Source organism: Lonchura striata, chromosome 15 (genome assembly GCF_050655825.1).
Source record: "Lonchura striata isolate lonStrDom1 chromosome 15, ASM5065582v1, whole genome shotgun sequence".
Lineage (NCBI taxonomy): Eukaryota > Metazoa > Chordata > Aves > Passeriformes > Estrildidae > Lonchura > Lonchura striata.
This window is the reverse complement of record NC_140717.1, coordinates 16,727,368-16,870,765: the sequence shown is the minus strand read 5'-3', so window position 1 is coordinate 16,870,765 and position 143,398 is coordinate 16,727,368. Positions and strand designations below refer to the sequence as shown.

General features: G+C 44.4%; 3 protein-coding genes and 1 long non-coding RNA gene across 9 annotated transcripts; all 4 read right to left on the bottom strand.

Annotated features, from left to right (window-relative positions):
• Positions 1-4,409: 4,409 nt before the first annotated feature.
• On the bottom strand, positions 4,410-21,685 carry LOC146766030 (uncharacterized). Its single transcript, XR_014958700.1, has 2 exons — positions 21,579-21,685; positions 4,410-17,166 (listed from the first exon to the last, which is right to left on the bottom strand). It is a non-coding gene; the product is annotated as an uncharacterized LOC146766030 (long non-coding RNA).
• A 4,207-nt stretch (positions 21,686-25,892) lies between these two features.
• LOC110477840 (nucleolar pre-ribosomal-associated protein 1) lies at positions 25,893-30,316 on the bottom strand. The gene is made up of 7 exons (XM_085593427.1): positions 30,298-30,316; positions 29,460-29,731; positions 29,082-29,214; positions 28,749-28,831; positions 28,134-28,305; positions 26,875-27,177; positions 25,893-26,446 (listed from the first exon to the last, which is right to left on the bottom strand). The coding sequence occupies exons 1-6, from the start codon at positions 30,314-30,316 to the stop codon at positions 26,966-26,968; spliced, it is 891 nt and encodes a 296-aa protein (XP_085449553.1). The 3' UTR covers positions 25,893-26,446; positions 26,875-26,965.
• Positions 30,317-37,735: 7,419 nt separating this feature from the next.
• MMP17 (matrix metallopeptidase 17) lies at positions 37,736-86,077 on the bottom strand. Its single transcript, XM_021543954.3, has 10 exons — positions 85,524-86,077; positions 59,322-59,454; positions 57,522-57,648; positions 50,671-50,954; positions 46,897-47,073; positions 46,665-46,764; positions 45,246-45,328; positions 41,603-41,755; positions 39,204-39,461; positions 37,736-38,715 (listed from the first exon to the last, which is right to left on the bottom strand). Exons 1-10 carry the CDS (start codon positions 85,650-85,652, stop codon positions 38,390-38,392), a joined length of 1,770 nt encoding a protein of 589 aa, XP_021399629.1. The 5' UTR covers positions 85,653-86,077; the 3' UTR covers positions 37,736-38,389.
• Positions 86,078-105,762: 19,685 nt separating this feature from the next.
• SFSWAP (splicing factor SWAP) lies at positions 105,763-143,097 on the bottom strand. 6 transcript variants are annotated; one of them, XM_085593413.1, is made up of 19 exons: positions 142,715-143,097; positions 140,111-140,280; positions 139,451-139,588; positions 137,949-138,034; positions 134,933-135,158; positions 134,395-134,510; positions 133,425-133,560; positions 131,328-131,565; positions 130,868-130,999; positions 130,400-130,493; positions 128,046-128,223; positions 125,996-126,229; positions 124,285-124,475; positions 117,441-117,706; positions 113,043-113,072; positions 112,224-112,349; positions 109,389-109,559; positions 108,083-108,155; positions 105,763-106,185 (listed from the first exon to the last, which is right to left on the bottom strand). In XM_085593413.1, the coding sequence occupies exons 1-19, from the start codon at positions 142,966-142,968 to the stop codon at positions 106,120-106,122; spliced, it is 2,925 nt and encodes a 974-aa protein (XP_085449539.1). In that variant the 5' UTR covers positions 142,969-143,097; the 3' UTR covers positions 105,763-106,119. The 6 variants fall into 6 exon arrangements, with proteins under 6 accessions (XP_085449539.1, XP_085449540.1, XP_085449541.1 ...); XM_085593414.1 differs by having other exon boundaries at positions 140,158-140,280; XM_085593415.1 differs by lacking the exon at positions 142,715-143,097 and adding an exon at positions 140,668-140,806 and having other exon boundaries at positions 140,158-140,280.
• Between the last annotated feature and the right edge of the window lie 301 nt (positions 143,098-143,398).

Genomic DNA, 143,398 nt, shown 5'->3' with positions numbered 1-143,398 from the left:
GGGTTCCAGTAGGAATTTTGGGGTCCTGAAGGGAAATTTGGGGGTCCCAGGGGGGGTTTTGGGATCCCAAAGGGAATTTCTGCATTTCAATAGAGTTTATTTTTACATTTTTCACATTTATATTCACATTCGGATTTATAATGTATATTGATATATAATTGTATTTTCATAATTCCTTACATTTATTCCATTTATTATATTTTATTATATTTTATATTTTTATACATATCTTAATAGATTGCTTACATATTTCTATAGTTAGATTTAGAGTTCTAAAAGGTTTATATTGCTTAAAATAAAACCCTGCCTCTATCCAAGTAAAAATCTTAAAACAAAATCTTTATTTAAACTCCGTTTAAATTTATTTCTATTTTTCGCATTTATAGTCAAATTTACATTTTAAATGTAGATTGATGTATGGTGTTATTCATAGTCTATCTCTGCCTAATACTATTTTTATTTCTATTTTATATTTTTATATATATATGTATACACTGAATTTATATTTCCGTATTTAGAATGATATCAAAATAAAATGTATATTCATACTTTTTCCACTAAAGTCCTCCGTCTAACCAAATAAAAACAATAAAAAAGCCGTTTCTATAAACTATATAAATAATATTGTGGGTTCTTTGGTAATTTTGTTTTTTTGTTTGTTTGGGGTTTTTTTGCGAATTTTTGGGAAAATTTGGGGATTTCTGGGGAGGGGATTTTTCAGATTTTTTTTTTTTTTTTTTTTTAACATTCGGGCAGGTTTAGGGGATTTTAGGGATTATTTGGGATTTTGGGGGTGTTTTTAGTCTGTCCTGAGAATTTTTTTTAATTTTGGGGGATTTTTAATTGAGATTTCAGGAATTTGGGATGGATTCTTTGGGAGATTCGGAAAATTCTTGGGAAGTAATTTTATTTTTATGGGATTTGGGGAGGTTTGGGGCGATTTTTGGTTGATTTTTAGGGCATTTTTTAGGGACTTTGGGGTGGATTTTTGGGAGGATTTTTTTTTAGTGGGATTTTTGGGACGAATTTTGGGGGATTTGGGGTGCGGAGGGGACTTGGGGGGACTTGGGACTTTTGGGGTCCCCTAAATAGCCGAAAAGGTGGTCCCCCGTAAATCTGCCTAGAAACCCCTGACGTCACGCGCACTGCGAGCTGTGATTTGTCAGTGTGCCTCGCCCTCGTCCAATGAGTGCTCTCCCCTTCTTGGTCCACGCGTAAGTGGCCATTTCCCCTCCGCGTGTCCCTCCAGGCCTGCGTGTCTCTTTTTGTCCCCTCATTTCCCCCTTTTTGTCCCCTCTTTGTCACCTCCGCGCGCATTTTTAGCCCCTTAAAACCAACCCCGGCGGCCTTTGAGGCGGATTCCCGTAACCAACATGGCGGCTGCGCCGTAACATCGCCACGGCGCATGCGCCACACACGCACCGAGGGTGGAAGCGTGTTCGGTGCCGTACAGTGAAACTGCGCATGCGTTACGTAAACGGAGGCGTCCCGGTATATAAGCGGCCGGGAAGCCCCGTAGCGCTCTTTCGCTGGGTCGGAGGAGAAGCGGCCGCCATGTGAGGCGATGGGGGGGGGCGCGGGAAAAGCGGGAATTTCCAGAGAAAAGAGGGAATTTCCTGGGAAAAACGAGCATTGTGAGGGGAGAAATGGGGTTTGGGAGGGGGAATGGGGATGGGGAAGGCAGCGGGGTGGGAATTTGGGCGGTGAAGGCCGGGAAAGGGGGGAAGTGGGGCTGGGAGCGCGGGGAGGGGGGGGCGATCACGGATTTATAAAGTTTAATTTTAAATTAAAGGTCTGGGGTGCGGCTGCTGGGATTTGGGGAGGGAAAGGGGGATGTGGAAAAGGTGGAGGGGGAAATAGGATTTAGAGTGGGGAAAAGGAGGGAAAAAAGGGGAATAAGAGCCGGAAAAGAGGAAAAACGGGGGGAAAACAGGAAAAAAGCTCCATAATGGGGAAGAAATTACTCGGAGGAGGAAAAGATGTTTCCTTGGGTTTTTTCCCACTTTTCACCGCTTTTCCCCCCACATTTTTCCCTTTTCCCACATTTTTCCTCATTTCCCCCCCCCATATTTTTCCTCTCTTTTTCATACATTTTCCCTCGCTTTTTTCCCACTTTTTCTTCCCCTTCCCCCGTATTTTTCCCATTTTCCCCACTGTGAAAAATGCTTATTCTGTGATTGGTTTTTTGCAAATGTTATAATAAATATTGTATGTGTAATGTTAGAAAGTCATGCTGTCAATTTTTCTAAGTAGTGTGATAAATGTCATTTTAAGTCACACCCTAACCCCTAACCCTAACCCCAGTGGGGTTTTGGGGGTCCTGAAGGGAATTTTGGGCGTCCCAGGGGGGGTTTTGGAGTCCTGGGGAGAATTTTGGGTATCTCAAGAGGTTTTTGGGAGGAATTTTGGGGTCCCAAAGAGAATTTTGTGGGTCCTGGGGAGGGTTTGGGTCCTGAAGTAGAATTTTGGGGGTCTCAGGGGGTTTTGGGGGGTCCCAGGAGGAATTTCAGGGACCCTGATAGGAATTTTGGGGGTCCCAGCGGGGGTTTTGGAGTCCCAAAGGGAATTTTGGCCAACCCAGGGGGAGTTTTGGAGTCCTGGGGAGAATTTTGAGGGTCTCAGGGGGTTTTTGGGTGGAATTTTGTGGGTCCCGAGTGGAATTTTGTGGGTCCTGGGGAGGGTTTGGGGTTCTGAAGGGAATTTTGGGGGTTTCTGGGAGTTTTTGGGGGGTTCCAGTAGGAATTTTGGGGTCCCAAAGGGAATTTTGGAAGTCCCAGGGGGGATTTTGCGGTCCTGGAGAGGTTTTTGGGTGTCCCAGGGGGCCTTGTGATGTCCTGGAGAGAATTTTGGGGGTCTCAGGGCGTCTTGGGGAGGAATTTTGGGCGTCCCAAGTAGAATTTTGTGGGTCCTGGGGGGGTTTGGGGTCCTCAAGTGGATTTTAGGGGTCTCAGGGGGTTTTTGGGGGTACCTGGAGGAATTTCGGGGACCCTGATGGGAATTTTGGGAGTCCCAGGGGGGGTTTTGGGGTCCTGAAGGGAATTTTGGGCGTCCCAGGGGGAGTTTTGGAGTCCTGGGGAGAATTTTGGGGGTCTCAGGGGGTTTTCGGGAGGAATTTTGGGGGTCCCGAGTGGAATTTTGTGGGTCCTGGGGAGGGTTTGGTGTCCTGAAGGGAATTTTTGGGTCTCAGGGAGTTTTTGGGGGGGTCCCAGGAGGAATTTTGGGGACCATGATGGGAATTTTGGGGGTCCCAGGGGGGTTTTTGGAGTCCCGAAGGGAATTTTGGGGGTCCCAGGCGGGGTTTTGAGGGTCCCAAAGGGAATTTTTTGGTCTCTGGAGTTTTTGGGGGGTCCCAGGAAAAACTTCGGGGTCCTGAAGGGAATTTTGGGCGTCCCAGGGGGAGTTTTGGAGTCCTGGGGAGAATTTTGGGGGTCCCGGGTAGAATTTTGGGGGTCCTGGGGAGGTTTTATGGTCCTGAAGTGAATTTTGGGGTCTCTGGGAGTTTTTGGGGGGTCCCAAGAGGAATTTTGGGGACCCCGATGGGAATTTTGGGGGTCCCAGGAGGGTTTTGGTGTCCCGAAGGGAATTTTGGGAGTCCCAGGGGGGGTTTTGGAGTCCTGGGGAGAATTTTGATGGTCTCAGGGTTTTTTTGGGAGGAATTTCGGGGGTCCTGAGTAGAATTTTGGGGGTTCTGGGGGTGGGTTTGGGGTCCTGAAGGAAACTTTGGGGGTCTCAAGGAGTTTTGGGGGGTCCCAGGAGGAATTTCGGGGACTCTGACGGGAATTTTTAGGGGTCCCAGGGGAGGTTTTGGAGTCCCGAAAGGAATTTTGGGCGTTCCAGGGGGGGTTTTGGAGTCCTGGGTGGAATTTTGAGGGTCCTGGGGGTGCGTTTGGGGTTCTGAAGGGAATTTTGGGGTCTCACAAAGTTTTTGGGGGGTCCCAGGAGGAATTTCGGGGACCCTGATGGGAATTTTGGGGGTCTCAGGGGCTTTTGGGGGGTCCCATGAGGACTTTCGGGGTCCTGAAGGGAATTTTGGGGTTTCAAAGGAGTTTTGGGGGGTCCCAGGAGGAATTTCAGGGACCCTGATGGGAATTTTGAGGGGTCCCAGGGGGGGTTTTGGAGTCCTGGGGAGAATTTTGAGGGTCTCAGGGTTTTTTTGGGAGGAATTTTGGGGGTCCCGATTAGAATTTTGTGGGTCCTGGGGAGGGTTTGGGGTTCTGAAGGGAATTTTGGGGGTCTCTGGAAGTATTTGGGGGGTCCCAGGAGGAATTTTGGGGTCCTGAAGGGAATTTTGGGGGTCCCAGGGGGGGTTTTGGGGTCGCAAAGGGAATTTTGGGAGTCCCGGGGGGGGGTTGGAGTCCTGGGGGGGGAATTTTCAGGGTCTCAGGGTTTTTTTGGGAGGAATTTTGGGGGTCCCGAGTAGAATTTTGTGGGTTCTGGGGAGGGTTTGGGGTTCTGAAGGGAATTTTGGGGGTCCCAGGGGGGGTTTTGGGGTCCCAATGGGAATTTTGGGAGGCACAAGGGAAGTTTTGGGGTCCTGAAAGGAAATTTTGGGCCTCCCAGGGGGTTTTTGTAGGGAATTTTGGGGGTCCCGGGTAGAATTTTAGGGATCCCACGGGGGTGGGTTGGGGTCCTGAAGGGAATTTTAGGGGTCTCAGGGGGTTTTTGGGGGTCCCAGGAAGAATTTCGGGGACCCTGATAGGTTTTTTTTGGGTCCCAGGGGGGTTTTGGAGTCCTGGGGATAATTTTGGGTGTCCCAGGGGGTTTTTGGGAGGAATTTTGGGGGTCCCGTGTAGAATTTTGGGAGTCCCAGGGGGGAGTTGGGTTTCTGAAGAGAATGTTGGGGGTCTCTGGGAGTTTTTGGAGGGTCCCATGAGGACTTTTGGGGTCCCTGATGGGAATTTTGGGGGTCCTAGGGGGAGTTTTGTAGTCCTGCAGAGGATTTTGGGGGTCTCAGGGGGTTTTTGGGAGGAATTTTGGGGGTCCCGGGTAGAATTTTGTGGATCTTAGGGGGGGTTTGGGGTCCTGAAGGGAATTTTGGGCATCCCAGGGGGTTTTTGGGGGTCCCAGGAGGAATTTCCGGGTCCTGAAGGGAATTCTGGGGCTCCCAGGGGGGTTTTGGGGTCCCAAATGGAATTTTAGGCATTCCAGGGAGAGGTTTGGAGTCCTGGGGAGAATTTTGAGGGTCTCCGGGGGGTTTTGGGGGGAATTTTGGAGGTCCCGAGTAGAATTTTTAGGGTCCTGGGGGAGGTTTTGGGGTCCTGAAAAGAATTTTGGGGGTCTCACGAAGTTTTTGGGGGTCCCAGAAATAATTTTGGTGACCCTGATGGGAATTTTGGGGGTCTCAGGGGGTTTTGGGGGGTCCCATGAGGAATTTTGGCGTCTTGAAGGGAATTTTGGGGTCTCAAAGAGTTTTGGGGGCTTCCCAGGAGGAATTTTGGGGACCCTGATGGGAATTTTGGGTGTCCCACGGGGGTTTTCGGGGTTCTGAAGGGAATTTTGAGGGTCCCAGGGGGGTGTTCTGGGTCCCGAAGGGAATTTTGTGGGTCCCAGGGGGGTTTTTGGGGTCCGTAAGGGAATTTTGGGGGTCCCGGGGCCGTCCCGGTGGTTTTGGGGTCGCGCTGGCTGCGGGGCTGCAGTACCGCCCTGTGTCCACAAGGTGGCAGCACTTGTCAAGTGAGTCCGCGACAAGATGGCGGTCCGTGGGGACCTTGATGGTGACAGGCGTTTTTTGCCGATGCCTGTCGGCTCCCACCAAAAACCCGCACGCTCGCGGCGCTCCTGACCCCACAGCCCGTGTTCACGGCATCGTAACCGCCGCGGAAAATCCCGTCGGGGGGCGCCGGCGGTGCGGGCAATTCAGGCGGTGTAAAAAACAGACACGGGTCCTCGAATTTCAACGTCCTCGTTTTCGCGCCCTCTCGAGAAGGTCAAGCGAGTCCGCGCCACGCCACTCCCAAGATGGCGGCCGCGGGCGGCGGGCTGCAGTGCCGCTCTCTGCCCACACGGCGGCAGCACTGCGCCGTCAGCAGCGAATGCCCCAAAGAACCCACAATATTATTTATATAGTTTATAGAAACGGCTTTGGGGATTTCTGGGGAGGGGATTTTTCAGATTTTTTTTTTTTTTTTTTTTTTTTTTAACATTCGGGCAGGTTTAGGGGATTTTAGGGATTATTTGGGATTTTGGGGGTGTTTTTAGTCTGTCCTGAGAATTTTTTTTAATTTTGGGGGATTTTTAATTGAGATTTCAGGAATTTGGGATGGATTCTTTGGGAGATTCGGAAAATTCTTGGGAAGTAATTTTATTTTTATGGGATTTGGGGAGGTTTGGGGCGATTTTTGGTTGATTTTTAGGGCATTTTTTAGGGACTTTGGGGTGGATTTTTGGGAGGATTTTTTTTTAGTGGGATTTTTGGGACGAATTTTGGGGGATTTGGGGTGCGGAGGGGACTTGGGGGGACTTGGGACTTTTGGGGTCCCCTAAATAGCCGAAAAGGTGGTCCCCCGTAAATCTGCCTAGAAACCCCTGACGTCACGCGCACTGCGAGCTGTGATTTGTCAGTGTGCCTCGCCCTCGTCCAATGAGGCCATTTCCCCTCCGCGTGTCCCTCCAGGCCTGCGTGTCTCTTTTTGTCCCCTCATTTCCCCCTTTTTGTCCCCTCTTTGTCACCTCCGCGCGCATTTTTAGCCCCTTAAAACCAACCCCGGCGGCCTTTGAGGCGGATTCCCGTAACCAACATGGCGGCTGCGCCGTAACATCGCCACGGCGCATGCGCCACACACGCACCGAGGGTGGAAGCGTGTTCGGTGCCGTACAGTGAAACTGCGCATGCGTTACGTAAACGGAGGCGTCCCGGTATATAAGCGGCCGGGAAGCCCCGTAGCGCTCTTTTGCTGGGTCGGAGGAGAAGCGGCCGCCATGTGAGGCGATGGGGGGGGGCGCGGGAAAAGCGGGAATTTCCAGAGAAAAGAGGGAATTTCCTGGGAAAAACGAGCATTGTGAGGGGAGAAATGGGGTTTGGGAGGGGGAATGGGGATGGGGAAGGCAGCGGGGTGGGAATTTGGGCGGTGAAGGCCGGGAAAGGGGGGAAGTGGGGCTGGGAGCGCGGGGAGGGGGGGGCGATCACGGATTTATAAAGTTTAATTTTAAATTAAAGGTCTGGGGTGCGGCTGCTGGGATTTGGGGAGGGAAAGGGGGATGTGGAAAAGGTGGAGGGGGAAATAGGATTTAGAGTGGGGAAAAGGAGGGAAAAAAGGGGAATAAGAGCCGGAAAAGAGGAAAAACGGGGGGAAAATAGGAAAAAAGCTCCATAATGGGGAAGAAATTACTCGGAGGAGGAAAAGATGTTTCCTTGGGTTTTTTCCCACTTTTCACCGCTTTTCCCCCCACATTTTTCCCTTTTCCCACATTTTTCCTCATTTCCCCCCCCATATTTTTCCTCTCTTTTTCATACATTTTCCCTCGCTTTTTTCCCACTTTTTCTTCCCCTTTCCCCCGTATTTTTCCCATTTTCCCCACTGTGAAAAATGCTTATTCTGTGATTGGTTTTTTGCAAATGTTATAATAAATATTGTATGTGTAATGTTAGAAAGTCATGCTGTCAATTTTTCTAAGTAGTGTGATAAATGTCATTTTAAGTCACACCCTAACCCCTAACCCTAACCCTAACCCCAGTGGGGTTTTGGGGGTCCTGAAGGGAATTTTGGGCGTCCCAGGGGGGGTTTTGGAGTCCTGGGGAGAATTTTGGGTATCTCAAGAGGTTTTTGGGAGGAATTTTGGGGTCCCAAAGAGAATTTTGTGGGTCCTGGGGAGGGTTTGGGTCCTGAAGTAGAATTTTGGGGGTCTCAGGGGGTTTTGGGGGGTCCCAGGAGGAATTTCAGGGACCCTGATAGGAATTTTGGGGGTCCCAGCGGGGGTTTTTGGGTTCCCAAAGGGAAGTTTGGGCGTTCCGGGAGGGGTTTTGGGGTCCCAAAGGGAATTTTGATGGTCTCAGGGGGGTTTTGGGAGGAATTTTGTGGGTCCCGACCAGAATTTTGAGGGTCCTGGGGGTGGGTTTGGGGTCCTGAAGGGAATTTTGAGGTCTCACGAAGTTTTTGGGGGGTCCCAGAAAGAATTTCGGGGACCCTGATGGGAATTTTGGGGCTCCTGGGGGGGGGGTTTGGGGTCCCGAAGAGAATTTTGGGGGTCTCAGTGGGGTTTTGGGTCTCCCAGGAGGAATTTCAGGGACCCTGATGGGAATTTGGGGTGTCCCAGGGGGGCTTGTGGTGTCCTGGGGAGAATTTTAGGGGTCTCGGGGGTTTTTTGGGAGGAATTTTGGGGGTCCCGAGTGGAATTTTGTGTGTCCTGGGGAGAGTTTGGGGTTCTGACGGGAATTTTGGGGACCTCTGGGAGTTTGTGGGGGGTCCCAGGAGGAATTTCAGGGGTCCTAAAGAGAAATTTGGAGGTCCCAGAAGGTGTTTTGGGGTGACGAATAGAATTTTGGGGGTCCCAGTGGGGTTTTGGGGGTCCTGAAGGGAATTTTGGGCGTCCCAGGGGGGGTTTTGGAGTCCTGGGGAGAATTTTGGGTATCTCAAGAGGTTTTTGGGAGGAATTTTGGGGTCCCAAAGAGAATTTTGTGGGTCCTGGGGAGGGTTTGGGTCCTGAAGTAGAATTTTGGGGGTCTCAGGGGGTTTTGGGGGGTCCCAGGAGGAATTTCAGGGACCCTGATAGGAATTTTGGGGGTCCCAGCGGGGGTTTTGGAGTCCCAAAGGGAATTTTGGGCGTCCCAGGGGGGGTTTTGGAGTCCTGGGGAGAATTTTGAGGGTCTCAGGGGGTTTTTGGGTGGAATTTTGTGGGTCCCGAGTGGAATTTTGTGGGTCCTGGGGAGGGTTTGGGGTTCTGAAGGGAATTTTGGGGGTTTCTGGGAGTTTTTGGGGGGTTCCAGTAGGAATTTTGGGGTCCTGAAGGGAAATTTGGGGGTCCCAGGGGGGGTTTTGGGGTCCCAAAGGGAATTTCTGCATTTCAATAGAGTTTATTTTTACATTTTTCACATTTATATTCACATTCGGATTTATAATGTATATTGATATATAATTGTATTTTCATAATTCCTTACATTTATTCCATTTATTATATTTTATTATATTTTATATTTTTATACATATCTTAATAGATTGCTTACATATTTCTATAGTTAGATTTAGAGTTCTAAAAGGTTTATATTGCTTAAAATAAAACCCTGCCTCTATCCAAGTAAAAATCTTAAAAAAAAATCTTTATTTAAACTCCGTTTAAATTTATTTCTATTTTTCGCATTTATAGTCAAATTTATATTTTAAATGTAGATTGATGTATGGTGTTATTCATAGTCTATCTCTGCCTAATACTATTTTTATTTCTATTTTATATTTTTATATATATATGTATACACTGAATTTATATTTCCGTATTTAGAATGATATCAAAATAAAATGTATATTCATACTTTTTCCACTAAAGTCCTCCGTCTAACCAAATAAAAACAATAAAAAAGCCGTTTCTATAAACTATATAAATAATATTGTGGGTTCTTTGGTAATTTTGTTTTTTTGTTTGTTTGGGGTTTTTTTGCGAATTTTTGGGAAAATTTGGGGATTTCTGGGGAGGGGATTTTTCAGATTTTTTTTTTTTTTTTTTTTTAACATTCGGGCAGGTTTAGGGGATTTTAGGGATTATTTGGGATTTTGGGGGTGTTTTTAGTCTGTCCTGAGAATTTTTTTTAATTTTGGGGGATTTTTAATTGAGATTTCAGGAATTTGGGATGGATTCTTTGGGAGATTCGGAAAATTCTTGGGAAGTAATTTTATTTTTATGGGATTTGGGGAGGTTTGGGGCGATTTTTGGTTGATTTTTAGGGCATTTTTTAGGGACTTTGGGGTGGATTTTTGGGAGGATTTTTTTTTAGTGGGATTTTTGGGACGAATTTTGGGGGATTTGGGGTGCGGAGGGGACTTGGGGGGACTTGGGACTTTTGGGGTCCCCTAAATAGCCGAAAAGGTGGTCCCCCGTAAATCTGCCTAGAAACCCCTGACGTCACGCGCACTGCGAGCTGTGATTTGTCAGTGTGCCTCGCCCTCGTCCAATGAGGCCATTTCCCCTCCGCGTGTCCCTCCAGGCCTGCGTGTCTCTTTTTGTCCCCTCATTTCCCCCTTTTTGTCCCCTCTTTGTCACCTCCGCGCGCATTTTTAGCCCCTTAAAACCAACCCCGGCGGCCTTTGAGGCGGATTCCCGTAACCAACATGGCGGCTGCGCCGTAACATCGCCACGGCGCATGCGCCACACACGCACCGAGGGTGGAAGCGTGTTCGGTGCCGTACAGTGAAACTGCGCATGCGTTACGTAAACGGAGGCGTCCCGGTATATAAGCGGCCGGGAAGCCCCGTAGCGCTCTTTTGCTGGGTCGGAGGAGAAGCGGCCGCCATGTGAGGCGATGGGGGGGGGCGCGGGAAAAGCGGGAATTTCCAGAGAAAAGAGGGAATTTCCTGGGAAAAACGAGCATTGTGAGGGGAGAAATGGGGTTTGGGAGGGGGAATGGGGATGGGGAAGGCAGCGGGGTGGGAATTTGGGCGGTGAAGGCCGGGAAAGGGGGGAAGTGGGGCTGGGAGCGCGGGGAGGGGGGGGCGATCACGGATTTATAAAGTTTAATTTTAAATTAAAGGTCTGGGGTGCGGCTGCTGGGATTTGGGGAGGGAAAGGGGGATGTGGAAAAGGTGGAGGGGGAAATAGGATTTAGAGTGGGGAAAAGGAGGGAAAAAAGGGGAATAAGAGCCGGAAAAGAGGAAAAACGGGGGGAAAATAGGAAAAAAGCTCCATAATGGGGAAGAAATTACTCGGAGGAGGAAAAGATGTTTCCTTGGGTTTTTTCCCACTTTTCACCGCTTTTCCCCCCACGTTTTTCCCTTTTCCCACATTTTTCCTCATTTCCCCCCCCATATTTTTCCTCTCTTTTTCATACATTTTCCCTCGCTTTTTTCCCACTTTTTCTTCCCCTTTCCCCCGTATTTTTCCCATTTTCCCCACTGTGAAAAATGCTTATTCTGTGATTGGTTTTTTGCAAATGTTATAATAAATATTGTATGTGTAATGTTAGAAAGCCATGCTGCCAATTTTTCTAAGTAGTGTGATAAATGTCATTTTAAGTCACACCCTAACCCTAACCCCTAACCCCTAACCCTAACCCCTAACCCTAACCCCAGTGGGGTTTTGGGGGTCCTGAAGGGAATTTTGGGCGTCCCAGGGGGGGTTTTGGAGTCCTGGGGAGAATTTTGGGTATCTCAAGAGGTTTTTGGGAGGAATTTTGGGGTCCCAAAGAGAATTTTGTGGGTCCTGGGGAGGGTTTGGGTCCTGAAGTAGAATTTTGGGGGTCTCAGGGGGTTTTGGGGGGTCCCAGGAGGAATTTCAGGGACCCTGATAGGAATTTTGGGGGTCCCAGCGGGGGTTTTTGGGTTCCCAAATGGAAGTTTGGGCGTTCCGGGAGGGGTTTTGGGGTCCCAAAGGGAATTTTGATGGTCTCAGGGGGGTTTTGGGAGGAATTTTGTGGGTCCCGACCAGAATTTTGAGGGTCCTGGGGGTGGGTTTGGGGTCCTGAAGGGAATTTTGAGGTCTCACGAAGTTTTTGGGGGGTCCCAGAAAGAATTTCGGGGACCCTGATGGGAATTTTGGGGCTCCTGGGGGGGGGGGTTTGGGGTCCCGAAGAGAATTTTGGGGGTCTCAGTGGGGTTTTGGGTCTCCCAGGAGGAATTTCAGGGACCCTGATGGGAATTTGGGGTGTCCCAGGGGGGCTTGTGGTGTCCTGGGGAGAATTTTAGGGGTCTCGGGGGTTTTTTGGGAGGAATTTTGGGGGTCCCGAGTGGAATTTTGTGTGTCCTGGGGAGGGTTTGGGGTTCTGACGGGAATTTTGGGGACCTCTGGGAGTTTGTGGGGGGTCCCAGGAGGAATTTCAGGGGTCCTAAAGAGAAATTTGGAGGTCCCAGAAGGTGTTTTGGGGTGACGAATAGAATTTTGGGGGTCCCAGTGGGATTTTGGGGGTCCTGAAGGGAATTTTGGGCGTCCCAGGGGGGGTTTTGGAGTCCTGGGGAGAATTTTGGGTATCTCAGGGGGTTTTTGGGTGGAATTTTGTGGGTCCCGAGTGGAATTTTGTGGGTCCTGGGGAGGGTTTGGGGTTCTGAAGGGAATTTTGGGGGTTTCTGGGAGTTTTTGGGGGGTTCCAGTAGGAATTTTGGGGTCCTGAAGGGAAATTTGGGGGTCCCAGGGGGGGTTTTGGGATCCCAAAGGGAATTTCTGCATTTCAATAGAGTTTATTTTTACATTTTTCACATTTATATTCACATTCGGATTTATAATGTATATTGATATATAATTGTATTTTCATAATTCCTTACATTTATTCCATTTATTATATTTTATTATATTTTATATTTTTATACATATCTTAATAGATTGCTTACATATTTCTATAGTTAGATTTAGAGTTCTAAAAGGTTTATATTGCTTAAAATAAAACCCTGCCTCTATCCAAGTAAAAATCTTAAAACAAAATCTTTATTTAAACTCCGTTTAAATTTATTTCTATTTTTCGCATTTATAGTCAAATTTACATTTTAAATGTAGATTGATGTATGGTGTTATTCATAGTCTATCTCTGCCTAATACTATTTTTATTTATATTTTATATTTTTATATATATATGTATACACTGAATTTATATTTCCGTATTTAGAATGATATCAAAATAAAATGTATATTCATACTTTTTCCACTAAAGTCCTCCGTCTAACCAAATAAAAACAATAAAAAAGCCGTTTCTATAAACTATATAAATAATATTGTGGGTTCTTTGGTAATTTTGTTTTTTTGTTTGTTTGGGGTTTTTTTGCGAATTTTTGGGAAAATTTGGGGATTTCTGGGGAGGGGATTTTTCAGATTTTTTTTTTTTTTTTTTTTTTAACATTCGGGCAGGTTTAGGGGATTTTAGGGATTATTTGGGATTTTGGGGGTGTTTTTAGTCTGTCCTGAGAATTTTTTTTAATTTTGGGGGATTTTTAATTGAGATTTCAGGAATTTGGGATGGATTCTTTGGGAGATTCGGAAAATTCTTGGGAAGTAATTTTATTTTTATGGGATTTGGGGAGGTTTGGGGCGATTTTTGGTTGATTTTTAGGGCATTTTTTAGGGACTTTGGGGTGGATTTTTGGGAGGATTTTTTTTTAGTGGGATTTTTGGGACGAATTTTGGGGGATTTGGGGTGCGGAGGGGACTTGGGGGGACTTGGGACTTTTGGGGTCCCCTAAATAGCCGAAAAGGTGGTCCCCCGTAAATCTGCCTAGAAACCCCTGACGTCACGCGCACTGCGAGCTGTGATTTGTCAGTGTGCCTCGCCCTCGTCCAATGAGTGCTCTCCCCTTCTTGGTCCACGCGTAAGTGGCCATTTCCCCTCCGCGTGTCCCTCCAGGCCTGCGTGTCTCTTTTTGTCCCCTCATTTCCCCCTTTTTGTCCCCTCTTTGTCACCTCCGCGCGCATTTTTAGCCCCTTAAAACCAACCCCGGCGGCCTTTGAGGCGGATTCCCGTAACCAACATGGCGGCTGCGCCGTAACATCGCCACGGCGCATGCGCCACACACGCACCGAGGGTGGAAGCGTGTTCGGTGCCGTACAGTGAAACTGCGCATGCGTTACGTAAACGGAGGCGTCCCGGTATATAAGCGGCCGGGAAGCCCCGTAGCGCTCTTTTGCTGGGTCGGAGGAGAAGCGGCCGCCATGTGAGGCGATGGGGGGGGGCGCGGGAAAAGCGGGAATTTCCAGAGAAAAGAGGGAATTTCCTGGGAAAAACGAGCATTGTGAGGGGAGAAATGGGGTTTGGGAGGGGGAATGGGGATGGGGAAGGCAGCGGGGTGGGAATTTGGGCGGTGAAGGCCGGGAAAGGGGGGAAGTGGGGCTGGGAGCGCGGGGAGGGGGGGGCGATCACGGATTTATAAAGTTTAATTTTAAATTAAAGGTCTGGGGTGCGGCTGCTGGGATTTGGGGAGGGAAAGGGGGATGTGGAAAAGGTGGAGGGGGAAATAGGATTTAGAGTGGGGAAAAGGAGGGAAAAAAGGGGAATAAGAGCCGGAAAAGAGGAAAAACGGGGGGAAAATAGGAAAAAAGCTCCATAATGGGGAAGAAATTACTCGGAGGAGGAAAAGATGTTTCCTTGGGTTTTTTCCCACTTTTCACCGCTTTTCCCCCCACGTTTTTCCCTTTTCCCACATTTTTCCTCATTTCCCCCCCCATATTTTTCCTCTCTTTTTCATACATTTTCCCTCGCTTTTTTCCCACTTTTTCTTCCCCTTTCCCCCGTATTTTTCCCATTTTCCCCACTGTGAAAAATGCTTATTCTGTGATTGGTTTTTTGCAAATGTTATAATAAATATTGTATGTGTAATGTTAGAAAGCCATGCTGTCAATTTTTCTAAGTAGTGTGATAAATGTCATTTTAAGTCACACCCTAACACTAACCCCTAACCCTAACCCCTAACCCTAACCCCAGTGGGGTTTTGGGGGTCCTGAAGGGAATTTTGGGCGTCCCAGGGGGGGTTTTGGAGTCCTGGGGAGAATTTTGGGTATCTCAAGAGGTTTTTGGGAGGAATTTTGGGGTCCCAAAGAGAATTTTGTGGGTCCTGGGGAGGGTTTGGGTCCTGAAGTAGAATTTTGGGGGTCTCAGGGGGTTTTGGGGGGTCCCAGGAGGAATTTCAGGGACCCTGATAGGAATTTTGGGGGTCCCAGCGGGGGTTTTTGGGTTCCCAAATGGAAGTTTGGGCGTTCCGGGAGGGGTTTTGGGGTCCCAAAGGGAATTTTGATGGTCTCAGGGGGGTTTTGGGAGGAATTTTGTGGGTCCCGACCAGAATTTTGAGGGTCCTGGGGGTGGGTTTGGGGTCCTGAAGGGAATTTTGAGGTCTCACGAAGTTTTTGGGGGGTCCCAGAAAGAATTTCGGGGACCCTGATGGGAATTTTGGGGCTCCTGGGGGGGGGGTTTGGGGTCCCGAAGAGAATTTTGGGGGTCTCAGTGGGGTTTTGGGTCTCCCAGGAGGAATTTCAGGGACCCTGATGGGAATTTGGGGTGTCCCAGGGGGGCTTGTGGTGTCCTGGGGAGAATTTTAGGGGTCTCGGGGGTTTTTTGGGAGGAATTTTGGGGGTCCCGAGTGGAATTTTGTGTGTCCTGGGGAGGGTTTGGGGTTCTGACGGGAATTTTGGGGACCTCTGGGAGTTTGTGGGGGGTCCCAGGAGGAATTTCAGGGGTCCTAAAGAGAAATTTGGAGGTCCCAGAAGGTGTTTTGGGGTGACGAATAGAATTTTGGGGGTCCCAGTGGGGTTTTGGGGGTCCTGAAGGGAATTTTGGGCGTCCCAGGGGGGGTTTTGGAGTCCTGGGGAGAATTTTGGGTATCTCAGGGGGTTTTTGGGTGGAATTTTGTGGGTCCCGAGTGGAATTTTGTGGGTCCTGGGGAGGGTTTGGGGTTCTGAAGGGAATTTTGGGGGTTTCTGGGAGTTTTTGGGGGGTTCCAGTAGGAATTTTGGGGTCCTGAAGGGAAATTTGGGGGTCCCAGGGGGGGTTTTGGGGTCCCAAAGGGAATTTCTGCATTTCAATAGAGTTTATTTTTACATTTTTCACATTTATATTCACATTCGGATTTATAATGTATATTGATATATAATTGTGTTTTCATAATTCCTTACATTTATTCCATTTATTATATTTTATTATATTTTATATTTTTATACATATCTTAATAGATTGCTTACATATTTCTATAGTTAGATTTAGAGTTCTAAAAGGTTTATATTGCTTAAAATAAAACCCTGCCTCTATCCAAGTAAAAATCTTAAAACAAAATCTTTATTTAAACTCCGTTTAAATTTATTTCTATTTTTCGCATTTATAGTCAAATTTACATTTTAAATGTAGATTGATGTATGGTGTTATTCATAGTCTATCTCTGCCTAATACTATTTTTATTTATATTTTATATTTTTATATATATATGTATACACTGAATTTATATTTCCGTATTTAGAATGATATCAAAATAAAACGTATATTCATACTTTTTCCACTAAAGTCCTCCGTCTAACCAAATAAAAACAATAAAAAAGCCGTTTCTATAAACTATATAAATAATATTGTGGGTTCTTTGGTAATTTTGTTTTTTTGTTTGTTTGGGGTTTTTTTGCGAATTTTTGGGAAAATTTGGGGATTTCTGGGGAGGGGATTTTTCAGATTTTTTTTTTTTTTTTTTTTTTTTTAACATTCGGGCAGGTTTAGGGGATTTTAGGGATTATTTGGGATTTTGAGGGTGTTTTTAGTCTGTCCTGAGAATTTTTTTTAATTTTGGGGGATTTTTAATTGAGATTTCAGGAATTTGGGATGGATTCTTTGGGAGATTCGGAAAATTCTTGGGAAGTAATTTTATTTTTATGGGATTTGGGGAGGTTTGGGGCGATTTTTGGTTGATTTTTAGGGCATTTTTTAGGGACTTTGGGGTGGATTTTTGGGAGGATTTTTTTTTAGTGGGATTTTTGGGACGAATTTTGGGGGATTTGGGGTGCGGAGGGGACTTGGGGGGACTTGGGACTTTTGGGGTCCCCTAAATAGCCGAAAAGGTGGTCCCCCGTAAATCTGCCTAGAAACCCCTGACGTCACGCGCACTGCGAGCTGTGATTTGTCAGTGTGCCTCGCCCTCGTCCAATGAGTGCTCTCCCCTTCTTGGTCCACGCGTAAGTGGCCATTTCCCCTCCGCGTGTCCCTCCAGGCCTGCGTGTCTCTTTTTGTCCCCTCATTTCCCCCTTTTTGTCCCCTCTTTGTCACCTCCGCGCGCATTTTTAGCCCCTTAAAACCAACCCCGGCGGCCTTTGAGGCGGATTCCCGTAACCAACATGGCGGCTGCGCCGTAACATCGCCACGGCGCATGCGCCACACACGCACCGAGGGTGGAAGCGTGTTCGGTGCCGTACAGTGAAACTGCGCATGCGTTACGTAAACGGAGGCGTCCCGGTATATAAGCGGCCGGGAAGCCCCGTAGCGCTCTTTTGCTGGGTCGGAGGAGAAGCGGCCGCCATGTGAGGCGATGGGGGGGGGCGCGGGAAAAGCGGGAATTTCCAGAGAAAAGAGGGAATTTCCTGGGAAAAACGAGCATTGTGAGGGGAGAAATGGGGTTTGGGAGGGGGAATGGGGATGGGGAAGGCAGCGGGGTGGGAATTTGGGCGGTGAAGGCCGGGAAAGGGGGGAAGTGGGGCTGGGAGCGCGGGGAGGGGGGGGCGATCACGGATTTATAAAGTTTAATTTTAAATTAAAGGTCTGGGGTGCGGCTGCTGGGATTTGGGGAGGGAAAGGGGGATGTGGAAAAGGTGGAGGGGGAAATAGGATTTAGAGTGGGGAAAAGGAGGGAAAAAAGGGGAATAAGAGCCGGAAAAGAGGAAAAACGGGGGGAAAATAGGAAAAAAGCTCCATAATGGGGAAGAAATTACTCGGAGGAGGAAAAGATGTTTCCTTGGGTTTTTTCCCACTTTTCACCGCTTTTCCCCCCACGTTTTTCCCTTTTCCCACATTTTTCCTCATTTCCCCCCCCATATTTTTCCTCTCTTTTTCATACATTTTCCCTCGCTTTTTTCCCACTTTTTCTTCCCCTTTCCCCCGTATTTTTCCCATTTTCCCCACTGTGAAAAATGCTTATTCTGTGATTGGTTTTTTGCAAATGTTATAATAAATATTGTATGTGTAATGTTAGAAAGCCATGCTGTCAATTTTTCTAAGTAGTGTGATAAATGTCATTTTAAGTCACACCCTAACCCTAACCTTAACCCCTAACCCTAACCCCAGTGGGGTTTTGGGGGTCCTGAAGGGAATTTTGGGCGTCCCAGGGGGGGTTTTGGAGTCCTGGGGAGAATTTTGGGTATCTCAAGAGGTTTTTGGGAGGAATTTTGGGGTCCCAAAGAGAATTTTGTGGGTCCTGGGGAGGGTTTGGTTCCTGAAGTAGAATTTTGGGGGTCTCAGGGGGTTTTGGGGGGTCCCAGGAGGAATTTCAGGGACCCTGATAGGAATTTTGGGGGTCCCAGCGGGGGTTTTTGGGTTCCCAAATGGAAGTTTGGGCGTTCCGGGAGGGGTTTTGGGGTCCCAAAGGGAATTTTGATGGTCTCAGGGGGGTTTTGGGAGGAATTTTGTGGGTCCCGACCAGAATTTTGAGGGTCCTGGGGGTGGGTTTGGGGTCCTGAAGGGATTTTTGAGGTCTCACGAAGTTTTTGGGGGGTCCCAGAAAGAATTTCGGGGACCCTGATGGGAATTTTGGGGCTCCTGGGGGGGGGGGTTTGGGGTCCCGAAGAGAATTTTGGGGGTCTCAGTGGGGTTTTGGGTCTCCCAGGAGGAATTTCAGGGACCCTGATGGGAATTTGGGGTGTCCCAGGGGGGCTTGTGGTGTCCTGGGGAGAATTTTAGGGGTCTCGGGGGTTTTTTGGGAGGAATTTTGGGGGTCCCGAGTGGAATTTTGTGTGTCCTGGGGAGGGTTTGGGGTTCTGACGGGAATTTTGGGGACCTCTGGGAGTTTGTGGGGGGTCCCAGGAGGAATTTCAGGGGTCCTAAAGAGAAATTTGGAGGTCCCAGAAGGTGTTTTGGGGTGACGAATAGAATTTTGGGGGTCCCAGTGGGGTTTTGGGGGTCCTGAAGGGAATTTTGGGCGTCCCAGGGGGTTTTGGAGTCCTGGGGAGAATTTTGGGTATCTCAAGAGGTTTTTGGGAGGAATTTTGGGGTCCCAAAGAGAATTTTGTGGGTCCTGGGAAGGGTTTGGGTCCTGAAGTAGAATTTTGGGGGTCTCAGGGGGTTTTGGGGGGTCCCAGGAGGAATTTCAGGGACCCTGATAGGAATTTTGGGGGTCCCAGCGGGGGTTTTGGAGTCCCAAAGGGAATTTTGGCCAACCCAGGGGGAGTTTTGGAGTCCTGGGGAGAATTTTGAGGGTCTCAGGGGGTTTTTGGGTGGAATTTTATGGGTCCCGAGTGGAATTTTGTGGGTCCTGGGGAGGGTTTGGGGTTCTGAAGGGAATTTTGGGGGTTTCTGGGAGTTTTTGGGGGGTTCCAGTAGGAATTTTGGGGTCCTGAAGGGAAATTTGGGGGTCCCAGGGGGGGTTTTGGGGTCCCAAAGGGAATTTTGGAAGTCCCAGGGGGGATTTTGCGGTCCTGGAGAGGTTTTTGGGTGTCCCAGGTGGCCTTGTGATGTCCTGGAGAGAATTTTGGGGGTCTCAGGGGGTCTTGGGGAGGAATTTTGGGCGTCCCAAGTAGAATTTTGGGGGTCCTGGGGGGGTTTTGGGTTCCTGAAAACAATTCTGGGGGTCTCAGGTGGCTTTTGGGGGTCTCAGGAGGAATTTCAGGGGTCCTAAAGGGAAATTTGCAGGTCCTGGGGGGTGTTTTGGGGTCCGAAAGGGAATTTTGGGCATCCCGGGGGGGTTTTAGAGTCCTGGGGAGAATTTTGGGAGTCTCAGGGGGTTTTTAGGAGGAATTTTGGGGGTCCCGAGTAGAATTTTGGGGGTCCTGGGTGGGGATTTTGAGTTCCTGAAGAGAATTCTGGGGGGTCTCACAAAGTTTTTGGGGGTCCTAGGAGGAATTTTGGGGACCCTGATGGGAATTTTGCGGGTCTCAGGGTGGGTTTGGGGTCCCAAAGGGAATTTTGGGTGTCCCAGGGGGGGTTTTGGAGTCCTGGGGAGAATTTTGGGGGTTCTGGGGGGGGTTTTTGGGAGGAATTATGGGGATCCCGAGTAAAATTCTGGGGGTCCTGGGGGGGGTTTTGAGTTCCTGAAGAGAATTCTGGGGGTCTCCGGGGGCTTTTGGGGGTCCCAGGAAGAATTTTGGGGACCCTGATGGGAATTTTGTGGGTCTCAGGGGGTTTTTAGGAGGAATTTCTGGGGTCCTGAGTAAAATTTTGGGGGTCCTGGGGGGTTTTTGGGGTCCTGAAGAGAATTCTGGGGGTCTCAGGAGGCTTTTCGGGGTCCCAGGAGGAATTTTGGGTGTCCCAGGGGGGGTTTTGGAGTCCTGGGGAGAATTTTGGGGATCTCAGGGGTTTTTTGGGAGGAATTTTGGGGGTCCCGAATAGAATTTTGAAGGTCCTGCGGGGATTTTGGGGTCCTGAAAAGAATTCTGGGGGTCTCAGGAGGCCTTTTGGGGGTCCTAGGAGGAATTTTGGGGACCCTGATGGGAATTCTGGGCCTCCCAGGGGGGTTTTTAGGGTCCAAAAGGGAATTTTGGGCGTCCCAGGAGGGGTTTTGGAGTCCTGGGGAGAATTTTGGGGGTCTCAAAGGGGTTTTGGGAGGAATTTTGGGGGTCCCGAGTAAAATTTTGGGGGTCCTGGGATAGGTTTTGAGGTCCTGAAAAGAATTCTGGGGGTCTCAGGGGGTTTTGAGGGTCCCAGGAGGAATTTTCGGGACCCTGATGGGAATTTTAGGGTTCCCAGGGTAGTTTTTGGGGTCCCAAAGGGAATTTTGGGTGTCCCAGGGGGGGTTTTGGAGTCCTGGGGAGAATTTTGGGGGTCTCAGGTAGTTTTGGGAGAAATTCTGGGGGTCCCGAATAGAATTTTGGGGGTTCTGGGGGGGGTTTTGGGGTCCTGAAAAGAATTCTGGGGATCTCAGGGGGCTTTTGGGGGTCCCAGGAGCAATTTTGGGGACCCTGATGAGAATTTTGGGGGTCCCAGGGTGGTTTTTGGGGTCCCAAAGGGAATTTTGGGCATCCCAGGGGGGTTTTGGAGTACTTGGGAGAATTTTGGGGGTCTCAGGGGGTTTTTGGGAGGAATTTTGGGGGTGCCGAGTAAAATTTTGGGGGTCCTGGGTGGGGTTTTGGGTTCCTGAATAGAATTCTGGGGGTTTCAGGGGGCTTTTTGGCGTCCCAGGAGGAATTTCATGGGTCCTGAAGAGAAATTTGGAGGTCCTGGGGGGTGTTTTGGGGTCCCAATGGGAATTTTGGGCATCCTAGGTGGGGTTTTGGACTCCTGGAGACAATTTTGGGGGTCTCAGGGGGTTTTTGGGAGGAATTTTGGGGGTCCCGAGTAGAATTTTGGGGGTCCTGGGGTAGGTTTTGAGGTCCTGAAAAGAATTCTGGGGGTTTCAGGGGGCTTCTGGGGGTCCCAGGAGGAATTTTGGGGACCCTGATGAGAATTTTGGGGTCCCAGGGTAGTTTTTGGGGTCTGAAAGGGAATTTTGGGTATCCCAGGGGAGGTTTCTGAATCCTGGGGAGAATTTTGGGGACCTCAGATTTTTGGGAGAAATTTTGGGGGTCCCAAATAGAATTTTGGGGGTCTTTTGGGGGTTTTGGTGTCCTGAAGGGAATTGTGGGGGTCTCAGGAGGTTTTTGGGGATCCCGGGGGGGTTCTGTGGTTCTATATGGAATTTTTGGGGTCCCAGGGGGATTTTTGGGGCTCCTGAAGGGAATTTTTGGATTCCCAGGGCTGTTTTTCGGGGATCCCGCTGGGTTTCTTTGGTGGTACCGGGGCTGTTTTTGGGGGATTCCGCTGGGTTGTTTTGGGGGTCCCGGGGGTGGTTTTGGGGTCCCCCTCTCACCAGTCCATGGACGCTTCCACTCCCCGGTTCCCGGTCAGCGCCAGCGCCTTCGCCCTGCGGGACCGGGGGGCTCCTGGTTATTTTTGCGGGGTTCCCGGGAGGGTCCTGTTATAAGTTGAGGCGAATAATTTGATTCAGCCTTTTAAGATCAATTAATAATTTTATTAATTACAGCAAGCGATAGCAAGCAAAACAGCGCTGGGTTCAGCTGGGAGCCTGGCTCCGCCAAAAGCTGACAACCTTTCCTTCTCTTCAGTCCCTTTTTATCTTGCATGAGTGGGGGTGGTGAGTCTCGTTCCACCGTGGTTATCAGTCCCAAAAACAATGGATTTCACAAGTGGGGTGGTGTGTCTTCTTCCACTTCGGTTTATCAGTTTTCAGCAACAATGGGTTTCCACTGCGGTTATCAGTTCCAGCCAGTCCTGCAAAATCTTTCACAATCTTTGTTTGTGGTTACCAGCCAAGCCTGCAAATTCCATGTCCCGACTTCCCCCTCTTTTATCCTAATTTCATACTTTTGATGAACAAACAAGTCAATGCAGTTTCTCACAGTCCTGAGGCGTCCCGGGAGTCCCGGGGTCTCCGGGGCCTTTCCGTGTCTATCCCCGCCCCCCCCCTCCAATAATCCCATTCCCGGTCCCGGTGCCGTTACCGGGTCCACTCCGGATGCTCCCGCCCGCCCTCCCCCGTTGTCCCCGGCCCTCCCCCGGTGTCCCAACGGTGCCAGCGCCTCCAGGGCGAGCCCGGGCCCGGTCCCACCGCCCTCCGCCATCACGGCGGCGCCGGGCTCGCGACGCGTGGAGGACGACGGCCGGCGCGAGACAGAAATGCAGAAAGCGTTCCGGTACGGACGGCGGCCTCCGAGGGATAAAAAGCCTCAACTGCGTTCTCGGACGGACGGCGTCTAGAGAGGGAGAGATATCCTAAAATGCGTTGTGGTACGGACGGCGGCCGTACAGGGACAGAAAGTATCAAATGCGTTGTGGTACGGACGGCGGCTGTATAGGAACAAAAAGCCTAAACTGCGTTCTCGTACCGAAGGCGGCCGTACAGGGACAAAAATTGTCAAATTCGTTATGGTACGGACGGCGGCCGTACAGGGACATAAAGTATCAAATGCGTTGTGGTACGGACGGCGGCCGTATATGGACAAAGATCCTAAACTGCATTCTCGTACGGACGGCGGCCTGCATCGGGACAAAAATCCTAATCTGCGTTCTCGTACGGACGGCGGCCGTACAGGGACAGAAAGTATCAAATGCGTTGTGGTACGGACGGTGGCCGTATATGGACAAAAAGTCTAAACTGCGTTCTCGTACGGACGGCGGCCGTACAGGGACAAAAATCCTAAAATGCGTTCTGCTACGGACGGCGGCCGTACAGGCACAGAAAGCTTGAAATGCGTTCTCGTACGGACGGCGGCCGTACAGGGACAGAAAGCTAGAAATGCGTTCTCGTACGGACGGCGGCCGTGCAGGGACAAAAAGTCTAAACTGCGTTCTCGTACGGACGGCGGCCGTACAGGCACAGAAAGCTTGAAATGCGTTCTCGTACGGACGGCGCTCGTACAGGGACAAAAAGTCTAAACTGCGTTCTCGTACGGACGGCGGCCGTACAGGCACAGAAAGCTTGAAATGCGTTCTCGTACGGACGGCGCTCGTACAGGGACAAAAAGTCTAAACTGCGTTCTCGTACGGACGGCGGCCGTACAGGCACAGAAAGCTTGAAATGCGTTCTCGTACGGACGGCGGCCGTACAGGCACAGAAAGCTTGAAATGCGTTCTCGTACGGACGGCGCTCGTACAGGGACAAAAAGTCTAAACTGCGTTCTCGTACGGACGGCGGCTGTACAGGCACAGAAAGCTTGAAATGCGTTCCGGTACGGACGGCGGCCGTACAGGGACAGAAAGCTTGAAATGCGTTCTCGTACGGACGGCGGCCGTACAGGCACAGAAAGCTTGAAATGCGTTCCGGTACGGACGGCGCTCGTACAGGGACAAAAAGTCTAAACTGCGTTCTCGTACGGACGGCGGCCGTACAGGCACAGAAAGCTTGAAAGGCGTTCTCGTACGGACGGCGGCCGTACAGGGACAGAAAGCTTGAAATGCGTTCTCGTACGGACGGCGGCCGTACAGGCACAGAAAGCTTGAAATGCGTTCTCGTACGGACGGCGGCCGTACAGGCACAGAAAGCTTGAAATGCGTTCCGGTACGGACGGCGGCCGTACAGGGACAGAAAGCTTGAAATGCGTTCTCGTACGGACGGCGGCCGTACAGGGACAAAAAGTCTAAACTGCGTTCTCGTACGGACGGCGGCCGTACAGGCACAGAAAGCTTGAAATGCGTTCTCGTACGGACGGCGCTCGTACAGGGACAAAAAGTCTAAACTGCGTTCTCGTACGGACGGCGGCCGTACAGGCACAGAAAGCTTGAAATGCGTTCTCGTACGGACGGCGCTCGTACAGGGACAAAAAGTCTAAACTGCGTTCTCGTACGGACGGCGGCCGTACAGGCACAGAAAGCTTGAAATGCGTTCCGGTACGGACGGCGGCCGTACAGGGACAGAAAGCTTGAAATGCGTTCTCGTACGGACGGCGGCCGTACAGGCACAGAAAGCTTGAAATGCGTTCCGGTACGGACGGCGCTCGTACAGGGACAAAAAGTCTAAACTGCGTTCTCGTACGGACGGCGGCCGTACAGGCACAGAAAGCTTGAAATGCGTTCTCGTACGGACGGCGGCCGTACAGGGACAGAAAGCTTGAAATGCGTTCTCGTACGGACGGCGGCCGTACAGGCACAGAAAGCTTGAAATGCGTTCTCGTACGGACGGCGGCCGTACAGGCACAGAAAGCTTGAAATGCGTTCCGGTACGGACGGCGGCCGTACAGGGACAGAAAGCTTGAAATGCGTTCTCGTACGGACGGCGGCCGTACAGGGACAAAAAGTCTAAACTGCGTTCTCGTACGGACGGCGGCCGTACAGGCACAGAAAGCTTTAAATGCGTTCTCGTACGGACGGTGGCCATACAGGCACAGAAAGCTTGAAATGCGTTCTCGTACGGACGGCGGCCGTGCAGGGACAAAAAGTCTAAACTGCGTTCTTGTACGAACGGTGGCCGTGCAGGGACAAAAAGTCTCAAATGCGTTGTCGTACGGCCAGCGGCCGGCGTGGGACAGGAAGCCGCTCGCACCGCCGCTATCCTCGGCGCCGCGGAGCCGCCTCCAGCCCTCCCCTCACTCACAGACACCGCCCCGCTCGCCGCTCGCTCCCGCCTCTCACCCCTCCCGCCCCGTCTCGGTGGTTTTTGGGCCGCTCTGGCCCTTCCCGCCCCGTCTCGGTGGTTTTGCCGGGCGCTGGCTGGGGGGCTGCAGTACCGTTCTCTGTCCACAAGGCGGCAGCACTGCCGCCCGCCACCGCCGGGAGCCGCCGCTCGCCCCGGGGCCGCGGGCGGGGCCGGCGGCAAAAAAGAACGGGCGCCGTCCCCTGCGGAACGTCCTCGGTAGCAAATGCCCCGAAACATCTCGCGCGGAAAAGAACGCCAACAAAAAAACCCCTGCCTCTAACCCAACAAGAACCAAAAGAAAAAACCTTTTATTTTAAACTGCATTTCAATGTATTTTATTTTTGTATTTTTCATATTTATATTCACATTCGGATTTATAATTCGGATTTAAAGGCCGGCAGGGGAGGGAAGAGGGACGGGGCACAGAGGAGGGGGAGAGGGGGAATGGAACGGAGCAGCGGGGCAGGGACAGGATAGGAAGGAGCCTGGTTTGGGAGGGACACGGAAACGGGGGAAAGAGAGGTAACTGAATACGGGCAGGAGCATGGAGCGGGAGAGAGAGGGACAGGAGGGGATCCTCCCGGCGCCCCGGCTCCGCCCCGGCTCCGCCCCGCCCGGGCTGCTGCGCTCGGCAGAGCTCGGCTCCGTTCGGCTGGATTCGGCTCCTCGGCCAGCTTCGGCTACTTTCGGCCACGCTCGGCTATTACCGGCCGCATTCGCCTCCATTCGCCTCTTCGGCAAAGCTCGGCTCGCCTCGGCTGAACTCGGCAGAGCTCGGCTCCGCTCGCCTCCTCGGCCCCTTTCGGCCGCTTTCGCCCACGCTCGCCTAGTCCCGCCCGCACCCGCCTCCATTCGCCCATTCCCACAGCTCGGCTCCCTCCGCCCGGCCCCGGCTCCCTCCGGCTCACACATTTCCTCAGGGCACCTCATTCCAGGGCACACAAACTGCAGCCCCTAAAGGCTTGCGGCTCTTTCAACACACACACACTTGCTCCTTTAGGACAAGAATAGTTACATCTAAAAGCAATTCCCTCATTTTGCATCTCCTTTTTATTTAACCTCCCCAAAATCCCATACCTATCACAAGGAATGTGCAGTTCTGGTTCCCCCACCCTCTGTACCCTATTTGTACAAAGGACCTGGGCGCAGCACACACTCGAAATACAACTGAATAAAGCCCGGCTTCAATAATCAGAACAACTGACGTTTGTTTACAAATTAGGTGCAGTTTTGTATGGTGCTGCGTACCCTTGGAGCCGAGTCGAGGAAAAAGAGCTACAGCGCTAGAACCTAAGTTTTAGCAGCCAAGTCATTTGTAATTTGTGCCATAAAGTAAACAAAGCATAACTACAGTATTATCTGCTGAAGTTCTCTACTGTGGATTTCGGGTACAGCAGCACGTGCTTTACTCCCAACAAAAGCTGCTCAGGTGGGGGGAGCCGGGAAGCCAAGTCTCTCCACTTTGTCTGAACACCATCTTCCAGGAAGGTACTGCTTCCTCTCGCCCAGGCTCCCTTCAGCAAAGTGGCAAATTCAGAATCCGGTGCCACAGGAGGCCCTTGGCTTACCTCCTTGTGGTTTTCAAACTGTTTAAAGCGAAACAAAAAGCATAAGAGAAAAACAGTGATGAGCATGAAACAAAAATCTCTTCAGCCACCTTTGTTTTGAGATGAGCTCTGAACTGAAGCTCTGGGAGCACAGGCGTGCAAGTCCTGCTAGAACAGAGCTGCCCAGCAGTGTCCCCATGGGGCATCTGGAGTGTTCACACTGCTGAGATGAGAAAAACTCACCAAACCCAGCCCAGGGGCCTGTGATCCTCCACCCACCTGGGGGAACTCCGGGCGCTGTAAACAGAGGCCAGAGTGCACACCAGGCTCTGCTGTGCCCGGTGAGGAGTCTCTGTATGAGCCCTGGCATCGCCTCCCAAACACCACAGAGACCTCTTGTGCCATCAGAGAAAAGCCCTGGAGCAAACGTGTGTCCCCAGCACGATCAACAAGAGATGCAGAATTACCTCCTCAATAAAAACGCTGTTTCTGATGGAAATGTAACCTATGTCGACTGCGAGGATTTTATAGGAATGCTGGCTCAAGAATTCAGTGACTTCAGGGATTCCATACCACAGGTTCCTGGGACTGCTTGGGCATCCAGAGTCTATAGTATCGGTTAAACTGGTAGAGCTGAGGATACTTAGCAGCTTTCAGGGACTCGGGATCTTTGTCACAGAGCTGCAACGTCAAGCAGGGAGCAAGGGGTTCTCTCAGAGAGTGCAGGAGGCCAGTGAAAACAGCACCAAGGTACTCCACATCATCTGCTCCTAGAAAAGCCAAATAAATTAAACTACTGACATGAGCACGGACACTGGGGCAACCTTCCTTACTTTGGGCCTTGCCAGCAGCCCACAGAGCCTCACGCAGAAAAGAACTGATCGAGATCAAAAAGTGTTCCTAGTGACCTAGACACATGCTCCTGGCCGCTGAGGTACCTGAAAAACCCTCCAGACATCATCAGCTCTTGCTGAAGCAAATAATCCACCTTCACCGTGTTATGCTAAACACACGCCCAGTCCTTAACAGGGAGATACCCTGCCAGGCACCGCCTCAGAGAAGAACCGAGCTGTACTGGGGGGACACACCCAGCCAACGTGTACGAGTTAAACAGAATTTTCTCTCAGAACTGGGACTTTCAGCACCCCCCAGGTGCTACTCGACTGCCACATACACACAGAGGGCTTCGTGAGGTGCTCTGGGGTTGGCCAGTCCTGCTCCAAGCCCTGCTGATGCCCCTGTGATTTTAACGCTGTCCTCAAGGAGGTGGTAGAACCTCACAGTATTTGCCCCTGAAGCTTAATTTCTGAAGTTTTCTTTGGGAAACGCATCCACTTCCTACTTAACAAGGCAGACCTCTCTCCCTGATCTCGGGAAGAGCTGCCTACAGGCAGGGGAACCACCTTCCTCTCCTGATCGCCACGCTCTGCCCTTAAAACGCTGTTACTGAGGCCAACTACTTGCAGGCCAAGACTGTCCATGCAGGCACAGTTTCCCTTCTCTTTAGGGTCAGGGAAAAAGGGCAGAAGCACCTACAGAGCTTCAATGCCCCGCTTGAGCACAAAGCACCGTGAATCTGCACCTCCTTCTGCTTGCTGGGAAGATAATAAAATGCCTCAAGGTAAAAAATTATAAATGGTAAAAAGTTATAACAAGAGGGTAGAAATGATGCCACTTTCACTCCACTGCTAGAAATGACACATAAAAAATAAAAAAAAAACTGTACCTGTTCTGTTTTCAGACTGAAGCAACAGCATATTCCTGGCTTCTAATGCAGCAGGGACAACAGCACTAAAGGGAAATGTTTGGATAATCACATCTTCATTCAAAGAGAACCCAATTCCTTCATCTAAGCCATCACTGCCCTCCATCAGAACAGCCAGCATATCCACGACATCTAATAAGTGACGGAAAAAATGTAAGCAGAGGATCCAGAGTAACTGGGAAAACAACACAGGTAGAATGCAATATTCCAGGAACACAAGGTATCTTTTTAGTTCCCAAAAGAAAAAAAAAAAAAAAAAAAAAAAAAAAAACAAACAAGACAAACAAAAAACCTCCCCCCCAAAAAAAAAAAAATAAACCAAACAAAAAACCCAAAGACACATTTGCCAGGCAATACAATGTTAGGGGCAGCACAAAAATCACAGCTGTTCTTCACTCTGCCTTTCAAAGCTGCTTTCCAGCACAGGTTGCCCAGAGAAGCTGTGGCTGCCCCCAGATCCCTGGAAGTGTCCAAGGCCAGGCTGGACAGGGCTTAGAGCACCCTGGGATGGTGGAAGGTGTCCCTGGCCATGGCAGGGGGTGGAACAGGAAGAGCTTTAAAAAAAGGTGCCTTCCCATCCAAGCCCTTCTGGGATTCTGTGATTCTGTGAACAGCTCCGGGCAGAAGGACTGAATGTCCATTGTAGTTCGAAAATGCTGCTGCAAGAGCATGAAGAGAGATTTCAAATACTGTTAAAGTGGCACAACCACATCAAAAATTACATTTGGGGGTAAAGTGGCAACTCTGCAATTCCAACTTCTGATACCAAGGACACATGAAGGGCTGAATCCTGGAGATCCTTACATAACAGGATTTCTAGTGTTATCCATCCCCAGTTTGCTGCTTAGGGTTAGAAAAGGTAGTCAGTCCCAAGTCGTGGAATTCTGTTCTTAAAGGGTTACCACATACCATCAATGTGAGAGACGGGGATGCTGATGTTTGATCCGAGTCCTGTAGCAACCTGGAGCACGCTGCCTTCCTGAACCAGGTCTGCTGCCTTGTCCGTGTAGGGGTAGGGCTTTGTCCTCAGCTTCAGCAGGATCTGTCAGCAAAGGTGGAGAGAAAAGTAAGTTAACCAGCTCCCAAGTGTGGGGGAACCATGTGCTGCTAAGGAAGACCACGTGCTGAAAGTGGTTGGAAGCCGGGCGGGTTTTAGGACGACAAGTTCCATACTACTGCGGGATTCTGTCTACCGTTCCTGCTCTACAAACCAAATACATCAAACGACAAAAACAAACAAACAAAAAAACCCCCCACATTAAATTAACAACAACAAAATATTCCTACCTCAATAACCCCATAATGCCTCGAACCATTCCAGGGAGGGCGCCAGGAGGGGCGGGCAGAGCCAGGGCCCCGCTCCGCCGCCCCGGCGGCATTTTCCGGCACGCGGCCGCTCCCGGCGTCTGGAGAGGGGCGCGGGGCCGGGAAAGGCGGCGCAGCCCTGCTCCGATGCCGCTCGGCCGCGGCCCGGGAGCGCTGCGACCGCGCCTCCGCCGCCCGCCGGCACCGGCCCCGGCCGCCCTCGGCCCGCGGAGCCGCCTCCAGCCCTCCCCTCACTCACAGACACCGCCCCGCTCGCCGCTCGCTCCCGCCCCTCGCCCCTTCCGCCCCGTCTCGCTGGTTTTGCCGGGCGCTGGCTGCGGGGCTGCAGTACCGCTCTCCGTCCACAAGGCGGCAGCACTTGTCAAGCGAGTCAGCGACAAGATGGCGGCCCGTGGGGACCTTGATGGTGACAGGCGTTTTTGCCGATGCCTGTCGGCTCCCGCCAAAAACCCGCACGCTCGCGGTGCTGCTGGCCCCACAGCCCGTGTGCACGGCACCGGAGCCGCCGCGGAAGATCCTGTCGGGGGGCGCCGGCGGTGCGGGCAGTTCAGGCAGTGTAGAAAACAGACACGGGTCCTCGAATTTCAACGTCCTCGTTTTCGCGCCCTCTCGAGAAGGTCAAGCGAGTCCGCGCCACGCCACTCCCAAGATGGCGGCCGCGGGCGGCGGGCCGCAGTGCCGCTCTCTGCCCACACGGCGGCAGCACTGCGCCGTCAGCAGCGAATGCCCCAAAGATCCGCGCGGGAAAGAACGGAACAAAAAACCTGCCTCTGACCCGATTGGAACCGAAAGAACAAACCTTTCCTCTTAAACTGCATTTCAATCTATTTTATTTTTATATTTTTCATATTTATATTCACATTCGGATTTGTAATGTATACTGATGTATAATTGTATTTTCATAATTTCTTACATTTATTCCTATTATATTTTATATTTTTATACATATCTTAATAGATTGATTACATATTTCTATAGTTAGATTTAGATTTCTAAAAGGTTTATATTGCTTTAAATAAACCCCTGCCTCTATCCAAGTAAAAATCTTTAAAAAAAACCTTTATTTAAACTCCATTTAAATTTATTTCTATTTTTCATATTTATAGTCAAATTTACATTTTAAATGTAGATTGATGTATGGTGTTATTTATAGTCTATCTCTTTCTAATACTATTTTTATTTCTATTATATATTTATATATATATCTGTATACATTGAGTATATATTTCGATATTTAGAACAATATCAGAATGTATATTCATACTTTTTCTATTAAAGCCCTCCCTCTAACCAAAAAAGCCCTTTCTATAAACAACACTCGAATATTTATGTATTTTTTTTTTCATCATAATAGTCACATTTGCATTTCTACTTTATATTGATGTTTTTATAAATATTATTATATATAATGAGGTAGCAAGATAGAATTTAAATAAAAATTTATCTATTTCGTACATACTGCTAATACTTATATTTACTCACCTTTGAATTTTTATATAGATCTTAACGTATTTAGGATATATTTATATACAAAAATTTCTTATTATATTTTATTTTTATTCATAATTTTTATAATAAAACCCCTACACCTACTACTGAATAGAAAATAAAATCCCCTTTATTTTAAACTACATTTAAATATTTCTTTATTTCTATTTTTGATTTTTACAAGTACTTATATATTCTATCACAATATATTGAAGTACTATATTTTGATATATAATATTTATGACATATAATGTGTTAGAATAAGACATATACAGTAAAATATGCATTATGTACTATATTGATTCCTATTATTTTGTAATTTTTATATTTATGTATCCACATGTATTAATTATACATCTCTATATGGATATTTTGTTTAAATTTATAATCTATATTTATATGCATTTATATAGGTGTTGCGCTATTACAGGCTATGCAGCAGGGCAGAGCAGCTGCGGGACAAATACGTGCAGACACCCATGACACAGGATAGGATGTGACAAACCAGGGGACAGGACAGGGAGAGAGAGTTTTCGAGGAGAAGAAAGGACCGAGAGACCAAAGAACACAGAGTGCACCAGAGACAAGTGACAGGACACGCACCAGCACTGCTCTGCCCTAAGCACCTCAGCACTGAGATCAAAACAGACACTTTCCCTTTAGGTGGCCTAAAGGAGATGCTTCCTGGACATCCCCATCTCCAAAACTGACTCAAAAACCCCTCTGGGGGAGTCCCAACCTGGCATTCTGCTTCCATCTCCTCTGCAGTTGCAGCCCTTGACTTATTTTGCCCATATCTGGGGATGCAAATCCCCATCGGGTGCAGAGGGAGGCCACTATTCCCATCTCCAGGCCGTGGCCCCAACTTATCTTTTGGATAACTGGTGATGTGAATCCACGTTGGACCTGAAATGAGTCTGGCTCAGAGGAGATAGCCTGTTAGCCTCTTAGTCAGCTACAATAAAGAACAGGAAAATCAACGGTTGTGTTTAGTGCTATATGGGCCAAGTCCCAGCAAGTCAGCTACTTATCCTCTCCTGAGTGTGCCTGGGTGCTCAAGTCTCCAGCCTCATCCTGAGTCCAAGGTATGGCTGTTATGATGAGTGGCACCTGGGTTAGAGAGGCAAAGCTACATGGCATTTGTGTGAGTTCGGTGGATGAGCTTGTGTGCTGTATGACACATGGATGCCTCTGCTATGCTTGTGAAAAGCTCTGCAAATACACACCATTTCTCACCCTACTGCCTGCAAACCCCCACCATGGTAACTCCTAACTGGGCACCCTGCTCACTCTTCCTCTCCTAGTCACAATCCTCAACTCACCTGAAGCCTCAATCTCAGACATCATCTTTGAGACAGGCCAGATCCCTTTTGTGTCATGATGAATCTGCTGAAAAAATGTTGTATTTGACACAACCTGGAATTACAGGAAGTTGCACTCCTCCTAAAAAAAAAAAAAAATAAATAAAAACAAACCAAAAAAACTAAAATAAAACCAGAAAATCAGAAATTACAAAAACACCTTACCACCCCTGAATGCACAACCCCAAATCACGAATTTAAATACTCCCTGTGTTGAACGTTGTTTTCTTCACAGTATCTTCAGAGCCTCTGTTGTATTAGAAGCCCAAAATCAACTGCTGAAAACAAGCTGAGACAAGTTGAAACAGCCTCTTCACCAAAATGAGAGGAGAGCTCTTACCCCAGATGATCCCAGAAAGGGAATGAAGCCCCTTGGGAAAGGCTGGGGTTAATATACCCCTGATTGGGCCCACCTCTCGTTCCCTTGGCACCCAGGAAAAGAGAGGGGGCAAACCCCACCGAGTAAAAAGGCCCTCAGAGCAGCTACAGCTGTTTGGCTCCTCTGGCTTGAATTCAAAGAGAATAAAGGGCTTGATATAGAAGAAAACTCTTCAGGAAAATGACAGCACTTTCGTTTTTGCTACAACTAGTGGGAGCAAAAGGGCGAGAAAACTACTAAGAAATAAAACTTTGGTTTTAGGCAGCATATCTAGATAAACCGGGTAATTTGCTGTTAACTTAATATAATTATTCCTCAGTGGCTGCTAAGTAGTACTCAACATGAGACTAAGTGGGGTGGAGAAGAATACTAATTATAGGAACAGTCTAAGTCTCCTTGGGGCTACTAATTAGGGCTACCTACATTATAAATAAAGATAAGAAAAATAATAGGCTCCTGGGCAGCATAAAGTTCAAGTACATGCTAGGCTCACCTTTCTCTGAGGTATTTAGTCCTAGGGCACAGAAAGAAGTACCCTGAAAGGTAGTTTTAAACCCTTAAAATGCTGAAAAAGGGAGAGCATCCTCCAAGTGAAGCCCTTAAAAGGAGGAAATGGGGAAGTTACCTCCACTGAAATGGATACAATGGCAAATAAATGGCTTCTGCCCTTTAATTTAATCCCCTAGAATACTGGGAAGAGAGAGGCTTTCCTCACTTTAAATCTCTCCAGTGATGAAGACAGAGGGATTTCCCCCTCAATCCAAACCCTTATGAGGGATAGCTGGGCTTCCCCCTCAATTTAAGCCTTAGGTCAACAAAAAGGGTTACCCTTAATTCAAACCCATAAAAACATTGTCAAGGTTTCCCCCTTCTATTTAAACTGGAAAGTAATGGAAAATGGGGATTCCCTGACAATTAACACAGCATAGAAAAGGCAAGGACTCTTTCAACTGAGACCATTAAAATTGCAGGGGAAGTGGATTCCCTCATAATTTTAACACAAGAAATAATGGAAAAGGAAGCTTTTCCCCATAATTTAAACCCCTTCTCTCTTCATAACCCCTCTCTTTTCTGGGAGTGCTGTGGAAGGTCTGGGGTTTCTAGGGAGGGACTGACACAATAAAAGGGGAAAGTTGAAAGCTCTCCCGGGGAACCCCACATGCTGCCTGGCCTGCTCAGGTGCTGCCCCTTGGCAAGAGGGCTCCTCCCTCGGCATTTTCTCAAAGGGATGCTCGTGCCCAGGTGGGTCCGGCTGCTCCCCAGTCCCTGCTGATGTTCCAAGCATAGTTCCTGGAGGGACACTTGGGATACCCCTGTTAGCCCCTCTGGATTAGCAGCTCCCTGTGCAGGTGTGCCCAGGTAAACCTCTGAAAACAGCTGGTCACATGGGGAGCTGCTACACTTCAGAGTGAGTGATGAGGTGAAGAAAGGTCCTGTGGGGAGCTCCCTCCCCTACGCAGCCCTTTGCCTGCCCCTTCAACAATGGGGTTCCAGACTTTCCTTTCCAAGGAAATTAACAGTTTTTCCTCTCTGTGTGCTCCTGGCCAAACAGGAATTGCTTCCAAAATTGCATATAGCGAACGATTTCTCACAGAACACAGCTGCCAACACCAAGAACTGCTGCCCTTGGAGTGAAGCGCACCTCCAGTGAGCAGACATCAACACACAGCCAGAGTGAGTTTGGGTTTACAGGGAAAAGGACCAGCGCATGTGTCCAGGGACCAGTGGCCCAGAAGGACATTCTGCATCCTCTAGTTCTAAATGGTGCAGGATTTCACATGGAGAAAAACTGCCCCCATGAAGAATTTGGGTGGCCTCAGTAGTGACAAGCACCTCCTGCAAACCAGCATCAGGAACCTGGGGTGGTGAGTTCTGTTTAACAAGGAAACGGGCTGGGGCTCAATTTCCGGGGCCTGTGGCCCTGAATGGGCAGTTACCTCCTAAAATTTGAATGGCACAGGCTGTGTCCCACACCCAACCTGCCCCCACCTCAAACTTGTACTGCCCTGACAGTCCCAAGCGCACCCTGCAAACAGAAATCAGGAACCTGGACTGGCAAGTTTTGTTTCACATGGCAAATGGCCCTCAGTCATGACCAGGGCCCTGCAGCCCCCTGGAATGTCAGGACCCAGCCTTTTGCCTCTTCCATTTCAAAACAGTGCAGGATTTCTCCCAGACCAATCTGTCACTCCCAAGGAGTCAGGTTTCCTTGGGGTGCTGAATGCCTCTTGCAAACTGACAGTACGAAGCTTGGGGCTTCATATTTTCTGTGCTGTCTTCTTGACAACTGCCAGTATGTAACCCTAACCCTAACCACAAGCATTTCGCTGGGCCCAGAAATCACAGCCTTCAGACCAGCAGCATGGGACCTGACCCCCTACCCCTCAACTGGCACCTTCCCAATGCATTCCACAGCATTCCAACTAATACTCTACGTTGTCAGTGGGCATCCTGTCTGACCCTCATCCCGACCCTAAAAACGCACTAAGGAATTCTAAAACAGCCCTTAAGAAGGTGTTAACAATACCCTAAAAGACACCAGAAAAGTTCTAAAAAGCCTTCAAAAATCCCCTAAATATTCCTAATAGTCCTGCAAAAAAAAAAACCCTAAAAAAGTGCTCAGTCCCCAACCCCTACCAGTCACTCTCTAGCCAGCAAATATCATCCCTACCTTTTAATTAGGGTCACTGCCTGCAGCTGCTGGGAGGGTTCTGGGGCTGTCCCAACATTAGGGTCACTGCCTGTACCTGCTGTTGGAGAAAACTGATTTTCTAGAGGTGCTGTTTAGGGTTAGTGCTGCTGCTGTACCCTAAGCCTTCCTGGTACTCTATGTTCTGTCCTTTGTACCCCTAACCCTCAGTGTCAGCTCTCCACCTGTCAAGTCCCCCCTCTTTGCCCCTCAGCCCACAATGTCTGTGTGTCACCCAAGTCCCCGACACTGTCCCTTGGCCCCCTAACCTCCACTGTGCACTCCCCACCTGGGGAGGGGTGGTTTTTAGGGTGAGGTTAAAGGTGGTGCAAGGGCTGGTTCACCTGTCACCCTCAAGGCACCCCCTGCCCCTCAGCCTCCTTGTGTCACCCTCCAGTTCCCCACCGCAGCCTCTCAGTGTCTCTGTGTCACCCTGGAGCCTCCCTTTTTACTCCTGAAGACCCCTTCTGCCCCTCAGCCTCCTTGCGTCACCCTCCTTGCTTCACCCTCCAGTTCCCCACTGCAGCCTCCAAGTGTCTCTGTACCACCCTGGAGCCCCTCTTTTTACTCCTAAAGACCCCTTCTGCCTCTCAGCAGCCCCCATCCCCTGTGTCACCATCCAGCTCCCTCCCTTCAGCCCCTTTGTGACACCATGCAGCCCACAGACACTGTCCCTGCCTGTTTTATTGGGGTGTTGTCCTGCTGTGAGGGCCGCACTGTCCCCACGTGTTCGGGCCCCCACATATTCCTGCAGAGAGTCACAGGTGGGCAGTGGGGGGACTGGAGGGATGGGGCAGGGGCAGGCTGGGGAGGGATGAAGGGTAGAGAGAGGAAGGGGGCAGGGGCAGGCTGTAAGTTTGAGTAGGGGTGAGGGGCAGAGAAGGGGACACGGCAGAAGAGGGCTGAGGGGAGAACGTAGGGGTTAGGAGCAGGCACCCCATATCTCCCAGACCACATTTAGAAACCCTTCAGCAAAAACGCTGGAAAAGCAAAGATGATGTCTAGTCACCTGGAGCTCCAGAGGATTGAGGTAAACATGGGGAATGAGCAGAGAGTGAACAGCTTCCACTGCTTTTCGTTCCAGCTGCTACTACAAGTTCAGCTTCCCTGCAATTTCATGTCCAGTGTGTCTCTTCCAAGCTCAACAGATGAACAAGTACTTCAGGACTGGAGAGAGGGTGTCTTCTGCTACATGGCTGCAGTTCCAAGAGGAATCTGTAAAGTGCTGATGTTTAGACTAAAAGACTAAAAGCCATGTCTTTGTGACTGAAGAGACAGAAATGCAATGGGAATCAAGTGGAGGAACCTCATGTTTCCCACAGCCCAGCAGCCTCTGCTTGGCCTGACTGGCAGAGGTGGGATGGGGAGCTGCTCTGAACAACAGAGGCAGCTTCACTCAGCAGAGGGAGCTGCTATGCCTGAGATTTTTTTGCTTGTATGTTTTTAAAGGCTATTTAGTGGTTTAATGGGATGTTTCATTGACTCATGACCCATAAAATCATGTTGTAGCAAACCTGTGGGTGCTTGGGACTATTTAAAAATGCAAATAGCAGAGGGAAACTCAAGGTGACCCCCTTCTTCTGTCAGGATGCAACTGAGTACTTTTTCTGCCTTTCCTGCTGTGCCACAGAGGGCTTTGTGTTACACCTGGCACCAGGGCTGCTGGAGCAGCTTTAGGTCCCGCAATGACACTGTCTGCTCCGTGTCTCCCCAAGAAGCTGGCCTCGGCAGGGCAGCAAAAGACACTTGTGCAAGAGCTTTGCAGAAGCAGGGCAGAGAAGACTATGTCCCAGCAGCCTCTGCCCATGACAACAGCACCTTGACAACAGCAGACTTGAGGACCCTGGCTTCCTTGATATCTCATCCAAGTTCTCACTCACCATTTGCAAAGACTCTCAGATGCCTAAATCATACCACAGAAAATTGAAAAATGGTGAAGAATAAACCGAAACAGAACATCCTAATGCAGCGCTTGACCCTGGCTTCTGCCACTCCAAATTCCTGTCAGAGGTATCAAAAGGAATTTGAGCTGACCACACAGCATCCTCTCTGCTCCAGCCCATCCTCTGCAGCACAGCTAGGTATGGCAGAGTCACAGACAAATGCAATACATCTTGATTCCTCCCAAAACATAAGCCAGCCTGACACAGGAATTTTGTGAGACCAGGAGTTTTTGTGCACAGATTAGTCTGGGGCAGTGGCTGTAACTGCATCTCGTTTGGCTGCACTACTCCTCATCCAAAGGTGAAGTTGCTAAGAGCCTCAGTAGACAGTACTTTGCTGCAGGTATCAGGCTTGATCTGGCACAGGACCGGGAGAATTCCACTTAGGCGGCCAAGGTTTATTAGAGAAATTGTTAAATTACAATGACTCGTATACAAAGATCAGCTGCAGTGCCTTCTGAAAGGCAAAGGTGTTTCTGACCCATAGAAACTGACACAGGTTACCCAGACACCAGTGACTACAGCAGGCTTGACAGTAAATAATGGCCACCTTGCAGTTAATCTTAGTGGAGTCACAGTTTCTTCTACCTAGTACATCCAATGGGATGTGTACATTGTGTCAGCACATAACTACTACCTCCTGCTGGCTGCCTTTCTGTCACCTTCCATCTCAGCAGCATCTCTTCTGTCCCTGCTCCATCCCGGGAGTTCTCCCCTCCCTTGTTTGCTGCGTTTAAACATCCAGAGCAACTCATCTCTATGAAGTATTTCTAAATTCAACATGACGCTGCTCTCATCTTTAATAGGATGGGGGAATAAGAAGATGCAGGACTCAACTCCGTTATTAGACCTTTAAACTAAAATTAAGAAGAAAGAAAACTCCAAAACAAAAGCACTGTTCATTTCTCATGGAGAATTCAAATCCTTCACTGGCATGTTCCTAGGAATGTTTTTTTTCTGCTTGCAACAGTTAGCAATCATGGAGCTGTATCCGGAGCACCACAGTGTTGTCCTGCCGGTGAGATGAGCCATCAGAGGGCCATACAGACCAGTGCTGCTGTCCACACAGCCAGCACGAGGCTGGCAGTCAGTCTGGGTATGGGGTGAGGGTGCAGGGATGGGGTGCCTGAGGTGCAGGAGCAGACCTCGTAGCCATTCTTCGAGCGGCTCTCGTCATGCTGTCCCGGCCTGGAGCGCGCCCCAGTCCTGCTGCTCCCGGCTGCCTCGGGGGCATCGGCCAGCATGTCACTGCACACCAGCCAGTCCCTGGCGATGGACTGTGGGTACCCTGGCGGCACCTCCAGCTCACTGTCCAGCACCTTCCAGTACTCCTTGCCCTTAAAGAAGTAACTTGCACCTGCAAAGAGACCAAAACCCAAACATGAGGTGGGCTTTTCAGGGGAAAGAAACCACAGAGAAATCTCATCAGAAAATAAGTTGTAACTCTGGGAAAACAGTTTTAAAAGTATTTTCTGTCTGCATCCTCATATATGCAGCGTAAAATCCAATGACAACAAGACCAGTGAGGAGCAAATCAGCCCATACTAGGATAAAAATCACTGCAAAACAGTGACATCACACATCAACTGTGTTCTTTTAATAAAGTGCAATAATTATCCTCCCACGGTATTTTTGTTGCCCGTTTAAAATTACAAACTCTTCTAGTGAGTAGTATAGGGAGCTCTGGCTGGAATCACACCTCTCTCTTCAGCTTCCAGTCACCATGAGTATCCCATCAGGGGCTCAGCGTTTGTGTTGGCACACAGGATAGGAGGGGAGGGGCTACAGCTCAACAGAGTGCTGATTTTCTTTGCTGTGCTTTTTTAAACTGCCATACAGACTCACCGTCTGACCACCTCATGGCATCATCTAAAGGGCTGGGTATTCCCTTCCACGGGAGGGCCTCTGAAGGATAACCAGGATCCATCCTCCGCTCATGGTCATCATAGCGCCAGTAGAGATTGTCCTTAAAGAAATAAGTCTTGTCATTGTGAGCCCAGGAGAAAGCAGCGTCGATTCCTCTCAGGGGCAGGCCAAAGTCTGAAATAGGCCGTGGGTACCCTTCCTCCACATTGTTGTCTTTGAAGACCCAGTATCTGTCTCCTGTAGAAAGGAAACAAGCACAGAATAAAATCACATTTGTTTCACAGCCTAAACCAGCATTTCCCCACAGATGAGCTGAGCTAATGTTTTTTTATCTACTGTGGTGACAAAGCCTCAGGGTTGAGCTCTAGGCATTTAAGGATGGGAATAGGAAGGGGTCAGGAAGGGGAACCTCTGTCTTTGAATAGCTGCTTCTTTGTGTCAGGCTGTCCATGGCCATAGCCCCACTTTGCTGCTGAAACCATGACTGTCCCAGGACATGAATACACTGACAGCATCAGTACAGCTGTCACTTTTATGTATTTGATAGAAGCATTTAGATTTCTGCCCGATATCCAAAGAAACAAAGCAGCTTTTGTGGGCAAACTGGGCACTTTCTGCAGCCTATTTGGCTCCTGAGAAGCCAAGTGTAGTCCACTTTGGAAGAGAAATCACCACTTTCTAGGGCCAGACGGGCCAAAAGACCTGTGCATTATGAGGATGCACAGGGACTGGATACATCTTTTATGAGCAGCTCGCTGCTCTTCAAGGATCTTACACAGCTGCCCCCTCAGCCTGACCTTGGGCAGAAGAGAGCAAGCAAATGAACCCAGATGTCTCAATTTCTCCATAGTTCTCTAACGACTGGGACAGTCTTTCTTCTTTTACAACGTCTGTTTGGGAACCTACAGTACCCTTTTGGGTATCGCATAGCCTTGAGGATCAGAGTTTTTCCTCCCTTGGTTTTCTAGAATATCTGAAGAGGCCCTTAAAGGCATGCCCATGTATCAGCAGCAGGACCTTAGAGGCCAAGGTCATTTGTGTTCTTTGGTTTTTGTCCAGGGATCAATGAAATAGCACTGGAGGGAGAGAATGAGTCGTATTTTGTAGCTGGAAAGAAAATTCAGAGTTTATGTTGGGAACTAGACAGCGCTAACACACACAGAGAATGCATGCTTTGGAACAAGATGCCAGCCGTGGAACATCTGGAATTACAGCCTCCTGAGCAGCTAAAAGGAGGCCCTGGACCTGAGCTCCGGGTTGGTTGTCTGTTCATCCCCAGCAAGGTGAGAAGGGAGGGAGGGAAGGAGTGACCGAGGACCACTCTGGTCTGCAGACCTGACAGGGAGGGTCTAGAGCCAGGCATAGGGGGTGGTATGCTCCTTAAGCTGGCCCCATTCCCTCTGGGAAAGCAGAGCAGGGCAGACTGCCTGAAGGAAGTGGACACACATGGCAGAGCCTTCCATATACTGTTTCATGGAGAGATGTGGGGCTCAGTGTGGCTCTGAGGGGCTCAGTGTGCCAGCAGTCCAGGAGGGTGTCAGCTGCACTTGGAAAGGTCTTCTGCAAGTGCAGGGGCTGGCATGGGACATGAGCCATCTCTCTGGCCTGGCTGGGGAAACTGAAAGCAAATTATTGCTTCTAGAAGTGCTTGGCTCAGCACTTCTGAAACCAATAATTGCATCATGTTTCAAGCAGAACCGTCAGGAGACAAAAAGCAATTTCCAAACGGGAAGAATGGAGGGCTGAGATGTGTTTAGCACTTCAAGTGCACAACCTTGGTGAAACAAGAGTCAGTGCTTGCCAGTGTCTTGGGTGACATTGAGTGCATGGGTGGCATCTAACCAGCACATATGGATGGTCTGTGGGGGACCTGGACATTTGTGTAGAAACCAAGAGCTAAACTGTTCCTCCAGCTCTTCCAAAATAGAAGCCTGCAAGTGTTTTTAGATAAAAAGAGAAAATTATACTACTAATTTTAAGAAAAAAACCCCACAGTAACAAATATAATTATTAGAACTGAAGGCCTTCAGTTTCAGTTTTATTTCCTCTCTGACTTTTTCTTTTCTCAGCAACAAATACTAAAAAGAGAAAAGGTCAAAGGAGGAACACAACATGAGTATGTGTAGGTGTGGTTCCTGCTTGTGTTTCATTCTTGGAAAGCTCAGATTTTTGTTCCATTTGGTTGAACTTTATCTTCAATGACATTTCCCCCATTTTCTGGGGAACGTGACCATTACCTTTTGCTTGCCCTCCCTGCCAGCTCATTTCTCCTCATGGACAAAAGGATTCAGACCGGCACTCAAGATGCTTAACACGCGGCACCGGTGTCTCCTGCCTAGCACCACATTCTATACCTCCAGCATCATATTTGCTCTCACCTTTGAAGAAGACTATCTTGTGGTCGCTGGTTCTCTCATAGACTGCATCCAGGCTGTCCAGGTTGAGCGGCAAGCCTCGCCAGAAACGGTGAATCTGAGCCGGCTGGAGGGAGACCAAGTGCTTATTGCGAGTCAGTCTCCAGAAGTACTTGCCTGGAGGGACAGACTGGACATTATTGAACCACACTCAACCCACCTTCCCTGGGGGGTGAGTGTTGGGTGGGTGGCAACAGCAGGAAGCAAAGCATGTGAGATAGGGAGCCATGATTTAGAGTCATCCTGCTTTCCAGCAGCAGCTGTGACTGCTTTCTATTTCTGGCAGCCATTAGAAGAAATCCCTTTCTTTTTTGGATAAAAGTAGTCCTCTGGACATTGCGCTGGAGCTGTTATATTCCTGGCCACAGCGTGAGGCTGTGCTGCTGAACCGGGGCAGGAGAGAGGAGCCTTTCATCCCCTCCCTCCCTCTCTGCTCGGGACCTCCTGCGAGCTGGTGGGACCAGGCACCAACAGCCTTAAGCAAGAGCTTCCAAAAAAACATCCCTGTTCCTCCTCTCCTGGAGCAGCTACAGCTTCCTTAACACGGGATGTCCAGCTGATTTCATGTTTGGAAATGTCTAGGATGTTACAATGAAACACAGAAATACCAGACAGGTTGTTCTGTAATGAAGAAAAGGAGCAAGAAAATAAAGGAGGAGGAAAACATCTGAATAGATCTGGAAGGGTGGAGGTGGGGAAGGAGGCAGTTAAGGACTTTGGTGCCATCTAGAGGTGCTGGTTGCTAAGCAGAAACTGCAGTCCCGTGGAGCTTCCAGGATGAATGTACTAGTGGTGCCAGAAAATGCACTTCAACACCTACAGCAGCACTGCCCCAGCCAGGGAAGAGTATTTCAGGGATTTCTGAAATAATTTGGATAGTGTAAAAGAAAACAGATTTATCCTTTGTGGGAAAGACGACAAATCTATTCCTGCTAAAAGAGCCTTATATGGGATTTCCTGAGGAGTCTTAATGGTTTTCAGGGGCAACTCCAAACCCAAGTCTGTGTTGGCTCTGGGATTCTCAGCCTTTTTGTAGCACATATAATGCTGTATTTTCTCCAGAGAGCTCCATGGAGTGACATGAGCCAGAACAAGATGTTTAGGAGGCAACTCTCAACTTTGTCTTGTATTTGTTATTGCCCGTTAGAAATTACTGCACATTATTTGTATCTGGTCTTGAATGAACTTCTGAGGCGAGGTAACCAATAGAAACCAAAGATGCATCTTCAGATTGGTATGCCCCACACACTCAGTTTTTTCTGCAGAGACGGCAGATTGTGACACCAGCTTTTAAAATTTTATGGAAATTGGGTCTTAGCCTAATAATGCAGGATGCAAAACTCTAACACTTTAGTATCTGCAGAGAGGGAGTTTTATACTAATTATAAGGATTTATATCATATTCTCGTTCTTCTGCTCCAGTTTGCATATTTGTTCTATCTACATAAGTTAATAATACATTCCAACATGGTAGGAATTGCCATAATTACAGACTCTTTTTAAGAATATAAAAAAACCCAAGGATTTAAATTTGGTGGCCATTTTACATCAATGGAAACATATGTAATTAAATAAAGATGATCTCTGCATCTGTAATTAGCAAGGCACTAGACAAGATCAGATTTCCACTTTTTTAGCAAGAAATACAGCTCAGCTTAATTCCTTCTTTAGTAGATCAGCATCCGAACTTCCAAGTGCCCTGGGCTCATTGGAGACACAAAGGGAAGCCCCAGTACTTTTGACATTTCGTCCCTTTGCAAGTGATGGGCTCAGCGGGTGAGCAGCTGCAGCAGGGAAACCTTAAATCCACCCTAAAAGTCAGGAATAGCCTGAGCTGTTGGTGACTTTGGTTGGCTTTTTATAAACTATCAGGAAGAAGAAAGAAAATAAAGTAGCAAGGAATTCTGAACGAGACAACCCCAGTCTGCCTGGGCTCATGATCTGCCACAGCCCAGCCTGCACACCAAAGTGCTGCTGTTGCATGGAGGATCATCAGCCGAAGCCAGATCCATGGGAGAACTGCTGCGATTAGCATGCAGGAATAATTTAAAAACCAAAATGCCCAACCCTGTACTTGTTTAAAAAGCTCAACTTATACCTTCCTCTGAGCTGGAAAACTGAACATGATGAAAGCCAAGTGTGAGGGTCCTGCTGCACCAATTTGTGGATGACGGGTTGAGATAATTGCTTTCTTTAATTTCAGGTAATTTTGATCCCAGCTGTGTTCCACGCTATCCAGACTTTGGGTGCCTATGGCAAGACTGCTGCATGCAACATACAGACACACACGCAGGCCAAAGGCATTTAAACTTTGGGAATCTGTGGTGAGGCACCTACATCAAAGCAAGCGGTGATGCCAAAGAGCAGAGAACCCACTGTTGCCTTCAAAAAAACATGCCTGTGTGGTCTGGGGAGCTCCAGTCCTGGTGCCTTTGCAGTGGCTTCTTTCCATCTAGGGAACCAGCAGGACCACCTCAAAACAAAATGCCCATCAAGGGACAAAAGAGGCGACATCCCCTCTCCTTGGTGTGCACAATGGTTCAGGGGGCAATAATGGGGGCTGCAATTAAAGTGCTGGGGTATGGAGGCAGACATGCAGCTGGCACCCACTGACCTTGTGCTCTTTACATCTGCTTTTTGGCCTGCAATAAATATATCCAAAAATAGACACCGAGATGGATTTCTCTTTACTTCATCAATTTTTCCCCTCCGAGGGACAGCCAGCCATTTATCCTGACACCAGTTCATGTCTTTGAGTTTCCCTTCTTCACTATGGGTTTTTGGAGCTGGCATCTGAACAAATAATGTTGTGGAACAGTCTCCATACTGTGCTTCCCTCAGGTGACATGCAACAACAAATTCTCTGGAACCCTTTTGCTGTTCTTGCCTGTGACCCAAGGCTCTCACTGTGCTATCCAGATGCTGGGATGCCACTGCTCATCCCTGGAGAAAATGCTTCTGCTTACCTGGTGGATGGCTTTGGGGTGGCCAAATGGTGGCCAGGGATGCAAGGAAACACCCATGAACATTTTTACATCTTGGAAAGATGAGAAAGCAAGCCCATAGAGTCCAGCCTACACAGGCTCTGCTCAGCTGAGAAGGCACCGATGAGATCCTCATCAACAGCTGGGCACCCCGGGAACATGGTACAAGCGAGTGTTCACTGGCCCAAAACCAGATGGTCCTCAATTGTGTACACACTGACTTTGAGAGATGTACGGCAAGCAGAATTAGGGAGGGTGAAGCAGGGAAGGAAAGGAAGGCTGGAGGTATCCAGGAAGAAAGCAGTGGAGTGTTGTTGCTGCTCTGCTCATCCTTGGTTCGACCTCGATTTTGATTTTTTGGTAGCACAAATATCAGACTTTAATTCTTCGCCAGGCAGTCTAATGCAACGGATCACAGTAAAAACTGCTGTGCTGGATTGTCACCAGTCCAGCCACACACTCAGGTATGTGAGATGCCTCCCTGGGTCTGTGGGAAAAGCCCACAAACCCTAGACAGCTCATCCTCACCACTCACTTCCAGCCCGTCCCACACTGTGCTGCCTCTGGTGCTGCCACGTCAAAGCTACCACAGGGTGGCATAGGCACAGACCTCTGGTGCTCACCTTTGAAGAAGAAAGCCTCTCCCCGGATCTGGGCCACTGCATCGAAGTGGGTGGTACACCTGTTGGGCATGTCCCGCCTGAGCCTGTGAAAAGATGCCCAGGTGAGCAGGGACCAGGCAGACAGTGAGGAGCTGTGTCCCCTCCAATGCCTCCCATCCCACAGATTGATTCACCCCTGCTCCTGGAGAAGATTACAGGCTGTGCCCATCTGTCACTCCCCATGCTCAAGCCCAGCCACGTGCACAAGGATTTCCAAGGCGAGCTCAGGCAAATCTCAGCCTGAAGACACACTCTACATCCACCAGCTCGTGTAGCTGGTGAGGGCTGAGCTGGCTTCCCGTTCCTGGTGGCACAGCGTGGCTTGGCCAGCCCCAGGGCAGTAGGACATGAAGAACAGCCAAGCAGCCTCTCGCTCCAGCAGTTCAGGATGCTGCTGCTCCAGGGCTGAGCTCCAAAGTGCCAGTGAGAGGTGACAGAGCTGCAAAGCAGAAAGCAGCTGAGCTTAAACAGAGGGATCTGGAGGAGCCATGTGAAATCTACCTGGTGAACACCACCTGGCAAGTGGCAGCTGAGATATTGAGCTGCTTCAACAAGGTGGGTGGGGAAGGCACAGAGTATGAAAGACACAGAGCCACATCTGAAAGACGTGCAGGCAAACCCATCCACTCTCCCAGCATACAAGGCAGAAACAAGGGGATGGCATGAGCAAGTTTCCTGCTGCTCCTGCTGCTGGTATGAGGTGCTGACATCTTACGACAGCAGGGAGAAAGGCTCTTGTATATCTAGGTCCAAACATGGCCATAAGGAGCCTGGTGGACAAGGACCTTTAGAAGCTATGCACGGAGAAACGTAACTAATGGCATTCAGCATGTTCAAACAAAAGGAGCACGAGGTGAAGGTGGCCTGCTCCATCTCTGCCATGCAAAAATGTGCATGACCACCTCCTGCCTTTTTTGTTCAGTGTCCCTTCTTCTCTTAACTGTCCTGCTGTCTTGGTTAACATTTACTAATGAGCTATGTGCTGCACTTCCCTTAATGAGGCTGTGCTGGTTGCTTGATGACACTCAGTGTAAGCAGCCCTTTGCCAATGCTAACCTGCATTGGAGTCAGGCTATTGGTCCACTTGTTCCAATATTCACTCCCTCAGGTACATTAGGCAGTTGCTCACTGTGGAACAATTTAGGTAAGTTATGCTTGTGCAATTCAGCATACTGCTGAGGAAGTTTGTTTAAAATTCCAGCAAGGATGAATTTACCTAAGGGCGATGGTGACAACTTTCCACTAATATGAGTAAAAAATCTGAGTTTTAACTAAATATCCAGAGAGGAAAACCAAAGCCAGAGCAAGCAGGCAACATACAAATGAAGCAGAGCCTCACTACTGCACATCCTTTGCAGGAAAGGAAGAAATTTGACTTACGGGACAGTGGAGCGGTTCTCTGGCAGCTCTGGCAGGATTGGATGATCATCTGTTTTACTTACTTCAGGTTTAGCTGTGGGGGACACAGACTCCCTGACTCCTGTGTAGAAAAGAAGCAGTAATGGAGAACACTATCCTCCCTACCAGTTCCACTCACCCCAGAAAACAGCTATTCCAGTATGTCCTGCCATGGAAGGAACAGACTGTAGCCACATGAGGGACATAAACTTACCGTAGAGTTGCCAGATCCGGACTTTGTCCTCGTAAGGCAGGTCATACTTCAGAGGATCCCCCACTGGACCTTGGTAGTAGGGTCTCATGATAGACTCTATGGCAGAGATGTGGGTCAAGCCAATGGCATGGCCAAACTCATGGACAGCTACAGCAAAAAGGTCCATCCCGTGAGTGTCTGGAGATAAGGATAAAATTGAAATAAAAGTCACTAAGTGCTGAAAGTAATTGGAGGATTTGGGTGGGCTGCAAGGGCAGAAAGAGAACCTGTAGGTTTATGTTGAATAAACTGGAAAGAAGAACTTTGAAATAGGTGAAGTTTGAAAAATACATTTTTTCCAGTTATAGACTGGGGTAGATCATATGAAAATAGAAAGCAAGCGAGACTTCAGCCTACACCAGCCTGGGTATCGCTCCTCTTATTTCCAGATCACTGCTGGCACCTGAGAAAAAGCTGGACAAAGGGCTGAGACAGCAACCACGTCACAACCATCTGCTGAGTGGTGCTGCAGAAGCTGGGCCAGAGCAGTCACTCCCTGCGTCCCATGCCTGCTGCAGCTGCTGACACAGCCTTTAAATTGCCCAGAATACCAGATTTCTGAAGCCACCAGCCAGGAGCTCGTCACATCCTGTGACAATGAGCCAAGCCATGTGCCAAGGAGCTGGGGAGTGCCAGCGGTGCCTGCCTGCCCACGGTGCTCTGCGGGGCTTTCGCTGCCTGGCCTCGCACGATGCTGCCCCGGCCAAATCCATTCCTCAGCCTTCCTGTATGCACACAAACATGGGAATGTTCATCTGCTTATCAACCACCAACCTGCTCATCTCACTGCTGCCCTGACACAAGTAGGTGACTGTGTCCAGCTTATTTTTAGAGGATTTACCACCTTCTCCTGTTACACATCTTGTGCTGACAGGGCTGCAGCTCTTGTGTCTGCTGCCTTTGGCAAACACTTTGATCCTCACACACCACAATGGGCATTAGGGAGACACTGCTGAACATCAGTACCTCGAGGCTTTGATGACTTTTTTCCTTCAGCCTGGGTTGCCTCTAATGTATTCTTGTAAAGGGTTGGCACTGGCGCAGTACCAGTGCACCCATGAAAATATGTTTTTCTCAAATGAGTGCTGTGAGATGCGACCAGAGACAGAGCAGAGCAGGCTCAAGCTTAAAAATAAATAAAAACTTTATTAACCTACAACTATAATAAAAGGAACACACAGAATTCAGAATAAAAACCTTCCAACACATTCCTCCTCCCCCCACCCAATTTCCAACAAAACACAGTGAGACAAAACCCTGGATTCCCAATCAAGTTACCACCCTTCAGATAATCAATTCTCAGTTCATCAAGGGAGAGAGGAGTCTCTCTTGTACAATAGACTCCCCCAGGAAACACAATTGCAACCTCTTGTGTTTCCATGTCACACATGGCACTGCCTGGAGAAAATCTGCCATTGTGACACCCTCCTTCCATGCACAGTGCTCTCACCACCGTCCATGGACCAAAACTGCTTATAGGGCTCCTTTAAGGATGCTTTTCAAGTACCAAAGAACAACAGTTTCTCATTTCTGGGACAACAGTCCCCTCATTTTTTCCTCCCCTGGGGCCGAGGGTCTCGAGAACAGGCACCACCACACCCTCCTCATTTTTCCTTTGTTCACTTCACTCCTGCACATGACGTCACTCACTGAAACAGGTCATTCCCACTCCTGTCACTCTCTTGGTTCAAGTCATTGTATCCCCCTAGAATGCAGTCTGTGTTACAGGAGAAATTGGTTCAGCCTATGGCTATACAAGAAAAGTCCAGCCAAGGATATTCCATCATCTCCTCCCACCTAGGATTTCTTCTTCTAACATCTCAGATCCCAGACTTTCTTTCAAATTGAGGATGAGTAGGAAAGGGTTAAAGGTCTCGGGCTTCCAGGATGGCTGAGATCTCACAGCAGGCTGCTCAGCTCTCCCAGGGCTGGGCACCTTCCTCCCCCCAATACTAGAAGGCAGCAATGATTTTAAGTGTGGTTCTTAATAAAGATCATGATGTCAAGTATTGTAATACAGAGCAGTGAGGTTGGAAAGATCCCTGCGGAGGCTCAGGGGAGTGTCTCATTCCCTGAGAATGATTGGAGAGGAAAGAGATGGCTTCTTTGCCATCTGAGATAGCTACTTTTTTGCACAAAAGTAGCCATGGCTGATCCTGCCCAGTTCTTAGAGCTCCTCACCAGGCTCAGGGTACTGGAGCATGGGGATAGTCTTTGCTGAATTTTGCCTTTTCCTTCATTACTATTATTCACAATGTCTGTATATTTACAGTGTCTGTAACCAGGCAAGATTTTTATAACCTGTGCTGTTTTCCCTGGCACTAAGACAGAACAAGACATATACTCTCTGACATTTTAATGCCTGACTGACAACCTTGGGGATATTTTTATATCACCTACCAAGTTGTTGTTTCTGAATCAGTAGAAAGAACAAAATAAATAAAAGATGAAGCTCAGATAGCTCCAAGATCTTCAAAATAGAGGGCAGCTTTTTGCTAGCAGGCTAATCCCCTTATCCCTTGGTGGAGCTTGGAGGAGCACTCCCTGCTGGGGCGCTGGCTCTGAGCTCACTCCTTCACTGGAGTTTGTTTCACAATGAGCACTTCCAGCCCTAGCTGCAAAACTGACTCCATCACTAACACATTCCCTGTGGGAAGCTACTGACCAAAGTGCTTGCCTCTGCCCTGTACGTCTGCAGATCAAAACTGCTGATTTTCTTTTTTTCCCTCCTGATAAGAGCCATCAGTTTGGGCTGGAAACGTGAAACAAGGAGCAGGTGTAATTCTCAAAGATCAGACAGTTCAGATCTTTAACCTTCATCTCAAGACCTGCTCCAGCACCCCTGGTGAACACTCCTGCCCATGAACATGCAGGGGCAGCCTGTCCAGATCTTTAACCTTCATCTCGAGACTTGCTCCAGCACGCCTGGTGAACACTCCTGCCCATGAACATGCAGGGGTATGGATGCAAGTCAACAGCTGGGCAGGAAGAAGGTATTAGCTTGTTTCAGAGAAGACAGGTTTAAACAAAGTCATTAAGCTGAAGCAGGCAGGATCCCACTAGGAGGCTGATGGAGGAGGTGGCATGACAAGTAAATTAGCAGCTGGTGGCTGCAGAGAAGGCATTCTGTCAAAATACGCCTAACACAAGGGCTGGGGACCTGATCCCCACAGATGGTTTTGCAGCTGAGGAACACTTGCCTCGATACTCCCTCTGCTAATTAAAATTCTGCTTTTGCCAGATAAGATGAAGATAGAAAACAATTGCAGCTTGTAACCATCCTGATGTTAGGTAATAGACAGGAGATGGCAGGAAAAAACTAGGCCTTTTTCCCAGCACAACAGAGAGCCCTTTATACATAGATCAGCTAACAGTAAACTTTAAAAATAGGAATCTGGGACATGTGGCAGTGAAGGCACCCAAAAGATGTCAAAGTTAGAGAATACAGTCCCCATCCAAGAGCTCCAGGAGGGGACTGTGATTGAGCAATGGGGAGCTCTGGAATCGCTGACAGGATAAAGAGAAATTTGGAGATGCCATTGAGGCTTCCAGGAACATAAAAGTGTCCTCAACACTGCCTGGGTTGATTTTGCTAGCAAGAGGAATCAGATGACTTCAGGGATCCTGAAGCCTGGGGTGAAGGTGTAGCAGAGGCTAAACCCCTCCAGCCACCAGAGCAGAAGAGGGAAATTGTGAACCCTTGTGCTTGGCTGCAGCTCTCCCACCCTGACCTACCTGATGATCGGAAGGTCCAATATTCGTCATCGTCAAAATGAGTGTCCCCTGCTGTGTGATGGTCACCGGGGAAGAAAGCATGAGCCACCGTCCCACCAGGGCCGTCAAAGGGATAGCCATCATTGTGATCTGCCTTGGAGAAGTCTATCTGGATGTCAGCATTGTTTCCGGCCACTTCATGGAAATTCAGTGGAGTGATGTCACTCCAGACCTTCAGGGCATAGTACATCAGGGCTCGGACAGTGTCATGGCCCAGGTGGGACTCTTTTGGGAAGGTTCGAACTCTGAAACAAAGAGGGCAAAAAAGAGGATGGTTCAGTAGCATGAAAGATCTCCAAGAACAACTGGAACTGGCTCTGCAGGTGCCTGATGCCTCAGAGCCAGAGTGAGGCTTTCAGAGCTTTTTGCTGTTTTGGGCTGACCATGTTCCCTGTATAACCCAACTTTGAAAAAGAATTCCTAATATTGTTGATTTAATAAAGGAGATGAAAAGACAAAGATGCAACAAGACACCTTGGCTTCTAAAGGAATATTTTTAGATAATCTTTTGTTGAAAATTTTCACAAAAATAGACACGCTTTCCAAGCAAATGCACTGTTGATTGAATACTTATTGATAAAAGCCTGTTTGGATGGATAACTTCTGGCCAGCTGTACCCCAGTAATAACAGATGATACTTTCTTTTTCAAGCTGGACACACCAGCCAGTGTTTTCATGGTCTGACAGATTTTTAAAGGCTGAAGCAACAATTATGACTACATCACTTACACTGCTGCATAACACAGCTGTGACAGCATCACTCGGTACCAGGCCACTTCCCATCACCAACGGGCAGTGATGACCTAACTACACTTCACAAGGTAATTACAAGTGTCAGAGTGTCACACCACTCAAGCTCATCCCGAATAGCAATTTGAGTGCTGGGAGACAGCATGGATGTGAAAAGGGGAGTAGGAGCAACTTGCTTACTGAGGTTGGGAATGCATCCCACACCCTCAAGAGACAGGCACCATCTTTGGGCCAGGGCAAAACTAGTCAGGGTTGAATCTCTGATAGAACAAAGACTCATAAACCTAAGCAGAAATCTCACTAATAGTTCCTCTGAAGCACTTGGAAAGCTCATCCTAGAAACAGTGGGAATGAGTGGGTGAATCAGGAAAAACACATCATAGCCAAATGAGGAAAAAATCATTAATATCTTTGCCTTTGCTATCCCTTGACTCTTTGGGGAAAGAAAAACCTTATTGTCTAATCTAAATGAGTTACATGCATGTAACACCAGATGATTGTAGGACTTCAAAGAAAACACATTTGTAAAGGAGACAGCAGAGACATACTGTCATGGGGTGATGTTATGATGCTGGTATCCCCAGTCGTGTGTTCTGTTTATGTTTGATATTATGTTCTGTGCTTTCAGAACTGACTCTGAAAGTGAAGGTTTGTTTTGTCTTGTTATCAGCTGGCTCACCTCCCCCCATGGTCTGTTGTCTAGAAGAGGCTGGTGCTGGCTGGCTGGCTTTTGCTTTGCTTGCTGGCTTTCGCTTGCTTGCTTTGCTTGCTTGCTTCTGCTTTTGCTTTTGCTTGTTAGTTAATTTAGCTAAGCAGTCCAATTCTTTCCCTGGATTGTTTTTTTTTTTTTTTCCTTTCCCTTTCCTGAATATCACTCCAACCTGCTCCAGACTGCGACCTGGGAAACACCGAGGAACACCCAGAGCCTGCGCTCTGTGATCTGCAGCAGCCATCCCCAGTGCCCAGAGCAATCCCCAGCGCCCAGACCTGGGCGACCATTCCCAAGAGAGACTTTCTGGATTTGTCATCTCTTCAGAGTGGTAAAAGACTTCTGTTGTCATCTGGTGTTGTTATTTTTTTTTTGTGCTGGGGAGTGTTTTGTTTGTTAAATAAACAGATTCTTTTCCACTTCTCTCCGAGAAAATTCTTCCTGAATCAGGCGGGTGGAGAGGGGCCATGGGGGTTTGTTTTCTGGGGGCTCCTTCCAGAGGTTTTTCTCCCAAATTTGCCCTAAACTAGGACAGGTACAAACAGTATTAGCATGGAATTAGAAAAGACAATTTTCAGGCAAATTTTAATTTATAGAAGAGATTGTTTCCAGATTCAATCCTCTACAAGACAAAGGCCACCTGGATTCCGGCTATTCATTAACTAGCTGTCTTCATCTTTTATAACACTCCTCGGAACTTACGTAAACCCTTTGCTACTTTAATTTCTAAGGAGTAAGTCATTATACGTGTAACACACACCATGTTTAGCCCAGGAATTATGACCTTTCTCCAGGATCTTGGTGCCTAAGGCACAGAGTCACATTTAGGGACATTATCTGCTCTTTCCTCCCCAAGCCCTGCTCACCATGTGACCTATTTTCTTTTCTTTTTCTTTCCAGCTGTAGAATGAGGATAATAAATCAGATCTCCCTTGTACAAGGATGGTGGATAAAAAGCCCTGTCTAAAGAAACAAATATTATTAATATTCATTCCAAGATGTGACTCCAGAAGCATTAGATTAAGGCAGAAACAGAATCAATACCTATTTTACTTCTAAAAAAGTCCTACACCTCTGAGCTGATCCACATTTTATTCATATGCTGAAAGTGTAAGTGAAAAGTCCCTTATCCTTTATTCATTATCACTGTCATTTTTCAAGAGAATCCCATCAGGGTTTTTCAATTCAGCATCTGATTTGATTGCTGGATCTCTGCTAATTGCTTTCAATGAGATTAGGAAAAGACTATTATGCTGATAGGATGTTTGTTGGCCTTGCATCACCCAATTCCACTGAAAAGGAGGCATATTTCTAACAGCATGCAGATAAAAAAGCTTCCTCCTACCTTAACTTATTATTATTAGTAGTAGTAGTAAATCATGCTTAGGTTTCCAGCGAAGAGAAGCACTCCTTCTTCTTGGATGTAAACCCCTTCTGAGACTCCTTGTACAGAACTCAGATCTTGGGCAAAAGCCTGATGTAAGTAATTGGAGAGAAAGCTCTCTGCTCCAGGCAGCCTCTGCCAGCTTGAGAGGGATGAGGACTGGATTGCTCAGTCCCTCCAGCCACCCCACCAACACTGCCCTAAGCTGTAGGGTCAGTCACATCCCTCTGCAAATCACACTCTGGGACGTCCTGAGGAGTGTCCATCCCTGTGGTGGATGGGGCTGCAGGAGGAAGCATCAGCCACAATGCTGGAACTGGCAGCTGCTGAGCAGGATGTGGAGTTGAGAGACACAACTGGATACCAAGGAGAAAATCCCTGCTCTGCATTTAGTGCTCAGCCAGGCAGCAGCATTGCCATACAGACAAATGAGTGCTGACTCTCACACAGTGCTGCCAGTCCTTCACATGTGTCCCCTGAGTCACCTCCTTTGCTTGACCCATCCCAAACAGACTTTGTATCTAGAATGCTTAAGTGGAGACTAGAGAGGACTGATCTGCCTCTGTTTGCCACCGAAGGGCACCCACATCTATTTTGATTTCTGCGTTCCTTATTGCTTTTAGTCCTCCAAAAGACAAAAGTGGGAGAGTATCAGTGATGGATAAGAAATCAATAGCTCATTAATGAAAGCACTCTTTCACCTTCCCAGTCCTGAAACAACAAACAAATAAAATAAATGCAGAGAACTACCAAACATGGCAAGCTAAGGGGTGCTTGATAAACCCACACTGATTTTTCTTGGAAGGGGAAGGAAGAGGGGATAGTTGAAAGGGTAGATGCTTGCTGCCTTCGTAAAGGTGCTTTTTCAGCTGCCCAGAGCAGCCTTGATCCAGTGCTACCCTGGCAGTGCTTCAGGAAGAAAGCAGCAGGTATTGGAACCCTCCATCATCCCTCTCCCAGCAGTTAGACTATCAGCCAAAAATGTTCCGTTTTTTCGTTCTCCTGCCCTTTATCACACACAGTCACACCCAAGCCACTCTGTCTCCACACACCTCCCTGCTCTCTACCTCAGCTGCTCGGGAAATTACCTGTGGGGGTTTCAGTTGACTGTGACAGGGGCATTACAATAACCTAAGGAAGCTTGACACTGACAGGTGACTGTCTGCCCCCCTTGGGCACCTGTCAGCTCCAGACATGGGGGACAAAGCAGTCTGGGCTTTGGATGGGAGGTCCCCATGGCAGGACGCCACTGATTAAAGGAGGAAAGCAGGAGGATCAGGACCATTGTGGGGATGGAAGCACAGAACTGGGCATTGCAGCGCTTTCCTCTTGATTGCCACCCCTCCACGCTTGAGTAAATCCACACCTGGGCTCAGGCAGTGGCACCTCCCCTCAGGGAATGGCTCAGGACACTCACAGCAATGGTGGGCACTGACTGATTGATGTCACTGCTCCTCTCCCAGTGGGGTCTCCTCTTGCTCTGGCAGCCCATGGCCTGAACATCAGTGTCAAAGACTGTAGCTCTGATGAGATGGCAGAAGAGAGTAGTCCTTAACTACAGACAGATGAAAGCCAGCTCAGTTCAGCATCAAAAGGAAAAAGCTGGACAATTTTAAAAGCTGAGCTTCCATGGCTCCCACTTCCTCAGGGAGCTCGAAGTGTGCAAAGATGGGGCATGGCCCTGCTGCTGCACTTCCCAGGACTGCGGAAAAACAGCAAGCACTGGGAAGAAATGGAGATAGGCCAGCTATGAACTCCCCTTTTGTGGGGTGTAACTAGAAGCAGTAAAACAAAATCAGCAAACATGAGGGGGAAGTGGCTGCGGGCAGCTCCGGCGCTGATGCCGGCAAAGGGAATCCACATCACACCACTCTCTCAGCAGCTGCCTTGGCACCTGGGGAGAGCGCAGGGTAAATAAAATAATAACAAAAATAATCATGTGAAAAGAAAATTTATATGCTGTAATATCCTGGAAACGCTACATGGTGATGAGATACAGAAAACCATCTATTTCTGATACAGTAATGGGATGCTACAAGGCTTTACTGTGAGCTGTGCAGAATGCAGCCTGTATTGTTTTGTTCCTTAGGCCCTCCAGTCCCATGGGTTGGTTGTACTCAAAGGTAAAAAGGTAAATAGGTAAAATACCTATAAAATTTCATTTGTCCAAAACTGCCTTTTCAATCAGTGCTTGTGCCTGTTTTAAGGCCCTCCTTTCCTACAGCTCTGCTTACCTGTTTATTTCAGCCTTTCAATTGTTCAGGTTTTACTTCAACTTTTAAATCTATGTCAGAGTAGCATTTAGTTTTGTTTTCCCCTTTTAAAATCTTCAAACAATGTGTAAAATGTAAGCGAGTAAAACTTTTATGTCTCTACTGAAGACTTTCAGGGCAGTTTCCAAAGAAACAGCTTAATCTCAAGTGTTGGATATAAATACTACATTGGAGTTTCTGTAATGCTATAGTGTTCTGCTGGCAACAACCTACCATTGTAAAATACAGCCCTTTCCTGGACAAAAGACAATATTTTTGAAAGGATCAAAGAATAAAAAGCAGAAATTACTTTGTCAGTAGATGGATTTTTTTTATGCCTGATAAATAGAATATTGTCTAAAATATAACATTGTCCCAAGACCTATGCCCCTTTTTATGGCAATCCTTGCTACAGCATCAGTTTCCAAGGGGGTAGGAGGTGGGGGATATCCCAGGGCTGCATCCACCAGAACAGCCACACCCCATTTCACCTCCACATTTCTCTCCAGCCTAGACTCGGGGATACTGTGTCAGCACATCCAAAGTCCTGATGGCACCTGCAGTGCCAGTTCCCTGACCGTGCTACCCTGCCATGGGATGTCATTCAGGTTTGTCAGGAGCTTCTGGGGTCAGGCTGTGCACAAGCCATGCCCCTACACTGGCTCTGGCACCTCCTAGAACACCAATGCGGGTTTTCTTTTTACACCCAAAGGATTTTCTCCTTTCTGAAATGTGAAGTACTTCCTCTTTCCCCATAAAGTCAGGGCTGGGCAACAGGGAGACAGGTTGAGTTTTTATAACATGGGTCACTTCACAACATGAAGCCATCTACGAACCAAAGTTGTTTCTTACTGAAGCTGAATTACGTTTATCTTATCTAAAAATAAAGTCTCAAAGGCATCCGCTGGAACATAGACCAAATCTCTGCTAAGTTTCAACATGTTTCAAACAGCAACAGCCAATCTGAGATTTGCTACTGCAGTGGGACAAGGACTCTCTCTAGGGGCTATGCCAGGGTCAAAGTAAAACTTATTATTAATACGGAGAACTTTTCATAAAATCCACATGTGTTTTCAGGACGGTATAAGCACCTCATGCTGCACACTGTTCTTAGAGGAAAAATCACTGCAGCACACACTTATTTGAGAAAGGAAAAATGAGTCCCAAAAAGCACAAATCTTGGGGGGACAGGGATCAATTTGCTTGCCAACCCTGACCTGCAGTATATTTCTGAAAGCTGAACCTGAACTTCTGTTCGTCACAGGTGCAGAGGAATCCTGACACTGAGGGAAAAATACTCGCCTGTGGCAAGGATTAGGAGAAAAAAGTGACTTTATTACCCAGAAAATGCTCCTACCCTTGGACTCAGATGGGGCAAGAGAAGAAGCTCCAGGCTTGGCAGCTGCCTGAGAAAGCACAGAACTAATGAACTCAAGAAAAAATATGCTCTAACAACCATTGCAACCCAGCAAAAAGCTCCCAGCTAATTCACCAGCCAAATGTGTATCATTTTCAGCCGCTGCCAAGTGGGTCCAAGAAGTCACTGCTGAGACTGTCAGGAGAAGACTTAAAATAAATAGTCTATGAGGTCTTGGGAGGCCAGAGGGACAAGTTTTAACCAGCACCCTAAAACTCATCTCGAAGCCATATTTAACAAAGGTGACTGTGGAATTGTTCTTTAGCTGCAAGATTTCAGCAGGTATAGATGAATTCCTACCTCCAGGACAAGTTCCTTTTGCTCCACTTGGTGACAGCCTGGGCAAATCGCTTCCTCCTGGACTCTTCAATGGTGAGGTCGGGCAGAGAGCAGCGAGGGGTCTTCATCAGCTCCAGGGTGGCTTCATCTAGGGTTAGAGAAAAAACAAGAAATCATGGGAATGGTGGGTTAAGAAATCCCAGGGGGACAAAGATACAGGAAATGAAGTGCTAAGACTGAACCAGAAGAGCAAAAGTGGATACTGAGGAGTCCACTGGGGCATGGCACCAGCCCCAGCATGTCATGATGACACCCACTATGATGAGACCCCTATTTTCCACTGCTGCTCCCACCACTGGACAGTAATTCCTGCTGGAAGCCCACCTGTGGCCAGCTTTGACTATTTTTTAAAATATATTTTTTCAAATATTCTGTTTTTTTCTCTTTTGATGAATTTCCAAGTATTTCTATGTCAAGGAGAAACACTCACATATAAATAAACTCCATCTCTGTTCAGCTAGGAGCTTATTTGAAGAATGTCCATGCTCCTTCTTATTATCTTTTTTAAATGAATGAAAGCTTGGAGTGCCTATTCTCACCAGCTGAAATGCAGAAAAGTTGTTTCATTCACTAACTTCCCTACTGACTTTACCTCTTAAACTCTGTTTTCATGAACAAACCCACAACTTTGACCTGCCCAGGGCAGCCATCCCTCTCCCTCCCAGCCCCCCCAAGACAGTTTCGAACACCCCCTCTGAAAATATAATTTGAATGGCCACTCCTGTTCCAGGGTCTCCTGCAGCTTGTGATGCAGTGGAAATTATTGCATGTGCTCAATTAAGACCACAGAAAGGAAGTCCCCATGTTGGGAAGCAGCTGTGGCTTCAGGGGCCTAGCAGAGGGATTGCTGGGGTGTTGGGATGGATAGAGACCCGCCTGCTAATTAGCTGCTACTCCTTAATTGTGTCTTGAGCAGCAGAAGCATGCTGGCCCCATGGCAGGAGGGTTACAGAGGGGAGGAGAACAGAGAGGCATCGTTCTGCAGGCCGGGATAATGCTGGCTTTCTCCTTCCCTCAGTGAAGGCTTTGAGAGGAATGACCCCAACCACGTACTGCTTCAGCCTGCCCTTGGACTGCATCCTCCCAGGCAAATGTGCCTGCCGCACAGATGCCACTGCCTGCCTCTGCTGCTGGAGCAAGTGATGGGCTCCTAGCTGGCTGGGCATGACTGGGGAGCACCGGGAGCAGCTGTGGCTCTGTGAGATCCCAGGAGACCCCCAAGGAGCCTCCTGGCTCTATGCACTGTGGGCAGGAGGAAACAGAGTTGGGGCAATGCAACACCATCCTTCTCCCTTCCCTGCCTGCGCCCCAGCAGCAAGGAACCCAATATACCTATGCATACAAATTGTGAGGCTTAATCAGGATTTCAGATCTATTCAATTTGATGCTGCAAGTAAAGCTTTGAACAGGACAACTTTCTCTCTTTTTTCCCCTTGTCTTTTTAAATTCTTTTTGTTGGTTTACTTTTTTTTTGGAACACACCAAGAGCTATTTTAATCACACTGAGCACCCCAAGGGTCTGTGGGTCTGCTGAAATAATTGCTTGCCTCAGGTTCTTGAAAACACAAGGCAACAGAACACCTGAGCCATGTAATTACTCTTACAGCTGCAAACTGGGCCATATGCTCTACCCACAGTGGAGCTTTTCCTGCTGCTGCTGCTCCAGAACACAACAGCAAGTCCCTTCTCCCTCATGGACCTGCAAGAAGCCATCCCTGCCTCGCTCTGCACCAAGGAGAGGAGGAATCATGAGCCACTGACCTAGGACTCCTGTGGCCTTAAGCCCCCCGAACCTCTGCATGGCAGTGATGGCCTTGGTGAGCTCCTCCTGCGTTTGCAGCTGCCCCGTGACTGGGTCCGGAGGAGGCAGATACCCAAATTTTGTCAGCCAGTCCTGTAAAACAAGGCGAAGGGGAAATGAGAAAAAGAAATGAAGGAAATATAGACACAGCGAATGATGCTCTGAAGGTCCTCTCCCTTCAATACGCCCTGATAGTTTGAGGTCATTAGCTCAATGGTTAGATTTGATGATGTCAAGACTATTTTCCAACTTAAATGATTGTGGGGGTGGCTCGTTTTACCTTGCTCGGCTCATCCCCCTGGACGCAGCATCTCACAATGGGATGATGTAATTTTATCAGTCATGCAGTGAGATTCAATGTCCCATTAGTGGAAGAGAGAAAGAAACCTGCTCCACCTGGTTTTACAAGGTGGCTTAATTAACAGACGATAACTGCTCTACCTCTAAGAGATAGCAACAGAATACACACCCCCAGCCACATCTTGCATTTACAACCAAAAACACTTGACCTTCACAACACAGTGCCACACAGTCATCCAAGACCTGAGGCAGATGACCTCAGCATTGACACAAAACAGCCCTTTTCTCCAACATTTCCACACTCCCTGGTTTAATCATCTTCCTGACAGTTGACATAAAGTATTTACAGCCAGGTACAGGTCTCTACCACCAGAAAGCAGCAGGGACCTGTGGAACCCCTGGACGTCCCTCTTTCCCAAAGCCTAGGCAAGCACAGCCATGTGCCAGTGGTCCCCTTGCCACAAGCATCTCATTAAACCCAAACCCACTGTTCAATTGGAATTTGTCTCTCAAAGGACACTATACGTTTATGAAGATTTTTTCTCTTCTGAGGCTAAAATTGATGGGAGAAAATGCTATACATCTCCTTCTTACAACTGCTTTTTAAAGTGAATTACTTTTCTAAATCCTTTCTTACCTTCCTTCTCTCTCCTTCCATTCCCTTGGCAGAAGGATGAGCAAGGAATAGCAATACTGCACACAGGGGATGCCATAAACACCTGCTCTCTGTTTTCTTTATCTGTATCAAACATTAATCTGTTGAGCCTCTTGAAGACTGATATTGATCCACTGCAGCCAATAAACCACAAATTGATAGTAGCCAGATTAGTCCTAGAAGCCAGTAGCTACTTATCAGTACATTCTGAATGTCTCATAGTTTGGTGTCACCTGCAACAGCCACCCTGAATACCACAGAACCCCCAGCCCCTCACTCCAAAGTCCAATTAAACAGATTCATGCTTACAGAGCTTTATGACAGATCTCCCTAGGCTTGGCATGACTCTCTACCGGGGAGCATGGCCTGCTGTGCTGGGTTTCTCACTAGCATTTCACTTCCCTCCCAACCCTCCTTCACAGTTGCCTTATTTCAGTGGGATGGTGTGCTCAGGAAACAGCCTATCTGGCCATTTCTTGTTGATTAATGCAACTCCATTAGCCACCACCTTGCTGGGAATGTGTGCATCGTCACAGCCCTTCCCTGCCATCGGGCTGATGGCCAGGTGCAGTACTGTCCCCTCTACTACCCTGCTGTTTTTTGTCCCTTTGCATAGCCAAGCTATTTGTGACAGAAATTAGAGATACAATTCATCTTTGATTCTTTGTGAGAAATTGCCTGTGACATGGAGGTCGGCAGCGGGCCCATCAATTGCGGAGGATGGTGGAGTTTAATTTGGTTTCTTCCCTTGCCATAAAGACTGTCATTTATCCTCTAATGCCACACCAGAAATAGGCACAACTCGACTGTCTGTGGGGGCTCCTGGGGATGGAGGTGGCAGCAAAAGGCTGGGGAAAGCAACAGAAGAGGGATATTCAACAAAAGTTGCGCGGGTCTTCTTTCCTTTCTAACCCCAGGGGACAGAGAAAGCACAGATATGAACGACACCCCACAGCAAATCAGGGGCCCTCTACATAAAAGATGGAATGAGTGGTCAGAGATCACAAATCCTGCACTTGATCTACCTTGCAAGCACTGATTTCCCTTCATGTGATTTTTCATCTGGACCATCAAGTTTATGCTGCTTTACTCAGATGCTCCTTAGTTTTACAGACCTCTGTGATCCTGCTCGCGTTCAGCTCTTTTCCATGTAGGAGTTTTGACTGGTTTCCTCTCTCTCTTGTAAGCAAAGCTGATTCATAACATTGAATTTTAACATTCCACCTTTGCTGTGGCAGAAAATTTCATGAGGGAGACCAAAGATGGCTTGGAGATGAGAAAGAACAGCAGAAATTGTCTGGCCAATTATCTGTGTGCCCCATGAACACTTCTCAGATATTTTCTTGTCCTTAATAATGACAAAGGCTACATTTACATACTTCGATAAATAAGAATATGAAAACATTTTCCATTGAGATAGCTTCAACACATCCCCTTCTTATTTCCACCTTAATAAAAAAGAACTTTTTTTGCCAACTCTCACTAGCTTAAAATGTTTAAATGAAATAGTGATTTCAGCTGAAAGCTAAAATTCTGTGAACATATTTCTTGCCTGAGCTGGCACTATAAAAACTTTCCTTTAAAAGTGTGTTGTGCTGAATGAATTGACCTACTCCCACAAGAAGATTCAGCTTCAACAACTATTTCAAAAGTAAAAAAAATGCTTCATCAAAAATGTGGGAACTCAAAATGTCTCTCAGACATTTTTAGAGGTTCCAGGCCTTGGTCAGAAGCATTCTAGACCCTGGCAGACAGCTGAAAAACAACTGTGATTTTGAGTTTGAGCCATGGAATGAATTACCAACTTTGGAGGTGGAACAAGCAATCACAAAAGGTTAGATAGTATAGTATAAGTAGTTACAAAGTAGAGGGGAAATTTTTTTAGTATTGTACAGGGGGGTTTTAGCACATGTACAGGGGGGTTTTCACTTTGTACATGAGGGTCAGAAGTTCTAAGATGGAGGAAAGTGGGCTGATCCCATCCTTCTTCCTTCTTCTTCCTTACCTCCATGTTCTTGGTGATGTTGGCACTCATAGATTGGTTTAGAGTAGAAAAACACTTGGCAACGTAGGTAGTAGGTATTGGGGAATAATTGTAAACATGTTATACGTAATATATCTTATAAAAGATAGCAGCAACCCTGGGCGGAGAGAGAGACGAAGAAGACAGCAGATAGAGAGGATGTCAGGGTGTGTGTGTGCCTCTACCCAGGCCACTGATCAAATAGCTGCAGTCCAAGAACATAATCTGTTAGATAACTAGCAATAAACTGCCTTGAGACCGAACAGCTAAGCCTGCGGAGTTTTTCTTTGGAAGCACGGGTTGGAGGAGGAATTTCACCACCACATGTGGCCCCAAAACAAGGCTGGGGTTCCCACACAAAAAAATCAGATTAATGCCATGTCTAACCATCTTCCAGCTCTGAGAGGAGCTGGGAACAAGTGAGGCTGCACTACATGACTCATGCTATGCCCCACAGTAGGTACCTTGGTCTGAGGCTCACATGATCCTGGCTCAATTTTTGTGGGAATCATCACCAGCAAAGATGGGTCTGGAAGCCATGTCCAGAATGAATCTTCTGATCCAGCTCCACCACTGAGCAATACAGAATGAAAGGCGCCACACTGGCTCAGGTCCAGGAAAAAAAATAAAAGAAAAAGGAAGACCACAAAGGCAGAACTGCATGCCTGACAGAGAGGTCCAAAACCACCCACCCATCTGCCCCTCCTCTCTGCCAGCTAAACACAGATGTCAGCAAGAGCTACAAACCACAGCTAGGATGTTTATGGACAAAACAATGTCCCTTCTAAGGGCTGGAGGGCCTCCTTGCCCCATTCCAGATCGTGGGACTTGCACCGTGTCCTCGGCAGTGGGAAAAAGCAGCTGCAGCTGTCTCAGGACAGTGGTACTAGGAAAAGAGAAAAAAATGAAAAAGAAAGAAATTTTTCCATTTACCCCTGGTTTCATGGTTTAATTTTACCATCCTACCAAGGGTGGTATGCAATGAAAGATTTCCAAAGTCTTAAACCAACTGCTCCAAACCAGAGTCTGCCTTTGCAAAGGGACCCTGTTAGCAATGCCACAGTGTTGTTCCTTCACGGAGCAGCTCCACATGTGTGTTTGGAGACAGATTACTCACTTGGCTGGCAAAAAATAAACTCTATTTTTTTTCTCATCTGGGTTCCCATCCATAATGGGGAAAAGCCTGCTTATTGCCTTAAAAAAAATGTTTAACAGAATTCAAAACTACAGATATTTTTCACTTTTATTTTTCCCATTTGGAGAAGCACAAAGTTAAGAAAAATGGTAATGCAGTCCTCCCCTCTACAAACAAGCTCTGCTTCTATTTTGGACCATTTTTTTTGCTCCTAAAGCCACTTGAATGAAATACCAGGTAGCAGCCAGGGACTGGAGTCTTCCAGGGTCAAGCGATCACCCAGAGGAAAGCGCTGGCTCCCACAGTAGTGAGGCCTCTGGTATTACTTATGCAGAGATAATTTTCATATTAAAATGGCAATTTTATTTCTTTCATCTCTCCACTTCCTTTGTATCAATATGCTTTTGTTATAGAACCTACTTACCTGCTCCATTTTAAAATAGACGTAGATATTGCCCTTCTTTTATGGAAGATTTATGAGCTCTGTAGGTCTGCTTTTACAAATATTAATATTATATAAGATGATGGGCTTATTCAGCTGCCAGAGGCAAAAGAAAGACTCAGTCAGCAAGTTTTCTTCCTGATGATTTCTTTTTAAGGATGGTAGGTTGGCATTTACAAGAAGACAAACCAGTTCAGGATAACAAGGAGAGGATAAACAGGATAAACAGCAAAACAGAAATCAGGATAAGGAAGAAAATTATACTCAAGCTGGCTCCACAATTCTGCCTGCTCTTGAAGTATTAAAATGACCATCTATCTAAAGCTTAACCCCAAACAATGAGGATGTTTTTCTCTTGGAGAAAAACAGCCTTAATCCTGTAGAGGTCATAACATTCCCTTTGCTCAGGGACGGAGATTGTTATCCTCAGTGTACCCAGCCTGTTGCCAAGCCGAGAGAAGAGCAGAGCTTTTCCACAGTCCCTTGCTCCTTGGCAGATTCCTGAATGGACCCTGAGCTTTGCACCACTGTGTCAGACTGTCTCCATATGTGTCCCATCAAAGCTGAACAAAGAAACTGGGGTAACTGGGGTTAAATTGAGGACACTGCTGGCAGGGGTACAAGCAGCACCCTCTGTGCACTGCATGACAGTGCTCCATGTCATGGCCACCAACATTTCTCCAGGCATCTCTTTGCAGCCAGTGACTAACACACCTCCAAAGCCAATCTGGATGTGCAAAATGCACTGAGAAGATCCTAGTATGTCACAATCTCCAAATCTTTGGGGCAGTCCAAAGCTTGAGCAGAGGCAAGTTGTTTTCCATTGAAAAGATCCCTTTTATTAATAGTCTTTGAAAAGCTTTACCAAACTGCACCTTTTCTCATTAATGAAGTGACAAGTTGGGTTTATTAATTTAAAAAGGGTGTTGTTATGGCTGGGAGGTTAAACTGTTACCCTGACCTGAATATGGCCCTTGGCTTTCTGGCAGGGGCACCCTGCTCCCTAACCACTGCGCCCCATGCCCCAGGCTGCAGCAGGAGCACAAACCACCCCATGGCTCATCTCCTGCCACCCCACCACTCTTCTCCATGGCTCATCTCCTGCCTTCCATGCTGGACAACCACAGAAAAACAGGCTTTGTTTCAGTGGAGTCGCCCAGGGGAAAGAGGATTTTGAAAGTTCCCTTTCCTGCCAGAAGTCCCGTTATACCCTGCAACCACACGTGCAAGGGAAGAAAATCCAAACACAATATTCAACAAAATTAATGACCCAGCTTAGTAAAATAAAGCTACAACTCAAACATCTGGAACTAATTTCCAAATTACACTTTGTTTTATTTCTGCAGCTACCATTAAGTAGGGTGGAAGCTTTTAAAATAATAATAATAATAATAATAATAATAATAATAATAATAATAATAATAATAATAAAAATCCCCAACACCACAAGCTAGATTAAAGGAAATTGCTTCGAGCTGTTTGAGGTTTTATTCAAAGCTATCAAAGGTTTACAGTATTACAATTTTTACCGTCATTTTTCTGAGATCAAAAGACCCCAGGAATAACACCCGTTGATTAGAGCAACACATATGGTGCTGCAATACTCAGAGGAGCACATTCCTGCAATGGAACGGCCCCCGGGCCCCACATAGCCAGCACTTCCTTTCCAAAGGTTGCCACACACCTCTCTAATGAGCTATTGCTTGCACACACACAATCAGCTGATTAATTCGTTAGGAGAAAAAACCTGCAGTTTGGATTACAACCAGGATTTTGGCTGATGCCACTGCTGAACTGCGGGACCAGTTTCATTAGCTGCCATCAGAGGAGTTGCTTGAATCTAAACAGCTCTCTTTAATTTGAGTAACCATTGTGCACGGAATCCAGAGTGGAAGTTAATGCAGCTGCTAATGACTTCATCTCCCTAACCCTTGCTTTAAATATTCCATTAGTGGAACAGCCAGCAACTGGATGCTAACGTGGCTGCCTGTGGGCCCTGTCAGATGCGGTCAGGTCTAGAACGTAACTTAAGGTTCATTAGAACAGCTCTGCTCATGTTACCATTCTCCTGGGTGTCAGGGGGAGGATGTCCTTCGCCTGGCAAAGTGGGCACAGAAGAGGGCTGTGGTGACTTGGAGACAAGCTTCATCCACCATGAAAGAGCTGTTACACAAGGTGTAAGCATCTCTTTGGTTGGATGGATACCCAGAGCCTTCCCAGAATCACAGACTTAATCAAGAGATGTTGCAGAAGCAGAAGGCTTCATGTGCAAGTACAAACACGTCCGCAAAAGGCATCCTTTGATGGATGGCAGGACGAAGAGGGAGGAACAGAAGAAAATCTATTCAAATTGCTCTGAAACAATTTAATCTGACTAAAAGCTATAACCACAAAGGCAGCAGTGGGCAGATGCCCACAGTAACCCCAGCAGGGCCCGCTGTAATGGATTTTTTGTTTGCTCTGTGTCTAAATGAGCACATTGTATGCCATCATCTTGTACTAAAAGGATTAAAGCAGCTTCCCAGCTCTCAGGGCATGAACAACACATATGACAGCTTGGGGGCCATGCAGTGGGATGCTGGGATGGGCAGCCACCATCAGATCACCCCCAAAGCCTGGTATGTGGGAAGGCAGGCTGCAAGGTGGGTTAGGAAGTGCAAGGAGAAGGCAGGAAGAAAGCATGGCTCATCCTCATAACGACATCACAGACTACTTGGTAAGAGAATGCAAGTGTCACCCAAAAACAGAGAGACCCTAGAGCAGATCTGGCTGAATAGAAAACTGCAGCAGTCACTTGCATTCCAGGGATTACTAAACCCAAGAGAGGTCCAAGAAGGAACTGGTGCTGGGATAAGCCTAATCCTCATGGATGCTACCAAGACTGTGTAAGCCCACCACCTCCTGATGTCTTCCAACACCCAGGGCCTTCAGCAGGCAGGGGCAGGCACATTGCAAGAGCCTGGGATCTTCCCATGGCATGCTGTGCCATCCAGGATCATCACTGGTGCAGTTATTCCCCCACCAGCAACAGCCCATATGCAGCATTCGCATCCCACTTGGCTAGCCAAGCGCTCCAGGGCGACGCTGCCCACAAAGCCACAACGATTCCCCCTGAGGACCAGATACTGTCACATAGGCATGTGGCTCCTTGCTCCCTTGCCTTTGCATCCACCACACCCATCCTCTCGCCTGTGCCCAGAAGACTAGAGATGATCCCTCCCAACTTGAGCATCCCAAGCAAAGCATTTCCAACAATAAATCCTCCACTATAGCAAACTGAAACTATTAGGGGAAAGCAAGCAAAGTCTTTGGACAAGAAAAGTTCAAAACAACTTTAGGCAGAGTAAATTCAAGACATATTTGATCTGAACAACAAGAAAAATAATTTAAGTGTGTGACTTCAGCCTCCTTTTGCTGCTGGAGCCTCCACTTGCTCCCTGCACACAGGCCCAGCAAACAGGACTGAGCACCCTCCTGGCCAATGCAGGCAGGATCTGGGCATGCATCAGCCATCACAACACCAGGGACCTGAGGACAGCAGAAGTAAAGCCAAAATTCCTTACTACTTCGGCAGGTGAAACTGCAGGGAGTCAGGCAGTGGGTATATGAGGAGCATCCAGGGACAGGAGTCCTCCTGAGAGCCCCAATGAGTAAGTGCGTTTTAATGTTACGTAGGGGTGAACTTTACAGCAAGGCTCCCTCAGACACACATCTTGTAAGGGAAGGTTAAAGCTTAAATTATTCTCTGTGAACACAAAGGTTCACAAGTCTTTTATGTATCTTGACATACTGGAAGATGGATGTGCAGCCCTGCACAGGGTCTGGCACTGGCAGGACTTTGGGCCTCAAGGGAAAATAGCAAGTTTGCAGGAAATTATATTTCTTTGTATTTACACACTTACCACAGTGCTGGCTCCATCTTGGACCAGCTAGAGAAGTGGTGAAACCACATTTTTTTAAATTAAAGAACTAGCTATTATGTTATTCAAGCTCATTTTGTGGCTTTTCTGGCCATGACTCTCCAAGGCACCCAGAGCAAATCAAAGCAGTATTCTCAGGCACTGCCTTTCCCTGTCCTCTTGGTTTGTTAGGAAGGACTGGGCAGGTCCAGTGTGCCAGATGCTCCCTGGGGCTCTGTACCCAAGGAAGGCACCTGTGGGGCCATGATCCCTCCCTCACCACTCACAGAAAACCTGCCCCACAAGAGGAGGACATTGCATTTTCCATTACAGGTACAGGATGCTCCAGACTAGTGTTTAAGGAGGTTTTTGGTCCAGCTTCTTCCAACAGTCACTGCCTGCACATCAACTACATGCCTGCAGGGAGAGCTCCCTATCCTAAGAAAATTACTCCCAGTCTAGCCTCCTGTAGTTCAGTGTCTGAGCTCTACATCATGCCAAGAAAGAGACATGGAGAAAAGATTTACTGCTTCTCATAAGGGGATGTCTGAACCACTTAGTGCACCCTCAGAAGGCTCTGAGCATCTTGACACCTGAAACAGGAACACACTAGTGAAGTGATATGATAAAAACAGCTTATTGAGCAAATTGAAGACTCTTTCTGCCTTGTCATATGATGTCCCACTCTCCAAGCCCAGAAATTGGGGAAAAGGGGGAAGACAGGACCACTGTCCTCAAGGGACCAGCCAGGGCCCTACTCAGGGCAGCTCTGCAGCATCATTAGCAACAGCAGAAGCCAAACTCGGGGAAGATTTGGGGGCTGATTACTCAGCCCAACAAGTTAGTTGAGATGCTGAAGCAGCTACATAAAGAAGACACAGTAATGTACAATTTTAATTATGCATATAATGGCTTTATCCTTTTGTTATCTTATTTCATTATCGAAAACCTTTTCGCACATATACATTTTTATTCTCAAATCCAGTCACCAACAGAAATAACTGTAAATAATTTAATGCACAACAAAGCACCAATTCTCCTAAAAGCAGCAGTCCTGGAATGAGGCCACTGAAAACTCTCAGCATCTGATACTTTAATGTCATACCATTGGTATTGCACCCAGAGGGTAGCAATATACAGCTCCTCCAAGCTATACAGGCTCATTTAGAGGCTGCAGCTGAGGAGCTTGTACAAGAAAAACATCTCTTGGTGATCATCAAAATAAAAGAGAAGTCTTTGGCATGCACCAAGGCAAGGAGAGCCTGCCACCGAGTTTGTAACACCTGCTTGTGAGCTGCACAGAAAGGAAAGAAATCTCCAGCTGCAGAGTCCTCTCTGCCCTGGAGACCCATAACCAGCTACAAAGATTGGGGTGGGCAGGAACATTCCCCTATCAAAGCCCTTTGGCACCACAACACCGTATTTAGGATGGAGAAGTTTTTACAGCACATCAAACGACACCAACCAAAGAAGTTTTCGAGTACTGAGAGCAGCTGCTTAGTACCAGCATCCCTGCAAAATAAACTCAGGAGACCCTCACTTCCAGCTGTTCTTGGAGGAAACACTGCTAGTCATCCTCACCCACAATCAGTGTTTGCTTAACAGACAAATTTTTCTAATTATGTTTGTCAGCTTTGCTAATTACACAAGATATGAAGCACAGCACCTTAATTTTTCATGTATCTGCCTCCTTGTTTTTCCTTCCAATAGAATGAAATTAAAACCAAATTCATCCATATAGCCTCTACCCCAGTGGAAGTCAGACTTTCACCACAGGTAACCACACAGCTAGGCTTTCACCTCTTACTTTTTCATTGCATTTATTCCTTCCAGTGAAGCTGCATTAAAAATGTACATACCTGGAGATGGAAGTCTGTGCTGTGTTTTCTTGGGTTATTTTCCTCTCTCTTGGTCCTGCCATAGTGAGCATTTGTGTCTAAAGCCCAGTGAGGTCAATGGGAATAAGCAGGTGCTTAAGTCTTATGCATGTGACTAAATTAGCTGTTATCAAAGAAAGTGCATATTTTATTTATTGCTGAATCGAGCTACCAAACTGGATCAGCCCAGTTGCCATTACAAAGAACCTTTTTACTTCTCCATCACTGAGGCAAGACCTCCTTAAACTGATAATTTTTGCATTGCTCTGTGGAAGGAGAGAGATGTGGAGAGCTTCCCTGAGTCGCTGCTACCACCAACCCTTCCCCTAGACCTCAGTGCTCTATCTTGGGCTCAGGTAAGGGGCAGATGTAATAGGAGCTGCTCAGACAGCTCTGTAATTGGAGGTAGTGGGAGATAAGTGCATCCCCCTGCTGTGGGATCACTCTGGATTTGTTGCTTTTCTATGTGTGGTGCAAGGAGCATGGGCAAGCAAGCCTTCTGCTCTACAATAAGATGAAAAATTAGGACATATTCCAAAGTACCATTGGGTTTTGCCAGTGATGCTAATGAAACCACAGCTGGTGTTAAACAGAGTGTGGAAAACAGTCTAAACTGGTAATGCAACATGGTGACAAAACATTTGCAGCTAGTGGTGTCAAGCTGCAGGCAAAACTTCATCTGAATGACCACCTGGATGATGAGTTGCCTCCAAGTCTCTCCCACAAACCTAGAGCATTTGCTAATGTTGGTAAGGGGGAATGCTCTGGATCACCCTGGCTCTGCCTGTGCCAGCCTGCTCCATGATGACCCAATTCTACATCCTGTAGGCAGGATCCTGCTCTAGGTGCTGTGGGCAGGCTCCGCCCTTACCTGCTGAAAATTCCTGGCCCCAAAAAACAAAGGGATGGCTGGTTTTGCCAAGAATATCCCAAATCACAGCCCCCATCTTTCCAGTCCCATTTATACCAAACTAGGAGGTGTTGCTGCAGGGTTGATTCCTGGTTTTGGAATCTGCAGGACTTTCAAGCAAAGGTCCCATGGCTGTGGCAGGCACTGCTCTCTGCTCTTCTCTCTGCTTTTCTCTGATGTGGCAGCAAATAGGAGCAAACAGCCTCCACAAAGGGACTTTATCTTTGCTGGCAGGAAACCATGAAGATTAGAAGGCAGCAAGGGAAATTTGTGCTGTCAAAATCAAAGCCGCAGTAATTAACCAGGCATTTCTTCTTCTGTCCTGGGGAGGTGACTGGCAGAGCTGTAGTTGTAAGCAGGGACACTAGGGACTGCATACATACAACAGGAAATCTCAACCCACTCCACAACACACTGTCCCAGACCCAGGGCTGTGGCTGGTGCCAGGAGCAGGGTCACCAGGCTGCTGAGCCCTGTCCCACTCCTATGTACCAATGCAGTTTGAGGACCCTCACCCTGCTGTTCAAAGTTCATCTTCACCTTGCAACTCAAAACTCACCCTTTCTTTCTTCAAACCTAAGAAAATCTCCCAGAAAGAAGATGTGGGGGAAGAAAAGGAGCAGCTTGTAGAGCACTTCACAGTCTGATGTGTAAAAGCCAATTACCCAAAATAGAGGTGAATCAATGGAAAAGGCCCTTGGGTGTGGAGGTAGGCAGTAGCTGGTCTTTCCCACAGCCTGGATCAATGCTGCTCTGTGCTAGCATCTGCTCACCAGATTTCTGCTTGTTCCAGTGATGGGCTGCCAAGGTGTTAAAGTCAAATCATTCAAATTGCTCACAGACTGAAAGATACTCAAGAATAAAAATTACACCTTGACCCAGGTGGGTCATTTTGCAGCAATTATCACCAATTTCTATGGTGGAAGATTGTAAGAGTTCAGAGGAGAATAATAGTCTCGTCCTTTCTTCACCTTGCATACAAATGAAAAACAAAAGTGATCTTCTTGCTCTTGACATAACCATGCTTTAAAGAGCTTTACAAACATCCATTTCCTCATTTGAGCTCACACAGAAGACATGTTATCTCTTTTAAATATGACTTCTCCTTGGCAGTGCACAGTCTATTCTGTATCTGTAACACTTTAAGAAGCCAACAAGTGGTTATTTGCAAAACTGATGGTAGGAGATGGATATAATCTATTATAAACCTCAGCAAAATTGGCCAATTTCATGAGGTTTGAACATACAGCCAAATGAATCAAGTCACACACAGATGATGAAATGTGAAATACAGCCCCCTGAGCTCTCCACTCACATAGGAATGATCCGGAAAACATCCAACCATATCAAGGAATAGTGAGGAGAGAAAACATTATTATTATTATTATTATTATTATTAAGCAGTGAACAGTTTCCAACATACAATGGTTTCTCAAGCACTGATTCTCTCCCTATCAGAGCTTCTCTGTCTCATGAGTTCCACTTCAGGTTGGCTTTCTATCATTGCCACGCTCTACTCTTCCAGTAATGAAGGCCAAGGAAATTGGTAGTGATATCTTTGGGCTCTCACCCACTCACTTCTGCCTCTTTTGCAGTGGGGCTGGATCCAACCCTTTCTTCCCAGATGCTTTGGCTACCTTTTGCCTTTCTCTGTTGCCTTCCGCACAGGTACTGGCACCACAGGTTCCAGCCTCCAGGAAAGCTGGTCCTGTTCTGCTTGGAAACAACTTCACTCTTTACAGGAGAAAGAAACCAGGAAAAGGCATTTCCTTCAATATCTAAATTACGGATTCCTCTGACTTACTTGATATTGTTTGTGAGGTCTTGTATTCAGTCATTTGGAGACTGTTTATTGCCTCATTTTCCCCTTTATTTTTTAATGGCTGAAATCTGCTTCAGCAGAGAATGAGGAAAAATTATCCATTCCCAGGCAAAACTGCCTGGAGCTGGCTGTGGCTTCCTTCTTTGCTAAAGATAGGGCATCAGACACTGAATGCGCCTTCTGGTGTAGATCACTGGGTTGGGTCAAGGACATCAGCAGAATAAGGCCATGCTGTGCTGGTGCTATGAGGGAGCTGCTCACTGGATCTGGATGCATTGTTTTTGAGGGTGCAGACAGTAACCTCTCTCCTATGGACACCTTCTCTCAGGTATCTGCACTCAGCGAGGACTTTCAACAGTGACAAATACAGCACACATGGAACTGGATTGAGCATTTCCTTGCTCCTGGGACAGGCAGCATCTGACAGGTGCCAGTGGCTGTGCAAATCCAGGGAAGGCTGGATGTGTCAGGAAGGCAAACAGGCTGAGATAAGAAGACAAATGGTTCTGGGGGAAGTATGATGACCTCCCCAGCAGTGTTAGGAAACATTTCTCAAATGTCATTAGGTTGTCATAGGAAGAAGCCATTAGCTGTTTCTCTGCTCACCTATCGGGAACATCACCAGCTGCTTCAAGCAGACTTGACAGGGCTGCTTCTACTGGGGTAAAGGTCAGCTCCCTGCTCTGGGTGGCAACAGCCACCTTTTCCCTAAACAGGTTTAGTCACTGGTCTAGGCACCCCTGACACTGCCCCTGCTTTGCTGATGGGCACAGCAAATTGAGCCATGCCAGGAAAAACCACCTGGCTCCTGAAGTAACTCCCAGTGTTCATTCCTTTATAAAATCATAGGATTTTGATAAAGGTGGAAGGCTACTGCAAGCCTGTCATAATGGGCGGGAAGCCAAAGACCTGAGCAGCTCACTTTCTTAAACTCCATGAACAGTCAATACATGTGCATGGGTTTACACAAATACTTAAATATGCATTCACTCAATGCAATTTAATACATTGCAAATAACATTCCATCACATCACATCTCAACCAGAGCACCAATTATTTTCCAGTGCTACCAGCAGCCCCCCAAAGTCCCGAATTAGCAGCTCCAGCATAGGGGACTTTATATCTTAATTCACAGCATATTCCCCTACACAAAACAATCAATGCTTATATGAAAAAGTAAAAGCACAGGTGACTTCCCCAGGTCACAGCTCCAAAGTTCAAGATGCAAACCTGGCACCCTTGCCCTCACCCTTTCACATCCACCATCAGCAACAGACACCACCTCTCCTTTCTGCTCTTTCTCACAGGAAAACCATCATCACTCATAATTCAATTTCTAAGTATGGCTTCATGCTCTACCACATGTTCTAACCTCATTTGCAGCTTGCAGACAGCACTTCCCCTTCTCCCAGGGCTGGTGAGCTGGTTTCTCCTGAAGCTCTTCCAGGTTATTGAACTACTCTGTTAATGCACCTTGTTTCCCATCAGTTGAGGGCAGAGTGCTGGGGACATAATTTACTTTCCATGTTTATTTATGTCAGAAGAGTCCTTAAAGGATTTGTTCACTGTTGGCTCGGTTGCTGCTCGTGCTGATGTTACTGCGTGCCCTGCTCCATAACAAGCAAGTCAGGCTTGGGGAGACTGGAGCCCACCAGCTTCCCTCTGCTCTTTTAACGTTATGGAAACAACTAATTTCCCTTATGCTTCTTAATTAGGAGCAGAATCACCCTTTTCACTGGCCTTTTATGCCCCAGGAAAATAAGGTAAGCTGAGAACCAGCAGTGGTACCTCAGCTGAGCAGCTCTGTTTCTGCACAGTTGCCAAAGATGGGCCAGTTCTGATCACCACCTTTTAGGATGGGTTGAGCATGTCCTACAGTGACAGCAGAAAGTGCTGTTGCTCCCACAATGCAGTGCCCCAGGAATTAATTCCTTCTCCAGAACAATGTGGATGGAGACCTGAAGCCCTTGAAAAATTGAGGTATTGGGATTTTCTCAACAGAGCAATTCCCCCTACCCCCATCCTCATAGGGGATATCAGCTGGGTCATATTTTACTCCAGCTACCACTGCCTTTATTACTACAGTTTCTCCAGGCTCAGTCATGGCTGCAGCAGTCACCTTTTTTTTTTTTTTTTTTTTTTTTTTGCTACAAACAATCTATGGCAAATTGAGATGTCCTCCTCTGCACCAGCCCATACTCAGAGCTCTCCACCAGCCCAGCTTCATCACCCACAGATGGCAGTGAGACCCTGCACCCTTCCCCAGGTTGTGCAAGCTAACACGTCACCCCACTCCAAGCTGCTATCCAGCAACTTCCAGTTCTTTCGAGCATCCCAAAGTGATTTGCTGGGCACCTGGATGCCAATTAATTTGCTCTTTAGGGTTCAAGGCTACCCTGGGGAAGGGGAGCATGCCATATTGATTTTCTCTGTTTGCTGTTCTTGCAACCATCCAGGTAAAGAAACATTTGCTATTCTGTAATAGATTCCTGTGGAGGCCATTCAGGCATGCTACCTGCTGCACAGCAGAGCTGGCAATTTTGCCAGAAACTCTTTTTTGAAGGGGTTTGCAATGTTAATTAAATTTTTGCAGTTGTATCTCTTGGCTCTGAATAAGATCAGAGCCTCTGTGAGCAGGTGAGCTCAGCTCCTTGTCCCCATTCAAGCCTGGCTTTGAACAAGTCTGTCTCCCAACACTGAATTCCCTCAACACAACATCAGAATTATATTACTGTTCCTCCACAAAAGGAAATTAATTCAGGGCTGTCAGAGTTCAGACACAGTATTTGTCTAGATAACCTACAAGCTGAGAGATGATCGAAGAGCTACAAAAAAATAGCAGATGTCCTTACCCAAAGAACTGATTCCTCTAAATGCACAAGCAAAACGAGTATCTGTGATCACACAGACAGGCACAATGCAGGAGGGACAGCAAGTCACCACAAGGATTCTAGATGAATTGTACACCAAGTTCCCAGAACTCTGGCTTCCTTTCACCTCTGATGATCCTGTGCTGGTACTGGTGACCTACCCAACACAGATGGGCTTTTATAGACACTGCTTTCCAGGGAACCATGGAAGGGAGAGGACCTGCCAAGTCTGGAAAATGCAGGAGACAAGCTGGTTTTAACAGTTAAAATTCTTTAGACATTTAAAAGAGGCAGATTTTAAAAGGATATTAATTAACTAAATAGAAGAGAAACATAGAAAAGACAAGGAGACCTTGAACTTGGAAGAGCTGTGAGAATGGGGCTCCTGGGCAGCAGAGCAAGATCTACTGCCAGGCCTGTTCTGCAACAGTGATGGGAGAGCAGCACGTGGCTCACCAGTGCTCCGCAGGGCTGGAAAACCAGAACAGGGGATGGAAAACACTGACAGTGCTGGGCTGGCATTTCCTACCCAGCACAGCACCATTTCTGCCAGCTCTTACAAAGAGGCATTGGAGCATGGTGGGTGGCAGAGTCAAAAGCCATTTGGCACCTGCAGTTTTGCTCCAGCACCAGTATTGATCACTACCCTTTGCAGCCAGAGCTGCTGCGTATGACTCAGGGCTGGGGTTTTTGAAGAGCCAGCACATCGGCCCTGTGGTCCCCTGGGCACATTCACCCACTGACGTTTTCGGAAAATGACAAAAGCAGTGTGATGTTTTCTCAAGAAAAGTAGCAGAGCTGCTGCAGTTGGCTAACAGGGGACACCTGGCAGGCTCAGTGCTTGCTCAAGAAGAAAGTTTGTACCGCTGTTAATAAAGATATTTGCTACGAGGGAGATGGGAATTACTGCAGAACAACAGCAAGGAGGGGCAGAGGCACTTGGGGAACCTCACCTATTTAAAACACAGACAGCTCTCACCCACCATACAGGGATTCAGCCACCAAAGGTGTGCACCAGATGCAGGATTTGAGACCCGGGAGCCCCTGCCCCCAGGCTCAGTTAATAGCATCTCCCACAGTGTCAGTACCATTAATAGCAGTGACAAAGGCTCCAGGCTGTAGCTGAAGGGGGCACGGTGCAGCCCCAGGGGACCTGCTCCCACGGATGGGCTTCTAAGCACTCCCAGCTCCCTGCCCAGCGCCAGCACATTTTCTCGGCTGTTTTCCCAGTTTCCACAAGAGGGCACCGGCACGACGCCGACGGGACGCGCCTGTGTCCGCCCGAGCGGCGCCGCCCGCCCCGGTCCCCGCGGCGGCGGGAGCCGGGCCGGGCCTCGCTCGGGGCTTCGTCTGCAGAAGGAAAGCGGCTGATGCACATCTCCCAGGAGATCTCGACTCTGGCGCCGTGACTTACCACGACGTTTCCTGTTGCAGAAATAATCTTTTTGCTCAAAAAAGCGTGTTTCTGGAATAGCTCTGCCAGTACCACGGGGCTGCAGGGACGAGAACAGGCGGCATTCCTCGGGGGTTGTGGAGGGGCTCCCACTGGCACCTCTTTTCTCCAACCTCCACATCCCTGTGCACAGACCAGGCAGGGAGCATGAACCCTCGGGATCTGTTCGTCTGGGGAAAGAACTTTGTCTGAACGGTGTGCCGGGCTCCGGGCAAACCCTGATGCATGGAAAGACTTTGCTGGCAAGAGATGAACCAGTGAAAGTAACCCCCTGTTCCCTCCCCCAGTAATAAAATGTGACCGAGAAGCACACAAAAGCCACCCAAATCCAGTCTGGACTGGATACCCTTCACAAAGGAAGCTTTTGGCTCTGAGACCTGGAGCTCAGCGTTCAGGTCACCTTTCAGGGAGTGACAAAGCCACTTGATCAGGAACTACACCTCATGCCACAGAACCTGGCAAATCAGGCACTTGATACTATGGACTTTAGGCAGAGAAAGAAAATTTCAGTGTCTTCTTGGGTGGGTTTTTAACCCAGGTGAGCAGGTAGAAGACTGCTCAAATCAGTGTTGGCGTCTTCGCTGCCTGTACAGGACCCTGGAGCATGACAGTTGATTTCCTCTAGATTATCTTGATCTTTCTGGACAATGAGTGTGTACCAGAAATGCCAAAACAGCAACAGATTGTCTGACAGGCCTGTCACTCTGTCATGAAATGTGACATGCATCTCGCCCGAGAGGAAGGACTGGATTGCTGTACATTTGAGAGACAGCTGAGGCCAGGCAAGATTCCTCATTTCGGAGTCTCATTGATCAGGCCTGGAGGATACATTGCTGCAGCATAAAAAAAATGTGGCGAACGTCTCAAACTAGCTATCTCTCTTTAGCTACGCCTTCATATAAAACATGTTGCCATTTCACAGGTGTGTTTGCAAGGAATTTCCCATTTGTGTATCCAATATCCTCTTACTTTTGAACAAAAATGCATCTCTGATGTGAAAGATGCAAAGGAAGAGAAAGCATGGCTCGGTACAGAGCAATGAGGAATTTGCCAAGCAGCATCAAAATGGAGAACAAACAAGAAAAATAAAAGCCAGCTTAATGCAGAGAGTTTATCAAAGGAGAAAAATGCTTCTTGAGTATCATCACTAATTGTCCTGCTGTGGCACCAGAGGGACACTGTGAGCATGACAGCAGGACAGAAATGACAAAGTAAACACAACAAGGTGGGAACAAGCCTAAGGGCAGGTAGGACCTCCCATGCTCCCCACCACAAGCCTTGTCAAAGACACAGCATTGACCAAGCACCAGCCAGGACATGACTAATGTGGAATGGATGTACTATCTCCAGAGAAGATAGCATGTGGTGGACTCAAGAAAAACATGAGACTGCTATTTTTTTCTTGCTCAGTGATAAATGAGACCTGACACCCTTTCCCAAGACCAAATACATCAACTCCAGTGCTGAAGGTAATTAGGTCTGGAGTCATGGTGAGATTGTCTCTAGCAGTCATGGTATCATTTTGCTCCTTGTGCTTCTGTTGGGATCCCGTAACTTCCCAATAGCTACAGAAAGACTAAAGAAGCATTTTCTTGTGTAAAACCTTTAATCCCAGCAGTCATCCAAGTTTTTAGTAATTATAGCTGTGGAGGAGCCTGCAGAGTCACCCAGCAGCTCAGTGAAGTCATGGCTTCCATTTTGAGGAAAGCAGGAGAATCTGTCTCCTGAGATGTACTTCAACCACACTATCAGCAGTAGCACTTTTGCCTGACAGTATCTCACTGAGAAAAGCAAATCTTCATGAAGGGTTAACTGATATGTAGACAGTCAAGAACAAGCACTATAGCCTAGAACTTGCAGTATTTTGGAAAGTCTACAGGTGCCAATCAAGTGGATGCTTCTTCAGAAAAGTGTTTGCAGGTTTTCCTCTCAAAAGAGATCCCGTGGGAACCCTTTCCTCACACACTAGTCTTTTTTATCTTTTTATCCCACTTGGGACCCCTCCAGAGTTCAGCTGCTCCCTTGGTCCCAACACCACCCTCAGATCTGCTTCTTCAGCCCTTGGACAGTGAAATATCCCCAAGTCTGCAAGCAGCCCCTGAAGTTTCTTTTGATCTCTTGGTTGTCTGCCATCTCCAGCCAGAGGCATTTGCTGGAAAGAGAAAAAATCCAGAGGCGGGTGGTTTTGGATGCAAGCCCCAGGGAAGCTGCATGAAGGTTAAGTGCTCCCACCATGGTGCATGACAGGCAACCCCCACAAAGACAAACCTGTGAGTAAAGCAGTCCACTTATCTCCCACTTCAGTTTTGGATCAGGAAGACTATTGTCCTGTATCCTTAAAGAAAGATGTGTATAGCAGGCTGTGTAGAACACACTTGGATTTCAGAGCAAACCCAGGATCTAACAGCAGCACCAGCACTGTTGGATGATCTTTGGCAGCTGGGGGCTGAACCACAGAGATGCCAGTTGGGGTTTGTTATATGACAAGACAATATAATCTAAACATGTACATCACCTTGGAGCAAAGACCCTGTGGCACGGGTAAAATTGCTTTTGTTCACTCAAAAGATCAATATTGTCAGAATGAAACAGAATGTGAGCCGGTGTGAAGAACTCTCTCTGACCACTGACTGTCATAAACAGGTAGAAACTCCCTCTTGTAAAAACAATATGAAAAAAAAATTCTGAATATACTGCCACTTCCCAAGTCACTGTACTTGGACTGTTGTCACAAGGAGCTGTAGGTCATCTCTAGATTTCTTGGAGGAACAATTTCCTGTGCACATGGTATATTCTGATGCAGGAAATTCCTCCGATTTAATTGGGTTCTTTTCTATTAAACCATCATGGCTAATTAAAAAGCCAGAATCCCGTCTGAAGACCACACTCCTCGGTGAATGTTGGCAATTACTCCATGTCAGGTCTCCCCTCTGGAACAAACCTGTTGTCAAATGAGGTTTCTCATTCTGATGTAAAATTGTTTGATCCTCCAGCAGCTCCCTTCCCCTTGCCCCTGTAGTTTCTGCTTTGTTTTGCATTGGATTTAACTTTGCATATGTGGTTTGGTTCGGGGTTTTTTAAATATAACATCAAATCTCTTAATTCTCTGACCCAGAAAACAGAGACAATCCTCATAAAAATCTGGGACAAAGAAGATGCAGCTGGCACGTGTGCAGCAGCAAGAGATTCTGAAACTTCCAAATCTACCCATTTAAAGTGATTTTGATAAAAGAAAGAATTTTGAGAACTGTTGCTGTCAGATCACAGGTTATTTTAAAAGCAAATCCTGAGCTTTCAAGTGACGCTCTGGTCTGATCGAGACCCTTTAAAAAGTAACAATGTGGTGGCCCGTGTTCATCAGCAGCTGAGATGTGACAGCTTTTCCCTTCCATGTTGTCACCTCCACAGGGCCAGCCAGGACACAAGACCCACATAGAGTACACAGTTGCTCCCACAGCATCCAGAAATAAAGGTTCCCTCAACTACAGCATGACCCTTCCCAGAACCCCATTCCTGCAGCACTTTTGACAGAGTAAATAATGAGAAATTAGTGCATGGCCCTGATGATGAGTCACAGTGAGCCACCACTAGCAGTTATGAACCTGCCAGGACGAACAGGGTTTCACAGACAGCCCTGTCCTCCAGTCTCATGAGTACATCACCCATGTCACCCCTTGCCCTCCACAGAGCCAACACACACGCTCCCACTGGTGAGTCACACCCAACACCAAAACAGGAGAGCCCTGGCCAATGCCAGGCAGGGATGGGAACCCATTGCATTTGGTGTTGCCTCTTTGCACGTTTAATTTAATGAGGAGTAATAACAAAATATCCAGGCTGAGTCACACAGGCAGCAATCTCCCTTCACCCCAGATTTTAGAGGCAAAAGGAGATGGAGGTACAGCCCCACTACATGCTGCCCCCAGGGAAGGGGATGCCTGCTAGCCAGGAACTTCTACTCCCAACACAGCAACAAGGATGAAGAGTGATGTCCCTGTTGAGGCAGGATGGGGATAATGAAGACTCCAAGTCAGAAGGCAAGAAGAGAACTGATTTGTTTCAAATACACCGCTCTTTTTACAGAGCACATCATGCAGACCAATTTCATTGGTCTTAAAGTAAAAACATCTCACACTATGGGTGCATTGTGAATGGCACATGGTAGCAGAACATATCTATAAACAATGTGAACAACAAGGGAGATAATGAATTATTTACATTCCTTTCGAAATCTTTCCCAGGCTCAGTCTGGTAGAAATCTCTCCTTTTCTCTCTGACTGAACAGAGAATATCCAGAGTGATGCCAGTGCAGGAGCTCACTGCTCCATCCCCAGCACCAACTGTAGGGAAGTCCCTGGTGACAGCAGGGTTTCATCCACTGGCTCTGAACACTTCCCGAATTTCATTAAAGTGGGTAATTTAGCCTGACTACCCTGGCTAGTTCCCACGGCTGGGACCACAATAGCAGCCATGCCCAGGAGGAAATTGCATTACTGTACATGGAGGTCTCAAATCTGAAAGGGAAGTAGCAGCTTACACCAACTAGGCCTTTAATACCAGATTAAATGCTTTCACAGCAGCCTAGCTATTTGAAAGCTTCCAGACAGCCTTTTGTCAATTTAGTTTGCATTGTAGTTTGACTTTCAAGAGGTACTTTAAAATGCAACCAACTTTATTTTATTATTTTTTTAATATGGAAGCTTAGCTTTCTTGAAGGGAATTCATGGACCTGGGATGGGCACTGCTCCATATGGGAAGGCATGAAATGCTTTAATGGCAGAGGGGCCAAGCAAAGCTCCTTTCTCCAAGGCTGTTTAGGGACTCTATTAAGTATTCTGTCCTTAAAGACTCACCATTTTAGAAGGCTGAATGAAGCTCCAACTGAAATTATAAATTTTTAATTTCCCCATTAGCAGAAACAGAAGAAGTACAGTATTTTCTCCTGATATAGGGAACAGCCTACATTTGTACAAGGACTTTACTTTGAGAGGCTGATTACCCCAAGCCTTGAATAAGGAGCTAAGCCATGCCTCAGGGACATGTCCCACTGGGTAATTAAATGCAGGAGTTTAGGGGAGCTCTTGGCTGACTCTGGGCAGATTGGAGCATGAGGGCAGCTGGACCAGGGTGCAGCACGTGAGTAGCAGGATGGCCCTACCCTACTCAGGGCTGTGGAAGCACTCCAGAAACAGCAATGATGAGTTTTGGGCTGGCTTCTACTCTGAAATTTGGCACTTGGGAGATGCAGGGCACACACTCATAGGAAACTGCTATTCCTATTGTCCCACTGCTCCCTGACATGGGAACACAGGAACCTCTGTCTCTCCCCTGGCCCACCACAGGCAGCAGGAGGAAGGGGGAGGTGGGGGGGAGGAGGGCACAGCCTCGAAGGGCTCAGTGCCACCACGTTCTGCCCACAAATGCATCCTTGTCATTCAAATGAGAAGCGGCCCCAAAGGCGAGGGCCCTACCCTAAACAAAGAGCCACTTGGGATAACGCGGGTCCTGGTCTCCACCGATGAATGCAAATGCCTCCAAACCCTGGAAGCAACTTCACCAGGAACAACACAGACAGGGCTTTGTGAGCAAGAGGCTGTGCATACGCAAGCCCCCAAGAATGCCCAGCAATCCCCAGCTGGAGAAACGCCTTGGGGGCATACATAGACCTTCCCTCTCATCCCTGGGCACAAAGGCAAGAAAAAGCCACTCAGTTGTCTTTTTTTTGCCCATGTTCTTGTAACCAAACTAAAACTTTCCTGGCACGCCTGCATGCCTCAGCCACTGATGCCAGAGCCCATGTCCACACAGGATGATCTCAGTGATGCTACCCACATCACCCCATTCCTGTCTGGCAACCTCTGTGCCAGTCAAAGCAACTCCCTAAGGCAAAACATCTCCCTGGGGCCAAGCTAGCCCAGCCTCAGGCATCAGTCCATCACCAAGCCACAGGTTTTGCTCTGCATAGCCATGTCCTCAGAACAGCAGCAATGCAGCCCAGTGGGCAGGAGCTGCCTGCAGGAACAGCCAGCTCCCTTACAAACCAGCCGATCTCCAGGTCAGCACCTTCAGTGTTCAGGCTCCACATGCCAGCTATTCTGAAAAGCACTGTCCCCAGACCTGGTACAAAGCCCAGTGAAATGACAACTCTCATTACCAAGTTACTACTAGCGTATAGAAGTTTTTGCTGCCTGCACCCCTGAGATGTCTGAGCTCAACAGCCATAACAAGACGCAATTTGCGAATGCTGTGTGGTGAGGAGGGGTTGGAGGTTTACTGTAAAGGCAGTAGTGCAAAATGCAAAGTCATAAATCTCAAAAGTGGCATCCTAAAATTCAGTGGAATCACTCAAGTCAAGCTCTGTTGCATCAGCTATTTTATGTTCCCTTTGTCAGGGCAGCTAATGGAGAACAATAAAAACATTGATAATCAAGCTAGATTCATAAACTGGGCAGGATATTCCACTAGTAATGAAATCTGGAGAATCATTCCATGTTACATTGCTTTGGGTAGCATGCTAACAAGAACTGCCTTTGAATTATAGCCCTCTTTCATTTTGCTGAACTTTAATTTGGCCCACCACCACTGTTTCATTTAAAACAAACTCCAAGCAGGAGTGGAGCAGAGGACAGAACTCAGAGGCATAGTCCAGCTCAGCACTGAAAACCTCTAGGTTACAAGGGGTGAGCATCTGGGATATAAAAGTTCTGCTGACACTGTGCTCTGTTTACTGCAGGGTAAACAGTGCTGGATATAATTTTCCAAGGTTAGCAGAGCCTTCTATTGGCATGGTGTCATGTTTCCTAGATTTCAAATATTTGATTGAAATGCCTCACAGATCTTTAATTTCATAGTTGCTTCATAAAGTGGATGCCAAATCATTCTTGAGGCTCTCATTTCCCTGAGAGTGGTAGTATTCTAACAAAACCTCTTTAAATATCTGGCTTCTGTGCTCCCTGCTGCTCAGTAGAGGGCATAAGCATAAACCTGATTGACATTCAGCCCCTTTGGAAACCCACCAATGCTGTCTCAAGCTGGAGATTCTTTGCCCCAGCAAGAACATCAACAGAAGGGAGACAGCACTCTGGCATCAATCATACATCCTAAATGTCGGATTCCCAGCCTAAATAAGTCTTGGTTTAATGTGTAACCTCCTTCTCTCACAGTTCACTTCTGCTCTATTACCACCATCCCCAGCACCTTCTCCTTTGCCAGGCAGTCCCAGCTCTTCCAGCAGTGTTTGGAGAGAGTGCTCAAATCTACTCCAGGACTAAAAAAGTACCTTAATGCCTGAAAGTTATCATCAGTAACTAATAAGCCCTTGAGTATTAAAATTTACCCTGTAAAAGCTGAGTGCAGCTTATTTGGTAGCGAGGGTAAAAGCAGGTCAAAGACAAAGTTTGAGTTAAATTGACTGGGGCAGAATACATCAATCTGTGTGCTCTTTGCATGAAATATTAATTCCAGTTTTAACATCTGGTAACAGAGGAAAGTGAATGCACCATAGTGATGCAGGTATACTTTATATTCACCACATTTTCTATTCTTCTAGGAACAGATGGGGAACGATAGGCTTTGTCTTCCCTGGCAGGTGTCTGAGCCAGAGCCTGTGAACCGAAGCACACACTTGAAGCCGGAGCCCAGGCAGCGGAGGCAGCGTCCTGGTACACTGCTCTAAGCGAGACCTGCTCATTAGATAACCTTACCGTGCAGCAAACCCTTCCTCCCTCCCGCCTTCACAGAGGTGTACTGGCAGCATTTCGAAATGCACTAAATTTCAGGGAATTTCTCCAAACAGTTCCAGCCCCAAGACTGCCCACCCACACCCAGCCACAGCTGGCTTTCTGACACCCAGGTTTGATATAGTCACGGGGTGTCTCTGAGGTACAACTGGTATAAGCTACAAGAAACTTCTCCTTCAGGAGAAAATCTTTAATTTCTTTGTTCTCAAAGGGGTGAAGCTGTATAGACCTGCTGGCACCGTAACCTGGCAGAGACGTGACCTAAGCTCTCCATGCCTGCTGAAACCTGTTATGTACCTGCAGACTAAGCAGGCACCTGTGAGAGGAGAAGCAGGACCACAAGGATGACCACGCTGTACAGACCTCCGCAATTAAGCCAATCCTCCACCTGCTGCCGGCACAGAGCAGCCCTTCACACATCCCCGAGGCGTGTCTCAGTCCTAGGAGATCGCTCTGACTCTAAGCGTGCCGTTTTACCCTGCTTGCTGCTGAAGTTTGTATGGCTCCTCGGCAGGCACAGCGCCCTCGAGACAGGCCAGCCCTTTCCCAGCGGCTGAGAAATCACCATCCATGTGTGAAAGCTGGTGAGGCCATCGCCCCACGACGCTCGCCTGGGGGAAGGTTTGGTCACCAGGCTGGGGTGCAGGAGAGGCACCATGCACTGGGTGCTAGGGAGGGGGACTCTGGCTTCCAGAGGGCTCGGCGCAGAGGGTATGGGGTGGGTGCACTGGGTGCGGGGGGGAAGAACAGACTCTTCCGTCTGCGCGGGGGAGCGCCAGCTGCAACGAGCGGCACCACGTAGATAATGCTGGAGGGGACACCGGGTGTAAAAGGGCCCGATCACCGGGAGCAGGACGGAGGGCACTGGCGGCAAAGGGGGTAGTGGGAGCAAAGGGCGCGCCAGGGAGCGCTTCCCGCCGCCGAAGCTCGCCAAGTGCCGCGTGGGCCCGCGATGCCCGAAGGCGGGGGAGTACGCGGCGAGACGGGTGATGCGGGAAGGGGGAGCGGAGAGGAGCGGGAGGCTGCGGGTAACTCACAACTCCCAGGGTGATGTCGTCCGCCGCGGGGGTCGGCGCCGCGGGCACTTCTTGCCACGCCAGCCACAGAGCGAGCACGAGGAGCATCTCCCGGAGGCAGGCGCGGTGCCGGGCGGCGGGGCTCAGCATCCCCCCGCTCTTCGCGGCGCCCAGCCTCGGCCCCGCGATGGGCTCCGCCGGGCTCCGCGCCGCATCCGCGCTCCCGCCCCGGGCTGCGGCCGCCGCCGGCGAGGGAAGGAGGCAGGGAAGGAGGAAGAGAAGCGGGGAGCTCCACTCCGTTCCGCGCTGCTCCGCCGAGGATGGAGGAGGGGGGCTCCGCTCCTCCCCACCGGGAAGAGAGGCTGGGGGGGCTCTGCTCCGCGCTGCCGGGGAGGCTCTGCCGCCGGGTGCGCCTACATCGCCCCGCTTCCGCAGCCTTCGGAGCGGCAAAGTTGCTGCGGGCGCTGGCACGGAGCAGAGCGCAGCTCGGTAGCTGCAGCTGCTGCCGCCGGGAGCCGCCGCGGCTCCGGCGCCGCTGCCGTGCACCCCTCCGCGGCCGGTCGGCGGAGGAGGCGGAGGAGGGAGGGATGGTAACGAGGGGGGCGGTGTCAGAGCTGCGCCGGGTTGGGGTGTGCTCGCAAGCGCGGTGCGGCCGCGGCGCAGCGCCGAGCCCTGGTAGCGGTCCCCGCCCGCTCCCTCTGCGCCGGACGGGCAGGAGCGGGCTCAGTCCCCTCCCGTTTTAGTATCTGTGTCTAGCTGAAATCCATCAGGGTTCCGACACGGTTTTTTTCTAAACATCAACGCTTTTGTAAGTACCAGCTTCATCTTCGAGTTTTTAAGGGGCTATGGGAAAGGCCGCGTGGTTGTAGCATCCCCCACTGACATCCTGTCTCAGCGAGACAAATGTCTGACTTGTCCCCATAAATAGCATCATGGGATCCTATGGCCTCTACAGCGTGTCCTCCCCTCGAGAGCTGTGAATCTGCTAGATGCTCCGACAGGCCAGATGGCAGGGGACACCCTGACAGCTCCAGCTCCTGCTAGTTCAGGATGAACATGTACTTCCTACTCAGCATCTGCCTTCCGCAGTTCCTACTGGCATGTTAATGCATTCAACAGCTTTGCAAATGATTTTTAAATTTGGGGGTTTTTAAAATAAAATTGGAGTTTCTGTTTTAAGATAAATTACAAGTGAAGATAATGAAGAATGGACAGAGATGAAAAATTGCTTCTAGGTGCTGCTCAGACAAAATTGTGATGGTCATTGATATGACATCTTCTGCACAAATTGATTAATCCAGCCACGAAGCATAGCTGCTCCTGGAGACATTTAATATCAGACAGGACTGGAGAAAAACAGTGGGTAAGGGAAGAAGAAATCTTTGTCCAAAAGAAATTGGTTGAAGAGAATTGGCAGGGAAACCTGTGGGTGTGCTTGCACTACCCTGTGTCCCCATGAGAGGGACTGAAGTTACTGCTCCAGCACCAGAGAAATCAGAGGGGAAACATCTGAATTAAAGGGCTCAGAGCCTCACCAACAGCTGCCTGAGCTCAAGAGCTGTTGTCTCGAGAACTTTGCTCCGTACTAAAACAAAGTTCAGCTTCTTAGACCAGCAAAGCCCAGCCTCTGGTTCCACAGGTGCAGAGAGAGGGTTTCTAAACGGCAGGGTTGATAGCTCCCACTCACCATGTCACCAAAACTGTGGGAAAAACAGAAACTCTCCAATAGCGACTTTAGTGCTAGAGAATTAAGGCATTACTTTAGTCTGGCCAGGATGTGCAACAGAAATAATTTCATCTATATATTGCCCTGGTTGTGAAGAGAAACAAATGTCAGAATGAGAGGACACAGTCTCAAGCTGTGACAGGGGAAATATAGGTTGGATATTAGGAAGAAATTTTTCACAGAAAGAGTGATAAAATATTGACTTGGGGAGGTGGGGGAGTCACCATCCCTGGATGTGTTCAAAAAAGACTGGATATGGCAGCCCAGGAGCACTGCCTTCCCAGAGCTCAGCATGTTCTAAGAAGTTTCAAGCTTGTGTCAAATACCAGGCTAAAGGTCTGAGGATCGTCTTCTGACAGCTCATCCTCCTGCAGGCTGGAGAGCTGTATGAACACAAGGAAAGGTGCCTGATCCCCATTATAATGCTAATCTCCTCCAACTCCCAGCAGAAGCCAAGCAGCATCCTGTTAATGAAATTATAACCATGGCTCACACGGTGCATTTCTGCTGAACACATCTGAAATCTTTTTCCCTCAGAGGCTACATAACCAACGCCTGGGAGTTATCTTGCTGCTGTTATAGTAGCAACACGATTAGAGTGCTGAAGCTAATTTAAATCCTGTTGAATGCTATTGTAATGCAGTGAGTAAAGCTGGTATGTGACATGTCATTTAGATATCCTTAGAGTGGGCACATCAGGCTGATCCCCAAAAGTTTAAGGTCTACATTTAGAGACTTCAACATAAATTACAAATCCTACATGAGCAGGTTCTGTTTGATGAGACTTTCAGGTGCTTAAGGTACAAGTCTCATTTAATTGTGTGATGACTCCAGGACTTCTACTGCCACACCCCAAAGCTCCTGAGAACAGATCCCAGGGATGCAGTGGAGCAGAGGGCTCCTGATTTTACCACCCCCCAGACAGTCACAGAACAATTTATCCCAGTTCAAGTCAGTCCCACATCTGGCTCTTGACCATGCCAGACATGGATCTCACACCCCACTCCATTCTCTCCCCTCACCTGATGCTGTCAGGATGTTCCCACAAGGCCAGCAGGCAGCATTGCACTGGTTTCAGTCCTTTGTGGGAGCTTTCTCTGCATGTCACTGCCCCTGGTCCAGCCACATCATGATTTTCTTCTCCCTAATTTAGCATCCTATTCCAGAAAAATATGGGGAGGGGAAGAGGAAAGAGAAATGTCTACAAGAAGCAGCAAGGGAAGGATCCCAAACTCTGTGAGGAGATCATCTGCCACCTATCTTTGTGGCAGTTTTAGAAGAAGATATGGCAGATTTAGAAGAAGCAGCTATATCTTTACCAGTGTAAAGCAGCTCAGCTCTTTCCCCCACCACAGGTGTCCTGTAGCCTTTGCATTACCAGACTTGTCTTGGCTGCCACACAGCAGGGTCAGCTCTGGAAGTCTCTGTGTACCTCTGAGCCAGATGTTCCCTTCCTCGGGCCATTGCCTGCAGAACACAAGACTCCTTCAAACTGAGGTACCAGCCCAGGGTTGCGTAACAGAGCTGAAACCGAGTTCTCCTGATCTTTAGAGCCTCTCCATTGCTCTTCATCTCGGCCATCAACATCACCCTGCTCTCTGAGGCTTCCTGGGGCCAAATGTACCTGCTGCGACTAGAAACAGATAGTGAAGTATTTCAGGAGGGAGGCAACATTCCCCAAATGAACTCCTCCTTTCAGTTTCATGTGCTAGCAGCACACGCTGTCACAGCTTTATTTTTAAATGCCCTTAACCTTTATCACCAGAAAAATTTCTTCCTATTGACCTGAAGAGCACTAGCAAAGTCAAGTGGAATATATATATTCTTTCCTACCCACTGAACATAGTCATTGTTAATCTGAGCATGTTAAAACCAGAAGGGACAAGACGTGGAAGGTGTTTAGCAGTAACTTGATGGGAGCAAAGGGAAACGGGTGAAGACCAACCTCGCTGAAGGTAGAATTAGATGTTTAAAATGGAAGTGAAGTGAGTACGTGTCTTAGACATGTGCTACTTGCCTCCATATCCCAGAACTGTTCTTAACTAAGAACACATGGACAGCCACTGGTCTGGTGGAGTTAACAGCAGCCTGAGAAACATGTTCACATGGGTAAAACTGGAGATTCAGAGTAGAAACCCAGCAAAAGCAGTTTGCACAGTACTGTCAGGTCACTGGGAAAACTCTTTGTAGCCACTTTCAGTGAGGGCAACAGTCACTCAGGGACTCTTAGCATCTTTTTACGTTAGACTTAAGGATAAATTCAAGGCCAGAGGAAGGCAATGCAGTTTTAATAAGCAATGACTTATTTTGGCCAGGTTAGCATCAATAAACAGCCATTAGCTATGCAAAGGAGGATTTACATAAGCAGCATTTGAGGGTCAGGTTATGGCAAGACTGTCTCAAATGAAGGGTGGACCAGCCCTACATGTAGAAGTTCTCAGCCTGGTACTGATGCCAAGGTGCTTGAAACAAATTCACCTGAAGCCCATACTCTGAAATGTGCTGGAAATGATCCTACAATGTCCTACATCCTGGAAACAAGGATCTCCCTTTTCCAAGAAGACGGGGAAGAAAAATCCAGAGGAAGTGTTGGAGCATTCAGCAAACAGAGGCAGGAGTGTTTGAGTAGCTGAGAGAGGACAAGCACACTGTTTTTTCCATCCCGAGCATTTTATAGGGGTGAAAGGTATCTGTATAATTCACCCAAGGCTGGACAACACTTACTTCAGCCTGTGGTAACTGCCAGGGGGGGAGAAGGAGTAGGAACTTACAGAGTAGAAGGCATTGAACCCTTCTGCAGGACCCAGAAGGCAGGCAAGTCCTCCCCAGAATCAGTCACCACCAGTCTCCTCCTATTGGTGTTCATGTGGAAAAATTCAAAAGCAGGGGCTAATGAATTTCAGGTGCCTTGGAATGATTTCTAACACAGAAAATCCCAATTTTAACAGTGAACTTCATCTACAGGGAAGAAAAAAAAAACAAGTAAGTGCCAAATCACACCAATCCATCAGTCATAATTGTCTTTGTTGGTACAAATGTGTCTCTCTCATTCATACAATGCTAGAGGTTTAGAGCAGAGCAGAAAGTCTTTTGGTTGTTTTGTTGTTCTTTTTTCAATAATATTTTAACTATGCCACAAAATGTGAGTCTAATTAATCCCTGAAATTGGTGACATTACACTTGAAATGAGCCTGCCTGCTAAGCCTTAGGAGGTGGGAAAGCAAAGAATATAAATATCCATATGCTTCTATTTGATTCCAATTCAGCCAAACACAGTTGCTTATTAGAGATAAGTCTTCATTTAAAAGTTAATTATAACAGTACTGAAAAAGGTAGGGGCTGAAGATGGTAAAGGTGAACTTTAATGAAGGTTTAATGACTAGAATGACTGTGAAATTCTCTGTCTGCAGGGCCTCTGCAGCAGCAGGGACATTTCTGCATCTCCGGGTACCACAGCCGAGAAATTGGGAAGAGAGTTGGAACATGACAAGGAACATCGAAGTTTGGAAGTCCCCAGCAGGCAGGTCTTTGTACAAAACCACTCACAGTGCAGAATGGAACCAGCTGTGCTTCACATATGGGATGATTGTCGCTCTATTGCTAATGGGTTTTTCATCACAGAGAGCCAAAGCAGCCTCATTTATGACAGCCATGAGCCAAGGTCCATTTGGCCTGTAAATGGCAGTTGAGTGTGTCACTGCCTACACCTCATCTTTAAAAATGTGTGTTACTGGCCTACAACAAATTTCCATAAATTAAAAAAAAATGTAAAATTAATATTTTAATGAAAATATTCAGTATTTCATTAGTAAGAAAAAAGTTTTATTTTTCTTAAGCCCATCACTGGAGCAGTCCCTGAGGTTTTGTAATTCCTACCCCATCAGCTCTGTTTTGCCAGCAAGTCTCAGCCTTATCTCCTGCCCATAAGCAGACAGACTCAGGCCTGTACACAACCTAGGAGTCCTTATGGGATGAATGCAGAATGCCACAGGACTGCTGCCACTTCCCAGGCCCACAGCCAACTCCCTGTCTGACAGTAAGTCTGACCCTGACCCTGCCTCCTGCTCCCAGAGAGGGTTCCTTTCTCTTTGGGCACCGCTCTTCCAGATGGAGACTGGGAGATGTTTTAGTGCATTTTCCATCTGCCACCCCAAAACAGAGCACAGTCGTATTTGTTTCAGAGTCCATTTCTTCCAGGACTTCAGCTTATCCGTCACAGGTTATGCAGAGAGCAGCAACCAGCTGGGCCCCTGTGCCTCTACAGTCCTCTTCCCGTGGATGCTGCCCAGCCCCACAACTCCAGCCACCTCCCAGACACAGCTCCAGCATCCAGCTAAGTCCAGGAAACACCTACTTACCTACTCTGCCAGCTAAGCTGCCTTTGACAGTCACTACCCCTAAACAAGTATCCCTAATGTTTTTAATAATGTGATATGTGATGGCAAGAAAAGCCAATAACCCAAACCTTGATGTAAGATCTTTTGTCACAATCTCGAGACTCCTGCTTGGAGCAGATGCCTTATTAGCCATTTAATTCTCAGCTTCATGGCAAGGCACTGAAATGAGAGGAAATATCAAGTCAACAAGGCAGCTGCAACCTAGCTTCATGTTCTCTCTCAAATTTAATAGAGATTCATGAGGCTTTACACTAATGTGCCAAGAGAAAAGGATTGCAGGCTTCTTGCTCCTTGCTTGGGTCTAAGGGAGGTGAATAACAGCAATCAGCACACAGATGATAAATGTCTGGCAGAAGTTATTCCAAGACCCAACTGTGTTAATATCAAACAAGGCACTTCAGCTCATGTGGTGTGTCCAGTCCAGGCCAATCTGTCTCAGAACCATGAGCGCAGAGGTAAAGGAGAAGATCCATAACAGAAGACAGTGGTATCTGCTCTCTCCGGACTGCGCAGGATCCAGGCTGGTTCTTGTTCTACCATGAGGCATTCAGCCCTTGCACACTGGTGTTCCTATGATCTGAAGACACTGTGCTGGCAGGCTGTGCTCATCCCACTGCCTCCCTGTCCCCTGCACATCAGCACAGGGCTCAGGGCAGTGTCCCCAGGGGCATAATCAGACCCATGTTTCTTCCCCTTCCCTTTCCCCAGCATCCAGCTGATGGCTCCAGTCATGCCCAAAAACCACTGACACAACTGATTTCACTGTGCAAATACCACTAACCCACAGACACAGTTCACTTCCCTTAATTCACATCTCTTGGGTATTTCATGCAAGACAAAAGGCAGCTGAACATTAATCCTGTGGCTGCTAGACTGTGATATTGAGCCCTCCACCTTCCATGTGTCCTCCTTCTCTTCTGCCCCTCTCTCCAAATGTGTTTTCTCATGGGGGTTCCAGGCTTCCATCCAGGCCCTTCCAGCAGCATTGCTCCCTGGGGGGAGCAGGAGTAGCTTGGGGTGTGCTGAGCACATTAACAGGGTCTGGCTACTGAACTCAGGTCTGAGTCAGTGAGCTGTCAGGCCCAGCAGTGACACAGCAGCAGATGAGAGAGTCCCCTCATGCTACAAAACACAGCCTCTCTGGGAGGTAAAACCTCTGGAACAGGTTCCCCAGCTAAGTGGTCAAAGCACCAAGCCTGAGTTTAAGAAGCATTTGGACAATGCTCTCAGGCACATGGTGGCATTTTTGAGTAAGCCCAGGAGTAGGACTCAATGATCCTGATGGGTCCCTTCCAATGCAAATATCCTCTAATTCTCTGTGCTTTCCAGCACATAAGGAAAATTGACAACAGTTTTACTTCAAAATGCCGTTCACTCTGATGAAAATGAATATACCTTAAGAAAAACGTGCCACCTTGCATTCTATCTGTAGCCTCAGTAAGTCATAAAACTTGCTGCTATATATTTTCTTTACCAGGCAGGGAATCTTGGCTGCCATTCAGGAGTGTGACAGGGATGTAATGGTAGCATACAGCCCCAAAGCAACCTGGATTGTACTCATTGGTACAAAAACAGCCCTGAAAAAGCTTGACTGAGACCAGACTGTACCACAGCAGTTACAGGACAGCTACTCAGAAAGAATCCTGACCTTAAAAACCTTAATCAGGTAGCAGGCAGGAGAGAGGAGTTATTTTTGCTCTGGTTTATCAGTGTGGAAGCTGTTTGACAAAGGATGACATCAATTGCACAAACCTTGAGGTGAGCCAAGAGAGGAGCCTGAGGAATGATACTGATTTACTGCCGAACCTGCGATTCTCTTGCCGCAGTGTGAGCAAGTCAGGGCCACTGGCCATGCTGCAGGTGGGGACACCTGTTAAACGTGGGGACATCTGTTACATGAGCACACATCCCGAACTGCTGTAAATAAAGCAAAGCATTACACAGGAATTAATCCAGTGCTGTTTTGCTGATCATGCCAAAGATACCGACTTGTTTATGCTTTGCACATCTCTTATTGAATATAATGGAGCAGATTTCACCTCAGCAGTATCCCCCCCTCAGAGCCAGCCTCTGTGCCCTCAGTGAATGATAATAGCTGCGGTGCCATTGTCATTCCCATGCAGTGAAGCATTGTTGGAAGCTCTTCCCTCCTGTTTGTTCTCAACATGGATCATTGCTCCTTCCAGCACTGCGAGAGCCAGACCAAAAGAAAAGCCAGTGGTTTCCCAGCAGAGGCGTTTCATCAATGTACATCTCTGCTGTGAGGAGATGCAGGCACAAACTAGCATCAAAGGCTCTCCTGTTGCTGGTGCGGAACAGATCCCCAGCAGGAAGAGGCCACCTCAATTAGCAACGGGAAAGCACAGAACATTGGGCATGTTCGTGCCAGCCGGGGCTGAGGGCACAACAAAAGCTTCACTTCTCTGATTTATCAGAGAAAGAAGGGGTGCATTGTTGGTTTTGTACATCTGAGGTACTGTTAGCCTTAAGCCAACAAGATAACATGCAAGAATTATTTTGAGCAATTCAAGGTTAGTTTTTGTTGATTTTTTTCTTTAACTTTCCAACAGCAATCCATTTTCATTTTGCACATGGACACATTCAATAGCACAGACACTGAGTGCTCTTAGGCAAAGCACAGGCAAGAATTCAGATAAAGAAAAAATTATGGGTTTTTGTCCAGTCTTTCAATTAACTTTGTTGGCAATCTGTAACAAAGAATTCATAAAAATCTTGGGGCACTTTTTACAAGCAAGATAGAAAGTATTGGTTTTTCTTTTTCCATCTTGCAGGAAATCTCCTTTTCTGTCTCTGAAGCAATCCAAAAAGAATGAATTTCCAAAAACTTTCTTTGACTCGCAGGCAACCTGAAATTATACAGCCTAATTCACTTCAAGCACCCCGGCTTGTGGCACCGGCTCAGCCATGGAAGTGTCATTCCCAGAGGCAAATGTTGTGTTTCTGAGCGACAATCCATTAGGCACCACCACAGTTCCCCTCCCTGCCCTCACACACTGGACTAGACTGCACACCCACTCAGTCTCCTTGCCCCTTGCCACACCAAGTCCCTTAGCTCCGCTCTGACTGCTGGCACGAGCAGCAGTTACCTATGAGCATCACCATCCCTTGATTTCTCTCCTACACACCCAAAATCTTATAACACAGAAAGAAACCCAACTGTTCCTGCTGCAAAATACCTGCAGAAAAAGAGCTGTGAGCTTTGCTCCCTTCCTGCCCTCCGTCAGTGTCTCTCTCTGGGCCTCAACACAAATGTTGTGTGGGTAGGCCAGCTACCACTAGCTACCACTCTCCAACCATTTCCATCTCACGAAAACCTGCCAGCAATTTCAGTGAATCCCTGGAGCTCTGGAGGGGATTTTATTACTGAGAAAGAGTCAGATGTCATCTCCTTTACAACAAAAGAAAGTGTGATAAAAAGGCATCTGAACTGCTCAGGTGGCCTCCGGCAACCAAGAGTGTGCCAGGTGTGCCAGGTCACATCAAGCACTGAGAGGAGCACTGGTTTTGTCTTTGGCTTTGCTCAGATAGAAGCATTTGGAGAATGTTTAAACCACTGAATCAGGCTCTTGTCCTGGCACACTGCTTTCAGTTAATCAACCTATGTGTATTTACCAGCACCTATAGAAGTATTTGTACAGGGGAGCTAGTGAATTTCTCCACTGAGTCACTCATCTGTTATCTTTCCCAGAAAAAAATGTGTATATTGCTTAAATTATAGAAAGACACATTGAAAGAAGAGATGAGGGTCACCACATCTACTGTTAATATCACACATGTGTGGAGATGAAGGTGGCAGCTGTTTTCCACTCACTGAAAGCTGTCAGGAATGTGACAGAACAATGGGGTCCTGAGAACATCAGATTCTGAACACTGGCACCTACTGACAGGTTTTCATCAAGGAGGAGAGGGAAAAACAAAGCTCTGCTTTGGACCTAATAAATGGATGTCCCTGGAGCATTCCAGTAAGATTTGCAAGAGTAAAATAAGCAAGACTCCTGGACTTACATGAATTATGTATATAAAGAGCTTTGTCAGCAAACAGTTAACTTTCATAAGAGTAAGAACAGGTAGGCAGTAAGCTTTTGAAGGTTGTAACAATGGCAGAAAGTGCAATGGGGATAGTCATGACTGTCTTTATTTTCCTGTTTATATTTATCCACGCTTGCATTCATGAAAATTTATACAGGCTTTTCCCTAGCAATGCTTTTTTTCTCCTTGTATTTCTCAAGTTTCCCCGTTCCTGATCCCACTGTCCCTGTAACTTTACCCCATCGCTGCATCAGTGTCTGTGTTCTCTGTTACAAATTCTTCCTTCTTTTTTGATCTCTTTCCCTGTCTGCTTTGGGCTATCTTGGCAAGTGTAGGGTTTTCCCTTCAAGAAGGTTCTGTAGTGCTACTTGATCAACAGAATTCAAACTGAGTAGCCAAGAACAGAGCTGGGACACTCGAATTCATTGCTCAAAAGGTGTGTCAAGCACAGCACCACCTCCTCCTACCACCACTTAGGGCCACTACCTCCCAGTATCAGCTTTCTGGATGTTAACAGGCTTCTTATGACTCAAGAGTCTGCAAAAACACACCACTGTTGCTCATGCTGACTTTCCTGGTGGAAAAGCTTGGGGGACAAGCAGTTTGGGGTACAAGCAGAGATATTGTGCTGATGTTCATAACGGTTAAATGCTGAGCCATATTCCAACAAGCTTCAAGCACTAACCAGTTTACTACCAAGGAGATGGAGATTCCATCGCACCATCCATATGCAGCTGTGTCTCTTCAGAGAAAACCCTGGAAAAAGCTGTTGTGTTCCTCAGTGAGTAGCTCAGAATAAAAAGAAAACCATGTTTAAAGCCCAGCCTGCTGATTATCAAATTCATTGCTGGTTTGAGAGAACACAAGTTGAACAGAATTAATGAATTGTGCCAGCTGCAAAACTTCTGGCAGATGGAGTAGAAAAATAGCAACCTGGGATGCTGGGAATGATCTTTACCTCTTTTGAAGGAGACGTTTCTACAATGAATATATTTAGGTGACGAAAAGAACTCTTGCGCAAAGACAATCTTGCTTTTTCTTCCATCTTTCTTTGAAATAATTATTTCAAACACAACAGCTCTTCAAAAGATCAAGAGGTAGGATTATAAAAATATCCCAGCAGGACTGATTGCTGCTGAAGAAAGAATAATTTCTAAGGCTCCGCTTTCACTTTTTTTTTTTTTTTGGTATTTAATAGAGATTATTTACAGCCCTGAAAACTCCATGTTTCAAGATCTGAGATGTCATTTTTAGCTATGCATTCATCTTTTTGGTTCACATCAACCACCATAATCTCTTAAACCAATAGTTATCTTCCCTACCTATCTCTGAGATGTCCTGAATGAACCCATCAGTCAAGGAAGCCCTCAGCACTTGTGATGTTGGGAAGAAGAAAAGGCACACACAGATCAGAAGGAATCAGACAGGAAAAGTTCCTTCATCCATCATCACTGAGCTTGTTTTGTTAATTAAAATATAAACTTATCTCCTTATATATGTGAAGGTATTTAAGATACAGAACCAAAGAAAACTGCTGTGCCATATTATGTGCGTTTACTGTTCAGATTCCAAAAGCCAAGCATTTAATCTATTTAAAAGTAAGTCCAAAGGCAATTTTAGTGGTAGGATACAGCTGAAAATTGGGTAAGCTAAGCTCTAGAAAAGGTTAGAGAAGTCTTATGCAGAATCTCTGGCACTGGAAAACCTCAGTCTCCATCTGCACTAAATGAAGTGCATTTCTTATCAACCGCTGTGTATACACAATGTTGTAATCACACAACAGGGGTGCAGAAACCTCCAGTGTAGGAATTGTACCTCCATTCTGGTGCAGTCTCCAGTTTTTAACCTCATTGCACAGTAAAACAAATCTATGCCCTCAGATTTAAGAGTAGCAATCTGAAACCATACATTACACCCCAGCATCACACTACTATCTCTCTTGGTCTCAGTTTAAGCTTTTCTTGTCACCTCTGAGCTATGCTCAATGGTTTCAGAAAAAACACACTGCCCTTAAGCCCTTGGCTCTACACCACTGAACAAAGCAAAGAAGTGAAACTACCTTGATTTTTCTTACACAGAACCAAAGTGATCCATACATCACATAAGGACACAGCTGGAGAGCTGAGCTCTGAACATGCTTCCACCCAGAGCTAGACCAGTGCTCTGTCTATGCTATGATTCTGCTTTACTTCTACAGTTCTAAAATCTTCAGCTTCATTTTTCCCTCTTTCAGTTGCCCTCCTTGTCATGTTAATATGCTGTTATAAGGAATAACACTTCAAACTCCTGGCCATAAAACATGCTATCTGAGAGTATAGTGACAGATGACAAGGACATTTTGTGAACAGTTGCTAACTATCAAAACCTCTGGATAATATTTATCCAAATAAATGAACAGGTAGAAAGCTCAGTGCAATCAGCAGAAGTGCCCAAAGCTTGATGCTGTGCACTTGGACAGGGTTTAATTAGTGACACAGCAACATTTTTATACAAATCCTGACAATTAAATCCAGCAGCTAATAACATTTACAATGCTAGGCTAAACTGTGCCCAGATAAAAATTGTAATAAATATACATTAAAAATTTAAGCCATAACACAGATTTCTAAAAGCACTTGCAAATCACTCTGACCAGCAGCATTTGAGAACAGCAGAACTGTGTGCTGATAGAGTTCAGGTTATATTTTGGTTGTGGGAGGATTGGATAGAAAAGTAACTATGTAAGAACAAGTAATGCGAAGCTATTTCTTAGGTAACAGGTCATTTAGAGAAGAATGTTGAGAAGATGCTTTTGTGCTGCTGACAATGCCTGAATGAAATCAGAGACTCTTCAGTGACTTTACAGAAACTGCAGATAGAACCTGCTTTGCTGAAGCATTTATTAAGGTGTAAAACTCATTACTAGCAAAGGGCTAAAAGCTATAAAACTTAGGTCTTGAAAGTTCTAGTGTTCAGATGATGAAAGACCTTGAAGAACTGCATTTTGAAAGAACTGTCAGGTTCAGAGTTAGAACTGAGCTTTGAGGTACTCATTAGAAATCCAGGATAGGGTACTACTTTAAATGCAACAAGCTGGACCAGCCATAAGTGTCAGCAGCCAAGCAGAATGCACATAACCACAAGTAAAAAAGTACTTAGAGGCTTCTGGGGACTTGCTGCTTTCATCCAGCAGAGCTCCACTCACAAACAGAACAACAAATCAGAGACTATATGGAGATCAGTGTGTTAAAGGACCAAGAATGTATTTTCCTGAGCATCAAATCAATTGGGGGCTACCCAAACTTGTTGCTTTTTCCAGACTTGGCAAGATGTTTTTGACAATATTCAGCAAAGTGAAATGGGAAGGGACAACTTCAAGCATGAAAAACAGCAGCCTTGAGGCACAGCTACAGAATACTGGCAAACAGGACCCGTGCAGGCAGGCCACTTTGGAAGGAAATTTTCCACAACATAAATCTTATTTATGGATAAATAGCAATATTTACTGTATACATATTCTTAATGCATAAAGGCAAAGAATATTCTTGCTTTATAAAATAGTTCATACATTGTGTTTGCTTGTGGCTTGAATAAGCCACAATAAACCACCACATTAGTGCTCATGTGTACTATCACAAGGGAATACTCAGGTTAGCAAGACAGAAAGCCTAAATTTCAGTGATATTTCAGCACACTGGATGCAGTTAAGAGAGCAAGTTGAAACTGTGCAGCTGGAGAATCTAAATATTGCCCTGTCTCCTGGTGAGCAGCCAGTCTAGAGAGCAAAGATCTCTCACCCATGCACATCCTCAATAGCTGTTTCTATTTCTGTCTCTCTGTGAGATGGCACCACTTACCCATAGCAAGGCTAAGCTGCTTCTTGCTTCAGATAGAGACACAGACAATTAAATCAACCCCCTGCCTACTAAACAGCATTCAAAATTATTTGCCCTTGCCAAAAAAGGATCTACGTAACTCAGATGTTACAGAAAGCATATTCCTAGCTTTCCTAAACCAGAACTTCTGCCTTAGGCTGGGAGGATTGTCAGAAAGAGGAAGCAAGTGCAATGACTCTGAAGGCCAATAGTTCCATCATTTCTGTAAAGAAAGTCTGATTGCATACTGCCTGTTATCCACAGCTCCATGTAAAGCAGTCATTATTCTGGGAAGAAAACACAGAATTGGTTCTACCTCTGAAGATATAAGCTTTCATTTGTTGGCAAAGTTGCACTGGCCTTAAAATCCAGCAAGTTTTCACTGTCAACAGTATGGGAACAACAGCTATTCAGCACCCCTTATAGTGCCCAAGCTAAAAAAATTTTCATGGTACCATCAAAACCATTAGGTTGTCAGTGAGTGACTTTTTGCCAGTGAAGAAACACTGGACAACCTCCATCAGATTTGCCAGCATAGCTCACTCATTTTTACTGTATTGTCTTAAATTCAACACATAATACCACTCTTTGTCCAATTTGTCTAGTCTGCAATGCTTTAAAACAGAAATAGCTTTAGGAAAGTATGAAAGATGTGCTTAATTTCTGCCAAGTGTGATACCATTAAAGTAATTAGCCAATATTGGTTCCAGCAGGTTATGAACAGTGGGAATTTAAGGTGCTCCTTCTGCAGAATTAATTGATACACGTCTCAGTGTTTCCATGTGCAGTAACAGCTTAAGGCTGTCAATTTACACCACTTCCTGATTAAAAAACATCAGGCAAGCTTACACCTATTTCAGAAATAGAAATAGAAGATGCAACTGAAGACGAATTGTTACATGATGTACAAAGATTTAAAGCTTAAGAAATTTTTTGCAATGGGATGTGTGGATTCAGGGAGTGTTTTAATTGGATCACAAAACTGCCAGTGTTCAGCTAAGAGATTTCCCAGGTTACACTGGATATTATTTTTAAATATAACTTTTATGAAGGGGAATGAGTTCAATAAAAGTTACTTAAGTTTACTGGTTTTGACCAAGAATTTCTACTGCCTGTTGTGGTAACGCACAGAGCATTCAGCCTGGGACTTAACATATCCCTGCAAAGCTAGTCCAAAGACATGGGGACAGCTTCACTGAGGATATGCAAGTGGAGGCAAACAGACCCTCTGAACAATGACAGCAGCCAGTGAATTGGACTCGAGCAACAAGGCTCATGGAGCATGAGGTTCCTGGAGGAGGGAGCTGGGAGCTCAACACTGCAACGCAGGCAGCAAGGCAGGGACCTCTCCAGCCTGAGCACAGCCCTGTGAGCCTGGGAACGGCACCCTGGCATCAGTGGGTGAAGGTCTCACAGTGTCTGCTCAGGACTATTAAGGGCTATTCCTGCATCCAGGGCCCTGACAGCGAGAACACAGATGAGCTGGAAATATCTTCCTGCTGATAAACAGCAGCCCAGCTCTCAGGGCCAGTGTGAATCCAGCCAGAGAAGGGAATCCCACAAGATCATCTATTGCTTGCGATGGCAATTCCAAGAAAACTATTAACTTACTAACTCACAAGCTATCACAACTCATGATTACACTGAGTAAACTGGTGGCTTTATATTATGCAAATACATTAGTGTTTTGTTCTGGGAATATAAAGCAATGCACTGGGGTATCTAAGGGACTTTTAATTCCTCTGCCTGCCATTATTACATCATTACATTTGAATCCCACACATTTTACCTTAAGAATCCAAGGGAAGAGGTTTACAGCTGCAACAGTATCTCTGGAGTAGCTGTCGTTTCACTCCGTGTTGAGTATCCACTGTGAAGTTTCCAGGTGAGATCAAGGTCATAAAGCTCTTTAATTTCTCTTGAAGCACAGACATCTTACTGAAAAAGGACTGCAATGATACTATTGTAACACAGGCTTCACCCAGCCCACCATTTGCTTTACTTAAAGCAACACCTTATGATTTTGATAAAAATCTTTTAATCATTGCACTTGGTGATTTGTAATCTTCATCGTGCATAAGCTAAAAAGATCAAAGACCAGCAGAAAGTGTACTTTTGATTTCCTCTGCAGCTTAAGGCTGAAATATCACCTCTCACTTACTTGACCCAAGGTGGAAAAATGGTCATATTTTCATCCCTTACAATATAAATTTTTCCTTTCCATTTTACCTTAGAAAATGAATTAGAATTTCAGAAAGGAAGAGCTATGGTTACAGATTTTGTTTCCTTTCTTGTTATAGCAAACCCTCTGACCTATTTCTTGATCAGTTAAGGGTAGGTTTTCTTCAAGCTTTAGCATTTTTGGAGGAGTAAAGCCGTTATAACAAGTCAGAGCAGTAATTTAACTGAAAATGCCACAATCACCCCAGGTGCCATATTCTAATAAATAATGTTGCAGATACTCATCTTTGGATTGCATTTTAATGAGAAACCCCAAATCCTTCTACATTTTAATAGAAAAAAATATAAGCACACATGGAACCGGACAAACACCTTAGGATTATTTTACAGGAAACAGGAAAAGAAAAACCTGAGATTCCCCAGATAACACCAGTTTCCCTGCAGTGAGGCATCATATCTGCCACTCTGTTCTATCTGGGGAGATCAGCACCTGCCCTCCTCCAGCCCTGCATATTGGGATTGCTTTTACCCAAGCAGGCAGCTGTAACACTGTCAAGTATCAACGAGAACTCATCTTACTTCCTATAAAGAGATCATCAGTTTAACACTCAGAGTAAAGAGAAAAATGAGTTTGTCAGCAGGCAACCATTGCATCTGAAGCCATTTTGTCCTTATCAGAGAAAAGTCCTAGCACGTCTCCTGAGGAAAGAATGGCAGCAAGCCAGAGACAGCACATTATTACCATCACTTTTAAAATGGTCTGGCAGAGCTTTTTATAATGTTTGTCATGCTGTGTGTTCAGAATTAATTGTTGCCAAGAGATTAGCATCTTCATCCAAATTAAAGATATTAAGTTAATACCAGGGAAGTTTCAAGTACCCTGAAAGGTAAAAATAGATTTGTTATAAATGCTCACAGCTTACTTTAAGATTTCACAAAACGCAGTAGAGTGAATATACCTCCTCTGTAATCCAGAGCAGGGAAAACTAAGGCAAAAGCAAAGACATGTTTTGCATCAAGATTTATCAGGAATCCTTCGATGGTTCAAACAGATTAACAACAGCAATACCACTCCAGCTGCTATCAGAAAGACCAAAAGCTTATCAGCATGCAGGCAGATTTTCGTTTCCAACCAAATGCTCCAAAATAAAGCCTTTCCTTTTACATGTAATAAATACTTCACTGAACTACACTTCAGTGCTAAAAGGATCTGTCTAAAAGCAAAATAAGATATTCAGAACATAACTGCATTTAAATCACAAATGGAAAAATAAATAAAACTGAATTTTTAAGATTTGCATTTATAGAATTTGAAAAAGTTTTCATGTTATAGCCAAGTAATTTTCATCTTGTAAATTAACAATTAGTGCAATGTTGTGCTTTATGCTTTCAGATCATAATGGCAAAAGGAAAACTAGCAAAGAAGATGCTTTAGCAGTTTACTAACCTCAATCAAGAGGTCTTTTATTTCTTTGCTTAATAAAATTAGTTGCCGGCTAGGGGTGGAAGAAGAATAGGTAATAAATGCAATTTAATTAAGTAGAAATTTAATTAAATAGGATTTCTTAATAAAAGGTCTTCATAAAAGATACGTAATTGCCTTAAATCCAAGACAACATTTATTCTAAATGTCATCATTTATTGCCCCACTGAAAATAAAGAATATAATTTGTGCCTGTACTGAGAAATCTGCTCAGAAGGAAACTGGTAACAGGGATTGGTGGACAGATGTATACAAGCACCTAACCCTCACCTATTTCACTGCCATTTAACAATGAAAGCTGAAGAACCTACGGCTACACACAACCTTTGCTGCAGTGATGCCTTTGTGCCATTAGTTTTGCGACATAAAGCTACCATCCTTCTCTGAGAATGTCTAACATCTACAAATACGCTTGCAAATAGCTTGAGTGATTTAAAAAGATTTCAAGTACTTTTTGATATCTTAGTTGAATGTGAATCTCCAGAGGAAAAAATCTGATACATCTCGGACAGCTCCTACTGTCTGTCAGTGGCATTTCTTTGTTTTAAGAGTCTACTCTGCATCAATAGAGAATAAAGCTCTGTTAAGATAGCCTGACAATTTTCTAAAAGTTTTGGTTTTTTCATCTTCAAAACTATGATTCTTTTAAGAGAAAGAGATAAGACAGGCTAGCACATTACAGACAGAGGCCCTTCCAAAGTTGTTTGCACTATTAACATACCAAGTCCTAGTTTGTTACACTCATGCAGAGGAAATAATTCAAAATACCTACAGCTCAAGAGTTGTCTGAATTACTGTATTTCATTGAATTAAAATCAATCTCACAATATGCAGTTTTCACACACCTGAGAAACTTGTAAAACCAAAACTAATAACTGACAACTCAAGAGCTGCCACAGTGCTCTCCTCATGGCTACTCAGACCTTGCTTTTCTCCAACCAAGGTGCTCCTGATTTTTTAACTCCCTGTTGCAGCAATCTTGTATATTTCTCACTAGAAAAAAGATTCTGGCAATACAGCCAGGTGATCCAGGGCCTTTTTAGGCCTGTTGGTGCATGGAAACATGGTAAGGAATTGAGTACATACAGTTTTGTAGATGGGAGGTGGGCTGTTAGGTGCCATTTGATCCAGAAACAGACCCGTGGTCCCAGATGCTTAGGGATTGTGCTGCAAGTTCATACCTGGAAAACACTTTTGAAAACGTCCCAGTTTGAAGTTTTTAAGACAGTTTCCTGATATTGGTCACACATTCTCCTGACACCTGAAATTGCACTCACTGTATCACAAGCTCCATGCTGTATTTACAAGTAGTTACAATACAGCCAGTGCCTGTGAAGAGACCAAAAAAAGCTATATTGATTTCCAAATGTGAAATTATTCTAGTAAAGCAGTTCAAGCACTTTTAAAAGCTCTTTATTTTTTAGAAAAAAATAGCATAATGAAAACACTACTGTTTAGAGAATGCAACTCCCCATGAGAGACTGCTAAATGCAAACAAACCTCAGAAAAAAATAAAGACTGTATAAAATGCTGCTTAATCTACATTCTTCTGGAGCTAAACACTCAATCTCTCAGAAGGGATTATCGAAAAGAAAAAAGAGAAGACTAGAAGACTTGGTCATAGAAAGAGAAAATATTCTAAGAAGTCATTTAAGCAACAACCTTCCCAAAGAGAATGAATCTGCAAAGCAGTAGCCAAACAAGCTGCCCAGTCTATGTTATCAAAGAGCTGGGATATTTTCCTATTATTTGGCAAACAACTTGCATCCAAGCTGCCAATTATTTAACCATGGTGGGCCTTTTAACTTCATTTAGGGGAGAAAAATATAGCTCCTGTAAATTCCAATGCTGCACAACAATCTACAAGAGCTGTCTTGAAATCTACTTTATGTCCTTTTTTATCTCTCTCTACTAGTACCATTTCACCAACTGGCGCAGAGGAAATGGTGCCTCTCTGGTACTGGTTGAAAATTATTTTTGTCCTAGTCAAAACGTTGCAAGTAACTTTGAAATAATTATGTAAGTAGTGGAGAACATCATTCTACATGTCCATTTAGATGGCTCTGTTTCACCACAGGTTATGTACACAATGGAATTTCTTTGCATCAGACCCAGCATTTTATATTGTTTGCATGAATTCTGCTAATTATTAACCAAAAATTGAAAAGAAACCTGATCAATTACCGTTTCCAATGGCTTAAATACTGTGCTTGCATTCCAAGGGAGAAAATGGCATGCCAGGGACCATTGACCATCATGTTACTGAAAGTTTAAATTATATCAATACTGTTTCTCCTCCCCTTCCTTTGAACAAGAAGATTTTTGCACTGGGGTTATCTGTGTCATTCTATTGAAAAAAATTACCAACTGTTAGTCTACTACTGACATCCAAGTAAACAAGCATTTTTCTAAGATCATCCTGTGCATGAAGAAAGATAAACAGAATTTCTCAGCTTAAGGTGGTCAGCAGGCGAGACTGTTGTCAAATTAAAAAGCAGAATATAATAAACAAAACCAAATTAATTTGTAACAAAACCCAACTGCAAACAATTAAGGATTCCACAAAAACTTTAGCTAATGAAAGATGTTTCCTTCTTTATTATTGTGTAATACTTTTCACAGAAACATAGTATTTACAAATATACACATACAGACTGCTGATCATAAAATGTTCAATTGAAGAATTAGTCAAAAAAATCAATTTACAAAACCCAAAAACTTTCCAAAGATATTCTGGCTGAAAAAATTTAATGAAATTTCAAGGAGATGCTTCTGTACAGAAAGATAGGTTTTAGCTTGTTGAGTTCTGGTAAATTAAGCGAGTTGTGAACCAAGTGAGCCAAGCTCAGCAGTACAATTGAGATGAGGCAGTTCTTTTCCTATTGTTCTTTTCACACAATTTCTTGCTGGTCAGTTCCAACAGGTCTCAGGAGGCACTGGTTTGGATGTTTTTGGAAGCTGCAAGCATTGCTCTCACTTTGGCCATAAGATCCTGTAGAAAATAAGAGGAAAATGACCAGACATGCCTGAGCTTTGAACAGACCTAAATCACATAACTGCAAAATTCCATGTGAAAGGGTTAGTGTGTATTCCAGGACGTGGGATTCTTGAAGTCATGACCATCAAATGTATACCATCAAATGTTTAGCTCCTAGGCTAAATGAGTGAAATGATTTGGAGAAAGATCCTATGACAGCAACAGAATTCTGGTTTTGCCAAAATGCAACAAAGTGCTCTGCATAAATATTTCAAGCAGTTTCTATACAACAAAGCACAGAAATCACATCAATTGAAATGGAAAAACTATGACCCTATCTTCAAAGAAACCCTGTAATGAACACAATTACTAACCACTGGAGGTTTAAAATGTGAAAAAAGAAAAAAGAAAGAGAAAAAGGAGAGAGAGCTAGTAAGAAAAGAATGTAACAATTGCCCTAAAACAGAAAGTTTTTTTTCTTGCTTTGTAAATCTGAACCAAAAATTTACACAGCAGAGGCATTTTCTTATATGACAGAGTGACTGTGAAACCAAACAGACTCTCAGTCTTATCTGAGCATCCGACTGGAACAGCTTTACAAAAATAAATGAAATTTCATGTAAACAGCATTGAATTATTGGGTTGCCAAAAATGATGTTAAAATAAAAAAGTGTGTATCACTAACAAATCAGTTACTTAAACATTTGTTCACAAATGCAACATAAATAAATTCCTTAGTGCTTTTAAAGCATTTTGCATCTAAAGTTCTCAAAACACACCAGAGGGGAATTTAGCATCATTATTCCTTATGCTTTACAGATGGAAGGATCAGAATGAGAAAAAATACTGATTTGGTTAGGGTCAGCCAGGACAATGCCAGCACAACAATCTAATAATTAGCTGAATTCCATTTTTTGGAGCCTTTAATGATAGAGAGATGCTAAACTCATCTGTATTGGGAAATGTCTTGCAGATTTATCTAAGTTTCATTCCTACTTTTGACTTTTTGCAAATAGCAACCAAGAACTGTATTTCAATATAGTAATCATTCCTTCTCTTACAACTGCACTTCAAACAAGCAGTCTATATTAAACTAGGAAACGCTATGCCATATGCAACAGTTAACCCAAAAATGCATGAATCAATGACCTTTGAAGGGTATGTATGTTTGAAGTGTGGGATATTTACTCTCTTTGAAGATCATGCTGTAGTTTGTATCTCATTTCTCATACCAGGAATTCCCATGCATTTGTTTGGTAGCCTAAGAAGTGCTGTGGGATTAACACTCCTTTTTCTTTCTCTACTGCCTGTACTTGCTATTTTTCCTGAATAATCTTGTTTAGGGTTTGTCATAAGAAATGGATTAAATTTTGAACATAAGGTACTAGACCAATAGCATTAATTTCCAACTATCACTATTTCCAAATTTTTGAACAATAGTTATTTCCTGAAAGAATAACTCATCCACTGAAAAACCATCAGAATATAAAAAGCAGCTCTTATTTTCTACTGTAATTTTTTCAAAGCATAATTAAGACAATTTTTCCTTTAAAGTTGGCTTATCCAACTGAAAAAAAATGTTTCTTCAATGAAACTTGTTAAGAGCTCTACATGGTAAGATGGGCTGTTGATAAAGGAACTATTGCAGCAAAACGTGGACTTTAACATCTTTACAGTGGATACAACTGCAGCCTAATGAATTTAGGTTGGTCTTTAGAGGCTTGATTAAAATTTACAGGACAGCACCTAGAGAAGCAACAAAATTGTAGTTCCCGTAAGTGAACAGATTAAGAAAGACAACGTGTCTCTACATCATAAGTAAAGTTCAGAATTGCCCAAGGTGATAAGAGAAGAAAACAGTATGTTGGACATATTTAATTAGGCAACATATTCTGAATTTGCCTGTTTGTACCTGAGTGATTTTACTCTGCACTGACGACACAATCGCTGAAGAGATTTGACCGTCTTTTTCCTGAGAAACTCCCCTAAAAAATAAAATCAGAAATTTAGAGTAAAAGTTTTGAAAATGCATTTCACTCACCATCTTGATTTGGATTTTATTGTACATGTCTCTCCTCTGTTAGTCAACAGTTCTCTCAGTCAACTAGAGGATGTAAGTCAGAGTCGGAAAAATCACTTGTGCAACTGCTCAGACAAATCTGAGCAGTAGTCTGAGAATTTTTAACAGGCCTGTTCGAGAAACATTCTAGAAATAATTTAATCATGAATCTTGACATATGGTATTGCCGCGTCCCCGCCCCAGACCGCTGTCCTCAGCCCCGGCTAGCTCTCCTGCGGGGCGAGTAGGGCAAGTGGAAGCACCCTCTGCTGTACCCGGCTGGGCTTTGCAGAGTGCTTTGTGGGTCCCGAGATTGCTGCTGATTCCAACGGCAAGGAAATGAGGAGAGACACTTGTTGGGGGAAAAAATCCGATGTTTATTGAGGTCCTGTGGATCTAACAGCACCGGAGGGGGCCAGCCAGCAAATGCAACTCGGGGGTGCTGGCAACAGGTTCCATAGGGAGAGGGAGGGGGGCTGATCAGCCAGTGGGGAACAGACAGGAGTGACTCTGTGGGGATTGATATCTGGGGGGATCCAGTGAGGGATGGACAGGGTAGGGGTCCCAGGACCTCATCCAATCACTCGGTGCCCTGGATGGAAGGGGAAGGGGCACCGAGTGACAGACAAGGCACTTGGGAGGGGGCAGGGAACTGGCTGGGCACCTTCCAGGGAAACCGACACTTGGGGAAAGGCGGGAAAACTCAGGGAGAAACCTACATACAGTATGGGGGTACACTGGAACAAACCATGACAGAATAAAGATGTAATAAAACATATAAAACCGCAACTCCACATGGTATAATTCAAACCACTCTACTAAAATTCTACTTCAGAGTTATCCCATTCCATGAAAGCTTCCAATTTCCAACTTAGAAAAAGGCTGCAGAATTTTCAACCTTACAGGAATATCTTGAAGAATATCTCAACCTTACAGTTTTCTTGAAAGGTTGAGATATTTACTCCAGAAAGCAAAAGAGATCTAACATGTTCATCAGACAGATGCAGGTAGTGCTGTGCTCCCAGTGACTTTTACTTTTGATAAGCACACATTGCACACACACAATGCTCCTCAGCCCACGACTCTGGTCACAGACACCCTGACAGGTGTCTGTCCAGAGGCAGCAGCACTGCAGTAAGACAGTAAAAGAGCACAGTACCTGGAGCGTTCCTGGCTGGATTCCCTGCTCTCCACAGGAGAGACGCTAGTTGAATGTATAGAATTTTTGTGTGTGGATGGTTTGCCTGGTGACATGGACGGTGAAGGAGATCTAGCTCTGGATTTAGTACGTGATCTAGACCGCCGCTTCTTCTTCTTTTCATGGGGACTTCTGTGAGGAGAAAATATTTTATTGAATATTTAAAGCAATATTACACTAGCTAAGCTGAAATTGCTTTGCACACTTCTGACAGCTTATGTACCCTCTTCCACAGGATGTTTCTCTTGCACTCAGCAAGCATTAGTCTTACCCAATACCGCATGTTTAAGGTTGTACAAAATACTTTCTCAGAAGCTCTTTTTAATGTGTTAGGCAACTACTGGCTTCTGAGGTTCTCACTTGTAACGCAGGACTACAACAAAAAGCTTTCATTGGAGATTTGCAGAGTAATTTTGCTAGAGGGAAGTTCCATCCCAAACAACACCAGACACTAAAGATGCAATAAGAAATATAAGAATTTATATCCCTTACAATTTTCCTAGCTCATAAAATAAACAAAACATGGAATTATGGCTATGTAAAATATCTACAAGGCAAATCCACTGTTTCTTTGGTTTTTAAAACCAAAAAAATAGCCCATTTCCTTGTGATCTAACCTGCAACGCAACAAAACACAGGATCAAAATTTTAAATGAGCTGTTGTATTGCACTCAAGACTAATCTGGACCTAACAGTGTGCCTAAGTGCAAACCATTTGAGACCTGGAAATTAGATCCACGAATGCTTGTCAGCATGAAAGCTGAAACAAAGGAATGTTTTCATTACTGACAGAAGGGAACAGAGACAGTCACCTCACAGGCAATATTAAGCTCAAAGATAATTAAATTAGTAATATATTACAGATGAAACTATCAAATCTTTTTACCTGGCTATGAACTTATGCCTGTATGATTTACATACTAGCATTGATATTACTATAATTAGAATAACTAGAGTAATCCCTTAATTAGAGGTAGGCAGTATCTCACTGTAAGCATCTCTCTGTAGTATGCATTCCTAGAAGTCTATTCAGAAGAATGTTCTTGAAGCTTCTAGAACATCTTAAAACACTGAAACTTTTAGCTACCTTTTAAATATCACATTTTTCATTCCCTTACTTTGATTTTTCATGGGAATTTTCTACTTTAAAAGGTGCTATACCATAACGCATTGAATTTCCATATAAACAGTGTGCAACTGAAGCTTAGAATCTACCCCACTTTTTAATATAGAGATATATTATATTCTATATAAAGAAAACACTCAAGACTTAAAATTGAAAAATCTCCTTACACTTTTCTTGAATAAAAAATCATTAAGTGGCAGACAGAAAACCCCACAGCCTCTAACATCTTCATGATTACACAAAACCATCAGCTGCAACATCAGTTATTCCTTGACTAGCTATGTACTTTAATTGCTGAGGTTCTTAAAACATCATCATGCAACCAAGCTATGAACAGATGTCATATTTGGATCTTGAAAATCTTGGCAAACATTTGTCATGCAAGAAAAGCATTTTACTGTAAGCATTTTCAGTGTTTTTCATCTCAGATTATGATGCACAAATAGAACAGCTGAATGATGAACAATCTCTTCCATAACTGAACATGGAAGCTGGTCCATCACATTTTCACTTGAAAATTTAACATGTCAGGGCTGAAACAGTTTCTGATTTAACTTCTGTAATCAGAGGTGCAAAATACCCTTATCTGTGTTTAACTACAATGCTCCTTCAGTCTACATCTTCTGATTACTGCTGTATCTTATTGTGCCACTTTCTGGTTTCCTGTTTGAGGCCTAACAGAGGTTTAAAACTTCGACCTACATAAGCAGTATTATTCACAGAGAAATGTAGTTTATATCACAATTACCATTATAATTTACAACTTGCAGTAGCAAAATTCCAAAAATACTTTATAGTTTAAAATGCTGAATGGTCAAGCAGCAGACACACCAACACAGCAGTAAAAACAGCATGGAGATGTGAAAAACTATTATTTTGTGTGTTTATAGGAAAACAAGTATTTTAAGCTTCCATATTTTCCACTTAAACAAACTTGTGTGAATTCCACAGGAGCCTCTATTGTCTTCATTTGATGAATGCTAAAATCTAAATCAGTTGAAGTATACTTAGGAAGTTCTCAATTATACCTACCACACATCAATTAATTACAAGCTATCAAGAGATGTTAAGTTGTCATAAGAAATTAGAGAGTTTTTTAAATTGAGCTGAAAGCCATCTCTTTCTTTCTTATTCCACAAGACATATAGAGAAAGAAGATGAAGACTAAATGCCATTTTGATTACAAGTTTAAGAGCGACTGTATGCAGGGTGCTCTCAAATTGACACCAGTTCATAATTCACATTCCAATCTGCCCATAAAATAACTGTTAAAGTAACTGTTTGCTAAATCAGAAATGTCCTTATGTAGATATGATGTGATGTCAAGAAAGTTGACATCACAATTATGCTATGACCTGTGCAGAGAGGTCATACAGCTTGCACAATCACAGCATGAGAAAATGATCCAACAAGAGGGAAATACAAAACTCAGTGAAATCTGAATTCTCATGGCCAGCAAACAGCAGTGTATTAACACCCACCAATTTGACTGTACAGCTGCTGTTCAAGGAAGAACAAGTGTATCCATTAACTTTTTTTTCCCAAAAAAGTATTTTTCTACCAAAATAAATCTTCAGAACATATGAAGGTTAAGTTCTAGCTAAGGAGTCCACATGACATCAGGCTGTTAGAAAGCCAAGACCCCACTGTCCAGGACCAGGAGCTCTTACTTGGAGCGGGGCCGTTTCCTGCTGTTCCCAGGGCTATTGCTGATGCGATACGCTGTGGGGACACTTCTCTCATCTCTCTGCCGTTCTGGTGTGTGAGCCCTTCTCCGGGGTGACCTTGATCGTGACCTGAGGAGAGAAAAAACATTCAAAAGTTTGCTTTTTGTTACTTATTTCAAAACTTTTACTTCAGTGGAATTGTGCTCCACCAAATGCAAACACCTATTTTATACCACCATGGCGCATTTAGGCTCCAAGACTTGTCAGCTACATAAAATTTCTTGCCTATCCAAGACATTTGAGATGAAGTTATCCATTGCTTTTCCCTCCCAATAGGGGACTAAAAAAAGGAATTATTTTTTGGTCTTGTCTGCTATGACAACTTCTGTATTATTTGATGGAAAACTTTTATTTTAGTCCAGCCATCTTTTGTGGCAACACAGTTTACTAAAATCGGCATGCAGAAATCCAATTTGCACAAAGCCTGGGATTGGCAGGCCCGACCTTGTCTTCTCAAATTAGTGGTGTGCTTTTAGAACGGATGTCTCACAGAGATAAATGCCCATTCTTGTTGCAGTGCCTGTCTAACACTGACAAGTCCAGGAAATGTCCTGGATGCTGCAGAACAATCCTAGCACAGCCAGAATTTTCACAAGTGCAAGTGACCAACAACCCATTATCAGCGTTGTTTGGCACTAGCACTTTGACTTTAAATATTTTTCATAGAAAAGTGAGAAGGAGATCAAGAAGAGAAAATAGAAAGCATGCCCAGTTAAGACCAGAGATCTTCAGTTTCACACAATATAGATAATATATACACACCTACAAAGTCCTGAGCCATTTCTGTTACACCTACAACAAAAAAGCCGAACTGAAAAGAAATTATCACAATAGCAAATAGCTGTTGCAAATTAGCTGCTTTGACACTCATAAAATCTGATCTTTACCAAGCCATTCAGAAAGATTAAAAAAAAGGAAAAAACCAACAGATTATAAAACCTGGGTTCAGTCAGACACCTTGACATTTTACCGGGATTTCCCTCAAAAGAGCTCCAGCAGTCAAATCTTTTCATTGCCCAAGTTGCCTGATAATTTTTCCACTCTGTTGCTGCTGTCACTGATGAGCTGCTCAGACTCGGCTCCATACTCAGTGTTGCTGTGGATACTGTGAGTCTGTGATGTGCAGGCACACACTTCCCATCCAGCCTAAAATGTCCTAGTTTTGGTATTAACTAGAATCCTGAAAAGGCTTAGTCCCTTAACCAAAAGCTGAACCTTAGTGAAACACGCCTGTATGGACCAGCCTAAAAAAAGTCCAAACAATCAGAAAGAAAAAGACATTAGCTTTATTTTTATGAACTGACATTTGTGGTTCTACAGCATTCTTCCAACCACCAAATATTAAGAACTTTGGCCATTTGCTTCAAACAATTAGAAAACAGCTAACCAGTTTTACTGCAATATGTAAATTTTAACTTTCATTAGACTGTAATTCCAGAAGGCACTTTATTCCTCTATGACTTATGCTTAGAAGGATCCCAAAAGTTCAAAGGGTTATGAAGCTTGGCATGTCTCATTACAAAACAGGAATTAAAATTATGTGATTAGACACTGCCTCAGCAATAAGAAAATCACTTTCGTAGGAGAAAAAAGCCCCAACACCGAACAATCTTCTTTAACAAACAACAGCTACTTCCAAGTCTACTGAATTCCTCATACTGAGGGCAAAAAGTCTCACACAAACTCCCACACAGGTGCACCCTATCCAAACTTACTGCAAAGTAACCTGTTAATAAAATATACAGCTAATTACTGCTAATAATTAATTAACTGGATATATTATGTGCCTTAGTAATATTCTATTACTAAACAGTATAAAGTAAAGCAGCAATACTGAAAAGAAGCTTAGACTTTCCATCTCTGGGTCAAAATGAACATCCAAATTTGATGCAATCAAATCACTAAATCATTTGGTATATAACAAGTGCTTCTGCTTCCCTTCATCTCCTCTCACACTCACTAACTAGTAGATTTATCTATGGGTAGGAAACAGAGATTGAGGTGAACATCACTGTTCCTTACAGTTACACAGGTGAGATGGAAGAGCCCACTGCCCACCCAGCATTACTGTCAGAAACAGCTCAACACACCCAACTCAAAACCCAGACCCAATTCTTTATCAGTGCTTTAAAGTCCATCAGAAATAAAAACAGTGATTCAGCATTTACCACATTTACTACTAAGATACCAACAACTTTTTCTCCAAGACAGATTAAATAAATGTGCCCCATCTTTGATACCAAGTACATACTTGTAATAACTTATTACCTCTCTGGGAATGACAGGTCGGTACCTTACAGAGCTCTGGGACACTGTTTACTGTGAACATGGCTTGTTTAATCTGTCGTCTAGGTCTAGAATTAAAATGGTATGATACCAGGAGCTTTACAGGACTAATTTTGCTCCAGAAAATAACAAGCATTTATACAGAGAATTGCTGTTAGCACACCACATGCCACAATTAAGCCAGTATTATCTGGGTTCCCTATATAGCTATGATTTTTTAAACTTGTTTCTGTAAAATATGTTTGGCTGTTAGCCAGAGAAATGAACATGCAAAACATGCTCTGAATCAATTTTATGTTATTTGAAAATAATTTTTCAACTTTATTACTGCTGAAGATGCATAAGAAAAGATAAAAAATGCAACAGTTTCAAAATTGTATCTTATCCCCACAGACTACTCTTAAATGCAGCAGAGCCTCTAAACCTCTAACAATGCAAAAATAAATGATAAGCAAGTGATGTAAAATGGTATACAGAGAAGTATACTGCAAAGTTCATTTGTGGGATTTCTAACCACAATATGCGTTTTGGAAAAAAAGAATAAGATGATAAACCAAAAAAGAAGGGCTTACAAAGTATCCTGAGCATTCCTTGAATAAAGAGCAAAGAATGCTATTGCCAATTTTGATGTTTACCTACACTTCCCACATTTTATTCCCCATTAACTTGTCACAATAAGTTACATGATAAAGGTGATTTTTCATTTACATTTTGAACAGATTAAAATAAGGCAACAATACATCATTAGACTGGGGCATTCAAATACTGCACAGATACTCAAAATAGGGCTGTTCCGAAGTAATTTAGCATCACTGTCCACACAGTAATGACTGTCTCTAAGTGCCATCCACTTAATACAAAATGAACACATTAACTTCCAGAAACAGTTTACACTTTATTCTGGACAGTATGGCTCTTTACGTAACTGAATGCTGAAACATACATAACTGAACAGCTGAAAGCTGTAATATCCAGTGCTTTGGGAAGCTCGGAAAAAAGAACTGTTCTAGGTGAAGCTGAAGAATACTGTTCTAGGGCAAACTGATGAGCAAAGATACGTGAAACATGCTGAGCTTTGAATGAAGCAACACAGTGCATTGAAATTATTTTATCTGAACCAACACTAAAATAAAAACAAATAATAATTTTAAAAAAATGACAAAACCCAGTAATATCTTCTAACAGTTGCCTTTTTTGGAAATTACTAAGACAAGGTACTATTTTTGCCTAAACATTTGAAAATCAAAACACATCAGTATCTGACAGGGTTATGAATAAGCCTCTTGCTCTTGATTATTCTACAACTTTTCTGTTTCAGGAGCAACAGCTCTAACTTTGGAAATAAAGTATGTTAAAGCATAGCAAACACCTTCATTAAAGCAGACCTTCAATCATCACCATTTCTTCTATAAGGCCTTTCCTATCCAGCTCTAACTTTTGTGAAGTTAAAATATGCAAAATGTTTTCAGTGCAAAATCTGGTTCTGTTTTTCTGCATAATTTTAAAATTCAGCCAGCCAGCACCAAGCTTATTTGACTTCTGAGATTTTAGATTTCAACAGTGCATCAAAGAAATATCTAACCAGATTTAATCAGTGTTGTGGTGATTCATGATTTTCATGCTGTTATGTGCTTGTCATTTGATTTCTGCCAGGAGGCAAACTCACAACAGGAAACACAGACTAGCTCCTGTAGATTACCTACTCTTGGTGACTTTTGGTTAAGACACAGCATGTCATGACAACTTACTCTCAAAGGCAGTCAAATAAGCAGCAAGTCAGACTGATCGTTTCAGTCCAAGCTGTGCTCATTTAATTGCTGGCATCTGTGAATAGCAGAGATTTCTCCAGCAAAGTATTATTCTGAAACTCAAAAATCAAATATAAACCCATAAGTTGTAACATAATTACACTAGCAGGAATGTTAACAACACTTCAACAAAAAGGCACAAGAAAACTAAAAAGTTTTGGCACACTGTCATCAGGGGCTAGCAGTTTTTTTCAGGCATGAGCTGTAGACAGAGACACAAAGAAGTACTGTATGGTTTCATATGCATCACATACTTATACAGCTATGGCAGTATTTGTATGCAAATTGCTTGAACTACAAGCTACCTAAGTAGCTACACTGTTCTGTACCCTGAACCACAGAATGTACCCTCAAACCCTTCCTACTGACCACAGTAACTTCACTGAGTAGAGCAGATATGAGAAATTTTACAGCAGTAAACTTTGAAGGTGCCTAGACACAAACATCTTTGATGGAATTAACAGTATCAGTAAAACACAATATACATCATCTTACAGCTGGATAATTAGCATCGTGCATTTAATCTCATTAATGATTAAGTACAGAGTTAACAGCACTGGGCTACATTCTTCTGTAGTATCTCTCTCTTTCACCTCTGTTTTCACTCTTCTTGGATTCCTGCCATCTCTTTCCATCATACTTTTTCACTTGTCACTCAACTGCTTTGCTTTCTTCTGAGCTTTGCTGCTCAGTCACCTAGTACTTATCTGAATATTGTCTAAGTTACTTTGCTCCAGTAACAGCCACATATTTATTAGCAAGCTCTCTTCCTGCTATCATCACATTCCTATGTATTATCACCAGGTGTTTCAAAGAAGATCAGGATAAAGCATTTACTGGTAAAAGTTTTGGACTATGTAATTAGAAATTAATGATTCATTATTTCACTAAAATTATTTTCAAAAGACCTGCCACATTTGATCTGTACATGCCACATACTGCCTTCAAGGTGACTGTGACCTTTGCAATGGGTATAAAAACACCTATGTAATGGAAGAAGTGCAAAGATGTTTTACGTGTTAACCCACACAGAATGCTAAAGAATATGTTTGGTTTCCAAACCCACCTTGAATGCCTGACAGTCCTATAGGCAGTAGGAAGCGAGTGTTTTGCTTTTGAATGTGATCTAGACCTGGACTTAGATGATGAGTGATACTTGAACGGTGATCGAGATCTTGACCGAGATCTTTTCTTGTGTTTTTTCCTTTTCTTTTCCTTTTCTTCGTCCCTAGGAGGATCTCTGCTTCTGCTTGAAGGCCTTTCTGCTTGTTTAACTTCTAAGGTGGATAAAGTTCTGACTGCAGTCACAGGACATGGTATACTACTGACACTCTGAAATCAAACATTAACAAAGAACAGTGATCAGTTTCCAAAGTTAGGCACAGTTAGTACTGCATTAGGATTATGTAAAGTGTAATTATGTAAATAAGGCTGACATCTTCAAACACATGCATCCAGCAAAATTTAATGGAGGCCTGTACAGTTCCCCAGAGATACACATGCAAGTTCGTATATGCATACTAAGACTGTCAGCTTAACCAGGACATAGTTCTGAAGTTTTCATCTTTAGTTTTTAGAAGAAATGTGTTCTAAAAGAATGGGTACTATCAGGTATCTTTTAATCTATTTACATGTTTTACTTAAAACAGGATAAACCTGGAAATACAATCAGGAACTACTGACATTCAAAGCTAAGTTTTAGTGTCACTTTCCTCCATGAACTGTGCTGTCTGGATTACAGCTTCAAGAAAAACAGCAAAATGAAATAGTGCGGATAGAAAAAATGTATTAATCTCAAAGACAGAAAAGGTCCATGCGCAGTTAATGTTCAGTGAGTAATTCCAGCTGAAGGAGATTAAGCAAAATCATACCCCAACATTTTCAAATTATTAGCTTGAACCCCAGAGAATTCTGCCCAATGCCTTCTTTAGAACAACTCAAGTCAGGCACCATAGATATGCTCCTCATTTCAAAGCCTGTCATTCCTCCATCTGCCATTTCAAGGCAACTGGAGATATCAGTTTCCTTGTCATAATTACCCCTCCACCTTATCTGAGTTTCGCTATTTGATAGAAGGATACTTACCATGACTGGAATAAAAAGTAATACATTAAAACCTGAAATAACCAAATTAGAAACAGGTGATTTTTTTCTTTCTTTTTACCCTTCTCCTACCATGAATACATAAAGGCAGAAACTGAACAATCACATCTGAATAATCAAAGTCAGCTCTGTTTCAAGTTAGAGACATAACACTTCTTCATGCTTTAACTGATAACTACTATCACAATATTTACAAAACCAGCAACAAAGCAGAACTAAAGTAGCTTGCTTCCAAGATTATAAACATTTTGATCATTTGAGTGACTGGTTTACCAGAGGCCTATTTCCAACTTCACAAACACCATGTGTAACTACAGACATCTCACAGATACCTCATCTCTAGTTTCCTAAGAGGCCACCAGAGCTGACTTTTGTTCCTTTGACAACATTGTTCACCTCTTGAAACAGTACCTGAGCCTTTGCTTAGAACACTACTGAATATGGAATAGCCCAGTCTGCCTTGAAGCAGACACCTCTAGTAGCTTCAGATGAAAAAGCTGTAGGCAAAGTAGTGTTAAGAGGAAAATGAGAGAGGAGAAAAACCCAATGGTTTTTACTGCTCAGGTTCATTTGGCCACATAAAACACAAGCTCTCCTATCACTCCCAAGAAGGAAGTTAATAAATTAATGACACATTTACTTTTAGCTCACATGTAGAGATTTTCTCAGCTACCTGAACAAAGATCCACACAATGCTAAGCCCAACTATGTTCCCACTAAAAGCATCCACTGCTGACACTAGGCTCTCCTTGACTTTCAGGAAGCTGACACTAAGGAGTGACAATGCTGACCAGTTCTCTGGCAAGCACAGATGCAGGCTGGCTGCCTGATGGATTGGAACATCACTGTTTCAGGCTAGTGATGAATCACATCTGGAGAGCAACACAGAAATAACTTTAGCTACCCCCTGGATGAAATATGAAGGTTCTTCAGTGAAATACAACAGGTAACACACATGGAGAAGTCACTCACCCAACCCACCACTGTGCCCAGATGCTCTGGTAACAGGCATCACATTCTTATAACAATCACCTGAAACAAATGGGCCACTTCCCTCAGTGGCAACTCCAGCTGCCTTTAAGAAAAACAGCACCAGCAAAATGACTTGATTCACCACCAGAGCAAAACACAGAGCTCAGGGAAAGCAGTCAGCAAACTGCTAGGCCACAAATAAAATTTCTAGGTGTATAAATACTTGGAAACAAATAAACTGTCTTGGAAAATAAAGTAAGGGGAACTGAAATTGGAGGCATGAATGCAGAAAAGAATAAAACCAATTAAAAAAACAAAAACAAAACAAAACAAAAACCAAACCAAACCAAAACAAAACAAAAAAAAACCCCACAATAAGCAAAGAACTGGGAGATTACAAAGCATTCTGCTTTAACAGATTCTACCAATATGCAGGCCAGCTGAACAGTTTTGGAAAGCATGGAAACAAACCTGTTACCTGATGAAATTTATTACACATCTCAAGGGATGAGAGATTTACATTGTCTGACAGCTCTGCTAAGAAGTTAAACTGCAAAAATTCAGATAGCATTCACTGAATCTCGCTTCTTTGTCTGTCTTTTTGGCCTGCTAAACAGCATGTTTTTTTTCTTTTTGGCCTTTACTAAACGCTACACTGTCAGACAAATTCTCTGGCAGAGCTGTTCTTCAGCATTTTATTTGCATGACTGAAACAAATCTGGCGAAAGTAATGCCAAAACATGATTTGACAACTCTTGTTTAGCAGGAATGGATTAGGAAAGAGCTCTGTAAATAGGGAGAATTTACAGTCATATGAGAACAGAATGAGTACTTCAGTGCATTTGCATATTTGCAGTATTCATAAGCCCAGAACACATATTAGTTACTCTGGGGTTACACTACTTAATCAATACATAAAGTCAAAATTTGAAATTAACCAGAAGGTGCTTATTGCAACAGAACAAAACCCTAGCATTGTGTCAGGCTCAAACAAAATCAACTAGCAAATAATATTACCAATACAAACAGCTTATATTTCTTTTACAGCAATTGGAATCCTATGTTACATCAAAACTGCAAAGAGTGAAGAATGTCAGAACTGTAAAGAGTTCATCAACAACTCCTTCAGTTCACTAAAATCCAAAAACACTCCAGATTCTTTTCTACCAGGGTATCTTTTTTACTCCAGGTTCCTCAAAGCTTATAGTGAAGTATTCCCTGACTGAGAATTAATAAGCAGCTGTCTACCAGCAATGGAAGTGTATTATTTTTGTGTATTCATTGATCTGTGGAACAAAGCAAGCTGTTACTTCTATTGAGAAATTTGTCAGTCCTAGTATTCATAAACTGGCCCAAAATAATAATTTGGAGAGATAGAAGTATTTCCTATAGAATAAGCTCCTACAGAATTTGCTCTGTAGGAGCTCAAAGACTCAACAGTTTTATCAGGGTTACTCTGCTGCAGTAAGAAACAGGTATTAACAGTACACTGACCATAGCAAGGTCTTCAAAAACAGAGAAAGTTTTGACAGGGTCAACTGCAAAGAAATTAGTGGCTGTGAATCTGTTTGCTGTGTGGATCAATATGGCTTTTTATTTTGAGCACTTTGAGAACTAAAAATCAACACATAAATATTCTTACCTCCTTGATTATCTTAATTAAAATGGCAGTTCCTTATATTTACCTTTTTTGCCCTGTTTAATAATGACTGAACTATTTATGCTATAAGGAATTACAACTCCCATATAGTTTTTGGTAGTAGGGTTATTGCAATAAAAAAGTGAAGCACTCCACATAACCTGGCGTATTTCAGCTCAGCATGGAAGAACTGCAGTTATTTGCTGTTTGAGGACAAGGAACCTACATTCATTGCAGAATGAAGGCAATTTCTCAGTGACACTGACAGATGTGCCAAAGAGTCTATACAAAGTCTATGTGTACCAAGAACAAGAGTCTATATGAATTATACATGTAAGCACAAGAAGGGAAACATCATCCTCTTACTGTTTGTACACGTCCTGAACAAGGGCACAGACTTCACTGGCCACAGCATTGCTGGAAGCTCATCGGTTTTGCAAACTGAGATAAGCTCCATGCTTTCCAAGTACTGGTTAGAGGAAATATTATGCATAACTGTACTGGTCTAATGCATTCAAGGATGGTAGGGAGTCATGTGTGAAAAGCTGTGCTCCTTTACTGCTCAAGCTTTTTCAGCCTTTTGTTTCTCTTGCTTGATTTCACTTCAAAGAAAAACAGGAAGCCATATAAAAGAAATAATTCAGCTATGGAAAACACGGAACTGACTATTTTTAAGATTCAGCTGAAGCCAAAACAGTTTAGAAGTGCTCTGTTCTGTGATACTGTCTTTTACCTGCAGTTAGCAGAATCGATTTCATTCAAAGATGTAATGTACACTCAGTACCAGTGATCCTTTCAAGAAATGCAAGGTATCAGGAAAATCTGAGACAGGTCACAAAAGCTTTGTGCATTTAATATAGTTCTGCACACCGTGATAAACAGGTATTCAGCAAAAAATGTACACAGTATGTACACATAAATAGCATTACTGGGTTTTTTATACACTTATTATGCTGGGGCAATGTAATGGAGATAATGCATCTCCCATAGATATTCTCAACTCCTCTTCATGCTTTATTATAAAATTCAGTCATTACTCCATTTCTGAGACAGATTTTAAGCTACAAAAGTCATGTCACTACATTAACTGTGACCAGTGTATATCAGTCTTTGTTTCCTAGACTTCTCATTGGATGTTCCTACCCCCAAAACAAGAAATGAAATACATTTAGTGATGTTTTTGGTGTATTGCAAGTATTTAATTTTTTTCTTTGTTTTCTGATTTAATTACCCCAATCATTCCATTGACCAAGCTACAAAATTTTACATATCTTTCTCTCGCAACTTTTTAACGTATTTTCTTTTTATTACAGTTATTATTTTTATTATAGTTATCTCTATTTATGTTTACAATCAGTATTTTTAAATGCATCTTTAACCTGAAACATAGCTGAAAGTCTGAAACACTACTGAAAAAGCTTAAAAAACCAAACCAGTGCTAAATATTTATGTACAAGCTGATTTAGACATCATAATGCAGCATACTGGGTTCTCAGGGTAAACAGAACAGAGGTTAACAAGTCTGCAGTATTATTTCACTCATCTTTCTTCAATAAAATTTCTTGACTCAAATAGGCTGTTACAAATAGGAAAAACAGGCAAGGAGAGTAAAAGGCAGATTATTTGGAATGAATGGAAATGGATGCTTTTTTGAATATGGCAAATGGAACAACAAGCTTGAAAAACATTTATGTTTCAAAATAAGCTTTTATCTGTAAAAGTCTATATACATGTATCTATACAAGTGTATCACTAAGCAAACCACATTTAGCAGGAATATTACCACCAAAGACAGTAAGGCATTTTTGACTGTTCATTAAAACAGTACAAGCACTCCCAATACAATAACCAATTTTATTTTTAAAAAGCAAGATCACATCAGAAAACATTTAAATATACATCTGAAATTCTAAATGAACCTTATAATAATGAAAGCACCTCCAAACCATTTCCACTGGTAAGAAACAGTGAAACTGGTTACTTTAAAATTCTCAAATACACTGGATTTTTTTTGTGTAAGAAAAAATAGATGCCTTCTCTGAAACTTCTGTGGAAGATTAAAAAGAAGTTTCTAGAAAATCAGTTTTACTGAGAAGTGGAAAAGGGTGTAGTTTTTTGTTGAGAAGTTCTCTAGCAAGGTTCAACTTAGAACTTTAGCAAGCTCAGATGAGAGTGAGAACATTCATCTGCTCTTCTGAAAAAGAGTCAGCTGTCACTGGTAATTTCAGGCATTCTCCTCAAGAAAAATATCAAAGGAACCTTAGCTTAGAAATGTCTGTGTCCTTGACAAATTCCCTTGGGAAAAAGAGCAGAACTGCAAATGTGGGGAGTTTTGCATTGTCATTGTCTCTCTGAATTCACTCTTCAATACATAAGTGAAAAGAGAAGTACTGAAGACTTGTCTCAGGAAAAAATTGTTAGTAGTAGCAATGAAAACCCAAGCAGGATCTCTTTTGGGATGTGACCACACTTAATTTACTTATCTGCTACTCTCTGCTGGTATGGATCACCTAAACTGCAGGTATGTCTCTTTTAACTGTTTTCTTGAAAGTGTTTTGAGGGGTAATCCATGATTTATTTGGAAAAATCGAGAACTGGGCAATGAACTACTTGCTAGGTACTTGAATTCTTTCTGAGGGAAAGGAACAGTGGAAAGCCGTGTCATTCTTTCTTGTAGCCAATCTGTCACAATGAATATCTGAAATTTTCCATGAGTATGCAGAGATTACATTTTGCTTGAGTTGTGCAGCCAAGAGTGATTTTACTGCCTTTTCTGAAAGCACCAAAGCCAGGAACCCAAGATTCTATTTCCCAACAATATTCGTATTTGTAATGCACAGCAAAACTATCAATATACACATCAAATAAGAAAGTATCACAACTTAAGTAAGCCATCCCAATACTCTTGCAAGGTGAGCATTCCAACAGTTGGATCACTAGTACATAGTTAAAACATGGAAGCTCCTTTTCCTTTCTGTACCTAACTGACCTAGGAATTCTGCAGCCTACTTCTCTACCAGTTCTTTAACAACATATGTAAGACAATGGAAAAAGCTTAACAGTGTTTAAAATTCAAATTTCTTCCCATATAGAAAAGTTGTTATTTCTTCAGTCAAGTTCATAACACACGGTCAGAGTCACATTCTAGAGGTAAGTTTTCTACCAGCTTTATAGGAAAGAGAAGTTTTTTGCTTACCTCACTATTGAAGGAATTCTCCTCAACTTTCTCAGTTTCTGCCTCTGCCAGAGGGTTTTTCAGGGTCTGCAAGAACAAGGCAGCTTTCCTTTTGCGTTCTGCTTGTAGCTGCTTCTCCTTTGATTCTTTGGAGGCCTGTGCAAGCTTCTCCCTTGCTGCAGCTGCTAGTCTATCCTCTAGCTTCTGCTTTGCTAAGAAAGACAATTAAGCATTAAGTTTAGAGTGAGTCATGCTTGGGCAACTCAGGCTTCCTTAAAACAAGCACCCATCCCATCAAAAACAAGCAAACAGGCCCTCCAGCCACTTGCAAGCCTTTCCAATATAGCCATTCAATGACATGATAAGAACATCAGCTTGAAATTAAGAAATTTCAAGCATCTTAACTAATAGGTACATCATTTGCTTAATGTAAAGCAGATGTAAAGCAGTGCAGGTGAAGTAAAAACTTTTAACTTAAAATTACAAGAAAATCCAATCCTGATTATTCAGGATACTTGTCCTTTTCTATTTATAAAAGCTACCTAAAGAAAGTATCTCCATAAATTCAGCAGCTTTTTCTTTTTCATCTTAACGTGATCCAAACTCTCCAGTTTGCTCTTTCCACTGATGTGGTCTTCACAGTTTGCAGCCCTATTCAAATATAGGTTAACATGTTTCTAGAAAGAGCTGCTCCAGGAATTTTCAGAAACTGTTTCATCATTGCTACAAACAGCAGATTTTTGTTGTGCGTGACTACATGAAGAGAATAAGCCAATTAAATTACCTATGCACCTAACAGCTACTTTGTGTAAAGTTTTTATCTTACACTTTCATTGTTGTGTTCTGTATATGTACAAAGCAACTAGATTGTTTGTTCACAGGTTTTTCAACACAGATTTTTCTAAGTATGTTTTACACTTCATTTTTATTATCGTACAAAATACTCCATATTTGTTTTAGATATGTAATGCTACAGCACACTTTGTGCTATTACAGTTTACAAAGCAACTGCTACTTAGAAGCAAAAAAACACCATTTTGAAAATGAAAAACTAAATACCTGTAGCATACTCATAGTTGTGAGAATTACTGAGTTTTTAAGCTGGTAAATACTGACAGAACATCCACTTTAGTAAGCGCACTCTGCTGTGAAACAGCCTTGGGGAGGAATGGGTGAAACTGGATTTTAAAACATCATTTCATTCAAATTCACACAGCATGCCCTTTTGCCCTAATGCACATTAACACAGTAACAGGAAAAACCCATACAAAGATTTAATGGCATTGCATTATAAGAGCAACAAAACACCAACAAAGCTATATGAGTCTATATGGAAGCACTATATAAATGAAAAATAGCTTGTAGCAATTCACTGTTCAGTGAAGAAAATTGCGAATAGGTATGTCTCTGCTGGGCTTTGTTAATGCAATCTGTAAACTAAGCAGTCAGTGCTTTACTAGAAGGCTGTAATGAAAAACCAAAATAAAATTCAGAAAGAACAGGCATTAGGACAAAGCATTCAACTACCCCTGTGTGCTATAAGTTTGATTTTGTCTGAGCAACCAATGAAGATTTCATTCTTAAACATAAGGAGGAAATTGTGGGAACAGAATTCTGATTCTTATTAACACGACAAAGAAAATATTCAAAACACCTGAGATGTCACACATGGCAGTTTCATAGTTTGTGTGAAGGACTCAACCCATTTTGTTTTCAGTGCTGCATGGAATACCTTGTTTAGCTTCCAACTCCTCCTGTGTAAGTTGAGGCTTTTTCTCTTCAGGAGCAGTACAAGGAGCAGTAATTGCTAGAGTATGGTTTGATGCACTGTTAGCGCTCTCTTGGCCTTCCTTTCCCTCCTCTTCCTCCTCATCACTGTCATCATCTAATTTAACACGGTTTTTTTCCAAAGGAAGAAGGTCATTTTCTTTGGCCTTGATTGCAAAGCTTATTGGAGCAAAGGATGCTGTGAATGAATGGGTAAGATTTCACACATCATCAGACTACAGTAGAAGGCAGATTCAATTTTCTGACTTTACCCATTACTCCTGCAGACTACACCACAAAAAACCTCATCATCCTATTATGATAATTATTTTGGTGAAAAGAACAACATAATCCTTTTTTTCCTCTTTCTGTGTTTTTAAACAAACATTGGAAACTCCATTTGCTGTGTAAAGATTGGAAAAAAAATACAGCATTAATCTCCAACCCATTTATTCAAAATGACACTTCTAACAAAAAAGAATGGAAGAATAGAATTTCTCACTACCTAGTACCATATGGTCTGCTGCAATACTTATGTTCCTCAAGATGACTTTCGCATATATGTCCTATGAGACTGCAATTAGGGAAACTTAAACAATGTAATTAAATTACATACCACGGCTTATAAAAGATAAGCTTTGATTCTGGTAATCCTGGGTTAAGGAAATATGCTCAGAAACAAAGAACTCCAGAATTCCAAGAGAAGAAGTAACAGTGATTTCTTACTTTTTCATTGGATAGAACAAATCCTAAAATGGGATTTTATTTCCTCAAAGGCAGAAGAAAAATCTAGTATGGATGTTATGTCTGTCTTGGAGGCAAATATTGCATTTAGGTTATAATAAAGTGAGACTTGTACCATATTAAAGGAGACAAAAATAAGTTTATAGGAATCAGATTGCCACGAAATGACTCATTGGTTATATTCCATTATGTAAATTTGAGCAGATTACTACTACTAAAGTATGGGCTCCAGTTTGCCACTTACTAATAGCAGAACAACAGAAACAGTACACATTTATTGGTGTACATTGCAGCTCTTAATAAGGCATCTTTGAAGGCTGGGAAGATTGCTCCTTCCCCAGGGAAGCTACTCAGGCTGCTCCAAGAAGAAACTGCAGAGTCTGGACAGTCAAACAGCCATAGCAAAGAGCCCAGTGTTTGATGGTTGTGGAGGAAATGGGATTGCAGTGAGAAGCAGGAAGAGAGAATACCAAGGAACCACAGGGAGTAGATAAAATTATCAGTAATTAAGTAAGCCACTAAGATGGCATGAAGGAAGTTTCCATCCATGGAAGCCCAGTTAAAGAGTGTTGTTTCTATTGTTTTGGTTTTTTATTTCAGTGGCTTTCAGTTCTAGTTAAAAGATGCACATTTTTAGGTGTTACTGAAAATAAGAATTTTTAACATATCTTCTCCTGACAGGACAATAAATCAGCTCCCAGCTATAAACAATAACTTCTCCAACTCAAGACAGTAATAGTGTGCTAGCTGGCTCTGAATGGCTGCCAGAGAGATCTTCCCATTCTGTCCCTCTGCTGCCATGACTGCAAGAGTAAAAATATTTCATTTAGAAATGAAAGGGGCCTTTTCTTCCAGCATAACTAATGTCCAACATAGGAAGAATAAGCAGCAAGCCTAGAGTACTTCCTCCACATGCATCCTTTCAAATAAGGCCACTGCTTTTCTTCAGAATGAATGATTTTGCTCTAGCAGAAAACTTCTGTCAAGTTGAAAATTACAAAAAAAATATTTTACTGGCATCACAGATGAAAGCCTTCAACTTTGCATAAAACTGAAGTAAAACAATTTATTGTGTCAGACTGTAAATACCTGATAATCTGATAAGAAAGAAGTATGAAAGCAATCAAATTACTTATTGCAGACATTTTTTGATGCCTTCAGTGAAAATGTATTTTTCACATAATGAAACTCTTTTCCTTACTTTCCACTGCCTTATTTTCTTTCTTTATGTTATCAAATATTTTCATGCTGAATAAATCATGTTACCATACCTTTCACCAGTTTACCATCACTGACAGCTTTAGGAGGAGGAACATCCTTTTTAATTCCTGAAACTCCCTTAGCACTTGGCTCAGATGCATTTTCAGGTGCATGTTCATCTGCGAATTGAGTCTCCCTCGGTGTATCATTGGCAGTGTCTGCTGGAACATCTTCAGAAGAAGATACTCCCTTTTCAAAATAAATTAGCAGAATTACTAACAGGATACTTATGAAATCATTAACACAATGTCTGTGGAGCAGCAATTTTGTCAGCCATTTGAAAAATCACATTATCAGCTAATCACACAACAGCTGATTTTGTATCACTCAGCGCTCATGACCATAATTCTGCCTCATGTAAACCCAGAGGTTGTAAAACCTACAGACCTACAGTAAGAATATGTTATTTTACAGCAAAGAAAATGTTCTTCAGCTGATACACTTTTTCCAAAAACTCCTTTAAAATTAGATCCTAAAAGCATGTACTTCCTTTTTATATTTATTTGGGTTTTGATTTCCAGGGTCCCAAACCAAATCCATAAAGTCAACTCCAAGGGAGAGGGTGAAAGCTTATGACACTTTTTTCTCATGTACAACTGCATATAAATTTTTCACAGAATCAGGTTTCACAGGAATAGTGTGTGATTTGTTCCAACATTCTGCTGAAGAACACTAGGCCTAGCAATGTTTTTTGTTGCAACAGATGTGCTGAGATTTTCAAGGAAGTAAAGAATTACTGGTTCTACCATTACATGACTGAATCACTCAGCATGATCTCTGAACTCATAGCAAAAAAAATTCAAGAAGGATATTACAGAACATTCAAAGTATTTACACCGTGAGTTGTGTGATAACATTAAGTAATTTAACATAGTCAACTAAGAGTTTGGTTGCTCTGGATGTTGTTAAGCATAGAAAAAAAAATAAAACTAAGGCATTTAACAGATCTTGCCTGCAGCCATTCCCTGACCAACAGAATTGATTTCTGGAAGTTCTCGAAGGGGAAAAGCACAGTGAAATCAAGCACTTCATCCTGTATTTACTCTAGTCAGTAGTACAGTTTCTTATTAATTTTAATGGCCAAAAGGAAAAGCATCAGTTGCATTAGTTGCCTACACATAGACATGTATTACTAGAGCATAAAGATAATATAAAAATCATTATTTTAAGAAACTGAAGAGAATGGCATTATCTGCCAAGCCATGCAGTATGAAAATATGCATTGCTACGCATGACCTCAAGGGACTTAAACTGGTTCCAGATCCTTTTTAAGCTGTACTCATTTGAACACTTAAAATTAATCCTTTATTATTATGCTTTGGTTAGTGTACAATTTCCCCCCAACTATATGTTAACAACTCATTAATTATGTAAGTATTATGAATTCAACCCATTGGTTTGCAAATAACACTTTCTAGAACAACAGTCAGCATTGTGGCACAGGACAATTTTGATTGTAATTTATCAGCTGAATAAGGTCGTATTTACCACAGTTTATAAATAGTGTTTCAAAAACATTTTTTCACTATTAAAACAAAACATCAGACACAAGTGTTCCAAACAGCAACCATTATTGAATTTCTTCATTTTCCACAAAGCAATTCCGAGGAGTTTACCCACAGGCCTACCTTCTTCAGTTTAAGGCTCCCCAATCTAAGCCTTGAGATGACAAATGACATAGGGCCTAAAAAAAAAATAGCTCTTTCCCATGAAAAGTTAACATCAGATAATGTAGTTCTGATACTATTTGCAATTTTCTTTTCAGTAAGAGAACAATCTAACATGAGAATAGTTAAAAACATGGATGCCAAGTCTGGCTACCACCTTCTAATAACATGGACTAGAAGAAGCAAAGCAAGTAGGAAACTGCTGTGAGATTCTGAAGCTCCAGTATTGTTGCAGTCATGACTGGACTCAAACAAAACCTCCCTCAGAAAAAGGCATGTCAGAAAGCTCCTCCAGCCTTTGTGCTACTGCTGTACAAAGGACGAGGCATATGGGAAGGTATGGGTGTTTTTCAGACAGCAGAACACTAATCACAATCTTACAAAGCTCTAAACCTACACAAAGCATATTTTCCCTTGTACAGAAAGCCAGAAGATTTTCAGGTTGTCATTTTATATTACAGCCACAGTGGAGTGGCATATAGTGAAAAGAAAGAATTAAATATCACACCATCTCACAGATCCTTACTTTAATGCTGTACAAAACTACAAAACAAAAAAAAACATTCATATCCTTTGCTGATCAATTTCTTCCTAATTCAGTGTTCCACTTTTAAAATGTCTCATGGTAACACAACTGGTAAACCCTTTTCTCACATTTACTGCACTTTTAATAGAAGTATATATAAAAATATATGTACCTGGCAGTTGTCACCACTCTCTTTTTGAAGGAAGAACTGTTTTTTAAATTCATAATATGCATTATACTGGTGCCATGGTTGCAGGAATTCAAACCTGTTGAAAGAAAATTGAGCATGTGAAGATGCACATGAACATAGCTAATACTAACGATCCCTTATCATCTAATCTTCTCTAGCAAATGGAATGTTATTTGATGTTTGGAAGCACTCTTACTTATGCCTAAACTTCAGAGGATACTAATTCAGAGCATGCTTACTAGAGACATTTTTGACAGGTTAGTTGTTTTGATAATTAGAGCCATAATGTTTTTCCATTGCCATTAAATAGGTCCCTAAATTTCAAATATACAAAAAAAACCCAAACTACAGTACTTCTCTTCTGAAAACCTGTATATCCTGTAATTTAGTATCTTAAAAAATTAAAACCTTGACTTTTGAAATGGTAGCTTAAATAACATTTTCTCTTACCTGAGATCATTCTTGGCACGAACACTAGTTTCAAATTTTACCCCATTCCTAGCAACATACTCAGCTAGCTTGTCAATGACAGGTTGGATATCTGGAGGTGGAGGTATAATGGCAACCACTGGAGCAATTGTGCTGAAAACATTAAGAGTAAATGGTTTTTAAAAATAGAACATAAAAGCATTTCAGATTCTTGCTTTAACAAAAAAAAACCAAAAAAACCAAACAAACCTAAAGAACCCCCCCGCAAAACAAAAAACACAATACAAACAAAACCCCAAACCAATAAAAAAAAAACAGTAACAAAAATCCAACAACCCCAAAACCAAACAAACAATACAGAGAGGTTTGTTCTCTGTGTTCATAGCTTGATTCAATAATAGAACCCTTACTAAACAGTCCGTATTGAAGTGCAGGAACAAGACTCCCCCAATCAACAAGGCAATCTATCTGTCTGAGGTACCTTGTAGATGCTGTGGTGGAACTCAAGCCACTGGCACTGTCAGCTGTGTCTGGGGGAGGCGGGGGTGTGGTACCAGGAGGGGGAGGAACCGTGGCTACCCCTGTAGTGCTGGACACAGTCACCCCGGCGGGCAGGGCGTTGTAGTAGGCAGCAACATCAATTCCTGGAGGTGGAGGCGCCAGGCAATAGGTTCCATCAGGGAGCATGTAGTAGCTGTAATACATGGCTGCCACAGTTGCTACAAAGACACATTTAACAACAAATTTCTAATTAGAAGAAAACCACCCAACACAATACATTATTATATCAATACAAACACACTGAGAATCCAGATTCACACAACACACTAGGAAATCTGGCATCTTATTTCTTGTGAAAAAAAAAAAAAAAACAACTTAAAAAAAACCCCAAAGCAAAAAAGGAAAGGCTCATATTAACAGATTTAGGATGAGTAAGAAATATGTAGATTAAAGGACAGAACGGAAATGTACTGAAGGTCATAGATGTGAATAAAGAAGTGAACTAGAGCAGGCACATTTAAAAAGGAGCTAGTATGAAATCATACTTCCTAATCTAATTTATGTCTGGAAATTTAACTCTCTTAAAACGATGTTTTCATTAAGAAAGAAATGTGCATGTATTCAAAATTAGCATTAACAGATGAAACCACTAGAATCACTATATACATATTAAACCCCTATATTACTATATATAGACACACACCTACGTAAACCTCAAAAAGTAGGCAGGTTTTGCAAATCAACAGCAATACAATGAACCATGCATTAGAACATATGTTCCACACTAAAGGCTTCTCTGATTCTAAATATTCCTTGAGAGTGCAAAGTCTTATTACGTATTTCTATCATCCTTTAAGGACAGTTATTTTATAATGTTCTAATTAGCTTAGTAGATTTCCAAGAAGTATCCACAATATAAGTGCAAGTGTTTTCTGCAGAAAAACTATGTATAAACAGAAAATATTAATGTAAAATATCTCAAATTGATTACAGTAAGAGTTTGCATTTCTGGAAGCAAGGTTTAATCAATGCACTAAATTTCAATGAATTATTCTCTTAAAAGTTTCATAAACATTTCCATGTGGCGGTATTTACTTTCTTCAAATAATAAATTGTCTGTAATGAGAAAAAAATAAAGTTCTGTCAAGTTTTAAAAGCAGGGAGAGGAGTTGCAAACTGACCTTGTTTTAGTACTAAATTACAATCTCCCAGTTTCTATCACATATATTCAGTTTCAAGCCTGACATGAAAGTAATAAAAAAACTGACTAGCCCTGTTTTATGAAGATACTTATTCTGATTTTAGTCTTTCTTGAAATAAGCAGTGATTTTCAATTTCTTCAAAAAAACCTTACTTCGATTTTATTAAGATTCCCTTATGGTACAGTTTTAAATATAAATTACGTCCATACATATTTGTCCCCACATATTACACTGACAACACCTGTAATCCTTTGGGGGTTCTGAATCTATAATGCATAAAAATCAACTCAGATTATTATGGTGATGACTGATCGGCAGCAATGTTCCTGGAAAACCAAGAACTCAATCAGCACCACATTACCCATTACTTGCAAACATATAATAACATGAAACTCTACTGTAGCGAAGGCTTCTCTAGAAATTTTCTTGTATCTCAGTAGTGCTACACTGTCAGTCCCATAAATGAAAGGATAAGTTACATTTCTATATTTAAGGAATCAAGGCCTTTCAGAATTCTGAAAGCTGAAATAAATTAAGAGGCATCTAAACTCATTTAAGCTTGACTTTATCTTGTTAAGTATCAGAATTTACAAAATCTGCAGGAACAAAATAATATAATAATAAGGGTATTGTGCTAACTTCACTCACAGACTGGAGACTTACTTGGCCTCCTGCCTGCCCACCCCCTATATCCCATTCCTGGTTTTCCTAAGCTGCAATTCAACAGATACTCAGAACGGACCTTCAACAATTCAGGAGATTGCAAAAGAATAAATACACAGGATGAAGCATGAAGCCAACATATTCTCTTCCCACCAGCATCCACATACAATTCATCAAACACACCACCAGCTGCCTCCTCACAAAGCACTTACAATCAGAGGAATATTCTGCCTGTGATGTCTGCACAGCTGCCCCGTCTGTTGACTGTGGCGTAGATGAATTATTATCTGATTGTGCTTTGCGCACCAGGGCTGCAAGGGGGTGATCAGGGTCTACTACTTTCAAAGGCTGAAAATATTTTGAAGATAGAAAAAAAAAATTAAAATCGGAAATACATATTTTAAGAACAATATAATCAACATATTTGGGAAAGCAAATTTTTCTATGTCAATAGACATCAATAAATATGTGCAAACGCTGTAGTTACTGTTTTTGTAGCTCTCACATCAGAATCAATGTATTTGAAAATAACAAAAACCACTTTCATGCAAACAGAAATTAATGACAGAAAAAAAAGTGGTTATTACTTTTAGCCAATGACTGCCATGTCTGCGATAAGGCACAGAACCTGCCTTGTCTAAATATCAGACAGCACCACAGCCATTCCTCTGAAAGCCTCAAATATGTACAACTGTCCATCACTCCCATTATTCCATCACTGCCCAGTCTCAGAAAATAAAAACAACTTGCACATCTAGCAAAATTTACATTTAATGAGTAGTACATTCTGGTGAAATATTATTTGCTGGAACTGTTCTTTCATGTCAACATTTCATCTACTAAAACCTAAGAAGAAAAAGATTTCTCTCTCAGCTTATATACAGAAGGCATTAAATACCTTAATCTCTTTGGTTCAACACAGGTTCTATAGGATAAATCCTTGAGTGGTGCCCTCAATACCAGAGGGCACCAGAAACATAACTCCTTGGAAATGGAAAAATAACAATTTGTGTACTAGAGAAAAGGTAACTCAAAAGTCCACCAAAACAGACTTAATTACAGTTTGAAAAGAACCCCAGACCTTTGTTAATAAAAGACCAGAGCACCTGCATATTAGAATTTTTGTGTCCATAAATCAGGTGTTTAACAACATAAAAAGATAGTTTTAGTAATGTAAAGTACCTTCATGAGCTCTTCAAGCCTACTGCATTTTTTAGATGCAAAAAGACTTGGATGAAGATAATTTCCATCGTCGTCATCATCATCATCATCATCTTCTTCAGATTTGACTCTCGAGTCTAAATAAAAACAATGTCTGAATTTGATTTGGGTTTGCTATGATTTTGCTTTGGGGGACAATGATGATACAGGACAAACATTCTTAGGAAAGCATCATTCATGTAAATCAGCTTAGTCACAAAAGCATGGAGTCAAGATATTGCCCAACATCAATAAAACTAAACAGACAGACCAACCTTCTGTTGGACTTGAGCTATATGACTGTTTCTAAAACTTCTACATCATAGCAGCTCCTGTACCTGAAAGTTTCCATAAACAGTAGTTTTTATTTCTAAAGCTCCAATTTAAACCAAATTTTGAATCATCACATCAATCTCAGCTGCAGTGCAATTCCAGAAAAAGTGGCTATTTTAACAAAACAACCAGCATCTGTTCCACTGATTCCCATCCTGAAGCCAGCATTTGCCAAGGAACAACTCACGTTTTTTCTCATCAGCTTTACTTTCCGAAGGAGCTGCATAGCGCCCTTCTTTCATGGCCTTCTGGATGAACTTGTAGTAGGGATTGAGGTAGTGATCAAACCGCAGAAAATCAAACTGGGAGTTGCGTGCTTGCTTGGCTTTCAGCATGATTTCAAACTGGGCTCCCTGCTTGCACACAAAGTTTGCAGTTCGCTCAATGATCGCATGCATTTTTGCTGTTGGTGGCTGCGGGAGTAAAATAACACTTATTTGTATTTTCATAAGCAGCTTGTATTGTGTTAGAACTCCAAAGGGAATCAGAAAGAACAGTAGTCTGCAGTAGTCCTTCTTGGTTTTCTTTAGCAACTTAAGTTTCATAATCACTTAAAATTAGTGAAAGTACATCCGCCCTAAAAAATAGCCCAAACAGTCCCAAACTTCCTCAGCTGCTCATTCCATTCCTTTTGCAAGATCCTCTTCTTCTACCAGCACAGCTGTTTCTGCATTGAACACCAAATGAAGAGGACAACAGATCCTGGACAACCTTGGTGTTACAATATCTCAAGGTGCTCTGAAGACTCAACATGTATGGTTTCCTTCCTAAAAGCTGTCCTTAATTCTGTTATCTCTGAATGTGCAAATATTGCTCCCTAACCAGAAGTTTCTTACTTTGTATTTGCTTGGGAAGAACACCTTGCCTCTCAAGACCAACATACAAACTACAATTCCTACATCCATTCCCTTGAAGAGTCACTGAACTCTTCAGCAATAAAGCAAAAGATAAAATCAAGTTCAGCAGCAACCATGCTTTTTCACTCCAGAAATCCCTAGGGAGCAGTGTGATATCAAACCCAAGATGTGAAGAGAGCAAGAGTACATTTTAAAAATGAATGAATATTATTCACTACTTTTAATTTCATACTCAGCTGTTTTGGCTTGTACTCAGTAAACTGTAAAAAAACAATCTGTGTGCCTATAAAGACTGAAGTGTCACATTAATGCTTCGGTTTAGCTCACTCTGCATTTTTACTGCACAGATAGATAGCTATGTTGCAAACCTCAAAAAATGTTTCTCAGAAGATTGGAAACACTTGAGACAATGGTGCTCCACATGGGGGAAAAAAATTCTGAATACTATCAAACACCCAATTTTAAAAGCTGTTTTCTGCCAGCTGGATCCTTTACTAGGATATGTTCAATATCGAAAATAACTAGTTGGTTCAAGTTTTATTTGCCCTATTAAAACCCCCGCAAAGATTATTTTAATGGGAGCGAATGAGGTTCTTAACAACTGATAACATTTTGTGCATTATCAGTTTCACATCATGTAACAAGTTCTTCTGCTTCTATCTCTCCTCAGAATTATTAGGTGAAAATTTCCTATAACAGCTCACTTCAAGAGCATCCACAGACTTCTTAAAGTGCTCTAGTAAAGAACAATCATGTTTGCCCATAATCAGTTTTAAGCAGTGGAAGACCTTTGACCTGCTTCTTACAGTTCCTCTATTCTAAGTTCCTGAATGACATTAGTGCTGCAATTGGAGATGCCATACACTTAACATTCCATAGTTCTAGATGGGTTTTTTTTGCTGCCTGACTTGTCTTCCTCAAATATTTCCACTTTGTATTGATCTGTATTACAGGAGATATAAAATATCTGTCCTTACTGAACTACACCTTGCAGACTGGGAGCAAAATCTCCCAGTCCATCAAGCTGATTCTCAAATTTCTTAAACAGAATAAATATCTTCCATGGTAAAGCTGTATGACTTGAACAGCAACAAAAATCAAGGCTTACAAAAAAATTCTCAAAATTCCCAATCCACGGTAAAGTATACATTGTTTTCAGAGCTGCTGTCTAGACATTTTGATGTTTCTTGGGTTTATTTTTTTTAATCAAAACCAAATACACCTATATTTGCTGTCTGTTTATGTGAATATACTGGAGTCCAACCACTCACTGAGAAATTACTTCAGTAAGCCCCACACTGCACTACGCAACGTACCTAAGAAATATATCCTAAATTTCAGAAAAAAACTCAAGCCAAGCAGCTATCTAAACCAACACTCTTTCACCAGCAGGTAGGTTTTAGAAACAGTATCAAAATGCAAAATAAGAAGCTTTTTCTGAAAACTTAAGGTTCCTCAAATAAAAGCTAATGAAGAAGAAAAACAGTTACACAAATACTCTGTGCTCACTATTACTTATTCTAATGGTGTGTTCTGAATCTTCCTTGGCCGAGGTTATCAAGGTAAAAATACCAATGTGAGCCCACATCTAAATTAACACTCTCACAAACACAGTTATACAAGAAAGAATATTACCTGATTTTCCAGCATCTTTTATGAAACTTGAAATACACTGAAAACCCTTATAGTTAGACCTGTACTCAAGTAGGTGTCTGTTCAGCTCCCTTCAAGAACAACACACAAGTCCAATTAAGTCTACAGAACACTTAGCACATTCTAGCAACATCACATGAAGGAAGGAGCTTGTATGTACTAATATTTTCAAGGTATTTCAGACTTTAGTAGAAATAAATTACTGTTTTTCTCCTAGAATATGCTAGTTAAATTAAAAAAAATATAAATACGGCATTAACACTTGATCAGTTCCTATCCCCCTCAGACTGGGACCCAGTTAAAAAGATTCTAGAAAAGAATTCTTGACCAGAAGCAAACTTTTGGTTTAATGGTCCTTTATGTTTGGAATGTTGAACCTTACATCTCAGCAGGCATCCATTCCAAGAACAACTGCCTCTTCTCTGTATGAGCTAAAATAATGTCACAAGTGATACCAAATGCACTTAGCATAAGCACATCAATCATTTCAGTGTGAAAAAGAAGATTTAATGGTGTTCATGGAACTCAAGAGTTCAAGGCAGAACATTTGAAATTAAGTTACTATATTAGAATAATTTAAAATGTACCACACTAAAAGTTAACTGAAAAAAAACCTAACTCAACCACCAAATACAACACCATCAACTGCTCAAATGCTGGCAGTAGTGTAGGCTGCATTACATGTACACATACCAGTTCCACATCAGAAGGTACATTAAGTCCTGGAGGGGCAACAAAAGGTTCCTCGTTTTCCTCTGTATTTTCTGTCTGAGCTGTTTCTGCAAGAAATGCCAGAATGAAGTGTTTTGGAAAAAAAACGAAGTACACAAACGTTTAAAAAAATATAGAAAAAAAGTATTTTCTAAAAGGATGTGTAATCAAGGAATTTATCAAATCTGGCTATATGAACAGCATTTATACTGAAAACATTTAAATATGGTTAAAAAGAATAATTTGCATTACATTCCTTTATTTGCTATAGCAGAAATGTTCCTCTGAAAATACTTCACTTTACAGACTTTTATAATAATTGAAGTAAAAGGTTTACTTTAAGTAACTTGTATTATTATCTATCCTACTAGCCTTAAGAGAAATTGTATTCTCCTTTTCCCCTGACAGATTAGAACAAGAGCAGGAACACCTGACCATGGGAGCAGTGGAAACAGCAGAACAACCTTGTAACGAATGAGATGTCACAGCGATTACTAAAGACAAACCATGCAACAAAGGGAATTCACTTGTTTTGTTACTTTCTGGTGGGTTAATTTTTTTTTTTTCTTTTTGTAATGAACTCAAATAGTTTAACTCCACAAAGGTACAGAGACATTTCAGCAGCAAAGAAAGAAGGAAAGAGCAGCAGACAAGAACAGAGGGTTTCTTTTGGCAGCAGCTCCAACTAACTGTATTTGGTTACAGGGTCTTAAACAAGTGAATTAAACCCCAGAAAAGACAATCAGTTCTGCTTCAGTAAAAAAGTACACATCTCTCAGACACGGCAAAAAACAATAAATAAACTTTAGCACCTAAAATGATCTTGCATTGCAACACAACAACTTGGGGAAAGAAAAGCACATTTCATACCACAGTAATCCATCAATATACAGTTAGTCAATCCAATTGTTAATTAAACGATCCTCACTTTACTAAGACATAGTTCAACAACATTTGAAACCTTCCTTAAGAATGTATGATAAAAACATGAAGTCACTGGAGTTATAGATGAGAACATGACAACTGAATTCTGTGTTTTTGAGGTCATGGAGCAGGGCACACTAAGCTGAAGACAGAATCATTTATACAATTAAGATGCCAAAATCTTAACTTAAAAATATACATTCTTATTAATTACTATTTTATGCTTAAAATTATATTTTTCATCTTGACTGAAAAACACAGTGTTAGCAGACGGCCAGTGTAAGGAATAATTTTTTTTTTCTGATTAGGAATTTGCATGACAGCAGAATTAAATTCCCTGACTACTGCAGTATTGAATGTGCAATAGCAGGAAAACATTTTTAAGCTCATCAAGAACAAAGTCTGCAAAAACTCAGTACAGAGTCCCATAAAGACTTTGATGAAATGCTTTCAGAATTTTTAACTGCATTTTAATAGCACATATATTTTAAACCCTCAACTGCAAGACAGAAAGGCTATATCCTCCCCCACAATTAACTCTTGTTATTTTAACCCCTTACCTCTTTGTCTTGCAGGCTGATGTTCCTCCTCTTCAGTGGGTTCTGAAGGGTCATAATAATCACTTCCATAACGGAATCCCACTGCATTATAGGTACCATCCTCTGCCAAAGCTTCACTGAGTCTTTTATATTCCTCCTCTTGAATAAAAATGTGATTACCAACATTACAACATATTCAGAAGCTAATTTATTAAAAAAGAAGAAGTAATGTTTCTTACTTTAGTTTTTAAATAAGAAGTTTTCTCCTGATCATTTTAGCTTTCATTAAAAACTGAACAGAAAAGCACAGCATGTACACATGCTGACCATTTATTTCTTCTCGACGAGACACAGGCTGTGGATTAAGGCATTCTAATGCAATTATGCATATAAAATCACAGAATTTCCTTTAAATAACACTAAAAATGAAGCAGTATGTATTTATTTTGGGGGGTCTGAAATCCCAGTCTGCCCTCAGAATCTGGGCAATTTCTGTGTGGATCTACAGTTAAGCTATCCTGAGGTCCTCTCACATACGCAAAGACTCCTGCTTTTCGAATCCACTGGGTACTGTCAAGATAACATCAGAAAAAGAGAGTATAAATTTAGGAGTAAATTTAGTTTCATAATAATTTATAAACCTGCTTTTTTTTAATAACCATGTTATTCCTTGAGCAATACCTTGCCTTGCCTCCTCCTCAAGCAAGTCCGTATGCAAGGCTAAATACCTCTCTTCATCACAGAGGGCTTCTATTCTAGCCTCCTCTTCAGACAATTGATAATCTCTGTTCCAGGTTGAATACTCAGCATCATATTCAGAAAGGTCATGCAGGTGACCACGCCCATCATACCTGCAGGATGAAACAGCTGGTCAATGCAAAGAACTTTGGGCTTGGGTTTATGCGACTACTTAAATACTTACCCAATAAAAATGAAAAAAAAAAAAACAAACAACTTATATGTTAACGCATACTCCCTTTTAGAAGTTACAATTAATTTTGCTAATCATTTGTCACCAACTATTGAAAATTTGTTTAATAGTCTAAATTCCTCTCAAAGAAACTAATAAATTATTACAATTAAAGGCAAAGGTATCCTTTAATAGTTTAAGTGGGATCCATTTCCTTAACAGCTCTTACCGTACGTGCTTCAACCAACCAATCAATGCCACTTGCAAAATATGTTTTTTCTGGAAAGTCAAATAGCTTACATTCACACAAACCCGAGTACATAAATACCTATCCGTAAGAACCAAACGGTCGAAATTTCCTCGCTTCTTTCTGCTAGTCCCGAACTCTCAGGAGAAATCTTCACCATAGAAACTTGCGTCCATTGGAGGTAAAATCATGGCTAGGCTCGGCCCCTAGCCATTTGGCTGAGGAAATAAGTTCTGGGTTATGTGATAGAGAGACACACATACATAGGAACAGTAACATAAACATGCAATTTAAGGAGGTTCACCGCAAAAATCGGCAAAGATCAAAGATGTACAGTTCCTTTCTAGTAAGAAATCACTTTATTTGCAGGAAAAGCACTGCACTGGGATATTGTTTATGCATCAGTAAGAGAAACTGATTGGAAAGTAAAGTGACAGTAAGCTCAACTCCGCTGAGGTGTCTTCCCACACACAACTCTTGACTTGTGCCAACTTGCTAGACCAAAAACAAAGAAAGTAAATATTCTTATAGCAAAAAGCAAATGAAACATAGGTCTGGTTAATCAAGGTCTGTCCACAAGCAAACTTGAACCCAAGTCTTTTCACAACAATGTGCTTTTCTCAAAATGATGAAAATGAAGACTTCCTGCTGCTGGAGATAAAAGGAATCTAAGCTTTCAAAGGAATTTATAAGATTAGCAATTGCAAGCTGCCTTAATTCACAAATGCACGTTATTTGGTATTTCAGTATGTGTCTACAGGCATGCATATACTTAGTGTTTGCTCCTTACAATTTCTGTAACACCTGTGAATGGGGTTCTGCTGCAGAGCACCCCAAAAACAGCCTCTACCTATGAATGAGATCAATCACTGAAATTATCTTAATTAGAAGTGTGCAACATATTTCCATTGTTGTATAAATAATAATAGCTACAAATATTTATGGCTGTTTTGTTCTGCCTTTGTGTCTACTCCAATTTCACAAATTTCAATGGTAATGATCATTAATGGTGTAAGCACAAAACAGTGCAAGGGTATTTTTTTTCTCCAGTCCTACGGAAGGCAATCAGAAGACCTTCCCTTACTGACATTTTTCCAAGACAAATACAGCTTTTAAGTCAAAATAAGAAAATCCTGTCTAGCACCAAAGCAGTGATGAAACTGAGGGAACAAATATCTACAGTATGTTATGTGACCCTTTTCACACCAAAATGCTTCCATCCTTCCCACTGAGGTTTTCAGGGTCAGCCACAACTCTTATATTACTCTTTCAGTGCTCCACCCAAATATAACCAACCTGATCTCTCATCTTCAGTTTGTCCATCAAAATATTCATGTAACCCTTTCTGAAAGAATTTATTTCCAAATCCCACCCTGCAGTGCTGAAACAACTCAAGAGACCAGAAGGAACATCAAAGCAGATTCTATTACTCTCTGTGGCCACAAACCTGGACCTATGGCAGAGCAACCAAAAGAAGCCAGCCCTAACATAAAATTTCAAGAGCAAGCACCCAAAATCAAATCCATTCTGTCCAATACAGTAAATCATGGCACCAAGAAAAGAGACCAAGAACTGCTTTTAAGGTGTCCCATCAACAGCCTGCAGCCAGATTATGTAGGAGAAACAGGAAATCCCCATTTCCTTTAAGGTGGATAAACACCTTTGCATTCCCCACACTGCCCTGTTCTCACCTACAGAACATATACAATGTGCCTACTAAATACTCCCACAATCAGGATCCCCTGGATTCCAAGTGAAAAAAGCGGATGTTTGTGGTTTGCACTAAAAAGGAACAGATCATTCCCACTCGCCACCGTGCAAATCCTGCCTGGACAAGTGGAGCAGAAAGACCCATGACACGCTGAGTTGCCAGGCGGAGAGGAACCTCAGAGTGCTGCCAGAGCGGGAACCCCAAGCTCCCGCAGCCGGGGCCCTGCAGCGCTGCCAGCGCCCTCGGAGCGCTGCGCCGAGGAGCTGCCTCCAGCCTCGTCACGGAGACCCCGGCGCGCCTGCAGAGCCAGCCGTCTGCTCAACCCCCGCCCGCACTGCCCACAGCACAAGGGGGGGAACAGAAAGAGGCTATCACAGGAGATCTCGTAGCACAGTCTGGGGGTTGTGTTACACCGACCTATCGATCATGATCTTGGGGTCTCCCATCCAAGGAATAAGGTGTCGCCCCTGCTCCTGGTACTGAGCCTTCTCATCATCCCGAAACAGCTTGCAGGCATAGCCGAACACCAGCAGCTCCACACGGCTACTCCCGCCTCCACCTCCACCTCCTCCGGGGGACCCGGGCACTGTTCCCCCGCCTGACAACAACATTAGGGGCGGCGGGCCTGCTTCTTCTGCAGTCCGTCGAGACCCTCCGAGCCCTCCGTACATCACCGGGGAGCGCAGCGAGGCGGAGGCTACTGGCAGGAGCAGCGACTGTCCGAGCAGCGAGTCCCCGCACGGCCGGGCCCGCGCTAAAGCCCCCGGCCGCAGAGCGCCACAGCCGCCATCACCCGAGACAAAATGGCGAGGGTTCCGCTTCCGCCGGCGGCGCGGGACCGGCCCGGGCTGCCGTTTGGCGGCCGCAGATTCGCGTCAAGCTCCGGCAGCCCGAGTGTGACACCCGAGGGTAACGGGACTCCGCAGTGCCGGCGAGGACACTGCGCGTTCGGTGAGCCGTGGGCGTGGCCGTGATGAACGGCGGGGCGCTCTGAGGCCGCCCGGGCCCGAACGGACCCGAGGAGCTTAGGGACAAAACCGCGTCGCGGGCCCCGGTGTCCCGGTGTCCGTCAGCTGCTCCGGAGGCTGAGGGACCTCGAGG

Excerpts from the sequence above, each read along its gene's own strand:
- SFSWAP (XM_077787285.2), bottom strand. The coding sequence starts at position 142,968 with ATGTACGGAGGGCTCGGAGGGTCTCGACGGACTGCAGAAGAAGCAGGC. Across the intron at positions 124,476-125,995 it reads GGAGTTGGAAGCTAAACAAG|CAAAGCAGAAGCTAGAGGAT; the intron begins GTATTCCATGCA and ends TGTCTTTCTTAG. Across the intron at positions 117,707-124,284 it reads AGAATTCCTTCAATAGTGAG|AGTGTCAGTAGTATACCATG; the intron begins GTAAGCAAAAAA and ends GTTTGATTTCAG.
- LOC110477840 (XM_085593427.1), bottom strand. Across the intron at positions 28,306-28,748 it reads AATCCCAGAAGGGCTTGGAT|GATGTCGTGGATATGCTGGC; the intron begins GGGAAGGCACCT and ends CGTCACTTATTA. Across the intron at positions 27,178-28,133 it reads TCAGTCTGAAAACAGAACAG|GAGCAGATGATGTGGAGTAC; the intron begins GTACAGTTTTTT and ends TGGCTTTTCTAG.
- MMP17 (XM_021543954.3), bottom strand. The coding sequence starts at position 85,652 with ATGCTGAGCCCCGCCGCCCGGCACCGCGCCTGCCTCCGGGAGATGCTC. Across the intron at positions 59,455-85,523 it reads ACGACATCACCCTGGGAGTT|GACTGGCTGACAAAATTTGG; the intron begins GTGAGTTACCCG and ends CTTGTTTTACAG. Across the intron at positions 38,716-39,203 it reads TGCCATGAGGTGGTCAGACG|GTGCAAGTTACTTCTTTAAG; the intron begins GTGAGTCTGTAT and ends GTCTCTTTGCAG.